Source organism: Chrysoperla carnea, chromosome 2, assembly GCF_905475395.1.
Source record: "Chrysoperla carnea chromosome 2, inChrCarn1.1, whole genome shotgun sequence".
NCBI lineage: Eukaryota > Metazoa > Arthropoda > Insecta > Neuroptera > Chrysopidae > Chrysoperla > Chrysoperla carnea.
In genome coordinates, this window is record NC_058338.1 from 4946817 (window position 1) to 5090995 (window position 144179).

Sequence of the window (144179 nt, forward strand, 5' to 3'; positions counted from 1 at the left end):
ATTATTCAGTGGCTACTACGAAGTCCAATAAGACATTTTTCGTAAAAAGTGTATCTCGAAAGTTATCAAGTTTTTACGTTTCAAACATTCATGAAGAGATATCGATGAAAATTTTTCTCGCGGAATTTTTTGAACTGTTTTACGAGAAACACTTGATCAAAACAGTTCTAAAAATTATACAAAAGTGATTTTTAGATTGCGTATGTTCGTTCGGATTCTTTCGCCTCGATTATCTCGCGAACCAGTTATGACATTAACACGTGACTGGGCTTATTCTATGCGTAATTGCGTATTTAAGAACTGAAAGAGTTTTGCCGTTTTTTAATAGTAATACAAAAACCCGAAAAAACTGAATAAACAGAATCTGAAAAGTGAATAAAACACATCATTTATCCTATGGAGATAATAATCGTTCCAGCATAAGCTACAGTACATGTTCGAGGAATAATCTATGAAGACTAACAAGACCTATTTTTAAATGTGTTTTCCCCCTTTGGGGAGTTTGGCGCGCGGACTACAGGAGTCGCACTCACTTGACTTCAGTACCACACCGACTATGTACTACCAATTTATTCCAGTCTCAATTTTTTATTATTCACAAGATGATTAATTTTTTTAACTGTGTAATTACCCCGAAATAATCTAATATTTAAAGTCACCAAGTTATACGTGACTCCGTCACTGTTGTCATAACTACCTACCTACGGAGTACGGTTTGGGTACCAAGACAAATTTATTTTTCAGAGTATATACAGTCACTCTCGTATATATTTTATATGATGTGTATTTTTAGAGTAAATAGGCTGTTTCTATGTCTCCTCGTTACCATTTTCATTATTAGTGTTCCTTCAAAATATACACAATATATACCATTCCATTCCATACCATATCGTCATAAAATAAAACTCCCTTTCCCCACTTAACTCTGTATTCGCATCGCCCTATTGCTCTTCACAATATATACGTATGAAGTACTTTAGTCAATTTTTCCTCTAGGTAGAAATTTATTTTACATAATGGCTCATATTAATTCATACATTACCTTAAAATTTTAAAGACACCAGAAGAAAAGTTATAGGAAGTGCAAGGGTATATCTCGAAAACTGTTCTTTTATAAGATATATATTTAGTTACAGCCCACTCCACCTGCGGTGAGTTTTTAATCTTAAATTGGAAAATTGTAGTTTCGAAAAAACTATCGGACACGTTTTAGATTATAAAAGTACAAAATAATTATTATCTATCCGTAAGGGCGTCTAGAAAATGCTTTCAAAAATTACGAAATTTTCCGAAGTACTATCTAAAATTTTTGTTTGTTTTTCGAGAATGTTTCACAAGGTCACTAGTTACAGCCTCTTTCTCCAGCGGTGAGTTTTTAATCTTAAATTTGAAAATTGGAGTTTCGAAACGTTTTATACTATAAAAGCTTGGGCGTCGCCAAAGGGGAGGCAGGTTAGGACAGCTGCCTCTCTCTAGAGATTCACAAAAAATGATTCAAAGCACCCATTTGCTTTAGAAAAGTAAAATTCTACTGAATTCAAAATTACAGTTATCGGATGAGTTTTGTATGAAATTAGAATCAATAAAGCTACTTACAAATTTTCAACTAACCATGTTTTATAGTTTTTGAGAAAAAGGGAACTAAATTTGTTTTCTAACTTTGTCTCTCACGGGAAAACAAAGTCATATAAGTCTTCCTCTTTCGCGGTTTACAAGACACAATGGACTCATGTTGCCAACGCAAGCTCATTTTTTGGGTCCGAAGCACGATATAAAAGAAAATTCAGCTCGACATCTCTTTCGTTTTTTGAGTTATTGTGTTAACGGACATACAAACGGACTAATTAGGTTAATTTTATAAATACCTATATCAAAATTTTGTTTGTAGTAGGTATCAATATTTCTAAGCGTTACAAACTGGAGATTAAACTTAATATATACTCTGATATATATCATATTTAGGGTACAAAAACTAAATAAACTCATTTTTGACATCAAGTTCTTAGGAAAAGAGTGCTCATACGATGAAAGGGACAAAAAGGAATAGTAAAAAAATAAAATTTTAGATGAACCCCCCAAACGAAAACACAAAAAAAGTCCACCGTTCTCACCAGTATAAAAACCCAGATTCCAGTGTCTGTCCTCCCCCCCCCCCAAAATTTAACCCCAGATCCACGCTTGTTTTCAGGTAAAATAATAGAGAAAATAGGTCTAATTTTAAAATTAAAAAAGATGTTCCCGTTTTATCTCCTATATTAGGATCTGCAATTCATATTTTTCCCATTCTCCATAAAGAAACTTGCCCTCCTCTTTGCCATCGGCTGGCGACGCCCTTTTAGAAAAGTACAAAATAATTTTAATTGTAATTATTACAAAATTTAGTGTTTTTACAATTAAATTAATGACTTAAAAGTCAAAAATAATCGTTTACGGTGAGAAACTACTTATATTTCACGTTTTAAGGATGTATGAGCATGACAACAATGTTTGATTTAAAGGCTCAAAATTTGTTTGTAGGTAGTCTTTTACTCAAAGAATATGTGGTTAAAATTTCAGCTTAGGTATCCGTGCAAATTTTTAAGAAAAAAATCATTAAAAATCGATATAAATAACATTGGCTCTTATGGAGAAATCTCAAAAAACGACATATTTTGGAAGTTTTTGATAATTTTCATTTGGAATGAATGAAAACAAATTTAAAAAAAACTTTTTAATAGAAAGTAAACATATTAGCAATGAATTAGAAAAGAAAAAAACTAAGTGTCACCGTCCATATAAGAGATGTAAGAGCAGGGTAGATTAAGGGTTGAAATTATTTTTATCTTATTTTCAACTTTGATGATGACTTTTGTTATAACTTCATGAATGTAGACGAAAAATAAGAATAAAATTTTTCGATATGTGTCTTGGTTTTCGAAATATCGAAAGCTAAATAATTAAACAAAATTTTCAATTTTCGATATTTTGAAAATTAAGCCAAATATCGAAAAATTTAATTCTTACTTTTCATCTTATATCGTCAAGTAATAATATAAATTTATCATCAAAATTGAAAATATCTATTTTTAAATTTGTGCCCCCACTACCATGCTCATACATCCTTAAATTAATGACTTAGTCAAGTCAAAAATTATCGTTTACATTGAGAAATTGCTTATTTCAGAATTTAAGTAACCAAATGTCTAATTTGCTTGGAGTATAATTCCTTGCAAGGTATATATCTACATTTATAGATATAATTATACATACATGTAGAGTAGATGCTATATGTACAAGTACCTACCTATGTAGGTACTTTTACCTACCAAGTACATATATTTAACTTAACTTATAAAATGATAAGAATATTTTATGAAGTAGGTAGGTATACGTACATTAAATATGTAGGTAAGTACATACTAAAGTAAGGTATATAAAAATAATAATAAATATTGTACAATTTTTATTTTTTACTTTTTTATTTTTACTTGTCTCAACGTAACAATTTTAAAATTAAATTTAAAAGCTATGTGCAGGTTTAGGTAAATATAAAGTTTGCCAACGAATTGGATCAGTGCCTTTTTTACATGGACTTTATAGTTTTATATAGACTAAGTATCGCCCATGAAGGTTATAAGAAGGAGAACGATCGCTATAGAAAATATTGTCCCCGAAATATGGATAAAATAAGTGAGGCGCTGCGACCGCTAAGTAGTATCAATAAAAGCGGGCTGTTGTGCGCTAATTTGAAATGATATATCAATTTGTACATTATGCAACTAACTTCATCTACTTGTACTCATAAACAGCTAACTTCGCAGAAGCTACTTCTTGATGACAGCGCGGCTGGTGACTGAAAAATGAACTATAAATTCTACAAATTTTCAGGTTGCGCTAATGCTTTAACACGTAGCGATCGTTCTTCTTCTTTATAACCTTCATGGCATCGCCTATCATTCCGTACAGTGAGAAACGTGCCTACATCTGAGGTAATTGCTTAGGTCAACTAGGGATATTTATTTAAAAAAATAAATTTATCAAACGAATATAGGGACTTTTATCAAAAAAATATACATTGAATATAGGGATATTTATCAAAAACACATACATTGAATGTCAAATTTTCATATCATAAAATGTTTTACATAAAACATCGTGATTTCACTGAACTTTTTCGCTTTTCGACATAAAAAAAATACTTATCACGGATCCCTTTACATTTTTTCTTACGAATCTACAATGGTTGGACCTAAGCAATTACCTCAGATGTTGGCACCCTTGAAATCGTTTGACACTCTGTCTATATAACTCAAACGTCAATGCTTTTTTACAAGCTTATATTTTACTTGCAAGGTTTGTAAGTGTGTAGATACATTTGTTCGCGGTTAAATCTTGCAAATGAATTTTAAAGCAGGTTCCCTTACGCGTTTGACTTGATATTTTGCATACACGTTTAGTTTGGATGACAATGCACGGCTAGTTAAGTTACGTTGTCCTTAGACCTTAATCCAATATGGCAGACATCCTAAGATGGTGAAGTAGTTATTTTTTTATAAGTAAAGACAAGCTGTATAACAAATTTCAGCTTTAATAAAGTCATTTAAATACCACGGAAATCATAAATGAATCTTATCTATTTATTGTTCATAAATAAAGGATGACTGACCAGCCCTGTTCTAACCACCTAACTGACTGACAATCATAACTGTTATTTATATGCAATATACAATCTGTATAAAAATTTTCATCTTTAGTAAATTCATTTTAGTATCACGTAAAACTTAACAGTTTCGATAGCATATATCTGACCCATGTTCTATCGTTCGCTTTACTGACCGCATATGTGTGTGTAGGTACACAACTACGAAAACCAATCCCCAAATTATCAGCTTTAGTAAATTCAACGATTTTTTTTTTGGCTTGGCTCTTCGAGTAATAGAAATAATTATATTTGAGCTTGTCCTTTTAAAAAGTATTTTTTTATTTAAACATTTTTCTGTTTCTACTAAAATGTCTTGAACTGTACTCAACTCAAAAAGTATGTTAAGATTTAAAAAAAAACGTCTTTTTAAAAAAGTATATTTTGTTGTATATTTCATTAAAACCATATTCTTTCAATTCTGTAGTATCTACCTACAGTTTTTATTTATTCATTTAACATACAAACAGTATTCCATCTGAAGAAGGCCTCTAAGGTAAATAATTTTATATGATACAGGTATAGAAGCATCGACATAGGATCGACATATCCTGACAAACCTAACAAATCAACAGCAGTCAGAGCTTAATATTGTAGAAAATGGATTTAGCCTTAAAGGAAGAATTATAAAGTAAAGAATTTCTAAAAACAACAGTTTTTTTGAGAAATAAACATAAAAGAATAAATCAAAATGTTTGTGGATAGTTTCAAAAAACATTCTATTAAAATTTTGGATCACATCACTAGAAATGCAGATCACTTTATGTTAGATAGAAATTTTCATCACTCAAAAAAATACATGAGTACCTATTTTTCTGCCCTTAAGGTATATTGCGAACTATATTCTCGCCACCTGTGAGTGAATTATACGAAATGATCAGAAATCTTAGTCGGTAATGTAAGTAAAAAGAAATGTTTATACAGTGTGATTATTTAAAAGGTATCATAATATCTTTAAAAACTTTTGATCGAATGTGATTATTGTTTTGAGTAAAAGCATGTCGATTTAGATATCGACGGGAATGTTCAAAAATGGTACCTAGAAAATTTTAGGTTTCATTCCTTCAAACCCATCCATCCCAACTTTGGAAATTCAAATGGCACCCCCTAATTTGTTATACATCATTTGAAAGGGCATAAATTTATCTCTTTAACCATGATACGAAAAAAAGAAATCAAACTTGAAGCTAATGATTCAATGTACTTGAAGCTAATGAATCTAACTTGAATATAATAATGTCTACTGCCATCTATTAATCCAAAGTAGGAACTTCATGTGGAGCACCACATCACTTTTGTTACTTCCCAGTGTAGTTGAGTAAGATGATCGGAAGATGGCAGTTGATGAATTATTACTTCCATGCACAAAGTAAATGAAGTTTTGTAATAGTAAAGAAATTGGGTGTTTTTAGGACTAATATAACATCTAGTTGTGCATCCCCTTCTTCTTTGAGTGTAGTTCTTTCCTCGAACCTCAAAGTTTTCGATTTTCAGTCTTCAATAAAACTCTCATTTTTAACCGACTCCAAACAAAAAAAGAAGGAGGTTATCAATTCAACTGTATTTTTTTTTTAATGTTTGTTACCTCAGAACTTTCGACTGGGTGAACCGATTTTGATAATTCTTTATCTATTTGAAAGCTAGTGCTTCCCGTGTGGTCCCATTTCATTTTGGTACAGTTCTGTCAGCCAAACTAATGTAGCAACCTGTTCTGTAAGAGTTGTTTCCTTGGCTGATACCCACTCCAAAAATAACAATAATTGTAACTACATTATATTATCGTTATTTTTTTACTTCTTAGTGCATTTTAATTTGTTTTGTAAAAGTTTTTCTTTTGAAGTCGGTTTTCTTTTTGTTAAAAGTTTTTTTTTTTACTTTTTAGTACCCCTAAATTCACACTAAATTACCCATGCAAGCTGCCCTGAATTAGGTTATTTTAAAAAATGCCAAATTTAGATGAAGGGATAAAATCGGGTCGATGATTACGAATCCGATGTCAGGGATTCTATCACATCTTTTGGTCCAGAATTTCACTTTTATGGCACAAATATTAACTATCTTTAAATTTAGAGTTACCTAATCATTCATCTACAATTCTACAAAGAATACTTCTAACTTTTTAGACTTACCTCAGATTTCAGCGGCCTTTTTAACGCCAAACCTTGAAAAAGGCAGCGTCCTTTTTTTCTTACTTTCAGGAATTGTGGTTTGTCGATGATAGTATTTTTCAGGATTGGACAGGATTTTATTTCTTAGGATAAATATGTTTGAAAGAAAGAAAATCGACAATTTTGTTAAATAAATTTGAAAAAGGCAGTTTATATATTTTTTGAAAATATGATACAAATAAATTGTTGCAGTGAATTTATTTTTATTTTATTTTTGTTATCACTATTTATTTTGTTTATAATTAATTATATCGAAGTGCTAAAATAGGCATTGTTTGTATAAAATATATATAAATACAAAAATGTTTTTTTAAAAAATTTGTTCATAGAAATATACAAAAACTACAGTAAACATATATATCAATTTTTTAAAATTTATTTTTTTTATTTCAAAAATTCTGTGTTGCATTTTTACTTTTAAAAATATTAATTAAATATTATCACCGCTTCAAATTAATTCAAAAAATGTTTATTGCATGAGAATACATAATATGTCTCACCTAATTCACTCTAAATTTGCCTTAAGGAGATCTATCCGACTTGGCCGTGGTGACCACAAGAATCAACTATTTAGGGTGGCTCCATATGGGTAACTTGGCTAAATTTGACCATAAAATAGCAAAAATTGGGTTCATTTGTTGATAGAAGGCATATAAATATTATCGAAGATAATAAATGAGAACTCAAGGATATATCGAAATAAATTTCGATTTTTGCCCCAATTTCCTAGATCAGTTTTTTGTATTTTTAAAATACGTATTTTCGACTACCAAGTAGTCATAATCAGTAAGAATTAGCTAGTGATTACTCTTATTATGAATGTTAGTTACTCTTTGCTAATTTCTCTCATTAACTAAGCCAATACGGGAGGATCTCCTTAAAAACACTGACGGAAGACCAAAATTTAATTTAAAACAATAAAAATATTAGAAAAACAAACAAATCGTTTTTTTCCATTACTTTTTTTTTTCTTGCAAAAGCACAAATATTTTTTACCGCCACAATAATCTTAACATTTTTTAAATATAATTTTTTATTTCAATTTATTTAGGCTCCATCTTTTTTTTATGCAACATTTAAATTTGATTATATTCTTTTAAAATTATTTACAAAATGGGTTTGTTTTTTACGTTTAATAAGTGTACACTTTAGATTTAAACAAAAATTGAAACTAAATTTTCGAAATTAGTTTCAGTTTTTTTGTAAATTCAAGTGTACATGATATAATTATAATTATACGAGGGAAAACTATTTTCTAACTTTTCATCAATTGGTAAAATTACAGATGTTTGTAAAAGCGAGACCGGATGTTAAGAGCCTTTGAGGTGGAAGGGACTTCTGCAAAACTCAATGGAGGGAAGAGGAAATATTTGTACAGAGCGAATACAAACATCTGTTGGTATAATAATGACCTATAAACATATCGTCCTGTAGAATATTTGGAAGTATAAAAACGACATTGGTTTATTATTTTTAATTATTTATATAAATTTATAAAAATTATTATTAAAAAAAATAATGTACAAAAAATAAAAGCGTTATGTATAAAAAAAAATTAGTTTCTAAATTTCATTTACAAAATTATTTTAAAAAAAATTAAAAGAAATATCCTAAAAATGATTTTTCTGTATCATCGAATACTTTCGTTGATGATATGTTTGTATTAGAAAATTTTACTACAAAAAAATTTATTTGATTTATGATTTAATTCCTTAAAATTAATTAGTCAGTCTTTTGATATCGATGTGACTTTTTATGATTAGATTTCAATATGATATATTCGGCGGATTCTAAAAAGAACGAAAAACCAAAACCTGTCAGTCTGTTTATGTTTTTTAACAGTTCCTTGAAAGCAAATACCTGATCATTTTTTTTAACCCACGAAGCAAAAAGAGGGGTGTTATAAGTTTGACCGGAGTGTGTTTGTGTGTGTCTGCTTGTCTGCCTGTGGCATCGGAGCTTACAAACGGATGAACCAATTATGATTTTTATTTGAAAGGTAATTTAATGGAGAATGTTCTTAGCTACAAGGAAAACCGCATTTGTCAGGGGTTTTATAAATTTTGTTGATTTCGGAAATGTTTCAACAAAGATTTACTGTCATACTTATGAACTGCATACGTGCATTAAAAAACTTCGGACACTTTCGAATGACAAGAACAAATTAACAGGGCGTTAATTTACGATTAAACAACTACAATTTTATTCTTTTCTAAATAAAATATTAGATGATACAAAATTAATTTGTTCGTGTAATCGTGGATGAATCACAATTCAAACTTTAAGAATACAAAATTAAAAAAAAATTAAAATACTTAAGTAACGATGTATATTAATTTTGTTGTTAAAAGAATTTTAAATACAGCTTAGCTTAAAAAATCACTCAACATTAAAGACGTTGTAGCAAACTGGTGAAATAAACGTGGTTTTTTTTTAAAGGCTTACATCTTTGAGTTGGCAAGGGTTTAGGGTTTCACCGTGGAATCTCAAAAGTTACATATGATGACATGTCAATAGCTTTAAATATTCAAGGTCAAAGGTTCCAAAAAAAAGTTTTTTGAGAATATTCCATTTCTTTTTCCTTCAATCGTATTTTCATTTTCTCTGAATTATACGTTCAACCGTTTTTGAAATGGAGGACACAGAAGATGGGGCTACACGCTCCTTAGTGCAGGGTAAATCGTGAATCCCAGTTTATTCAGACGAAATATCTAGAGAATATCTATGGGCGCTGATACGTGACCATATGTCACTTTTGAGACAACATTTGTACTATCAAATCAAAAGTTTGTACAAATATTCAGCTTATTCCGTTAAATTTCGAGATTCTATAAATGAAAATTGATTTTTTAAGCTCGTACGTATATTTAAAAAGAACTTTAAACAACTTGGTTGGTTGATTTATTAATTAAGTATGAAGACAATTGTACGCGATTGCGTAAATATATTTTATTATATAATAATACGTTAATTAATATTATGAATATATTATCAATATCAAAAATTGTTTTTTTTTTTTTGGACTGTTTTAGGCCATGTTTAGGCTATAAAAAATTTATTCATAGAAAAAATCATTTATAGTCTAAATGCCTTATTCTAAATTATAAAAGTACGTAATTATTTTTTACTTTTTTTGTTATTAAAACTTATGAATATTTTACAAAAAAAAAAAAAAAAAAATTAAACTAATCGATATAACTACAATATATATAAATCTATTTGTAAATTATTAATAATAAATCACAATTTTGGTGATAAAATAAGAGATTTTTAAACAAATTGTAATGATACCGATTTGTAGAAAGATTTAAAAACGAGTACGGATATTCATTGCACCAATAGGGTATCATTGTTAGTCAAAAATAAATCATGAAATTTGAAGAAAGTTTTTTAATTTATGTAAAAATATACTTAAATATTCTGATTTCGAGTTATAAAAGCACATTTTTCTTTTAAAATATTAAAATTAAAAATCGTAATTTTTAAACTGCTGTGATGTCAAATGGGTATGAGTCATAGACCATCAGTTAGTTCAGTGTAGACAGTTGGGTATGATATATCCATAGATAATAAGTATTTATATTTATTATAATCAGATGTCTATGAATATATCTGTCAAACTTATTTGTGTTATTTCGTATAGTGATATCCATATTACGTCATCAAATTGGATGCCCGCGTTTTTGACAGTTTAAAATTTTTGGTGGCTTTTTATTAGCAAAATCAACATTTTGAAGTACTTTTTCAAAAATAATGAAATACAATATTAAGGGTATTCCTAAGGGTAAGGGTATAAGGGTATATAATAAATTTAGTACACTAAATTTTCGGTATCATTAAACTTGTTTTAAGTAAAAAAACGACTAGGATCGGTGTCTCCGGTTAAAGAGTATATATACAGCCTGTGTTTGAAGCATCTTGGGATAGAAATATGTCTGTAGTATGACTGAATACAGAATACATTCGTTTAGTAATGCATCTAAAAGAGAGGTATTATTCATGTATTGTAACACTACAGATACGATAGGACAAGCTGTTGCGTTGTATGAATGCAGAGAGTGGGAGATTTGTTGCATACTAACTTACTAGTTATCTGTAACTAAAAAACTCCCACCTCCAAGTGTCTTCCAAGTAATTCAATGTATGTGTATAATACCTCTCTTTTAGATGCATTACTAAACGAATGTATTCTGTATTCAGTCATACTACAGACATATTTATATCCCAAGATGCTTCAAACACACACTGTATAATAATTATAATAAAAAATAATATTTTATTAAGTATGTACTTTGATGTGTGTTATTTTAAAAAAATGGAATAATATTCTATAACCAAAGATACTTTTAATTTCTTATCTTAAATATAATATAAATATATTTATAATAATAATTATAACTTACTGACAATATCAGTCATTTTTTGGACAACTGTGGTAAATGTTGGCCGTTCGTTTGGATTCTCAAACCAACAACTTTCCTGAAAATCGAAAAAAATAAATTTTATTTACTTTAGAGACATTACAATCTTCTCAGAAAAGAAGATATCTTGAACAAAGAAGCCAATTGTTAAAAATATCTAAAAATTGAACAAACCTGTAATTCCACAAGATCTGGCGGAGTAGCTTTATGTGGCTTCCATTTTAACGTATGATCTTTTAAATGGGTTAATACTGTTGTATCACTTAAATCACTAAATGGTAAATCACCCTGGTGGAACAATTCCCACACTAAGCAACCCCACGACCATACATCACTCTTCGTTGAGTAATCATCTTCGTAGACAGCTTCATGTGGCATCCATCGTAACGGTATCACTTGGTTTATGTGCTTACAATATTCCTCTCTATAAATATCTTTTGTTAGTGCAGCTAACGATATTTTGGCTGTTAATTGGCTGGTGATTAAACAATTACGTGCTGCGATATCTTTGTGTACTAGACGTTGATCGGCTATATGTTCAGCTCCACGTGCAAGCTGCAATGCAATTGAGACAATCTGTACAACGGATAATGGTGGTGGAGTTGGATTATTCTTTTCGGAATTATCTTTCTTTGTCGCAACCAAAAATCGTTTAAGATCACCCTGCAAAAAAATAATAATAATATTTATGTTTTGTTTACTAGATCTTGTATACAATTTTTTTTTTAAACATCAAAGCCTTTCGGTTTTAATAGATGATACAATGCTGGACAATTTCATGTCAAAACTTACCCAATCTGTGTATTCCAGAATCATGTAATGTGGTTCAATTTCACGCGATAAACCAATTAATCGTGCAACATTTTCATGTGTTTTCTTATTGAATAAATCAATTTGACGTTTAAATTCCGCTAAAGTATTATCGTCTTTTGATTCAATTAACGATTTTACCATAACAGATTGTGGTTCACTAGAATCTTCTGATACTGAAGCCCGTTTACTGGCTGTCAGTTTTGCAATCATGATGTCTCCAAATTCACCACGCCCTAAAAATTAAGTAAAATTATCATTATTAAAAGAAGGAAACGTAGATCTACGTAAAGAACTTTGAAGCATTTTTTCTAAGCACAGTTGGAATCGGATGCTAGTTGTCCGTAGACAATTTGTGGTTCCGAATGTGCGTTTTCGAAAGAAGGTCGAACTGAAAGGAGTTCTCCTGACTGATGAAGAAAAATAAATACTTATTCAGGTGTGTTCTTCACTTCAAATTGAGAGAATATCTGGATTTACGGGGGATTGAGGCTTATGGAATTAATCTGTGAACGATTTGAGAAAAAAAAGCTTACCGATATGAACAATATCCTTCAAACACTCTCGAGATATTTGTAACTTATCATAGTTCGACTTTGATCGTTTACTATGATTCGAACTTTGTGAATATGCTGTATCGGCGCTATCACTTTTATGCGCATCACCATTCGAGTGTGAAACCTTCTTCGTGGCTGTACTTTCGGATGGGCCACATGTTGTAGTCTCAATAATAGCTTTGTCATCAGTTTGATCTTTTGTTTCGTCAGTTTCATTTTTAGCGTCTTCAATATCCAACGGTAATTTTCTAGAACGCCTTCGAAAACGACACCATAGCATTAGACCAACAACTAGAATCATGTAAGCGGCTGCTACGCTTGTTGTAATTAAGACTGCTTTTGTAATCATAGCACCGTCATTTTCGGAGCTACCATCGGCACGGTATTCGTCACCGGCTACAAAAAAGCATATATGAAGAATATTTGTCAAAAATTGAAATTTTTGAGTAACTTACGTTTTACGAATAGTTTCGTTTCTTTTCGATTCAATCCCGCACTATTACCGGCGGTACATCCATAATTATTTTCATCTTCAATTCGAACTTCTTTAATATAAAGCGAGCCATTTTCCATAACTTCGAATCTAAACAAAAACAGTGATTTAGAAAATAAGTCACCTCGGTTAGTTCAGCTAGGGCAGAAATATTGTATAAAGTTAATGGGGCAAGTCTGTCAAGATTTCCCTGTCCAATAAACATGGTACTGCGGAAGCCGTGAGGCAAGTTATTTCTAATTACTCTACTGAAGATGAACTCGATGGAAGTGCGAATTACATTCGTGGAATTACGACAAAAAGCTTCTAAGACCACATCTTGTTTAAATATGAAATGGATATTAGTTTAAAACGAAAAATTACGTCAAAGTTTTACTTTAGAAAAGTCTTACCTATTATGATCGAAATCATTCATGCGTAAATTCTTATCCCATTGGATTGTAGGCTTCGGATCACCTTCAACAACACAATGGATCATAATTGCAGCACCTTCAACTGCTTCTGTAGGATTTTTTGGTTCTACGCTGAATTTTGGAGCAACTAAAGAAAAAAAACGAAATTAAAATCTTTAATAATTTGAGAGGATTCTATAATTTCCATAGCACGTTTAAATCCAAGCCTGGCATAATTAAACTTATCAAAATTATTGGATTATCTCTTTCCTAGGTCTTGGATTGGGTTGAATGTGTTACGAAAACTACAAAAATTGGATATTTACCCACAACTTCGACTTTAATCGTAGCATTAATAAGTTCATCGCCATCTTTAGCAATACAAGTGTACATTCCAGCATCTTCACTTTGAACGCTATTAAATAATAGCGTACCATTGACATCGTCCACGTGACTTGGCAAACTATCAGCACTATCAATTTTAATATCTTTCAAATTATTTGCATGTTTAATTTTTATCCATCGAACAGTTGGTGATCCCGACGTACCACCTTGAGCCTTACAATGTATTTTACCAACCGATCCCAATTCTAATTTTTTATTCACTGGTGGTGGTGAAAATTTTAGTTTTTCTGCAATTAAATTATAAATAAAGCTTTTATATTAAGAATTTATTTCAAATTTTGATTTCACTTACCAATAACAGATAAAGTTGCGGCATTACTAAAAACAGATGCTTGTGCTTCAGTACGAACTTCACATTTATATTGTCCTTGATCTGTGCCCACAACAGAATTAATGAGCAGTGTTCCATTATATGGAAAAGTTCTCACTCGATATCCATTTTGAGTATCTACTTAAGAGAGCGAAAATTATTAGTAATTAAAATAGTAAAGAAGAAACTTAAAGAAGAACATTATCTTACCATCGAGAACCACTTTGCCATTTTTCCTCCAACGAGTAATCGTTACACCATTTGGGGTGTTTGTACCCTCATAATCACAGTTAAACTCGACTGGTTCGCCTTCATTTAATTCCACACTTCTGGGATGTTCAATAATTATGGGAGGTTCTGCAAAAAATAAATTATGATTCAAGAAATGGCTACGACGTTCATATTGATTAGTGGATCTTTGCGAAGGGCGTCTGAAAGCCCAAACTGTGTATAACCACAGCTAGACCATTCGGCTGTGCTCGCCTGAAACTCACTAGAACACAGTTGAGAACGGTCGTGGAACTCTTGACAGGAAACTACCACCTTCATAATATGGGAATCTCTGAGGATTCCACATATAGGGCCTGTATGGAGGACGATGAAAGCTGCAGTGCGTTAAATCTATAAAATTTGTGGGCTGCTTTCTGCGTATTGCCTGACCTCGGCAGTATCCTATTGCTTCATCTGCTTAAAATAGACAGATTGACAGATTGTTTTCAAAGGAGGACACAGCGGATCCCTTGGTCTAGGTGCTAAGGACAAGTAGAATCAGCAACTTGTGATTTCGATCAATTTTTATACTTACTCGTAACAACAAGCAGAAATGACAATTCAGTAATTCCAGCTTTATTCTCAGCAACACAAGTATAGTTGCCCGAATCGTGATTATACTTTGCATTTGTTATGATTAATCTGGTACCATCTACTCGAACGGTTCCACTATCGGATATCTAGAGCAAAAGTATCAAAAATTTATAATTCAGCCAAAATACTTTCTGAATTTGGGACTTACAGTATGATTATGTGGACTTCTCCACCAAGTTCTTGGTGTGGGTAATCCATTTGGTGGTAAACAAGTTAATTGAAAATCCCCACCTTCTGCAATTATACCCATTTGATGTTTTGGTAAGGCCGGTTCAAATGACTTTGGTGTTAAATCATTTAGATCTGAAAAGTTTTAAGCTATATTAAAGCTTTGTATTGATATTAAAATACTATCTATATTTTTCTAGCATAAGAAATATTTTCTAGGAAATTGCCTAAACCTTACATGCTAATTTCAACACAGCTGTATAAGTTTGGGGAACTTCTGTTGAATCGCCTCGCATTCCAATACACGAATATACACCTTCATCGAATTTATTAACATCCTTAACAATTAAACTTCCATTTGATAGCACAGATATTCTAGAAAAATAATACAACATTTTAAATATTTGCCTCCGTTACACTCTGTATATTAGAATGAAATTTCTCTTACTTTGAAGTATTTTCAAGTGGACCATCTTTCTTGTAATACCATTGCAAAATATCTGAATTCTTGTAAACGCAATCAAAATGAGCTGATTCTCCTTCTTTAACTAATTGATCCTTCGGTATAATTTCAATTATTGCTGTATGGTCGCCAGGAATTGCTAATGCAAAATTAGAAATACTCATTACAGAACCAGCCTCATTTTCTGCTTGACACTTATAGATTCCATTATGGACGGGTGTTGCTTGTTTAATATGTAAACGACGTTTTTTGATTGTAATATGTTGGCTTTCGTAAACTGGTTCCATATTCCTGTGTAAAAAGTATGCATATTGTATTTATCTTTGAAAAAATTTGCCAACTGGTAGTCGAAATTGTAACTACTGAATTCGGGTTTTTTCTGATTTAAATGAGTACGAATTCGTATCGACAGCTGACGAGTTGCAACTCCCAGTTATCAATAATTTTGGAACTTGAGATTGTAAAAAAAAAAAGTTTTTTCGGAGTGTTTTTGCAGTTTAGAAATGAAATACCCGTATAAATAAATTTATTGCAGATTTAATAGATAACTTTTCTTATTTTCAGATGATGTTTTTTTCTGCTTCAAGATAATAGACAGACAGACACACACACATAGCGGCCAAACTAACAACTTAAAAATGGTTAGTTAAAAATGATTTACTTGGCTAGACGCAAAATTTGGGTAAAAAAAACAGCTATTTTATCGAAGATGATGACTGATATTTGTGTGACATTATGGCGCTGAAATCTTCATTGAAAAACCAAATATTATAATTAGATTAAGTACTTACCGGAACCATTTTACTTTGATATCTCCGGTGCCATCAAGATGACATCTTAAAACAACTTCCTCATTAGGTTTAATGTAAGATGCAGACTCTGGTGTTTGTAATTGAACTGTTGCTTCACCAATCCCTGAAAACAAAAGAAAAACAATTAAGATTTTGTTTCTATTTTCGTTTTTTGTTTGTGTGGCATAGTTTTAGTTTATTACGTCGTTCAAAATCGATTGCCTTGCTTGATTGCTAAGGGATGCGATATCATGTTATCACCCCAAAAAGTTATATGCACTTTTGGAAGTATTTTAAAAATAAAAATTGGTAAATAAATGTGTTTTTTTTTTTTTTTAAATGTTTAATTTTTAAAAGAATAAAAAAGTATTATTGAATTGTAAACACATATATCAATGTAAATAAACTAATGATACCATATGTCTTAATAGACAAAAGAAGTAAATGAAATTCTTTTAAACGAACCCGCTCAGTAAGCTCTACCAATTTTTATACCCTGTATATATGTAATAAATATCAAGGTATACTTAGTTTAGTTACAGGTTTGTAACGCTTCAACAATATTGATGTTATGAACATAATTTTAGTATAGGTGTTCATAAAATCACCTAATTAGTCCATTTTCGATTGTCCGTCAGTTCGTCCGACTGTCAACACAATAACTCAAAAACGAAAAAAGATATCAAGCTGAAATTTTTACAGCGTACTCAGGACATAAAAAGTGAGGTCGAGTTTGTAAATGAGCAACATAGGTCAATTGAGTCCTGGGTCCATATGTATAAACAGCACTGTTTATCCATAAGGGCGCAAATTAGGACAAAACTTCAAAGCACTGACATTCAACACTTTCTAAACAGGATATTTCAACAATTATCTCAGTCAATTGTTTGTCTTCACTTGTTGAAACCATTTTCTATGCTATCGCCTGAATGTTGATAATTCCAGGTTTATCTCGGTTTGTGACCACTTTTGATTAATGATTAAAAATGCAAGTTTTTTTTTGTGTAGAATCTCATTTTTTCCACTCTAAAAAGAAATTTTAATCTAGAAGCCTATCATCGATATACTTCTATATATCTATACATTAAAAATTTTCTTTATAATGCTTATCCAATTTCTTTTCAATCAACTTAACATGATTCTCTCAAAGAAAGTTTACATATACATTTTTTTTTCTTCACTTTTTATATTTACATCTGATTTTTTCTGTAAATATATACCTTCATGGCGTCATGATTTTTTCTACACATTTGCATACGATAGTGTATAGCCCAGTTAAAAAAAAACGCAACAATCTACGAAAAATTCGATTCAGACACATAGCTACCGCCAGAAAAAAAAATTTCAACAAAGCTGCCAGCTAATTACCATTTTATTATATAACTTGTGGTCCGTTTTTCACCCCTTAAGGACAACATTTCGGAAAATCTTTTCTTATCGGATGCCTACGTTATAAAAAGAACACACCCTCTAAGTTTCAGGTCTTTACGATCAGCAGTTTAGGCTGTGCGTTGATCCGTCAGTCAGTCATTCAGGACAAATCATTTTATATTTATTTACAAGCAGTCAATATGGTAGTCATAAGCAGACTTACGACTAATAAAAGAGTGGGCTATTTTTTATCAGACAATTCATTGATGCATTTTAATAATACTATTGTAAATTACTATGGTTTGTTAATATTCAACGCGTGTTGAATGCTAGTTTAAGCCTGTTATCGTAGTTCTATTTGAAGAGTTGTCGCATGGCAAAGAAATTTACCCATAGAAGTACAAAGTCGCCCCCCAAACGATTGATTGCAGTAGAGAGAGGCAGTAAAAAATATGCCTAAAATTTTAGTCTCTTTCCATCTCTTTAACTGCAGTCAAGAATTCACTAATTCCGTTTTCTATGTCTATATATAGCTCTATGGTATTATCTCTATGAATTTAACCAATAGCTAGATAACTTTTTTTCGGTAATCGCGTTTTTTTTGAACGAGACTATACGTACACACGTTTGGTAGTAAGTATTTTCCTTGTATACAAAGTTACAAAAAATGTAAATAATAAAAAAAAACGATACCACACAGATGAGAGAACTAAGAAGATCAAAGTTATCAAAGAATCCGACAAAACATTCATTCATATTGCATTGCATTGAGGTTCATAGGCACATGCTGCTGCTGTACTAGTATTTGTTGTTAAGTTAAAGTCTATTTTACACTATGTACATTTATTAATTATTCATTTTGTTCCATGTGTCTTTTATGGATGAATATTAATGAGAAATATAATTTAAGTGCTTAACTGGGTGAGATTAATTCTCTTTATAGCACACTCAATCTCTTAAAAGCCGCTACTTGATCACAGTTTAAATAGTAGAGTTACTCCCGAAACTCTTCCGTAAGGGAAATAGTGTAAACGTGCATAATGATTTGCAATTAGTCTGCTTAAAACTGGAATACAGCGCAAATGAATTCCGCCATCTTTTATTGACTGATTATATGAAAGAAAACGCTCCACTCTGCCCTGCTGACACCGACTCCAAAAATAACAATAATTTTATCTACATTATGTTATTGTTATTTTTTTACTTTTTAGTGCATATTAATTTGTTTTGGAAAATTTTTTCTTTTGAAGTCGGTTTTCTTTTTGTTAAATTTTTTGTTGTTGTAATTTTTAGTGAATCTAAAATGCACTAAATATATAGAGATATTGAGTTATTCGTTCTCTTGTCGTGCATACTTAATGCAAATTTAAGGCTTTTATGGTTTTCTCATGGATGCCGTTGTCAGAACTAGACCAAAATGAAATGGGACCACACGGGAAGCACCAGCTTTCACACAGATAAAGAATCATCAAAATCGGTTCACCCAGTCGAAAGTTCTGAGGTAACAAACATAAAAAAAAATACAGTCGAATTGATAACCTCCTCCGTTTTTATTTGAAGTCGGTTAAAAAATGAATTGAAATATGAGAACTTTTGATCAATTGAATTATAAAACAAAATCCACCCATATCATTCATTCATAATTTAATTAAAATATTTGTCTATTGTGTTTGGTTGGTATAGAAGATGTAGTTAGTATATTCACATAATTTATATCCGTATGAATTTAAATTAATTAATTCACTAATTGTGTTGAATCTAGTTTATGGTTTGTGTGAAAAATTACTTAGAAATTCAAATCATCACACATAACTTTCTCAAACATCTTAAAACGTGTTCTATATGTCGTGCTATTTAGAGTACAAGGAAATCTGGGATATTATTAAGGAGTAGGTAATATCGTAGAACCAATTTTTTCTTCTATACATTATTGTTATCAAACTGGAATGGATTTTAATTAATCTAGATTTTTTAGAAAACATTTTGTTTGTCCTTTGATTTGAATATATTACAGATCGAGGCACGACGGAGATACGAAGGAGACCAATTCTGTCGCGATATTCGTGTTCAGCGATCCCAAAAACCCCCGAGTAACGAGTTTGTACTGATTATATGTTGAATTTCTCGAAAACTTCAAGAGACGGCAGGGATATCGTTGAGCACTAAGTACCTCTGAGATCAATTCTGTTACAATATTTGTGTTCAGCGACCCCAAAAACCTCCGTGTAACAAGTTTGAAATCATTTTCATCACTATGAACCGAATTGTGAATTTAGTATCTTCAGTGCTTATGGCTCCCACTCAAGAAAAGCTTGCGAGGACGCCATACCAAGGTCTTAACAGATTAGGAGATAATCTGAAAAACCAACAATTAAAGGCATGGACCAGCTACGAGGGAGGGTGAATCGCCAAAAGCCTGTTGGGTGAAAGAAACTCGCTCGGTAACAGAGCCGAGGAGATCTTGAAACTAAACAGAGCTGATATTAGAGTCATCGTAGAGTTACTCACATGGCATGATAACAAGTTCCAACATCAGATTGGAAAAAGACAATGTCCCGCGTGTGACTGATGCAGAATTCAGAAGAAACATCGATCCACTTTCTCTGTTATTGCCCGGCGCTCATACAGCAGCGAAGGAAATGGTTTGGTCCGGCCATAGTCGAACCAGAAGAAATTAGGAAACTCAGCGCTAGGCAAATTCTGGGTTTCAGTACATCAGTTGGTTATAATAGCCACTGAAAAGTGTAGCGGGGAAAGAGTACAAGGGTCTATTTGGCTAGGTGCTCTGGACCATTGCTTCGAGGCGCGATGCTCGAGCATGGCCCGCTAACCTCCATACCCTACCATACCATACCATACTTTGTACATTAGTCCTGACATGTTCTTTGAGAATATCGCTGTCTTGCGTTAAATTAAATTAAACTCATACAGAACAAAGACAGATTTGGAAGGAAATTGAGTAGAAAAATGTAGACGATATATATATAAAAACTTAGTTAATTAAATAATTATTGGGTGATGAAAATGATACTATAAAATGAAAATGTATATAAACTTTGTGTCAACTTTTCATTTCATTTTCGAGAGACATTCAAACTATATATATGCTTAAATTCAATGCTAGTATAATTTTTTAATTAAGATATATAGTGTTTTCTAAGGGTTGTTTAAAAAAAATAATGGGAAAAAAATAAAACTTTCAAGTTAACCTTTTGATTCTGGACTGTTTTATTGAATTAACTTTTCATATTGTCTCTATTCTCTTGATTATATTCCACTGTCATTTCTACATTCAATTTTTTTTCCCACTTAGTTTTCCACCAATAGTTATAGTTGCTCGTTCTGTTTGGCTATTAAATGTTTTCTTCTATTAATCTTTAACAATAAAAAAGTTTTTATAGCATTGCTTCGTCATCAGATTAAAGTAGTGATTGTCCTTTTTTCAGTATTTTATAATCAAATGTTCGTTAATGATTCTAGTCGTAATGACAGTCTCATAGTCTTGATATAATTCGATTGTGTTTTCATTCTTTATTTGTCTGATGACGTTTATATTTTAAAAGTTTTGTGAAAAATTGAGAAAAATTAACTCTGCGAAGTAGTAAATTCGTTCATTCAAGTTAAAATAGTCATGCCCAATTTGAAATTAATTCAAATTACAGTCGTTTGAATCTTTAGACCTGTAAGAAGTCTGTGTCTTAATTCTGAGGCTGAAATACTTTCTCATATGCTCTACATCCAACAGTCAAAAAAAAAGTCACTACGACACTTCTTGCAATACAATAGAATTACCTTGTCAATTTGTATAGTCGCGTCATTTTAGAATTTCAAAGAGAATTTTTGTGTACCTCGACCTATCGGGTCAATTTTTATTAAAGAAATTTTCAGAAAGGTGCATCAAACATCTTACCTGGCGCCGCTAGATGGTATGGCTATTGCTATGGGCCAAATAGGCCAATTTCAAAATATTCAACAAAATGGGGCAGAGACGAAAAAAAAGAGGGTTTTCGGGGTCGCTGATCACTATTTCGAAGTTAGAATGTGGATATACTTCCTCCCCTTTTTTGGTGTAATTTGGTCCCCACTGGCCCATCACAACAATATTCTTTAAATATTCAACAAAAGTATACTCGGGGTTTTTGTCTGATAATAGCTCTGAAGTTAGAATTGCTGGTCATAGTTCTGAAGTTAGAATTTTGATACACTTCCCCTCTCTTAAGGCAATTCGTTCCCGCTGGTCCAAAACAGCAACTGTACATATTCGACATAATTATGAATTATGTCACATTTCTATTGAATGCATTCTTACCGGTTACTTTCTTCAGGTGTTTTTTTCCGGATTCTTTTTTTTTGAGTCTATTTTGCTCGGTCTATTTTTCCCGAGCCTATTTTTACCTTCGCTACTTTTTCCGGGGCTATTTTTCCAAGAATCGTAAAATTCAAATCGTGCAGACGTCAATATCAGTCAAATAAGCTAACTTATAGAATCATAGTTGAAACGACCCACCCCACGCTTTGAATTTTACATTACAATTAAAATTACTAAGTACTTTTTAATGTAATAACCGTGTTTTTTTTTTAAGTTTATTAAACTATAATTTACGTACTCACTAATTACTTGCTCTAATTAAATATGTTAGTATAAATTTAACTTAAAATAAATGCACTTATTTCACAGTATTCAATATATTACGTTATACGTATATGTTTATGTATATAATCTCTTTGTTAGATACATTCATTTCATTGAATGAAATGTATATAATGTATAACGTGGGGTGGGTATTTATTTTTGTTTTATTTATTTCTTCTTGTAGTTAGATAGTATATGTTTTTAATGCCAAACGGAAACAGACAGTTTTTTGTTTTTTATTTATATGTATGTATACAAAAAAGATTGAAGATTGTATATCAAAAGTGTACATGAAAATTAAATGAAAACAGTAATAAACTGACTGACGTTTATATTTTTATAAAGATATAAAAAAATATATATATATATATATATATATTAATTTATTATATGGGTAAACGATTATATTGTTTTATATATATGTGGGTTTACACTGTTTTTATTCCTTGTTTTGATTCCTATTCCTTGTTTTGAAATTCGTTCTTATTTATATAAATGTTTTCTAGGAAATATGTTAGTCCTCAGTATTACAACTGTAGTACAATAGGGAATATCATGTATTTTTTTATATTTTTAATTCATTGTTTACACCGTTATAACAAAGTAAAAAAATATAAATACTGCTTAAAAATGTTGTAATTAAGTGTCAACAAATATTTAAAATACATTATAATTTTGAGATATTTAAACGCAGTTTTTTGGCGCTCTCTTTTGATGACGTATAAGTACATGATCTGTCAATTGGTGACAGTTCAATGTATAATTTATACTTAAAAAAATGAATTTACAACACAAAATTTACACTCGTTATTATTAAGTTTTCTAATAAAAAGCCGTAGAATAATATAATTTAATGAAATACCATATAAAATGTAAGTAATTAATATCATACAGTATGTCAACAAATTTGACAAGCCCGTACAATGATGTCACGTCCGTATACAAATTTTCTACGACCATCAATGAAAATTAGAAAAATTAATTCAATTATTTTCGCAAATCAATAACTTTTTTTTAATTCATTCCAATTTGTTTGTATTACAACAAAATCAAATATTATATTATCAATACATACATATAAACCCTTTTATAAAATGATTAGCGTTTTGAATTATTAATAAAACAATACTATTCTCCATCGGGATTTAGTGATTTACGTTGATGATTTGTTTATTTAGGTGACACAAAAAAGAATAGGCTAGACAGATGTGTATACTACTATATGGGTTGTTCTACAAATTAATGGAGAAACTGTGTCCTTATTTTGACCCCACATTATTTGTGGATTCTAGTTGCGAAATTCAATCTATTATCAAGAATATAACGTCCTTTGTGAAAGAGTTCCGTGAAGTGCAAGATGGTTGTTTCGTACCCGAAAAAAAATGAAAAATTGGCGACGATCGTAAAACTCGATTCAGTTTGGAAAAGGCATACATATAAATAATTACTATAGAAATGAATGGTCAAATAAACCTGGTTCAATTCATTTCGAAAAGTGAAATGGTAAAATAATTAGGTATTTCAAAACAATAATTCAAAAGGACAAAGTCAACTCAAATATTTTAATTTCAATTAAAATATTTCCAAAAATTAGTACCAAAAAATGATAGGTCTATAAGTATCCTTTTCATCTCATCTGATGTCCTTGACCATCACTTTGATTTTGATTTAAGAAAGAGCGGTATAAGTTTAAAGTGTTTATCTGTGCGTCTGTGTGTTTCTCAGTGGCATTGTAGCCCCTAAACGGTCGGTTTACAAGGAATAAATCGCATTTGTCGGGTTTTTTTTTATATTTTGTAAATTTCACTTGTGTAGAACTACACGTATATTACATTCAATGCTATGCTTATGCTCCCGACAACATAAAATATTTTTTTTGGAATGTTTACATTCGATAGATTAAAAAAAAAAAAAATTTTTTTATTGTTTTTATTATAAAATTGTTAAACAATTTCAATAGTTTTAGTTTTTTTTTTGTTTCCAAAATAATGTGTAGTCATTCGTCGCGTCAATATGGTTGAAGATATTATGATGTGTTAATTGTTTTTTCATTTCAATGGAACACATAAAACTTTCATGGTCCTATGAACATAAATCAAGCATAAAGATATATCTTTAAAAAAAATATTTGATTGAAAATGATCGGAAATGGTTTATTGATTAGATAGTCTTATAATAATTATTGTTTGAAATTTAAAGTTTAATCGATTACGAATCGAACTTTAATCTATACTATAAAAGTATTCTGAAAAAAAATTCTTAATATTAACCGGTATGAGATTCGTCTCAAACTCATCGCGAGATCAAATATGGCGAATGGTGCCACGAATGTGATGCAACTACCGTACGGGGTTGAGTGGTGAAGCTGACACAATCGCATGAGTTGTTTGTATGAAAGTAATACACTGTCTAAAAAATTTCAAATATTGTTGTTTTGAAATGCAACATGTACCGTTAAATTAAGACAGAAATTAATCAATTCAAAATACACTAAATAACATAACCATTCTCATAACAGGTTATGTTATTTATTAAGTTAATTACTCTCTATGTTATTAGTTAATTAATTACTCTCTTAAGGTGTTTGGTTTATTAAACGGTACTTACATATAAACCAAATACATGCTTTGTAGTCAAGTAATGAGTTATTTTTGGCTTTACAATACCACGCAACTACACTACAAAACTACAAAATATACAATATATTGTGTGCAAGTGATGCTTATAAATTTGATAATATAGATATCGCTCTTCAATCATCAATACTTTAACTACAGTCGTCTCTGTTCATCAAATGATGGATCTTCGATGAACTCATAATTAAATAAAAATTTTGTTTTTATATCATCGATAACCTCATATTTTTATGGTATTATTATAAACTACAAGATTGTCTAAATATTTTAGATAGTTTTTTATCACACTCTCTAGATTATTTAGAAATATCCAATTGAAAAGGATAACCTATATGAGTCATAATTTTTTCAACCAACTTTGAAAGATAAAATAATAATAAAAAGCTCGATGACCTAGGAAATTTTTGTGATTTTTGGAAACTTTGTTAATCAAAAAATGTATTTATAAAGTTTTATTGAAATCCCTAGTATTATTCAATCCTTGCATATCTCCTTAATTGATCGGTAAAGTACCTAAATTTTCGTATACTAAACTTTAGTATACTAAAAATGCGAATCATTATCTACTAATTTATTTTCTTCTATCAGTGCCGAGTCATTTAGTTTAAAAAAAAGTTGTATTACTGCAGTTTAACTTTAATTTACTTTTAATATAATTTTTCTTTTATGAATACATATTTTAAAAGAATATCAAAGTAAATAATTATTATTATAAATATGTATTAATTAAATATTAAAATTTATTAAAACAATTTATTATAAATATACGCATTAAATAATAATAATTATAAAAATATTAAAATATAATTAATATAATATACGTATAATAATTATTATTACAACATTTTTATTTTACCCTTTTAATAATTATTCACTAGACCGAAAATACGATTTTGTTAAGAACAAAAAATGTTAATTTTTTTGCATTTTTTTTATGGCAATGCATGAATAAAATTATAAAAGTGCATAAATAATTTTTTTTTTTTTTAATATTAATTTTGTTTAAAGGTGGTTTACTCATAATAATCTGAGCCTGAAAATGCTAAGGCTCTTTTTACTAGACACATATTAAATTTTTTGAAAATTCATATGAAAACAATTATGAAAACAAACAATTGACTGAGATAATTGTTGAAATACCATGTATAGACAGTGTAGATTGTTTGTTTTTTGACGCCATGTAAGTAAATAAAGATATTCCATCCACTTTTAGATAGCCACACATTCATAACTGATTGATATTCCCATTTAATACTATAAAATGTGCAATTAATTTGCGCCCTCGCGGGTAAACAGTGATGTTTATAAAAAAACTATTCCAAACAAAAGTTGTTTATTTTTTTTATAAGGAACATTTTTTATATTTTTGTTCTATTTCTAACGGTTTACAAGATGAGTTTTACGAACCCAAGACCCTAGATTGATCCATGTTGCTCATTTATGAACTCAAACTTGCTTTTTACGTCCTCAGCATGCTATAAAATTTGTTGTGAATTTAATTTTTTTTTTCTTTTCAAATAATAAAAATAGCATTTTTTGTTTTGTTTTAAAGAAAGGGAAGTTTTTTGCATTTATACGATTTTAATCGCCAGGAAGTTTGATTCTATGACTTAACTTATTGCACTTGTTAGGTCATTTTATTCAACCATTTTATATCTATTATAATGTTTTATACAATTGTTTTATGATTGATTACAAAAATGGTTAAGTGATTATTATATGGCATCAGATATTAAGTATATATGATTATCTTTTTTACTTTTTATTAATACAGGATGTTTTAAAATTGTGGGGATGTGTGCGAAGTCTTTAATGATTCACTTGTATAATAACAATGAATAGAGGAATTAAAATATATACCTATGGGTTAGCAGTTATAATTAGTTTGATACATTCATTCATCCTCACAAAATTTCACATTTATAATATTCGCGTGAGTTTTATTGGAGTTATAAAAACAAGTATTAGATACGTTTATAGAAACAGTTTTCTGAAACTGTATAAACATTAGTAAAAAACGGCTTACTGTAAAAATTGAGCTATGAGTACTGCATAGAGAATATATTTAAAAACACGTAAAACATAAAAACATTAATAAAAAAAAAAACATAATTTTTAAAAGAACTATTAAATATTTTTTATTATGCATTTTATAAATAAATTAAAATAAATTGAAATATGAAATAATGTACAAATATAATTCTTAATAATCATAAAAATAGTACCTGGGATACCTATTATAATATAGATGGTACTAGTAGTGAACCATAGATGTTTATATGAAAGTTAGATTGCTTATAATGATTACAAATGTAGCTTTAACCAAACAGTACTCGGGTCAATCGTTCGGTAATCTTAAGACCCGTGATGAGAAATTTATTCACGTGATCTGCACATGCGTCAAATATTTCGCACGGTAAATACTCTTTAACTTTGTAAATTTTAAATAAATTTATTTTTTTTTTGTACTAGCTTATTAAAAAAAATTTTGTTTGCGCGATTATTGAATGATGATGCGCGGTTATTGATTGAATCAGTTTAATTAATTTCACAATATTTCTAGTCACCCCGGTAACTCAGTTGGTTAAAGCTTAACCAATTCCGTCCGCGGTATGCCCAGGGTAGCGGGTTCGAAAGTATAAGCAAAACTTAACACAATTGCAACACAAATTCATTATCCCAGTGGTTCTATACCCACAGTTTGGATTGCTAACTTCTTGCCAAAGTTAGCAATCCAAATGATCTTTAAACATTTGTGAGAACAGTGAGTGTATTAAAAATATAATTTATTATATATGCATGTTATATTAATATAACACTTTTTGTTATATAATGTTGTAAAACAAATATAGCTTTTTATAATAATTATGTATAAATTTAAGGTTAAATTACTCATATGACTTCTATATATGATATATGGTCTAAAAAGCTCAATTTTATTACACACTGAAATAATATTTTAACCCGAAAGTACAACAAACAGTGCAGTAATAAACATGTAGTCCATAATTTTCCTCTATTCAGAACTATCACATTTATTCGTGGTATACCCTACCAACTTCCTCATAAGTATTACATATATTTTTCCACTTAGCCGAGGGTTGCATATAATTATTAAGTACTTCTTTTTTTGTTTTTTTTAATTCTATATTTTTTATTTTTATTTTTAAGTATCTAAGTACTTCATCATATGCAGTTTTTAACGATATGAAATTATTAAATTTTTTAAATTATCTTTTGTTGTAATATGAAGTCGAACTTTTTTAGCAAATAAATTTCTATTACTCCAATAAACAATTTCTAAATTTTGATCTATAGCACCAAAAGGAGTTAAGCTTTGTTCCCCCTATAGATCAAAAGTTACACGGTACCTAGTGGTGCTTTTTCCCAAAGGGTAGTAAACACCTCTTCTACGGGGGTGGAAAAAGCCCATCACAACTATTAATTAAATTACCGCGTACGGAATTGCATACCGCGGACGGAATTGGTAATGCCTTAACCAACTGAGCTAATAGGGCGACAAACTATTAGTAAGTTCTACAAAAAACTTAGGAAATGTAAAAATTGAAATAATTTGCACGAAAATTAACGGAGTTTTAATGAAAACAAAGTTTATCGTTAAATAACTCGGAAAATAATGAAGTTTATATTTAGTACATGTTACTGAAACTATTTAAACAAAACTCCTGTAATTGAATGCAGAAAAATTTCTCCAAAGGGATTGTAAATCGAATTACCACTTGCACAATGGCCACAATTTTGATTCTATCGTCAATTTTTTACTTTGGTCACAAAATCGAATTCTTTGGAGTAATAAACAGATTCCACTGTATTATTTTTTGTGTTAGTAATTTTGCTCACCTTTAATTTCTCCGCCATAAATAAATTAATGTGAGATATTATACGGCCAACGGCATCAGGTATAAAAGCAAATATCTATACATCTATGTGCCTATATAACCATCCAGACAAAGGGACATACAACTTACAACCTCTTCGTACAAAACTCTGTTCCAATGGGATTATAAACATTTAGATTATTTGGTAGAGAAACTTGAAACATTTATAGAGTTGTTCTTTTTGCATCGGTGCGGTGTACTACAATTAGTGTAACAAAATATTCTATAGGGTGATCCAATTGGATTTATACATTTTTAATTTGAAATAAAAGGAAAACGCTGTGAAATATCAACGACGATTTTAGACATTGGATCATGGCTTTGAAAAATTATTTATTAATATCAGTCCGTTTACAATGTTGAATTACAATACATCCTAAAATCTATAGTTCCTAGCCTAAGCTTTACCTAAAATACATCATTTTATTAATTAAATACATCGAAATATATAACCAATTTACATCGTTTCTTAAATGAAAAAATCTTATATAAAAAACCATTGATATCTAAAATTAACCTAAGTTGGACGGATAAGCCGTCCCTAAAACAAATATACAATTTAGATTACACCGAATCAGTTGTAATCGACATTATGTGGCATACGATATCGTTTCCTGAAAAGCAATGTAAGCGAGTCAAATTAGCCCAGTATATTGATTTCCGGGAAAGGATTTTTGCGGGAAGATTGGAAATAGGATTTTGAAATGGTTTGGATGAAGATTTTGATTGCCCAGTGCCCAGTTTCTCTGTGGGGAGCTTCAGCCAAATATCGAAGGGGGGATTTTGAAATCGTCCAAAGATAACGATTTTGAAACTTTTGCATTTTCGCAAGCTGCGAAGATGCAACGTTCGACGAGATTGGTGCAGCGTACGTGAGTACGGGCCGGATACATGACTTGAAAAGTTGATGTTTCAGACGTTCGTCCAATTTACTCCTAGTGTTGAGTAATGGGTACAACCCAACAAAGGATGCGTTTCCAAGCGCGTTTAAAAAATTCCAATTTACACGCGGTATAACAAGTGTATACACCTTGGGGGTATAAATAGAACATACCCATGAATGCAACAAGAACAGTGTAACTGTATATGAATAATAAGAACAATAGTAACAAACTTTAATTAAAGATAGAGATGTTATCAGAATAATTACAATTTCAAGAAGAAAATGTTGGAGAACAAGTTTTGTGTCATTTGCAATATTAACTTGAAAAAAAAGTTTAATGATTTTTTAATTATTCATTGTTTTTATGGAGGTAGTTTCCTCGGCTAATATACACAAACCTTTGGGTTTAATCTTATAATCCAGAATACAAAAATGAAGTGTTGAAGCTTCGATATGCGTTGAGATAGTTGTAAGACGCTTGGAGAGTGGGAGTTTCGTAGTTGAACTACAACAGATAAGCCACGATACACGTCACTTTTCCAACTTCATATAACACCTATAATACCTCTTACTTAGATGCATTGCTTAACGCATGTACTCTGTCATACTCGTGACATTTATATACCTAGATGTAAATCGAACATTCTGTATATAAAAATAAAAATACACATGTTGATTTCGAAAGTGATTACAAGTGAATCTGAAAACTATTCACTAATTGTTTCGTAACAGGTTAAAATTACTCACACATTCAACTCGTATGCATGCATGAGCAATTAGTGATGAGATTTGGAGAAAGTGAGAAAATAAAATTTTTATTCAAACAATGACAGACATTTTATAAAAATGGTATGTGTGGTCTCTGCCTATTGTTTTAACCTGTTCATGTTTTTATATAAATTTTAGTACAAATTGCAATTAACAATAACGAATACTTGTAAAGTCTCTAGTATGTGAAATAATAATGGATTTCAACAATCTCTGTTACGTTTTTTTTTGTGTCTAATTTGAATGCATTTATAAAAAAAAAATAATGCAATTAATTGTGTAGACTTTATGTAACTTTAACCCCATACTCCCTTATTCACACTATCATGATGCTCGGGAAATTGTTTTCAATTTTAGTTTAAAAAAATGACCACGAACGTACGCATAGGCGTCGCTAGGATTACATTCAGAGGCGTGAATCTGCATCTACATTTGGGTTGGTAAAAACAGATCGACAATTTTCTGCAAAAATGCATTTAAAAAAATCGATTTTAAATCGGTTCAATTCATTTCGAAATGTGAAATGGTAAAATAATTAATTCAAAACAATAATTGAAAAGAACAAACTCAACTCAAATATTTCAATTTTAATTAAAATATTTCCACAAATTTGTCCCAAAAAATGATAGCTCTCTAAGTATCCTTTTCATCTCCTCTGATGGTCCTGGATCATCACTTTGATATTGATTTAAGAAGGAGTGTTTTAAGTTTAAAATGTTTATCTGTGCGTCTGTGTGTTTCTCAGTGACATCGTAGCCCTTAAGGTCGAACCGATTTGATTAAGAACATTTTATAGCTTCCAAAAATCTGTTTACAAGGAATAAATCGCATTTGTCGGGGGTTTTATAAATTTTGTAAATTTTACTTGTTTTTAAATGAAAAGACGTCTAAACAATTTTTTTCTAACTTCAAAAAATTTATGATAAAACCAAGAACAACTTAAAAATTTCATATATACAAGAATTCAAAAAAATCATCTTTTTTTTTTTTGAAGAGAGGTATTTTTCAACAAGAACTGAGAAAAGCAGATCAGTATTGAATATAATATATTATTTCAATCAAAAAATTTATACCAAAAACAAGTTTCTTTAACCTAATCATATATTGTTTTATTTATGAACCATTTTATAAAGTCTCGTTTGATGTTTGTGAATCCCATACCGTTTTTTTTATTTTATCCTAAGAATGTTTTTTAATGTACAGGTATTATCAAACCATAATACACTTACGAAACAAAGTTTTTTTTATTTTGAAGTTAAAAATTTATTTTGAAGGAGCGTTATGAATATAAAAAAAAAACAAGCTCGACTCGTACGGAACACCGTAGTGGTATACCGGTGGCTAAAAACAGACCAGAGAAATGATATACAGATTGTCAAACGGGAAAATAGTTTCAAAGGGACACATCTTATACCGGCATCGAATTCGATCTAAGTTTTCAGGTTCAATTAAAATCTTACTCTGATTCATGACTGACAAACATTAGATCAACGCTTTTTAGAAAGTTGTTCTTTATAAATACACAAATATTTTTTTGGGGCAAATTTTTTTGTAAACCGAATAGTTTAGACAGTAATTGATACAAAAAAAATCTAGCTTCTTGTGCGTTTGTTCATTCAATTTGAACTAAAATACATAATTCATAAGTTCAAAAAAAAACATACATAACATTTTTTGATTTCAGTACACTCAGTATTTAAAAACGTGTGTAAGCCATATACAACTTCCAGTAGTAGTTTTTTTATTTTAAGCTTATTTTCCCCAAAAGTATAAACTTATGCTCTGTTTCGAAGGATAACGATGTGGGGTGGAAGTGTGACATAATTTATGGGTTTTTTGAGATATCTGATATAAATATCATATGTGTTCCCACTACTTTTGGGCATATCAAGCGGTCCCCTTTATTTGGCAGATGGTATAAAAAACGGAGTTGATATCAAGAATGTGGAGAGTGGAGAGGGGTTTTACGTCATTTAGTTTGTTATAGGGATCCTCTAACAAATGAAAACCATTCACATTAGCCTACCCTAATTCAGTCTGAATGTGACCTTCGCAACATTATTGTACGCAACCTACGTTGCGCTTTTCACAAACCTTAGCATGCTTTTCATCGAAACGGACAATACACTCACGGACAAACCATACTATGTACATTGTGTTGAAGTTGTAAGTTGATACAATGCATAATATTTTGTTTTTGAGTTTTTTTTTTACTTTTATAGTAATTTAGCATTTAGGTCACTCCTTCACACTATGATAAAAAACATCTTCTATTTAAGTAATGTTTTTATTGGTTGAATTTTATTTTGATGAATGTATTTTTTATTAATTGATTAATATAAGAGTAGGTTAATTATCTCGTAAATTAGACCTCAGACCTAAATTTGGTAAAGATAATTTTCTTCTTTATTTTCGCAGCTTATTCAGGAAAGCGAAAGTGAATTATAAAACAGCCTATATTATAGGGAGGAAGTCGCCCTATTAGATCAATTGGTTAAGACGTAACCAATTCCGTTCGCGTTATGTTTAGGGTAGCGGGTTCGATTCCCGCCGTCGCAACAAAATTAGTATAGTGCATGGTATATGCATGGAGGAAGTGCACTCAATCTCTGAAATTGAGGAGCTGATAAATGAAATTATCAGCGGAAAGGTGGCAAAACATATATATGGTATCACAATGGGCTCTATAGCCTAAGTGTGCCCTTCGTGGACAGCCAATATAACCTAACCTAACCTAACCTATGAGGGGGGAAATTTGAATTTAGTGGTAGAGCTCTTCTGCTCACGAGTTTTTATATATATATATAATAATATATTCCAGTAGTTTTCTGTAACACAAAGCGACAAATAAACCTTCTACATTATATTATTTTTACTTCATAACATTCAAGAGATTCAATTCAAATCATTAGCAAAACTAAATTTAAAGGTATAAAAAAACAACAGCTCCAGCTAACAACTACTCTTTAACTCTTATAAAAACGTAAAGCAGGTGTTTTCAAATATGTATGATTTTTAGTTTAATAAATGGATAAAACTTGTTTCAACGATTGCTTATTTATACTTGATTTCGTTATAATAAGGATGTTTTTATTGGTTTTGAAATCAGAGATATATACATATACTTCTTTAGATAGCTAACTTACTTTTTTCTTTTCTTCTTAATATTATTTTTATTTTATTAGCGAGCCTAAATGGTCGAGCGGTCTAAGGCGTTTGTCTTCGACTGTTAGTCGTAGTAGACTTAGGTTGCGGGTTTGAATCCAGGCAGCAGCAGTGTGAACAATTTGTAATTAATGGGAGTGCAGAATTGATCACATTGTCGTTCCTTGGATAAGAACGAAGTAACCGATTCCACCCACATTGGTGGGTAAAGATTAACAAATAATGATGTGGGTGGCCTCTGTTATAGGCGTATATGTCAGAGAAACGGAGGTTAAACCTCATTAAATATTATTTTTATTTTTACTAATCTTTTCTTTATGCTAATTACTATGTTGGGATATATTTTCAATTTATAATTATTGCTAATTAATGAAAGTGTATATTTATGAACAGTCAGTGAGTTACATCCATAGAGTTTATACAACTAGAGAACGCCAGGGCCCCCAAAATTGCGATATGATGAATGAAAAAGAAGACTGCCAGTGAGTTCCCCTGTGTCCTTGTCTAATCGATTTGCCATTCGCTACATTTTTTTTACAAATGTGTCGACAGGTATTATTTTATTACTCACTTGTGAAAACTACAACCACATATTGGAGAATGTACAAATTAACATTTTAACCACTTTTTTGTTTTTCAGAAAAAAAAATACAAAACTGTATATAACCTCTTTAAACGAAACAAATTTAATAGTAGAAAATCTTTATGCATCATATGATTATGACATATGACTATGACAAGGATATAGGGGAACTCGCTGGCAGTCTTCTCTTTCATTCATCATATCGCATCCACTTACAGGCTAGCAGATCTCTCGCGTTCTCTATGTATATAAAGTCTTTGGTTACATCACTCATAGTTAGGTCTAACTCCAGGGGAGTACCGAGAGTAGCTATAAACGAGCATGTCAATGTCAAGTGTCAAATGTTAAAATAATGTGGTTTTTTTAAGTCAAAAATTTCTAATTTCCCACTTCTAGAACAAAAATTCTTGTTGTGCATTACTTTAATATAAAAATTAACCAAATATAACCAAAAATTATAACCAAATTGGTTCCTTCAATGTCATTATAACCGATTTTGACTATAGTCGTGTTAACTCTGGTTAGCACAACTAATGAATGTTTGAACTCATCGTCCTGTGATGATGAAATTTTAAAAAATGGATTAAAACAAAAGTATGGCTTTTCAGAGGGGAAGATTTGTTAGTACGCTTATGCTTTTCTCCACTATATAAATACATATATACATATTATAATATTATAGGTAATAAAGATGTCAATGAAACTAATTATCATTTTAATTGAACATAAAACTTCTTATGTTCGTGCATTAAAAACATTAAAATTGTGAACTTTATAAGCGATATAAAAAAAATTAAATATATTAAATATACACCACCCCACTTTATGTGCTTCATCCATAAACTAACTGTTTAAATTTTCGTTTATTACAACAAGCAAAAGGCTACACACATACAGATGTGTTATTTTAGGAAATGAAATGTTTTTTAATGGAAAATGATATTTTCGATTTTGAGGACTTTTCGGATAATGGACGTTTTTGAAACACGTTAAATATGAAAAGATAAACACACACAACTTCAGTACATGAATTATTCAAATTTATCCGCAATCAAGTACGTTTTTTTAACTGTGAAATAAGACAGAAAAGGTGGTTGTAATAATTGGCAAAAGTAAAAACTTCGAATTTTTCGAGGAAAAACTTTTCTTTGATTTGAAAAAGGTAAATAGCACGTATAATGTATACAGTACATTAATTTTAATATTAATTCACTAGAATAATTAAAACTTGAAAAGAAATACTATATGTACAAAGTGATTCATTTGGGACAGTACATCATTAGATTGTTCCGATTGGTCAACCAAAAATAGACTTACGGTAGAAAGTATCATACAAAATACTTTTTTCTTTTTGTACCCCGACGACGGACTTTCTCTGTTACTGCCCGGCGCTCATACAGCAGCGAAGGAAATGGTTTGGTCCGGCCATAGTCATAGGTCAAATTAGGAAACTCAGCGCTAGGCAAATCCTGGGTTTCAGTACATCAGTTGGTTATAATAGCCACTGAAAAGTGTAGCGGGGATAGAGTACAAGGGTCTATTTGGCCAGGTGCTCTGAACCATTGCTTCGAGGCGCGAGCTCGAGCATGACCCGCTAACCTCCATACCATACCATACCCCGACGACAGCGAGGGTTATGTGTTTGACCGGTATGTATGTATGTAAGTTCATCTGTTCCCTCATAACTTCTAAACTACTTAACGTAATTTGACAAATGAGCTATCGTTGAAAGGATCTTGATCGTCCGCTGATTATAGGCTATGTGTCGTCACATTAAATTGAATAAGGCGTCCTCCAGAGAACATAAAGTCATGAAAAACTATAATCCCACCGACTACACAATGACGCTCTCAACATTTTGCATCTGAAAATGATTTTAATTGCCATGAAAATTTCAGATGAAAATCTTTACGTGTTTTTGAAGGGAGGGGTTTAAGTTTTTGCTCATTATTTTATTTTAAACTGTCGTGTCATTTTGATTCTATTTACCATGCAAAGGACGGGCCTGTTGTAACGTTGTAATCCTGGCCTATTCGAATCAGCAAATAATTTTATTACACGTTTTTTGTTCCGCTTTGTCATTTCTGGTAAAAGTAAAACATTCAAAAGGCATCCAGTGAAAAATTTTGAGTCTGTGTTTTACTTTTTCATTTTTATTTGTTTTTTTTACTCTTTCAGTCACATTCAAATACTTTCTAAACCTTGTGTTTTTCCACTATTCGTGAAATAGTTTTATCACTTGCTAGTTATCTGAAGCTATAAAAAACTGCTATATACAGATATCACACACACAAATAAACAAACATACACTCAAGGGTTATGTAATAAGCGGAGGGGGGTTGATTATATAATAGTTCGTTTTTATATGTACCCCCACAATAACAACATTGACTAATAATAAATTTTAGAAACGCCAGGACAGAATAAAAAAAAACATACATACTCGTAAAACAGCACACACCGGAGCTTGTTTATACTTGCCTATGTATGGTATAGTTGTATGTGGTGTGCGAACGAACCCTAAAGCTAAAATGTGCTTATGATCTCTAACCATGCTACATACACATAAAAACAAAAAAACCAACCACCCCTTCTTTTCTCGAAAAAACATTATTGTATTAATAACACATATAATGACGCATTTAAAACAAAGAAAAGTGTATTTAGAGAACATTATTTGTATTGTGTACACACACAATCAAAGAAATTGAATCGACTTGAATAAACACAAAATTATCCAAGAGACGAGAATAATGTGTGCAGTGTTAAACACAGAAAGTGGTAAAGAATGTTACTGATAAGATTTCAAAAAAAAAAAAAGTTATACATCCAATTTAAATTGATGGATTTCCAAAAACTGGACTGTGGCAGAGTAATTGATGGAGTTTCACCCTACTCGCCCGTGTAACATATCGGCAAAATCGCCATATCTGACAGGCGCATGTTTTGTCCATAATCAGTAGATTTATAATGATCCCTCGATGGAAGGTATTACTTTTGAAGTATCTCACATGAAAAATGGTCATATTTTTGGCTAGATGTTAACAAATTACAGTACAACCTCAGTATAAGAAATCGGAAGGGAACAGATGGTGTTTGTGCATTAGCTCCTGTTTACAAAATGAGACCCCTATCACAAACGAAAACATAAACGTATCCACGCCAAAATTATTACGTTTTCATCCAAAAGATTGGCAAGCCACGGAAGTCTTGGTTTCCATTGTTTTGAACACGATCGTACTTAATAGATGTTCTTTCAAGTTATTTTTCATTACATTTATTTTCGCAAAATATTCTATTTCGATCTTTGTTTAACATAAAATTTAAGGAATATAACTGCATATCCTATCTCTACATAATTATATTTAATGAAAAGAGATACATTTATATAGTATTCTAGATATATTTGATTCTGTTTTTATCAAAAATGTTCTTTGTTTCATTCATTCATTACTAGAGTGATACCCACCCGCTTCGCTGGGTTTAAAAGTAAAGATTGATAAAGATTGATTTCGCTTATCTCCTTTCTCTAACATTCGAAATAATGGTAAGGATTGTTTTACACAGGTAAAATATATGTATGGTTTTCTATTTTTTTAAATGTATAATAGTCGTAATTATTCAATGAGTATATCAGAAAAGATGGCCGTGAAATATAGACTATTTTTTACAGAAATCTGTACTTTATGGTAATGTCAAATGACTACTTTTACAGATATCTGTAATTTATAACAATGTCAACTTAAATTAATTTTTAAATTTTATTAATATATCTTTATAAATTATATCTCATGTGTTATTCTGATATATCAGCTATATTGCTGTACAGTTTCTTTAAAAACCATTCGCTAGTTTTAGCGTGAAAACGTAACAAACAAACAAACAAACATGCTTACTTTCGTATTTATAATATAATAGAGATATAGATTCTATACCATATGTATATGATGTAGATATGAATTAAAAGGATAGTGATATTATATAATAAGCATATTGTATATATCTATCTCATATGTTCAAGAAATCCAATATTCAAAACGATATTATATACAAAAAAGCATATTTTTATTTATTATTATTATATTAAACAAAGAGATGCTTATATAATCATATAATTCTATTGCATGTCGTGATTTTACTTACTTTTATTACTCGATGCACTGAAAGTTTTGGATGGTTTTTACACTAATGACAAAAAGTTTGGAAAAGAAAAACACGATGTGTCATATTATATAAATTTTCTTCAATAAATTCAATAGAGCTGTTTAATACATAAATGCTTTTCCGACGGGAGCTTTAGGTCGATTGTAGATAAATATTAAAGCAAAGTCGAGTTAAATGAATCGAGCGCTATTGAGGAAAACACCGCTCGGTTAATGTGATCTCTAAGTATCATTTAATGTAGTTAAAGCTATCATTTAATGCGTCTTGACATAGAATTTACGTTTTCATCGCCAAAATGCATCTATTATAGATGATATCTGTAGTTATTCTGTGTACTCCAATCATTTTAGAGTTTCACCTCGGAATCTAACGGAATGAGCTGAATTTTTGTACAAACCTATGTTTCAATAGGAAAAATATTGTCTCAAAAGTCACATATGGCCACGTGTGTGCGTCCATAGATATTCAAGGTCAAATGTCGCAAAAATCGATTGGACGAAACGAAAACGATTGGAGGCAAAAGAAACGAGATATTTCCAAGAAACTAATTTTCGCTACCTTTGACCTTGAATATATAAGGACTCTTACATGAGACCATATGTTTCTTTTGAGACAAAATTTCTTCAGACAACAGCAAACGTTTGTACCGACAAAAACTTACCGTTAGATTCCAAGATTGATCGTTTTTTTTGACTAAGATGATCGGGTTCGAATGACATTTAACAAGAAAGAAACCGCCAACCTTTTGAATCAGAAACTTTTTAATCTGGTATTTTATTACCTGTTAGAAGAAGAGCGTTTCTGCAAACAGTATTCTTTAGAATCGACTATTTTTTATTTAAACGATACACAAAGCCGTAAAATGAATTACAAAGACACTGGTGATAAAGGCTATAAAGCTGGTGGCGAAAAGAACTCCTACATCTTAACGTCCGCTAGAAAACTTAAAGGAAAGCGAAGCTGTTTAGAAGGGGGGAAAGTATTTGCACAACATCTGAATAAAAATCAAAAAAGTTTCCACATTCATGTCAATTTCTAACCTAACATCTGTCGATAATCCATTTAGTGAAGATCGATTGCCTTTCAGGACAGTTATACCAAGTGTAGAAATTTTTGTCTACGCTTGATTGTAAGTGAAGTTAGTGTCACATTATCTGAGAGACTGAGGCAAATCGATTTTGAAACTTGCATCATGCTTGAGTCTATTTGCCTGCCTTTCTTTACTTACAATTAGCTTTCTTTAAAAACTTTTATATCATTTGTTCACTACGACCGTTTTTTGATTGACACCACTCCACCAGTTTTAATTCCGAATTTGTGTCACTGGTGAAAACCATTAAGGATGTATGAGCACGGTAGTGGGAGCACAAATTTAAAAATAGATATTTTTTCAATTTTGATGATAAATTATATTATTACTTGACAATATAAGACGAAAAGTAAGAATAAAATTTTTCGATATCTGGCTTAATTTTCAAAATATCGAAAATTGAAAATTTTGTTTAATTATTTAGCTTTCGATATTTCGAAAACCAGGACACATATCGAAAAATTTTATTTTTCGTCTACATTCATGAAGTTATAACAAAATTCATCATCAAAGTTAAAAATAAGATAAAAATAATTTCAACCCTTAATCTACCCTGCTCTTACATCCCTTATATGGACGGTGACACTTAGTTTTTTTCTTTTCTATGTCATTGCTAATATGTTTACTTTCTATTAAAAAGTTTTTTTTTAATTTGTTTTCATTCATTCCAAATGAAAATTATCAAAAACTTCCAAAATATGTCGTTTTTTTGAGATTCCTCCATAAGAGCCAATGTATTTTGTATCGATTTTTAATGACTTTTTTCTTAAAAATTTGCGCGGATACCTAAGCTGAAATTTTAACCACATATTCTTTGAGTAAAAGACTACCTACAAACAAATTTTGAGCCTTTAAATCAAACATTGTTTTCATGCTCATACATCCTTAACAAGGTCCAAAGCCAGTAAAGATACAGGTTTAGATTCAAATCCTATATAAAAGGAATCTCTCCATAAGGATTTTTGCATGCAACTGTAAAAAATCCACATTTTCTCCGATATATTTTCCCCGGAATTACAATATGTATCACTCCCATTGTACGTACCTACATACTCAACATAATATAATAAAATGGTAAAACATTTTATACCAACTGTTATTCAAGAGGGTTTTTACTCTCTTATGGATGGATTGGGTACGTTCGTTAGTTACTTGGTTCTCGTTTACTCTCTGCTTGCTGCTTGCTTACTTGCTGCTCTAACTCTACTGTTACATACATACATACTATAGAGTATAGTCATAAAACTTTATGGCTGAATCATCGACCGTGTTGCTATGGATACCGCGACCAAGCACACACATTCAACTATAGTAATATCATCTACATTCTACATCTATCTATGTATGTGTTATACGGTATAGAAGGTATTCGCGACTAGAATTTTTAATTATAGTACTTCTCTCTGATGCGATCGTTGTGTAGTAGTAAAGGTTCTATTCTCTTCTCTTTGTCAGTTCGAAGTAATCAGTTTAGAAGAGAGAGATATGAATGGTTTAATGGTTGATGCAGGCATATACAGCAACAAATGCATCATATTATACCTTATTATTAACAATAGTATTCACTATTGTACGTACATATGTATGTAATCATATGTATACAGGTTGCAACGTGCGACTTAAGTATGTAATCATACTTACAGGAAGGATTATTCCTTAATACATTAGATGGTCTGAATGTAGGACGAAGGAAATAACTTAAAACCCCAATAGATCATGCCTGAAAAATGGCTTGAATAAGTATAGGCATCATACACAGAACAACTTCCTGGTGTCCAGGTGGAACGTACAAATACCATAAATACCATACCTAAGGAAACGGATCGTTCTACAAAAGGCCTCCAATCTTCAATCAGATAGAACTTTTCAGGACAACGTAAGATTTTTTACGCCAACGGATTTAAGCTCTGAAGGTTCGATTACCAAGTAGCAAAAGCTGGACAGTGACTGAACAGACGAGCTATCGTTTCTTCTCCTCCCCTCTCTCTGCCAAAGCTTCTAAAGTAATCAGCATTCTCCGCTAGACCCTAACGTTCAGTTTTTTTTGGTTTTCGGACAGTTTCCTGCGATAACCGTTACAATATTTCATAGAAAGGAATGTAAAATAGCGTTGAACTGAAAAATTATTTGTATAAGTATAGGCATCAGTAAACAGAACGTATTGCTGGCATCCAAGTGGGACATACCTGCACCGTAAGGATCATTTATTATAATGCTTGAAGAAGGGATCGTTCCACAAGAAATCCATCTAATCTATCAACTATTTGCAGCTTTTTAAGGCGGAGAAAGATATTTGACACCGGTAGGTTTCAGTTCTGAGAGGTCGATTGTCACACATGCCAGTCTTCTAATTGCATAAACTGGACACTGACTAGAAAGACGAGTCACCGTTTCTTCTTCTACCTTAGCTCTCTCAACGGTAATTTGCATTCATTGTTACACCCAAACTTTCAGTTTTTTTGCATCTTATCCAGTTTTGTATTCTATAACTATCCTGCAGCAGCAAAAAAAAATGCCCTTCCCCCCTTGGGTACTTCTCATTTTTAGGATTTTCAGTCAGGAGAAGCTTGCACTTCGCAAATGGGGCACCTGAATGATTAGCAATTTTTAGGTTAGATACCTCGCACCATTTTCAGTTTGACATGTTTAGCAAAGGCACGCCCGAGAATGAAAGTATTTTCCCCAAAATAAATCCAAGAAAATGGTTAGGAACTTAAGTCACACTCTGTATATACATTTATTATATTTTTACTTGTAAATACTTGCAGTTTTCTTATACACAAATGGTATACAGGGGTAGATATTTTTTATGTCTTTTTTTTTATAGTATAAGAAAGTTTTGAATAAATTTTGAATTCAACTCTTTTTATACAAAAAAAAGAAGGTATTTTAAGGTACTTAACTATAAGAACAGCTAAAAAACAACTCCGATTTTGAAAGTTTTTACATTTTAAAAAATAATGGAAGAAAAGAAAAGTAGAACATAAAACATATTCTATTGCCTATAATAAAACTGCTATTACCAAGGCCGTATTTAGAAATTGGACGCTCTGGGGCCCCAAATTTGGTGGAAGCCCCTAAAATTTTAAAATTGGCACTGCTTACATTTGACTTTGCGGGAATCATTGTCCAATCGGTCAAAAAAAATCCATTCACGATACTTTCTTTATGACATGATTAAATTGTAATCGTGCCATTTCAAACTCTATTGTCTTTGACCCGTGCAAAATCAGAAATCAAGAAACAATTCAAATCTCAACGCCGGTTGCGGCTTACGTGGGAATAAGCTGTAAACGAAGCGTCTTGGAATATTTCTAATTCCTCGAAAGGCGTGATCAACTTGGCCAATAAATCGATTAATCGGCTAGTCGGCCAAAATCATAGTCGGAACATTTCTTTAATAATTTATTTCCAGAAAGTTAATTTAAGGACAATGGGTCAACTAGAATTTTACCTTTGGTCAAAACTATCACCTCACCCTATATACTAAATTATTCGAACACATCAAGCAAAAAATAGTATTCACCACAAAAATATACCTACACTAAAGAAGATGAGAGATTTTCTTGAAGATGAATGATGACAACAATATTTATATCTATAGTCATCATCAGCAGTACCCAGTGAATATTGTTGTTCCATGTTTTGTTGTTATATTCAGAGTGTAAATATGTACATGTATACTCGTGGATAAAGAAATTGGATTGCAAAATTGTTTCCAAAATGTCTTTAGCATAATGATACTCTTGATTGCCAAGATATTCAGAAATAAGTAAAGGAATAAGAAGCCTGACAAGGAAAGGAGTATCAACACTTCCTATAAAGCTTGTAAACTTCTTTTGTAGGCTTGCAAATGAAATAAAAATAATTATGTTCCTCAAACCAAAAATCTCTTCGGATCTTCTGATAGATAAAGATACAAAATCACCAGTTTCAACGTCAATCGAGAAGAGCTTTACCTTACATCCTCTCGAAAAAAAACCACGGCAGTCCGTCATGGATTCCCTGCGCTCCTTCAAAGAATATAATAAAAAAGTGACACAGTACACTTTAGTCTCAAACCATGAGCACATATATCAATTTGTACATTTCTAACTTAAAAAATAACAAGGTTTCAACTTTGTTAACCGAAATTTTACCCCCTTGAAGAATGTATTTTTGAAAATAGTAATACAGTATACTTGGCCAAGTTTCATGCAAACTTTCTACCCTTATTTTAACCCCTTAGGGAATGAATTTCTAAAAATAACTTCTGAGTGCAGACTAACGTCATTTAAGAAACGTTTATGTAAAATTTCCTGCTTATAGTCCTAGCGGTTTCAGCTGCTAACTTCAATGGTTTTGTCCTCGACTTTTTATGCAGGTTTAAGCTCTAAGTATATAGCTTCATAACCATTGTTTCAAATATTTTGTACAATGATAAAATATAATATCTGTTTTTCAACTTATAAAGAAGCATTCCTAACATAACGATTGTGAGAAGAATAATTATAATTCTCTTTTGTAAATATTTTAAACCACATGAAGTTAAAAAAAACCTTAGTAACATTGACATAATAGCAAACATTGATCTATATTTGTCTATAAAATTATTTACATGGGTTTTCCATTTATGAAATTTCATTTCCTTTTTAATCCCTTAGGGAGATCCGTCAGTTTCCATTTGTATATAGATGAGTATGAGTATGAGTATGGAGGTTAGCGGGCCATGCTCGAGCACCGAGCCTCGAAGCAATGGTTCAGACCACTTAGCCAAATAGACCCTTGTACTCTATCCCCGCTACGCTTTTCAGTGGCTATTATAACAAACTGATGTACTGAAACCCAGGATCTGCCTAGCGCTGAGTTTCCTAATTTCTTCTGGTTCGACTATGGCCGGACCAAACCATTTTCTTCGCTGCTGTATGAGCGCCGGACAGTAACAGAGAAAGTGGATCGATGTTTCTTCTGAATTTTCTCCGCATCTGTCACACGCGGGAGATTGTCTTTTTCCAATCTGATGTTGGAACTTGTTCAGGTTATCATGCCCTGTGAGTAACTCTACGATGACTTTAATATCAGCTCTGTTTAGTTTCAAGATCTCCTCGGCTCTATTACCGAGCGAAGCTCTGTTTAGTTTCAAGATCTCCTCGGCTCTATTACCGAGCGAGTTTCCTTCACCCAACAGGCTTTTGGCGATTCGCCCTCCCTCGTAGGTGGTCCATGCCTTTAATTGTTGGTTTTTCAGATTATCTCTTAATCTGTTAAGACCTTCTTGGTATGGCATCCTCGCAAGCTTTTCTTGAGTGGGAGCCATGGTGGTTCCCAATTTAGCCAGCTTGTCTGCTCTCTCATTACCGTTCCAACCAGAGTGTCCGGGGATCCAGGTAATATTGACTTTATTGTGCCTCGCCAGGTTGTTTAGACTGTTTCTAGTCTCCTTGACGAGTCGCGATGACACTGTACAGTTTGATAGCGCTTCGTATATAGATATAGATTATTATTTGTAAAATTTTTAGATTATCTAGTAATCCAAATTCTTTGCCCACAATTGTATATTGTTGTTGTAAGTTCATTGTGATGATGACTTTTTTTTTTGTCATATTTTGTTCCTAATATTCATTCTCTTACATTGCTTCCATCTTATTCGCTCCGAGCGTGAATTTCGTTTCCATGACAACGATACACTACTTTAATTATAGAATTAATGGATGCATATATAATTGTGTGGATTGCATTGAAAACTTACATTTAAAATTTAATATTCTTGTTTCACAAATTTAAATAAATAATTACGATAATTTACATTTGAAAAATAATATTTGTACAATTTGATTTCTTATTTTCACAATTTTTAATGCATTAAGTTTAATTAATTAGTGTTTTTCAATCATTTTAATTTGACAGTTTCTATATCATTAACATGTAAAGAATTGCAAATTAGTCATAACAGCCCACTTTATCTCCAAAATTTTTCACTTAAAGCGCTGGCATCGATTTTATTATCCCTACCATGACTACGCACACAACGAATACTTATTCACAGTACGATGAAGTAGAACTATAAAGAAGAATTCAACCAAAAGTACTTGATGAGTTATTATTTATTGCTGCTGTATATGCAACAGACATGTGTAATATTGTGCAAGTTGTTGCTAATTATTATTTTGATGTCATGTCTAATGTCATGTTTTTATTCGACTGTCACAGATGTATAAATAGTTTTTCCAATAAGTTTTTCATTATCATGACAACAATTTAATTTTGTTTAAATAAGTTTAACTTTTAGTCTTATCATATCTACATTACTTTTAATATTAGAAAAACTTAAACAGACAAAAGTTGTACAAAAAGTAATAATTTCGTAACTTTTCGTAACATGAAAGTGGCTAACTATTTTCTTTACCAAAAATTTTTGGACGGAATTGAAACTATCAAAAATTTATGTTGAAATTATAATAATCCTTATCGTACGTTTCTGATTTGTCTGCAGGCTAAAAGACTAGACGTAACATAAAAAATCGAGAGGTGTCGTGGACACCCGGTAGGAACTTAATTCCTTTCGTACTTTGATACATTATAAATGTAGCGCTAACTTTTTTATTTACAAGATGTTTTTCTCAAAATTTAAGATATTATTTGTTTTGTATGAAATAATTGTAGTATTAGTTTAAAAAAGACACATTTCTGATTTAGTAGTCAACCCAATATGTGAGTATATACATTACGTTTGGTTTTATGAGGATATTTATTAAGACATACCATAGCATTGTTCTTACTTCAAATTATCTCTGTTTTCTTTAACTTCTGATAACTTTCACAGCTCAAAACATAAATTGACAGATATAAAACGATTTTTGCATTTTCTCAAAATTCATGGCAACCAGATGTCGGTTTTTGATGTCTGTTGCAGTTTTTCTGGTTTTAACTCCCAACCAGCAAGTAAGTAGCGTAAAATATGGAACATAGTTCTAAAAACAACGTCTATGTAATAATTATTAAAGCTGTACAAACAATTAATTCTGTTTTTTTTGATTTGTGTGATTTTCCCAAACGAAATTTATCTTTTTTAAAAATCGGACTTTTCCATACGATGAACATGTTATTGTTTTTAACTTACGACCCTCGAAAAAGACTCTTAGAGGGTTTCCATCGTTGGTGTAAGTCATTATACGAGATTGGACTGCATTTCTATGGTACAGTTATCGAAAAAAAAGTGGAAAAAAAATGAAAAAGCTAAATCAAGATTCTCGATATTTTGCTACATACTCTTGAACTCAAATCAATTCTTATTGTCGAAAAGATTTGTTTTTATCGACCTATTATTGCCAATAAATAATAATAATAATAATAATGGGGTTTAACCTCCGTTTCTCTGACATATTCGCCTATAACAGAGGCCACCCACATCATTATTTGTTAATCTTTATTTATTTAATTACAAACATATTTATAATTACATTTTGATGTGGGTGGAGTCGGTTACTTCGTTCTTATGCAAGGGACGACAATGTGATCAATTCTGCACTCCCATTAATTATAAATTGTTCACACTGCCGCTGCCTAGATTCGAACCCGCAATCTAAGTCTTAATGGACAAACAGACAAAGACAACCGTTGCCAACAAAAATAATCTTATATATTAATATATATATATATTAAATTCCTTCTGTTTTTGTGACAACGTCTGTGACTTTGTGAATGATTTTTAAGGTACCTAATTATTGTTTTATTGATTGAGTTTTTTGTTTTGTGTGTCGATGGAACACAAGTTACACTTTTAATTAAGATTTCAGATAAATGAATTCAAGAAATATTTTTCATCATTTACGTGACTTGAATATTGCGACAACCAAAAGCAAGATCAGTCGTCAGTAGTGAATGTATTATTAAAAATTCTATTTTATCTTCTTGTTTTTCTCTTATTATTTTCTGCTATAAAGAAAAAGAAAAAAGAAGTTTGTAATTTAATTTTTGCAATAGCAGCACACTTTGATAATGCCGTGTTTAATAAAATGTGTGCTACCAGCTAACTCGACTAGCACCACTAATAAAGAAACATTGCACAAAAAAAAAAATTGAATTTTATTAAAAGTTTTTAATTCTAATAAAAGTTGTGTTAACTAATTTTATTTTGTTTATATATTTTTATTTTTTTATTTTTATTTTTTTATAAATTATGGTTTTTAGGAGAAACAATTATACGAAATAACATTTTGGGTAAAACTTTTCAGTCCGTTTGAATTGATGCAGAAGTTGAATGATTGCAGGAGGCAGATTTTCTGAGATATCGCAATATTTGGATCGATTTTAGTCCGTATCTCCAAAACTATTCGACCAGTCATCAAATGCACACGATTTTTGAACTTTTTGGGTCAAAATTACCTTATAAACTGAGTTTTATCGAAATTGGATGCAAAAAAAAATTTTCGATTTTTTTGCAATTTTTTTAAGGGGTACCCCTTTGCCAAAATCGAGAAAAATGCAAAAAAAAATTTTTGTTTTGGAATTTGATGAAACTCGGTGGATGGGGTAATTTTGAGCCAAAAATTATGAAAATCAGGTTAGTTTAATGATTGGATGCAGATTTTCTGAGATATCACAATATTTGGATCGATTTTAGTCCGTATCTCAAAAACTATTCGACCAGTCATCAAATGTACACAATTTTTGAACTTTTTGGGTCAAAATTACCTTATATACTGAGTTTTATCGAAATTGGAGACAAACAAAATTTTTCGATTTTTTGTAATTTTTTTAAGGGGTACCCCTTTGAAAAAATCGAGAAAAATGCAAAAAAAATTTTTGTCTGGGAATTTGTTGAAAGTCGGTGGATGGGGTAATTTTGACCCATAAATTATGAAAATCAGGCTAGTTTAATGATTGGATGCAGATTTTCTGAGATATCGCAATATTTGGATCGATTTTAGTCCGTATCACAAAAACTATACGACCAGTCATCAAATGTACACGATTTTTGAACTTTTTGGGTCAAAATTACCTTATATACTGAGTTTTATCGAAATTGGAGACAAAAATTTTTTTTTTAGTTTTTGCCATTTTTTAAGGGATACACCCCTTTGAAAAAATCACGAAAATATAAAAAAAAAATTGTTTTGGAATTTGATGAAACTCAGTAGATGGGGTAATTTTGATCCAAAAAATACAAAACTCATTAATTTAATGATTGGACCTAAAGAGAAGGACCATTTTCAAAAAGGTTAAAGTTCCCCACCATAAAATTAAAATTCATAAAATTGTGAACAAAAGGGAGGATAAGTGAGAACTATAACGCGATATTCTTTGTTTTTAGAGGAAAAATTGCCCAGCAAAGCGGACGGGTATCTGTTAGTTCTTGTATAAAATATCAAAATAGCATCATCTTAAAAAATAACATCTAAAATGATATACCCTTGATAAACAATCCAACGTACACCAGGGTACACAAAAACTGTAGGTATGTTTTGATATGACTTGATCGATAGATACAGACACAATCGATGAGAAATCGTTAAATTATTCTCCCAGACATCAAAAATGAAAACAAAAAACTTTTTATACTTGAAAAAAAAAAATGCAGAGCAATAGGATTTGCAGCAAAAATGTTGACAACACGAGATGAAAAAGGGAAGCATAAACAAGCTCAACAACAAACCGAATGAACCAAAAAAAAACAACAAAAACAACAATCCATTATATAAAAACCAATTATTATTGTTTGTTGATCGCGAAGAATACAACAAAACTATAAAAAAAGAACATTTTATAAATACGGTGGCTCTTGTATATTATGATTGAATAAAATATAATCAAAATCGGTTGTAAAGACATTTAAGGATGTATGAAAATGACAACAATGTTTGATTTAAAGGCTCAAAATTTATTTGTAGGTAGTCTTTTACTCAAAGAATATGTGGTTAAAAGTTCAGCTTAGGTATCCGTGCAAATTTTTAAGAAAAAAGTCATTAAAAATCGATATAAAATACATTGGCTCTTATGGAGGAATCTCAAAAAACGACATATTTTGGAAGTTTTTGATAATTTTCATTTGGAATGAATGAAAACAAATTAAAAAAAAACTTTTTAATAGAAAGTAAACATATTAGCAATGAATTAGAAAAGAAAAAAACTAAGTGTCACCGTCCATATAAGGGATGTAAGAGCAGGGTAGATTAAGGGTTGAAATTATTTTTATCTTATTTTCAACTTTGATGATGAATTTTGTTATAACTTCATGAATGTAGACGAAAAATAAGAATAAAATTTTTCGATATGTGTCTTGGTTTTCGACATATCGAAAGCTAAATAATTAAACAAAATTTTCAATTTTCAATATTTTGAAAATTAAGCCAGATATCGAAAAATTTTATTCTTACTTTTCGTCTTATATCGTCAAGTAATAATATAAATTTATCATAAAAATTGAAAATATCTACTTTTAAATTTGTGCCCCCACTACCATGATCATACATCCTTAATAATCGATCCGTCATTATAATCGATTTTGACTGTAGCATTCTTATGATTGAATAAAATACAATCGATTGGTTTAATAATGTAATGCCACAAACATTTGGAGACGCGAACGACGGAACATTCGATGATTCGTCTTCAATTTTTATAGAGCAATTTTTTTTTTGTTAACAATAAAATCAGAATACCTGTGTTTGTGTGTGTGTGTGTGTGCAGAGTCGTCAATGTATGAAAGAAGAAGTCAATGATGGTTAGTTGAAGTAACCTATTGTTCTGTTTATTTATCGAATATTCATCGAATATATTTAATAAATAGTATTATTTTAGGATTCCGTAGTTGGTATGATTGCTACAGAATCCTTTGAAGTCCCTGTGTGCGTCCATAATTCAAAGTATAGGCGGCGTGACGAGTTATAAGAAAATAAATATAATCAAAGATAGTAAATGAGATCTCTAGGTTAGGTTAGGTTAGGTTAGAGTGGCTGTCCTGGGGTGCGGCCCACTTAGACTATAGGGTCCGTTGTGATACCGTAAATGGGCTGGCCCATCCCCGGCCACTACTACATAAACCATTTGGAGCTGTTTAAGAACAGCAGGAGGGCTTTGACGTCGACTGAATTTAGGTCGGAGAGGTCGTCAAAAAGAGGCTGGCTCAAGTAAGTCCCTCTCCTCATGACAAGAGCTGGGCAGTGACAGAGAAGATGAGACATTGTCTCCTCCTCGTCACCACTGTGACAGCTCCTGTAGTAGTCGTGATACATTGCCAGGCCTAAGCATTAAGCATGCTTGCCGCCCAACCAGTGTCCTGTGATAGCCGCAACAACAATGTGAACAGAGGCCCTTGGAAGTTATGTAAGAACTTCGGAACGCCTGCGATTGTACTCAGACCATATCTGTCTTGTAGTACCACAAGTACGTTCTTCCCTCCATATAAGATTAGCCTTTTTCAAGATATCCTCTTTCAGGAGCAACTTGCAGTTCGCAAATAGAACGGGTATTTATTGATGCTTGTGTCCGGCAGCATTGTGCCATTTTTGGCGAGCTCTCTAGGATATTTCGAATTAAATTTCGATTTTGCCCCAATTTCCTTCAAACTTTTGATGGCTACTTGGCAGTCGAAATACTTATTTATATAATGCAAAAATTGAAGGAAGGATTATGGACAAGAGTAACTAGCTTCTATATAACCTGTATTAGAAATTTCAGCTTTGACACAAAGAGAATTTCGTAAAAAAAACATGAAGTTTTACAGCCTTGAACAAAGTATATAAGAGTTTGTTTCGCACTTGACTGAATTTTATGTTCATTTTATTCTTACTTTTATAATTGATGTTGTGTTTCTGACATTCGATCTTTGCTCGATAAGTTTTGATTGTAAAAAATAATTTTTTTTTCAGTTTACGAACACAAATAATTATTTTTCACTTGGAAAATTTCAATCATTTTCACAATATTTTTGCGACATTCAAAAAGATTGCAAATTGTAATTCTAATTATTTCTCCAAAATGAATGTTATTGGACATTTTTATATCCTGTATATATGTAATATATATCAAGGTATATTAAGTTTAATCCCAAGTTTGTAAAGATTAAAAATATTGATCCTATGAACAAAATTTTGGTATAGGTGTTTATAAAATCACCTAATTAGTCGATTCCCGGTTGTATAATTGCCTGTTTTTCTGTCACGATAACTCAAAAGCGAACAGAGATATCAAGCTGAAATTTTTATAGCGAGCGACATAAAAAGTGAGGCTAATACATGTATACATGGTATTTCATCAATTAACTTAGTCACTTGTTTGTTTTCACTTGTTTAAAGATGGTAAACCTTCCCGAGATGAAATTCTGCTGAAATCACTATTCTAAAAATTTTGGTTTTTGTTCATCATAAATAAAATCTTAAATAAACACAAAATATGAAACAAAGACAAAAAATGATATTTTATTTCTATTTGGCATGTTTTGTTCTTGTCACGTTTCTAAATAAACATCAGTCAACTTCGTTCGAAGCTATATGTTACCTTCGTATTTTTACAATATCAACCTTTATTCTTTTCGTTTTTTATACCCTGTATATATGTAATATATATCAAGGTATACTAAGTTTAGTTCCAAGTTTGTAACGCTTAAAAATATTGATGTTCACATAAAATCACCTATTAAGCCCATTTCCGGCTGTCCGTCTATCATCACGATAACTCCAAAACGAAAAGAGATATCAAGTTGAAATTTTTATAGGACGTGAAAAGTGAAGTCAAGTTTGTAAATGAGCAACATATAGGTCAGTTGAATCCGTAGGAACCATCTTGTAAACCATTAGAGATAGAACAAAAGTTTAAATGTAAAAAATGTTTCTTATAAAAAAATAAACAACTTTTGTTTGAAACATCTTTCGTAAACATCACTGTTTAGCCGTGATGGCGATAAATTAGGCGTAAATTTTATAGTATTTATTATATGGGAATATTAGTTATATGTATGTGTGACATGTATGTGTAATGTGGTAGAGTGATCAACACTGTCTATACATGGTATTTCAACAATTAACTCAGTCAATTGTTTGTTTTCACTTGTTTCTTTTCGTTTTTTTGATATACGAAAAATAAAAATGAACTTAACATGGTTTCTGGACGTATGTATTGCTGCATATAAAAATGCATGTATTCCAAAAGTATTGATTTAATTTTGTTTTTTTTTGATTTTACAAAAATCATTCAAGGATATCAACTAATCAAAAATGTATGGATATGTTTTTGAAATTTGAGCAATTTATTTTTAGAACAATGGTTTGTTTTTTTATTTGAAAATATCTTGACCAAATGTTGAAGAATATCTATCGATCTGATGGTTAAATAACATATGGTTTTGGGATATTTCTTAAAATATTGTTTGATCCAGATGTTGACGTTTAATTTTCGGACCAATAATGATACATGACCGATTTATTTTATCTCATCTAGAGGAAAATTGTGTGAGTATACTCTAGCCACAACTTTTGCTGAAAACTTTTTTGATCTGACCCGTCTGTTCAAAGCTTAACTCAAGAAAACCGAAATTGCCATGTCCAATTAAAATTTTTCGCTTAAAAATGGTCATTTCTTTATTTTGTTTGTTTGAAAGATAATTTAATCGAGAATGTTTCTAGTTATGTTTCAAGCGTGAGTTTAGGATTCCGTACCCGATAAGTAGAAAAGAGATCATGATCTCCAAACGCGCAGATTTTCTTGAAACGAAGCTAAAGACTCTCTTGATCAAATTACCTTTCAAACGAAACAGAAATCAAAATCGGTTCACCCGTTTAGAAGCTACGATGTCATAAACGAATCAATCAGACCTGATTTTATGTCGAGGGTTTCTTAAATTTGAAATTTAATATTATATACAGTCAAACCTGGATAATCGAAAGTTCAAGGGAGCACAATCTCATTCTCACTTATGGTTTCTCAGTAACCCGAGTTTCTCGCTAATGCAGGTACATGAGCAGCGTTTCTCTCTTATAGAAGTACGCAGCAATAACAAGTCACAGCAAGTACGAATATAGTTAATATTCCTCGATAAATAAAGCTCGACTGTCGCTTATAGAGGTATAGATAAGTAGCAGTCTCACTTACGGAGATCCATGAGGGAAAAATGACTCTCTCTTACAGAGGTTTCTGTTTCTCGCTAATAAAGTTTTGGGAGCTTAAAATGACGGGTCCTGGCTATTACTCACACTTATAGAGTTTTCTCACTTATCCAGGTTTGACTGTAATTATTTGTCAAAACTTTTTAATTTGACATGTGTTTTTTAGTATGTAGTAAATATTATCTCATTAGCTAACATTTTAATCATGTAATCAGTTAATTAAAAACTTAAGATAAATTTATTAAATGATAACCTCACTTATTTTTCGCATCGTATATAATATAATTATATTATAGAAGTTTTTCGTTGTGTAGATCCCACTCTTTTGACTGTGTGTAATTAATTATATAAAACTTGAAAACACTTTCAAAAATATTTTAAATAGAATAAATGGTTCATCATACTTATGTATAACAAAAATAATATAATATTGAATAACGTCTACACGTAACAAGTTTACGGGGTGATCGATGAAATCTGAAGTTAAATAGTAGAATCTACCCTCTAAAATTGATCCGAAAGATTATCCTTTTCATGTGCGATTTTGGACGTTATCTAAGAATATAACATATCCGAGCATCTAAAGATTTTTTTGGGTCAAAATTACCTTGTGCACTAAGCCCAATCGAAACTGGGCAATAACAAGCTTTTTCTCCACTTTTTGCAATTTTCTTTTTAAATATGGATCACTCCTTTGAAAAAAGTTGGAACATTTAAAAGCGGCTTCATTCGACGATTGGTCAAAATCTCATACGAATCCATCATGTATTTTGATGAGATTTTCAGTGGTATCTCGAGAAGTATTCCTGTAATCATTATTATGTTCTTTAGATATTCTTTGACCTATATTTTCCAAAGATAGAAGCAGCAGAGAGGACACCGCACGATTAGATACGAAAATGGCTTCCTGTGAAATTTTTTCAAACTATCCCCAAAATATTCTTCAGATCGTTCTATTAAAAAGCTCTCATGGCCACAAAACTTTGAAACAAGTACTTTTCGCTCTACAGGCGATCAGAGCTCATAGTTATAGTTATATAACCGATATATCATTATTAAGACGGTAGTCATATACTATAAATATAATATATGTGTAGCATTGACAACCCGTTGCTCGTTAACTATCCGCTCAAATTTGTTGCCTTGAGAGCTTTTGATCAGAACAATCCGAGAACATTTTTGTGGCGGTTTGAAAAAGTTTCACAGAAAGTAATTTTCCTATTTAATCGTGTGGGGTCCTTTGGATTTTCTTGGTATCTCTTTAAGCGTGCCGAAAAGATCAAAGAATATCCGAGAGTTTTCGGTAGAAGTTACGAGAAAAATAAGTTCGACGAATCGCGGATGAAACCTTGAGAATCATCTTCCCTTTGCCACAATTGTATTCTCATGTAGTCGTCATCCGAAGTACCTAGAATCAGCTCGAAGGTAGGTAACAGATCACTAAAGAAATAGTTAAATATGGTTAGAAAATGATCCCCGCCTTCAATCTTAAAGAAAGAGAACACTCAGTCGTGTTGACAAATTTCGGGGTATTGTGTGGAATGTCGACCTTTTCGACATCTGGAAGGATTACATTATGAAGAATGAGAATATTAATTAGAAAAGAATCTCATAAAAATTAAGTGTATCCTTTTGTTTGGATTTTTTTGTTAAATATTGTTTTATGATTTCATTTAAAAACAATCACTCCGTACTATAAAAAGAGTTTCTTATTAAAAAAATTTTTAAATAACGCATCTTTTTTTTTTTGTTTTTGTATTTAAAATAATAAGTTTTGCAGAACATTTTAATGACTCTTATAAAATAACGTAGGTAGGTAGTTCAGTTCTCTATACGATACGTTATGATATGAGATGATATGATGAATGAATGAATGAATGCATGTAACATTAAATTGATGAAATGTAAACAAAAGATTTTATACATTTAAAAACATGTTATCAAGTACCCCCTCCCCCCAAACAACCACTGCACTGCACTACACTACACTACACTATACACTACAATGCACTATATTTACTGTTTGCTCTATACGTACTAATCCTAACATGTCGTCTCTTTACGTCATTCTTCTCAAGTATAGGCAAATAAAATTGAAAAGTTATGATGTACATATTATCATTATGTAATATTTTTTTATTTTAACGTGTTTTGTTCATCGTAACAGCCAACGGGAATTAGAAAAAAATATTGTTTTATTTATTTTGTAAAATTGCAATAGAAGGGTATAGTTTTGAAAATTTATCCGATGTATCAATTTGAGTTTTATTTTTCAAGACCATGGTTAATATAGTACCACTTCGATAAAGTCAAAATCCTATCTATATGAATTAAGATGAAGAACAAGACCCAACTCTGAAGAGACCAACACCTAACTCTGCAAGACCAAAACTTATTTGCGCAAAATCAAGACTAACAAGATATTTATCAAAGTTATTTTTGAAAATAATTAATTTTTCAATGTGCTTTTTTTATTATACCGAAATTTTGTTCTAATTTGTACCCTCACAAAAACCGAACAAAAATTGTTTATTTTTTTTAAAGATCATTTCATATTTAAACCTTTGTTCTATCTCTAACAGTTTACAAGGTAGGTCCTACGAACTCTAGATGCAATTGACTTATGTTGGAAAAGAAGGGCAAATAAGGAAGTTTATGTAATGTATGGTACACCAACATTGTAAATGTTATCAAAGTAGGGCGCGTAGAATTGCATCTTTTTCGGATGTCGGATAAAAGAGTTAGGAAAAAATTGATTGCCGAAGGAGAGGGTAGAAACAATAAAGAGGGAAATCTAAAAAGGTGGATCTGGTATAAAATTTCTGAGCTCCAAACAAAATTATTGAACAGTAATGAAATCAAATACAAAAAATTTCACAGTAACAAATAAGCCAAATCACAGTGTTACAATGAGTGCAATGCATATTATATGTTAACTTTACCATGTGTGTTTGTACCATCTAGGCATATACATATCTGTAGTATGACAGAATACATCCGTTTAGTAATGCATCTAAGCGAGAGGTATTATATACATGTGTTGTAAGAACACAGATATGATACGACAGATCTTCTGTTGTATGCATGCAGAGAGTGGGAGTTTTGTTGCATACATACTAAAAAAACTCCCACTCTCCAAGCGTCTTCCAACTAATGTTCAATACATGTATATAATACCTCTCGCTTAGATGCATTACTAAACGGATGTATTCTGTCATACTACAGATATGTATATACCTAGATGGTACAAACACACATGGTATGTTAACTATATGTATTCTATTACTGAGAATGATGGTGAGACTTTATAATGATCCAACCTAATTACAGGTTTCATCTTGAATGGTAATAATCATTATCTACCTATATACCAAACACAAGTCATACATTATAACAATGGCAATTCCTTACATCTATATTTTCAACAATAATTTACACTTCAATCATATTCGAACGAAACCTTAAAATACTTTATCTGATTTCCGATAGGATAGTGGTACAGTAGGATTGACTGAAAATAGCAATACAAAAACCTGAGACAAGTGAAATTTATAAAATTTACCCTCGACAAATGGGATTTAATTCTTGTAAACCGATTTTTGGATACTTAGCTATAAAATGTCGAAGTCTCAATCAAGTTGGCTCACACACACACAGACACACACACATAGTTGTCAAACACCCGTTTATTTTAGTTCGGGAGTTATAAATGATGAATTGTATTATTTTGTCTATGTCATAATATTCGATCTGTAATAAAATTTATTCACTCATCAACTTATCATTCCATCTTTATCTATCACATTACACTTTCCATACAACATTTTCCTGTAAGTAACGTTGAAATTGAAGTTGTTGATGATATGTTGATATGATGATGGATAAAACGTGTGGAATGAAGACGAACGAAGGAAAAGTCGACAATAGATAATGACGAAGAAAGATGAACATCAACACATAACCTCATACATATCATAGGCTTTATAAAACTATTCAATTTTAAATAGAGGATTCACACGTTTTGAGAGTACAAGAATTGAGATGTGTTTTTTTTTTTGTGTTTTAATATTTAAGGAGATTCAGTCATGAACTTAATGTTCGTAGGGCGTCGAACTATAAATCAGGCATGGGCAAACGGGACTTACAGAAGTCCCTCAAACTTCTGTAACTAAAATACGAGTAACACGAACAGTGACAACCTAACCAATGACAACCAAAAATACGATTAAGACAGAGAGACAACATTTTTTTATTCTACCTATCTCAATTACTGTTAGAGAAACTGAATGCGAACTTGGATAAAGAGATACACAGTAAAGTTTATGGCACAACAATAAAGTTATAACAATGGTGACTTAGATTTAAAATAACTAGCATATGCCTGCTATAAATACAAGTACAATACATAAATCAAGTGGCGATGAAGTCAAGTTATGTACAGTGCCGGATTTACCTCTGACGGAGCCCCAAGCAACCTCAGGTTTTTGGGCCCTCATTGTAAAATACCCCCACCCCCCGATATTTCAAAATAATGAATAACTAGTTAATTTTGCATAATCAATAAATTTTACAGTTAACTTATTATTTACTATCTAAATTACAACTTTTTTTTACTTTTCTCAGTCGCAAATTGATGAATGACATCATCAAAGTCAAGTTTTTCAAGCTTGTCTTTTTCGATAAACAGTAAGCCTAAGTCACTAACTTTTTCTTGACACATCGATGAGAAATCTGAGGAACAATATAATTACCTATTACTCTGTGTGTAAGAGACGATGATGCTTTTAGAATTACAGCTGTTCAGACGAAGACACAAATACGAGTGACCAAAGCGCCAACTATACGCGGGAAATACAGATTTAAACTAATTTCAAATCGTTTGGGGACAATGAATGATCGATATTGTTGACATGGATTTTTTCTTTTTTTCATGTGTTATTTATTTTTTTTTTTTTCAAATTTTCGAATGTGTTTTCAAAATTTTTCATTTTTTGGGGCCTCTGTCCAAGCGGAGCCCCAAGCAATTGCTTCCTTTGCTTCCCGGTAAATCTGCCACTGGCTATGTAGTTTTTTGATATATTTGAAAAATTTTCAGAAGTGAACTAACTACCTTAAAGTTTGCATACAACAACGATCATCATCTCACATGTATTTAACTACACTTCTTCTTTTTCTATGCTCATTATTGTTACTCATTGCTTACTGCTTGCTCTGCTGATACTGTTGGTGTTCATAGAGGTAGAATTTTCTGTTGGACGCCTACGAATATGATAATGTTAAACATTCATGTATTATACTTTCGTTTTATTATCATTAACAATCATAAAACACGATGTAATTTTGTCTATAGAATCTTTATATATAACTGTTTTATATTCATGGATGTTTGAAGCATAAATAGATGGCTTACCTTAAGGATGTATGAGCATGGTAGTGGGGGCACAAATTTAAAAATAGATATTTTCAATTTTGATGATAAATTTATATTATTACTTGACGATATAAGACGAAAAGTAACAATAAAACTTTTCGATATCTGGCTTAATTTTCAAAATATCGAAAATTGAAAATTTTGTTTAATTATTTAGCTTTCGATATTTCGAAAACCAAGACACATATCGAAAAATTTTATTCTTATTATTCGTCTACATTCATGAAGTTATAACAAAATTCATCATCAAAGTTGAAAATAAGATAAAAATAATTTCAACCCTTAATCTACCCTGCTCTTAAATCCCTTATATGGACGGTGACACTTAGTTTTTTTCTTTTCTAATTCATTGCTAATATGTTTACTTTCTATTAAAAAGTTTTTTTTTAATTTGTTTTCATTCATTCCAAATGAAAATTATCTAAAACTTTGATTTTTGGGAAGACCCGTTGAGATTTCTGAGTATCAAACTTTATTCAAACTAAGCAACTATAAAATTATAAAATAATTTCTCGATACCTATTTAGTTTTAGCAAAATAATTACGCCTTTGTTTGACAACATAATAAATAATATTATCTTCATATGCTTCACCAAAAAACATAATTATCTTTTCGTAAAAAAATATAAAAACATTATATTTACAAGACACAACATTGATAGATACAAAGATATTTTTTAGAGTCGGCAAAAAATGATATCATCAAAAAAAATAAAAAAATAAAAATATTAACATCAAACGAACGAACGGAAATATCAACAATAAATGATTTTCAAAGAAGTTTTGTTTTGTGTTGTTAATATTTCTCATATTTTGTTGTAATATGCCATCCATTTTCTGTTAAATATTAAAATATTTATATGGATAAATAAATAAAACTTTATTTAAATAGCATCATATGTTTAACTTAACTTGTACACTTTGTGAATATTTATTATACCATGCATAAGAAATATACCAAGGTATACTAAGTTTAGTCACAAGTTTGTAACGCTTAAAAATATTGATACTATGGATAAAATTTTGGTATAGTTGATCATAAAATCACCTAATTGGTACATTTCCGGTTGTCTGTCTGTCTGTCTGCCAACACGATAACTCATAAACGAAAAAGGATATCAAGCTGAAATTTTTACAACGTAATCAGGACGTAAAAAGTGAGGTCAAGTATGTAAATGAGCAACATAGTTCCTATTTCGGGTAAGACAGATTGAAATACGTTTTATTGCATTCGATTCAGAAAGTTAATTATCAAATTTGCAACCTACAAATGCCTTTACGAAATGCGACAATAGAAATTTATTATTTGGGTAAATTTTATTACTCGGGGTTTACGAGGATTGAATTCAGAAAACGTAAAATATTTTCGAAATTTATGAGTCCAAATAGTCTAGAAACATGAAAACATGAAGTGTTTTCGAGCTTTCAGTTATTTTATGACAATCAGGCCTCTTTGAAGAAAACATTCTAAAAGTTATTAAACCTAGTTATTGAAATCGTAATAGGTTCATTTATTTTTTATCAAGATTATACATATTGATATTAGGGAAATAAACAATTTAATAATTCACAGAACAAAAAGTCATATAAAAGTTAATTTTCAAAATCCAGATTATGAAATTTAAGTATTTCATTTATTTACGTAAATAAAACCTATATATAAGTCTTTATATAAATAAATACAAAGGGTTTGATTACCTCTACAGTCTACAACTCTGTACATGGTACACAGGAAGGGAGGGTTAAATAAAATGGACAGTTGGTTAATATATATAGGTTTATAGAACGGAACGAAACATTTATAAAACAAGGGTGTGAGTCATATAGTCTTCTTTATTAAGTTCATAAATTAATAAAATTGATTAAAAATTATATCTTTAAACGAGAGAATTATTTAATTTTATTTTTACTATTTATTCTACAAAATACCGGGTGAGTAAAAGTTAGTGTCCAAAAAAAATTTATAAAAGAACAAGTGAAAACAAACAATTGACTGGGTTAATTGTCGAAATACCATGTATAGACAGTGTTGATTACTCTATCACATTACACATACATACATGTCACAAATACATAACTGATATCTCCTTATTATACATACTGTATAATTTACGCCTAATTTGCCCCCTCACGGGTAAACAGTGATGTTTACGAAAAAATGTTTCAAACAAAAGTTGTTTATTTTTTGATAAGGAATACATTTAAACTTTTGTTCTATCTCTAACGGTTTACAAGATGTCGATGTGTATTGTCGCATTTCGTAAAGGCATTTGTAGGTTGCAAATTTGATAATTAACTTTCTGAATCGAATGAAAAACGCTTTCAAAATTTTTAAATGCTTACTAACATGTAATGTAATTCGGCTACACACTCATAGGTTTTTAACCTAGTTTCCCAAATTTATTTTTAATAGAGCAAATAACATTCTTATATCCCTTGATAATTACACCCTCATATTAATTATGTAATAATATATTGAACATACCTACATTATATATCTAATAGAATTATAAATTATTACATAAAGTCTAACCGCAAACGGAAAATGTACGAGTCGTATGACTTTTAGAGCTCATACCAATAACTTTCTGATAAATCTAACAACAAACACCATAGTTTTGTCCTTATTTGCGTCCCTCAAGGGTAAACAGGGATGTTTACGAAAAAGTATTTCCAACAAAAGTTGTTTATTTTTTTATAGGGAACATTTTCTATCTCTGACGGTTTATGAATTATCGAAGTCACGGACGGGAAGACAACAAGAAATGGATTAGGGGATTTTATGAGCACCTACAACTACGAAAATTTGTTCGTAGCATCAATATTTTTGAGCGTTACAAACTTGGGACTAAATTTAGTATGCCTTGATACATATTTCATATGCACAGGGTATAAAAATAGTCTAATATTTTCCCTAAACTTGTTTATGACGGACATTATTAGTGATTTTTTCAAAACAATATTTCCTTTTTATATTCCCATTTAACTGCTAATCTATTGGGATCGATTTTAATTATAGAACTCTACTGCCAATTAAAAATCAAATTGATTGGCAAATTTATTCGGGAGTAAATATGCAACAAAAATTTGGCAACACATACACATTAAATTTATAATATCCCTTTTTGCATTTCAAAGACAAAAAAAATTTTCGATTTCTTTTTAGTTGCAGAAAACAATATCTTCTTATCAGAATGTTTATGAGGTCACATTGGTGGAAGGAACTGCGAACAAAATTAGAGAATCCTATTAAATAAATTAAGTTATTTACTCGAAAATTTACAAACAGTGTTTTCTCATATTTTCGTATAAAATAACTTGAATCATAACATAACATAAAATGTTGTTACTAAACATTTTACTATTTTGGTTTAATATATATTTATAACTAAAAACACAACTCAAGTGAGCTCAAAGTTATTATCGTTGGGAATAACCAAAAACTATGTTTACTACTTGGGTGGGTTAGTAAGTTGGTCTGTTCGTTGTGCAACGTTCCGCTATAATTTATAAAATTGTGTGGCATACATGTGAAAAGTAAATTGTCATTTTACACTAATGTAGATTTTATATCTACAGTAGTCGAATCTGACTAGAACAGAGAAGGTGAACCAATAGAACGCATGTCATTGAAGTTACAAGAGATAACATTTTCACTACGAAGTGTCATACAAGCGCATCGACATACTAATCCTTTTCAAGAGGGATGGTTTTGGAAAAGTAACAGATCAATATAAAATTGGCATTAATTCCGGTCCTTTCATATTTATCTTTTTTATCCTTTGTCTTGACAAACACTGACATCACCAAAGCGTCATGTTTAACTATTTTTGCTCGATATTGCGTAAGAAACGTCATTGAGGAAGAATTAATTGCGAATTCCAATAATTACGAAGGCAAAATTATTTGATAGCACGCAAAAACATTTCTTAAAAAAAATGGTTTATGGCCGAGGGCGTTTCAATTATGGAAATTTAAACGTGAAAAATCTTCCTTAAAGGATTCTTTTTCTCATTCGCTGAGAAAAAGTCTGGTTCTCAGACATTGAAACAATTTTTAGAACTATCCGTCTAAACAACAAAAACTTTTGTTATACCCATTTAAAAAATATTTTAGAACACTCTGTAAAACCATAATAATAATGTCATAGTAAAACGAATTTAAAAAGAAAAAAACTTCAAATCGTTTCATTCAACCTGGAGATACGCTCAAATTCATTTGAAACAAATGGTAAGTAACGATTCATATATAATTAACACATTTCTTCAGAAGTTAAGCAAAAAATACTTATAACATTAATCGAGAAATCAGATTCGTCAAAATAAGGCTCATACAGCATACAGGATCACACCATACAGGATGGACCATTTAAATCTATCCTGGGTAATAACTAAATAACTTTTAAGTTACCCAATCAAAAAATAACTTAAACAAAGTTGTCCACGATGTCCAAAAATGGTCTACCATGTATATTTTCTGATAGTTTTATACAGTAAACACTTAAAAACACGAAATTTTTTTGATTTCTGTTGCTTCTGCTTCACTTTGTCCATTTTTTTCCACATAACTACCTAAATTTGATTTATAACTAAAATTATAATTAGACACTGTTTTTTTTTTTGGGTTCTTCTTCAAAAATGTAAAACCAAATATTTTAATAAACAGAAGTATAACTATTAGCTATGTACATTATGTTGTTATGATGATGCGTCTCGTCCGTCCCCTTAAAATAATTATTTCATTCCAAAGGTTCCGGTTGGCTGCACTTAAGACTCGTCAACATTTCCGGTGTACATCATCAATGAAGACCCAACAAAACCATCATCATCATTCTTCAAGTTTATTTAGTATTTCACATAGTAAAATAAATAATAATAATAATAATAATCAATTCTATTGTTTTTAATAAAAATAGTGTTATCTCTTCATTAATAAAACATCTCACACTATATTATTTTATTTTTTTTAAAAAACCGCCTTTTGATCTTCTTTTTATTATTAAAAAACACAAAGTGTTGCTGTAATTAATATTTATATTTAATTATATGGTATTCACATTTAATTTACTTTAATAAGTGAGATTTACAACATTTAAAAAACCCCCGATAAATGCGATTTATTCCTTGTAAACCGATTTTTGGAAACTTAGCTATAAAATGTTCTCAATCAAGTCGGTTCGACCGTTTAAGGGCTACGATGCCACTGAGAAACACACAGACGTACAAATAAACACTTTAAACTTATAACACTCCTTCTTAAATCAATATCAAAGTGATGGTCAAGGACATCAGATGAGATGAAAAGGATACTTAGAGAGCTATCATTTTTTGGGACAAATTTTTGGAAATATTTTAATTGAAATTAAAATATTTGAGTTGACTTTGTTCTTTTGAATTATTGTTTTGAATTACTTAATTATTTTACTATTTCACTTTTCGAAATGAATGGAGCCAGGTTAATTTGATCATTCATTTCCATAGTAATTATTTATATGTCATGCCTTTTCCAAACTGAATCGATTTTGAACATCATTGCCAATTTTTTAGTTTTTTTGGGTACGGAACCCTAAGCACGCACTTGAAACATAGATAAGAACACTATCCGTTAAATAACCTTTCAAATGAAACCGAAAAAATGAAAATCGGTTCATCCGTTTAAGCGCTACAATGCCACAGACAGACATACAGACATAGCGGTCAAACTTATAACACTCCCTTTTTTTAGTTCGGGGGTTAAAAAGGGTTTAAATGTTAATTTTTATTTTGCACAGATAATTTGGGTTCCATAAATCATGAGTGGATCCATAAAGATTCTAATAAGCAACGAAATTTGTACTAGACCATCTAAATATAACATTTTCGCAAATGATACGCCAGAAGAAAACACCTTGGGCAGTTAAGATCTCCAAATCTCAAAATTTCATTTGATAATCATCGTATAAGAATCGTGCTGGGTCCTTTACTCTCGCACAGTCTTGTACTTGGTAAGAAAAAAATATTAAGAAATAGATAATTTATTTCTAATCCAACTAGCGTTATTTCAATAAAACAATTTTAACAATACAGCTACGACATTTTCCACATCATTTTAAATAGCAAAAAAAAAAAAAAATAATTGTATCGTAATTTGTGTGGAAAATTACACACAAATTATAATTGAGATATATTATTATTATAATTATTATTATTTTTATGCATAATAAAAATTAAAATTAAAAAAATTTTTAATATTTTTATACCCATTAAAAAAAATCAAAGGCATCCATCGTACGTACAACATTATAGACGAGCGGCTGTGGACGGGTTCTAGCGGGTTCATCAAAAGGTGTGTATGTAAAGATTGTGTAGTAATAGTGTATGTTATGTATTTTAGAGTGGTACACATTGAATATATAAATAAATAAGGCCCTACATAAATATACCACATGTTCATTATATTTATATTTATATTATATTTTATATTGTATAATGTATAGTCTGAACACTGAGTACAGCTAGGCTATAGATGTACTGAGATGGGATGGATTGGAATTATAAGCAATAAGAGAATGCAGACATACAACGAGCTTTAAACACATTCAACGAATATATACGTATTTAATAAAGAATGTGCATTTTGGTTTGTAGAAATGTGCCACTACATTCTGAAACTGGCTAAGTGGATGAGAATATTAAGGCAAAAAATCCTCAAATTTGGTGTATGCGTTCGTATAAATACAATAAAATGCCACACACAAGGACGCACAGAAAGGCAGATTTAAGACAGAGTCTTTTACAACACGACAAACTACGACATTTACCGAATTATCTTCGTTTCTTATTCATTTAAATACACCTACTCTACAAGTATTTGATTGATCAGTTGTGAGTTGATCTTCATAATTTATAACGATTAGTGATCTACGCATATAAAGCACTATTATTTAAGTCTTATTGCTTTTATACTCGAGTCGAATATTGATTATTTTGGTTTGTTTGAAGTCATCTTTCGGTGACAAAAAACAGGTTATCGTGAAAGATTAATACAAACTAAAGGTAAAATCAATCGTAAATTCAACACAAAACAATGTGATTCATATTCATAAAACCATCTGGATCGATAATGGTTACAACAATGTGCATAACTTTTTACGACCGTAAAAAAAAAACACGATCAATCTGAAAATCACTTAGAAGCTTCACACTTACCTTAAATATCACACTTTTGAAAAAAACGTATACTCACACCACCATCTTTTATTATTTAATTCTAATGTTTAACGATTAGCTAATCTGTGGATATTTGTGGTTAAAAATACTTACATCATTATTTAATCAAAGTGACGATGAACCAAAACCAACACGTAGTATCTGCCTGTCCTGTTCAAAAACTCTGTGCACGCTACTGTTTGACGGCAATGTATAAGCACGAGAAAGAGTAAAAAAATAATTTATATATCGAAAATTGTTTAATCCTCAATATCTTTAAATTCAGACGTTTTTAGAATCTTAGAAATTTAACTTGTGACATATGATATAATTTTATCACAAGTTACTATGTATTAAGCATCCATTCAGTTGAGGGGATAATTTTTAAGAACCATTTCGTAAATATAATAAATATAGGTAGGTTTTATATATGTATAATTGTATATAATATTATGAAAATAATTATATATGTCTCGAGTATCTAAACTTAAATATTGACGATGCATATAACATATACCTACTACAAACTACATGAGTTAACTTATAGCAAAAGCAGGCTTACTATTTAACTCCTCTCTTGGCTTGGGTTGCTTGCTATATGACTCTGAAATAAGTGAATTAACTCCTATACATTATTTATGAAAAAAAAAAAAACTTATGAATTTATTATTATATATAGAAATATGCGATAAAAATTCAAAGATAAAGAGGAATAATTGAAGAAATAGGTGTATACCGAGAAATAATATGTTTGTTGAATATTGTATTTTATTTCAAAAGGATTCCGATCAATTATGTATGAAAATTAGTTATATTAATTGAATTCTAAACAATTTTGGATACTACATAGCAAAAATTATCTTCTCAAAAATTAGTAGATCTAGCTTTAATTACTATGCGCGGTACACACCCAAAATTTTTTGCTTGAATTTTTTTTTTACCGATAAAAGTTATTTTTAGAGTTTCAAGAATGGTTAGGTTGGGTTAGGTAAGAGTGGTTATCCTGGAATGGGACACACTTAGACCATTGGGTCCTTTGTGATACCGAAAAAGGTTTGGCCCATATCCGGCCACTACTCCATGAACGATATGGAGCTGTTTAAGAACAGCGGGAGTGCTTTGACGTCAACGGGTTTCAAATCGGAGAGATCGCCAAAGAAAGACTGGCTCAAGTTAGTACATCCCCTCGTGGTACTATCAAAAGAGATGAGACATCGTTTCTTCCTACTCCTCACTGTAATAGCTCCTGCAGTAGTCATGATACATTGTCAGATTCAGTCGTTCAGCGTGTCTTCCACCTAGCTATTGTCGTGTGATAGTCGCAACAATTTTGCTAATAGAGGCCCGCTGGAAGTGATATTAGACCTTCCTAACGTTTATACTCAGACCATATCTGTCTCGTAGTACCACAAGTACGTTCTTCCCTCCATCTAAGATTTGCCTTTTTTAAGTATAGTTCCTCTTCGAGGTGCAGCTTGCACTTCGCAAATAGAACTCTCGGATGTCTATTGATGCTTGTATCCGGCAGCATTGAACCCATTTCTAGTAAGCTCGTCGGTTCCGCAATATTGCAGAAGTTGTCCCTGTGTTCAGGGACACCAGGTTTACATTCATTTGTTCCGCCAGCTCGTTTAAGGACATTCGGCACTCCAGTGCTATCTTTGAGGTTAGATAAACTGAGCTGAATAGTTTTAAGCATAAGTCAACTTAAGAATGCCACCATGTATAACTTCCTTGACTTCCCATCGTTCCCACAGTTTTTCTAAATCAGATTTTCATCACTCGCTCCCATTTGTATCACCTACCAAGCTTAAATATTATCAAGGGGACACAAGCCAAGGAAAAAATAAAGAAAACACGCTTCTGTAGTATATAATGACAAGTGCTGTTATAAGTCGCGCATATTGCCCAAAAGGATAAGAGCAAAAGTTAAACTTATGCCATATTTTTTCGATATTATAACTAAACTTTGTTAATAGCTAGTATTTTATTTAAAACTTCCCTCGTAGTAATATTCGGATTACGAAACGTCTCATTTATTTTGGTTGATAAAACCAACTTTGACACTGCGTGGTTCTTGTCTTGATCAACTGGAAACGATAGTAACCGTAAATGAATCAAATGAGGCTTGCTTTAAAGACTACAAAATATTAATAATTGAAAGTAATATTAGGATCCTTATTAAGGACAATATACGTTTGCTAACGTCCAAAAATACTTCCGATTCTTAAATTAAATCAGATATTTACTTCCATTAAATATTCCATAAATGACAAAGCAATACAATTCTTTGACATGTTTTCTTAATACATATAAAGAACATGTACCCGCTTGTTCCTGTGATACTTGTCAATAAAATAAATTACAAACAATATTTCCGATACCAAATTACAAATGAATGACAAATAAACATACACGCATTGATTTAACAACATATGATAAATATATTTCATCAAACTTCATAAACAATATTTATTATTATTTATAAAAATAAATAAATATAAATGTATTGTTTGTATATTATTTACATAAAATAAAATAAATTATTCATAATAACAATCAAAGTTTTATTTTATATTGCATTTCATTCAAAGAATAAATATTTTAAATATCTGTATATGTTTATAATGTGGTATTTGTATAACTATTATTTGCAACAGTGAATCAGTAAGTGCACATATCCTATAATAAAGGTGTATATAATATATTAGTGATGTACCGGATAATCGTAATTGTTTCACTTAAGTAAAAAATGTCAAGTATTGCCAGAGAATTTCAGTTGGACTTGGATTCCAAAGTAACTGACTTACTATGAAATTGCTCCCTCCTTCTCAAGTCTTGGCCAAGTCCTGGCTACTAACTCAAGATTTTGATTGAAAACTCATCTCCAATTCTAAGCCAAATGCTAATGAACCAGGTTCCTTATCAAGTTATATTAACGTATTTGCTGTTTACGCCACTCAAATTCTAAATTAAAATCACAAAATGCAATGTAAAACTGCTTTTTGGTATATTATTTGGGCTCCAGAGGGAGTCCGAGTTAGGAGAGTGTGAAACTACTTTTTCCAATGAAAAAAAAAGGTGTGTTACTTGCATTATCCGTGAAAAATGCAACATTTCCGGTCTTTTTTTTAGTTTTTGAAATTTAATTCAAAAAATACTAATTTACAGAGAGTTTGAAATAAATTTACTGACCATTTTTATAATATATAGCATATTTTCGTACGTATATAACAACCATCGGTAGCGCAGTTGATATAGCGGTGGACTTAAAACACTTAAATCAATAGTAATCCATTTGTCGCTGATTCAAATCAGACTCGAAGAAATCTAATTTATTTTTTAAATAAATCTAATAAACTTGATCATGTGGTTGTGACAATCACATCAGTATTTTATTATAATATTTATATGTTAAAGAACCAATCAAAAAAAGATTAAAACTATGTTACATTTCAAAACAACAATATTTGAAATTTTTTAGACATTATATATTACTATCATACAAACAACTCATGCGCTTGTGTCAACTACAACACTCAAGTAAGATAGTAAGATAGTTCTATCACATTTGTGGTCCCATTTGCCATACTTGATCTCGCGATAAGGTTGAGACAACCTCATATCGGTTGATATTAAGAAATTAGTTTTCAATACACGAAATTCCATGAAAAAACGATAGTTTTTTGTCTTGTTCGAAAACTGACATCAAAGCCGGCATGTCATCAAAGTCGGCAAAGTCTCGCTGTTTTTCGTAAAAAAGTGTTTTCAGAAATTAATTTGTTTTATTTGTATTATGAATACGTAGTTCGGCTAGAATGAAGTCATCATCAGAGTCTCAAGATAATAATTGGCATTAGCTAATTCATATTGATGATGACTACACTGTAGTCGAAAAACGTATTTCTAGCTTTTTTTATTGATCTAGACATTGAGACAAATTTGAAATTTAAGGTTTGGGAAATTTATTTATTTATTAATGCCTTTAGATCTGATAGACACACAAGGATACAGCAAACATTAATAGGAATAGCTTTAATAAACAGAAGTAATAAATGTTTGTATTTAAATATTTTCAGTAGATTTTAGTTTTATAGAGAACCTTTAACATAACATAAATAACAGATATTATAACTAAAATAAACATAAAACTATGTATTGTACGTACAGTGCATTCTTCTATTTATGGATGTTTTATGTTTTTATGTTTAAACATAAACACATCTCATTTCAACTCAAACATCATAAAAGCCAAAGCTAAAAACTCTTTTCATTTTCCGTCAATATTTTAATTTATTTGTCAACACTCACAAGTTCATTTCTCAGTTCAATCAAACGCATACAATACATATATGTATAGAGTGGCACACACTATACATGTATAATATATTGTGTGCAAGTGATACTTATAAATTTGATAATACATATAGATATCGCTCTTCAATTATCAATACTCTAACTATAATCGTCGCTGTTCATCAAATGATGGATCTTCGATAAACTCATAATTAAATTAAAATTTTGTTTTAATATCATCGACAACCTTATATTTTTATGGTATTATTATAAACTACAAGATTGTTTAAATATTTTAGATAGTTTTTTATCACACTCTCTAGATTTTTTGATATAGAAATATCCAATTGAAAAGGATGATTACCTATATGATTCATCATTTTTTTCAGCCTTTGAACGATAAAATAATAATAAAAATCCCGATGAGGTACGAATTTTTCGTGATTTTTGTAAACTTTGTAAATCAAAAAATGTATTCATAAAGTTTTATTGAAATCCATAGTATTATTCAATCCTTGCATCATATCTGCTTAAAGTACAAACTTTTATTGGACTAAAAAGTCCAATATATACTTATATATTCTGATTTCGAGTCGTAAAAGCAAATTTTTCTTTTGAAATATTAAAATTAAAAATCGCAATTTTTAAACTGTATATTACGTGACCTAAAACGCGGGCAAGCCCTGCTGTGATGTCATATCGGTATGAGCCATAGACCATCAGTTAGTTCAGTGTAGGCAGCTGGGTATAATATATACATAGATAATAAGTATTTATATTTATTATAATCAGATGTCTATGAATATATCTGTCAAACTTATGTGTATTATTTCGTATAGTGATATCCTTAAAATTAAATTTTAAGTTTTTGGCAAGAAAGCGTGTGTATTTTTCCGAAATAATCTTTTGGTGGCTTTTTATTAGCAAAATCAACATTTTGAAGTAATTTTTCAAATATAGTATAGTAAGGCCACCCTGTTCTACCATACCTACCATGGTGTAGTGGTTTATATTCCGTGAGAACATGATTATTCTATTATTATACCGATATACAAACGTTATAGCGTTATAATAGACAAACATTATCACAACACACACACAAACCATACATACATCCATGCATACATACGGCTTTGATCATCATACAATAACAGTAGATCAGAGTTGATTGGAGCGGTTTGGATGAAACAAAGAACTAACTAACTACCGTGTTTTTTATAGTTTATAAGTTTTACTTTACATCATACTAAAAATAATAATAATAAACCCTTTTTCAAACAAAATTTTATATATTCATTTTTATTACTGTTTTAAAACTTAGAATAGAATTCGGGTATGTTATAATTAAGGATGTATGAGCATGACAACAATGTTTGATTTAAAGGCTCAAAATTTGTTTGTAGGTAGTCTGTTACTCAAAGAATATGTGGTTAAAATTTCAGCTTAGGTAACCGTGCAAATTTTTAAGAAAAAAGTCATTAAAAATCGATATAAAATACATTGGCTCTTATGGAGGAATCTCAAAAAACGACATATTTTGGAAGTTTTTGATAATTTTCATTTGGAATGAATGAAAACAAATTAAAAAAAACTTTTTAATAGAAAGTAAACATATTAGCAATGAATTAGAAAAGAAAAAAACTAAGTGTCACCGTCCATATAAGGGATGTAAGAGCAGGGTAGATTAAGGGTTGAAATTATTTTTATCTTATTTTCAACTTTGATGATGAATTTTGTTATAACTTCATGAATGTAGACGAAAAATAAGAATAAAATTTTTCGATATGTGTCTTGGTTTTCGAAATATCGAAAGCTAAATAATTAAACAAAATTTTCAATTTTCGATATATTTTCGCCAGATATCGAAGAATTTTATTCTTACTTTTCGTCTTATATCGTCAAGTAATAATATAAATTTATCCTCAAAATTGAAAATATCTATTTTTAAATTTGTGCCCCCACTACCATGCTCATACATCCTTAATTATTCTAGATATATGCAAAGATATTCAAACTTTTATAGAATTTATGGAATGTAAATGGGGATGGTAATTTTAATGAAAACAAACAAATGAAAATAAACAATTGATTGAGTTAGTTGTTAAAATACTCTGTATAGAAAGTGCTGAATGTCAGTAGAAATGCGATTTAGTCCTTGTAAACAGATTTTTGGAAACTTAGCTATAAAATATTCTCAATCAAGTCGGTTCGACCGTTTAAGGGCTACGATGTCACTGAGAAACACACAGACGTACAAATAAACACTTTAAACTTATAACACTCCTTCTTAAATCAATATCAAAGTGATGGTCAAGCACATCAGATGAGATGAAAAGGATACTTAGAGAGCTATCATTTTTTGGGACAAATTTTTGGAAATATTTTAATTGAAATTGAAATATTTGAGTTGACTTTGTTCTGTTGAATTATTGTTTTAAATTATCTAATTATTTAACCATTTCACTTTTCAAAATGAATTGAGCCATGTTTATTTGACCATTCATTTCTATAGGAATTATTTATATGTTAAAAGTCCATTTTATGTTATTTAATATTACTTCAAATTAAGAAGTAGGTACGTTTTTAAATACCACTTTGAAAATATACCGTTTATACAAGCAAAATTATTTTCTAAGCGCAAAAAAGGGTTAATGGATTTATGAAAAGTGTCCATTTATCATACAAAAAAAAACGAAGGTTTTTTATTTCACTTAAAAAAAAAATAGCAATTAAATACAGAGATCCAGGTCATATTTTTTATGTTATGCAAATGTACATACACATAATATATTATTTAAAAAAGAGAAAAAAAGGTAATTTACTGACCAACCATTTTACTAAATTATTTTTCTTTCACTCTATTGTGTTTTTAATGTTTGCCATTATTCACAATACCATGATGGTTAATGGAATTTTTATAAAAAATATCAACGTTATTTACACACAAAAAATTCCTAGGTCATCGGGCCTATTATTATTTTATCGTTCAAAGTTGGCTGACAAAATGATGAATCATATAGGTTATCCTTTTCAATTGGATATTTCTATATCAAAAAATCTACAGAGTGTGATAAAAAATTATCAAAAATATTTAAACAATCTTGTAGTTTATAATAAAACCATAAAAATATAATGTTGTCGATGATATAAAAACAAAATTTTAATTTATTTATGAGTTCATCGAAAATCCATCATTTGATGAATAGAGACGGCTATAGTTAGAGTATTGATGATTGAAGAGCGATATCAATATTATCAAATTTATAAGCATCACTTGCATACAATATATTATATATTTTTGTAGTTGCGTGGTATTGTAAAGCCAAAAATAACTCATTACTTGATTACAAAACATGTATTTGGTTTATATGTATGTATCGTGCAATAAACCAAAACTTTTTTACAATACTGTAGGTATACAATCACCTTAAAAAGAATACTCCATAGGGGAATGTGTGTCAAGAAAATCTGTAGCTCCTGAAGGTTTTATTTCGGACAATAATAAATTTTAAATTGTGTACAAAAAAAACTTCAAAATTTCTATTACCAACATAAAGTCATTACATTTTTAACCCCCGAACTAAAAAAGGGGTGTTATAAGTTTGACCACTAGGTGTGTGTCTCTGCCTGTCTGTCTGTCTCTCTGTGACATCGTAGGGCCTTAACGGGTGAACCAATTTTGATTTTTTGTTTCATATGACAGATAAATTCATGGAGAGTGTTCTTAGCAATATTTCAAGTGTCAATTTAGGGTTCCGTACCCGAAAAAACTGAAACATTGATGATGATCTTCAAAACCTTCAAAATTAAAAGGTAATTTAATGGAGGGTGTTGTTAGATATGTCTCAAGTGCTACTTCAGGGGTCCCGTACTCGAAAAATTTGTCGGGCCTTTTTTAAATTTTGTTAATTTCACTTGTTAGCCCTAATATAATCAGGAATGAACAATTGAAAACATTTTATTATCGAGTTAAACTCGGTTTATCCAAAGATGGTGTTTATTTCTACGGAATCCTTTAAATAAAATGATAATACCTATATAAATGCACTATTGATTTTTCTCTATATGATTATAATCCATTTTCTTATACTTGATAGAAATGTCATAGAATTTAATGATGCTGATCTCAATTCAATGATTTTCAATGCCCTTTATACATAAGTACATATATTATATCCATATTCATATTATATTTAAAGAAAAATATATAATAATAATAATAAATCGAACAACTCAAATAACAAAACTGATTGCATAGCGAACGAATAATCGTCATCTCATACACACAAAACAATAATTATCTTAGTATAAAAAAAAATTGATGAATAGGGAAAATATATAATATTTAGATATATAAGATGTAATAAGTACTTAAGGTAGTTGTCTCGCTGTGGACATAGTAAAAAAAATTGGGCATTCTAAATTTGTGTATACTTATTAAGAATATATACAATTACCGTAGAAATTTGAAGTCGATTAAAAATTTAAATTTGCATAAACAATTTATGCAAATATGTCCAAGGCTACTAGGTGCACAGAAACAGTTGTATAGATAAGGCAACTACGTTAACAGGTTAGTTAAACAGATCTCAATTTAAACCAGGCGGGTTAATCTTTCGTACACTTAAAGTATATTCCTAACATTACTTTTAAAAGGTGTTATTCTTTCGATGGCTGCTTAAAAAATTTGGAAATTCAGTTCTCAATGCCCTAAGTTTGGCGAATTGCAGGACGTCATTTTATTTTCAAAAAAGCCTGTAGCACTAGAGATTTTTTCCGGAAACGGTGATGATTTCACACCATCGGGCCTAAATCATGAAAAATCAGCCTATACTGCCAAATTTTCACTTCGAAAAGCCGTTTTGGAATATTCACAATACTTTTTTTTACAAAATTTCAACACCGTTACCTAGACCAATACACTTTCCCAACTATACTTGTATTTTTAAATTGTCATTATTTAAACGTTATCTACAATTTGTTGAAATTCTGTTAAAACTTGGACCACCCTGTATAGTGTATTATATTCACCCTTAAAAATATAACACCCCCTTTTTTAAATGAAACACACAGTACGTTTATTATTAAAAAAATATATAGTTCATTAATCTTGACTTGTGAAGCAAAAATATGATATGATATTTTAACAAAGAAAGTAATAAAAAAAAATCACTCAAGTGGGTGTGATAAGGACGCACAAAGGATCAGTAGTTATGTGGTAAAAGACGATCGGTAAGATATCACCAATATATTATATTTTGTAATTTTTACAAGATTTTATTTAACTTCACTTGTATATCCTGTTATTTTTGATAGAGCTGAAATTTTGCGACATTAAGCCCCATAATTCTGAATCATCTAGTAGATGTATTCATTTCATAATTAAAGATATGGTAGGTAATAAATAATTGATTTAAAATCTTTTTTATCACACAATACAGGGTACTCTAATGATGAAAAGGGGTTATTAAGTATTATATATATATATGCTATTTTCGCCAATAAATACGCTATCGAAATTATCTATATATAGACGACAGATAATTATTTGATTTAATTATCCATTACCAAAACTTAATTTACTGTAAACAAATCAGCCTATTCAATAAAAGGTTTATCTAAAAAAGAAATTTATTCTTTTTTTTAATTTTCGATGTTTATAATTTTATTAAAGAAATCAAATTAATGCGTGAAAAAGAATTTAAAATAAATATTTCTGAAAATTATCGAATTAGTAAAATTTAAACTATGACGATTGTTCTATGTTTTAGAATTGAAGTGAGTGTTTTTTCTTTGAGGTGTACACCTTTGAGTTGGCAAGTTTGAGATCCCTGAACTCGGCCATGATGCCCAAGATGAAGCCGAGGACATTATATCGCGCAGTGCAGGAATCTCAAACCTCCCGGCCTTTTATATGTTCAACCAATCCAAAATAGGAAAATGGTTACCGATCAAAATTGCATGTTATCAAAAGACATGTTATCAAAATACCCTTTCTGATATCTATGTACTTACTTATGTCAGAAAGTTAAAGCCATTAAAAGCTTCAATAATAAAATAAAATAAAGTTTTACTTACATAATACATTAATCTGTGCATCCAAACTGCTAATTGTTGTATTAATATTGGAATATTTGGCAGTGCATGTAAACGAACCAGCATCCAATTCACGATCAGCACGTAACACGTACAATGTACTAACAAAACCCATTTGCCGCATATAACGACGTGTTGTATTTACCAATGGAACACCTGCGTTACATAACATAAAACAAATACAAAATATTATACTTTACTATAGTTAACACATACTTAGTATACATATTATATTTATAGCGGGTGTCTCTTTAAAAGATTCGTACAACTAGGCAAAAGTTAAACTCAAAATAGACTGACTTAGTTAACTCTTAGTTAACTTATATTTTTTGTTTTAATGTACGCTAGCTTAAACTGATATTTTGAAATATCTTTTTTCAAATAAATTGACAACGGAGTACCCGGAGTAACTCCCACTCAAGAAAAGCTTGCGAGGATGCCATACCAAGAAGGTCTTAACAGATTAGGAGATAATCTGAAAAACCAACAATTAAAGACATGGACCAGCTACGAAGGAGGGTGAATCGCCAAAAGCCTGTTGGGTGAAGGAAACTCGCTCGGTAACAGAGCCGATGAGATCTTGAAACTAAACAGAGCTGATATTAGAGTCATCGTAGAGTTACTCACAGGGCATGATAACCTGAACAAGTTCCAACATCAGATTGGAAAAAGACAATCTCCCGCGTGTGACAGATGCGGAGAAAATTCAGAAGAAACATCGATCCACTTTCTCTGTTACTGCCCGGCGCTCATACAACAGCGAAGGAAATAGTTTGGTCCGGCCATAGTCGAACCAGAAGAAATTAGGAAACTCAGTGCGAGGCAAATCCTGGGTTTCAGTACATCAGTTGATTATAATAGCCACTGAAAAGTGTAGCGGGGATAGAGTACAAGGGTCTATTTGGCTAGGTGCTCTGAACCATTGCTTCGAGGCGCGATGATCGAGCATGGCCCGCTAACCTCCATACCATACCATACCATACCATTCGGAGTAACTGTTTAAAGAGACACCCAAAAACAATATCAAAATCATGACTAAGGAAACATACATAAACCACGTAGCCTGGCCAGGAGAGGGGAAGGATTAATCCAAAAGCTATTCAGGGTTATCTCAAGAGTGGGGTTGCAATGAAGTTAAATTCTCAAGAGTGGAGTTGCAATAACGTCAAGCTACGTAATTTTCTTGATATATTTTTTGTGTCAATTAATCAGTAATTAATACACCTTCTGTATAAATTTGAAAAGCTACTTTACCGTAAATTTTACTAAAGCTTCTTTACGTGAATTAACCTACTTTGAACTAAGCCTTACTTGACAGATTGTTGTACAACTTTTTGGGACATCCTATATTTTTAACACATTTACTTCACTCACAATTTATATAACTACTACTATAGCCAACTTCTACCGGTTTAGTAATCGAATATAGAATGTATTATACTAGAACCGAACCAGAGAAATTAGTATTGTATGTATATATAGAAAAAAAAAATGTTTAGTGCTACGTATTATATTTTTGATTCAATTACTAAAGACAAAAGAATAAAAACATTTCACCCTTTAATCGACGGATGTAGCTAGAATGAATGTTCTCTGGCCTATGCCTGACTAAAAAATAACTTGACGACAATATAGGTATTTAACTTGGAATAACGATATCATGTTCAAATTCTGTATTCGATTTGATTTGGTCGGGTTAGCTCAACTTATGTTCACCAAGGTTAACATAGTTTAGGCTGTATTTCCTGTCTGAAAAGTGCACTAGAATTATACCAGAAGATTCACTACGATAGATAAAGGATATTCAAGGAATCATTGCCGCGAGTAACAGTAACAAACGAAGCAGTGCCTCACTTGATGGAACTTTTTAGTAAACTGCAGGTTAACTCCTTTAACAAAAGCTTCTCAATAGGCCATATATGCATTATTCTGTACCTTGTACTTAAGACGATGCACGAATGGTGAAATTAAATGCAAAATTCATCAATTTCTGTGGTAGTTTCATATACTAGCGGATGTTTAATAATAATAATACATAAGAAGGTTAACACAAATGGGTCCCTAACACCCAGATCAAATGATCCTTTGTGCCCTCCTTGAGAACAACCCATCAACCGAAGGCAAGGCGTCTCCAGGGAAGAGCATTCATTCTAAACCTGACGCCTTGCAGGTTTTTTGGAGTTGCGAATAACAATTATAGAGATTTCATTGCCTCCATACAGGCCTTACAAGTGGGATCATCAGAGATCCCCATGTTATGAAAGTGATAGTTCATTCGACAGTGTCTAGTCAACTACCCTTTACAACTGTGCTTCCCAACCCTTTACAACTGTGCAGTGAGTTTCGGGCGAGCACAGTCGAATGGGCTAGCCGTGGTTACACATAATTTGGTTTGTCGCATACATACTAGAGTATGCATACATACTAGAGCATCCCCCCTTGCCCCCGTGACGGCTTTTGGCATTAACGCCGCATCACAGAAAAAATCATTACATGAAAAAAACAAAAAAATCTTTCTGACTTCTAAGAAGGAAAGGGGTAGTTTTACAGGTTTTTTCTCATTTTGGAGGGTTGCGGGTTGTTTGCAATGGAAAGGTTTTTACAAATTTCATGCAATTCCGCGTCGAATTCCGAAAACCACGTCTTTCTAGCATGTCTAAGAGTCCCTTGGAATTTTATAAATTAGTGAATGAATGAGTCAGTCAGAATGAGGGTAATCGGGCTTCAAATATTTAGGGTATATTTAGTTGACAAAATGCCACTTCTCTCAAAATAACTGAGAAGCTGGGAAATAATCAACAATAAATATGGCGACACACATAGGGTAACTTTTTGGGATAGAAGCGAGGAAAAAAGGTCACCAATGGATGAGAATGCCTAAAAAACAAATACCTACCATTTTGCATCCATGTAATTGTAACGATCATTGATGTTGTACCATTATTGATTGTAATCAAACCATCTTCATTATTTATAAAATGATTAACTTCACACTCCAATGTTGTATTCTTACCACTAACAACATCAATTGTTTGTGGATTACGTATAAAATTAAATACATCACTACCACCAATCCCACCAATTCCACTCGCACTCCCACTACCACTATTACTTAACAACATGCTCATCATACCACCAGTGTTACTACTACTCTCATTATATTTATTATCTTCCATATCCAAGATACTATAACTGCTATTGGCATTGGCATTGTAGACGGAACGAATTGCTAGAAAATACAAAAATATCAAAATACTAAATTAGTTATTATTTTTGTTTTATATGTATACAAAAGTTATATATCTTTTTTAAGGGCGTACGAACACGGTAGGTAGTTTGGAATGAATATATGCATCTATCCCATCATTTGAAAATATACAATCGTTACTTCAACTTCTCACATTCGACATATTCGATTGCAAGTAGTTGGATTATTTGACTACAAGCAGTTGTCATCCGATAGCCCAATGAATACACCAGTAAAAAAAATCCATGAACCTCAACTTTCTGCCGCATGATAAATAAGCCTCCTGAGTCGACGTGGAGCATTTTCTTTCATAGGGTATATATACTAGGCATGGGCGCGATATTTAAACTCGAAGTCACTATTGTTATAATTTTATTGAGAGCCATAAACTTTATTGTGTGTCTCTTTATCCAAGTCCACATTGCTCATAGAGGAGCTCGAAAATGGCCGCTCTGCCGTATATACAGTAACCAAAGTATTTTTTACCACAATTAGAAACAGCTGTATCTCTACGAAAAATCATTGAATTTCGAATCACAATAGATCGTTTGAAAACTCTATCTAGTACTTTCTAGTTTTGGAATCTATTGTTCATCCCTTGAGGCTTTGCACGGAGAGTTGAAAGTATGAGAAATATTATCCCTAAATTTTATATAAAGTTTAGAATTGTACGAAAATTAATTTACAACAAATTTGATAAGACCACTCGAAACTTGTTGAAAGCTTGAGAACCACTCATCAAACTGAAAAGAAACTTTATTTACAGGTTCTCAAATGAACTTTTTAAACGTATCAATAAAATCTTAGAGTCAGGTGTCGGTAAAATCGAAAAAAAAAAATCATAAGAAAAGTGATTGTTATTTGGATAAAAATCACTTGTAATTTTATCACTGTGAAGCCTACTTTTCGATAACTAATTTTTAGTTCCTTTTCCAAATGAACGATATATCATCGACTTCCATTAGAAGTATCGTGTTCGTATTGCCTTAAGTAGAATAAACATATATAAAAACTATTATTATTCCTCTTTGTACTCATAAAATGAATTCAAAGTCATGGTTGTTTAATTTTATTCTTTTTAATTTGATTTCGTTTTTGTTGTGTTTACATTTTTTTTTTTTTGAAACATGTTTTTGTTTTGGTAATGTTTCGGATTATCTATGGTTCTTGGTCTAATTTTATTTGAAACTTCTGTGTGTACAGTTTGATAAAAAAAAAAAGTAATTTATTTACAAAAAAAAGCAAAGAATTGACTTTTGATTAAATCAAGGATTAAGTATACAGACTTCACATATAATCATATAATCTAATACTCCTTTACGAACTAAAATGAAAAAGTATAAGTTTGATTCTTCAAAAATTGTAAATTCATTATCAAAACGGACAATTGTCCGTCTTGCCAAATATATGCCTAACGTATGTGATATTCGCAGTTGCATGCAACACTTAATTTACCAAGAAACGTAGTGTAGGTTTTAATGGGTTAGTTTTTATAATAACAAAAGTAGCCAAATAGAGTTTTTTTGTAATAATTTTGCATTTAGAGACGCCTTCCACTATGATAAAACACATCCTCTCTTTAATTAAGTAGTGTTTTATTGGTTTCATTCAAAATGTTAGTGAACTGTTATTCGCTAAAGATATATCAATTTATTTTGTTAATTATCTCGCAAAGTAGGCCTCATATCCAAAAATGGAAAATAACTTTTTCCTTCGTCTTTATGAGCTTATTCTGCAGGATAACGATCTGCAGTCAATAACAGAACGCCCTGTATATGCGTGACATGTATGTAAGTGTAATGTGATAGAGTAATCAGCACTGTCTATACATGGTATTTCAACAATTAACTCAGTCAATTGTTGGTTTTCACTTGTTTTATTTAAATTAAACTTTCATAATAGTTTCCATAAGTTTTACATTTCATTTCAATACCTCTGTTGGATTAAATTAAAGTCATATGAAACTCGCATCATCTTTTACGATTGAATATAATAATAACGATAGATGAAATCAGTTGGACATGTGAATTAAAGAGTGCACATATTGAACTAATATGTAGCTAACTAAATTAACTAAAATCACTAAATACTCATTATTGTTAACATGTGAACTCTTGATCATATCTTTACGTTGGTTGACTTGGTTATTTAAATATTCAGACAAAATAATTTAAAACATGACTGCAGTGTTTAAAACAAAACCATATTCGTACCGTGTGTGAGTTTTATTGGAGGCGTTTCCATGGTAACGATACACTACTTTAATTATAAAATTGTATGGATGCATATATAATTGTATGGATTGCATTTATGACACACATTGAAAATTTAATATTATTGTCTCACAAATTTAAATAAATAATTATGATGATTTATATTTGAAAAATTGTATTTGTGCAATTTGATTTCTTATTTTCACAATTTTTAATGCATTAAGTTTAATTAATTAGTGTTTTTCAATAATTTAAATTTGACATTTTCTATAACAATTACATGTAAAGAATTGCAAATTAGTCATAACAGCCTCCTTTAACGCCAAAATTTTTCACTGGAAGCGCTGGCATCGATTTTATTGTCCCTACGAATAGATTAAAAGTTTTGAGAACCTTATTTGATTTGCGATTTTGTTTTGAATGGTGAGCTACGAGAACCCTATTACTAAGACTCCATTATAGTCCATCCATAATAGATTAAAATGGTCCATCCTATAATAATCCATATGAAAAACTTCTTAAACCAAAAATAAAAAGTCTCGGTTCGAACAGCAAAAGTTCCACTTTATCTTGAACTACATACACAAAAGTTTAAACGAAGTTTGTGATTACCGAGTTGTATATAAACTACATGAGAATCACCAAAAGGGTATTGAATTAGGGAGTTTTATAACGATGGGGTTGTTGTTAAAAAGATGTCTTACACTTAGGTTGAGGTATATACTTGTACTAGCAGATACTCGCCCGCTTTGCTGGGCAGTTTCTCCTATTTAAAACATAGACTATCACATTATAGCCCTTTACTTATCCTCACTTTTGTTCACAATTTTATGGATATTTTGGGGGGGAGGGGCTCTACCCTTTTTGAAAATAAACTTTTGCCCATGATACTCGCTGGCATTGTAACTTTCTATAGGTTCAATCATTAAATTAACTTGATTTTCATACTTTTTGGGTCAAAATAACCCCATCCACCGAGTTTCATCAAATTCCGAAACAATTTTTTTTTTCCGTTTTTCTCGATTTTTTGAAAAGGGTTAAAAAATTGCAAAAAATCGAAAAATTTTTGTTGTCTCCAATTTCGATAAAACTCAGTTTATAAGGTAATTTTGACCCAAAAAGTTCAAAAATCGTGTGCATTTGATGACTGGTCGAATAGTTTTTGAGATACGGACTAAAATCGATCCAAATATTGCGATATCTCAGAAACTCTGCATCCAATCTTTAAACTAACCGGATTTTCGTACTTTTTGGGTCAAAATTACCCCATCAACCGAGTTTCATCAAATTCCAACACAAAAATTTTTTTTTCATTTTTCTCGATTTTTTCAAAGGGGTACCCCTTAAAAAAATTGCAAAAAATCGAAAAATTTCTTTTGTCTCCAAATTCGATAAAACTCAGTATATAAGGTAATTTTGACCCAAAAATTACAAAAATCGGGTGCATTTGATGACTGGTCGAATAGTTTTCAAGTTACGGACCAAAATCTATCAAAATATTGTGATATCTCAGAATTTTTGCATCCAATCATTAAACCAACCTGATTTTTATACTTTTTGGGTCAAAATTACCCCATCCACCGAGTTTTATCAAATTCCAAAACAAAATATTTTTTGCGATTTTCTCGATTTTTTCAAAGGGGTACCCCTTAAAAAAATTTCAAAAAATCGAAAAATTTCTTTTGTCTCCAATTTCGATAAAACTTAGTATATAAGGTAATTTTGACCCAAAAAGTACGAAAATCGGGTGCATTTGATGACTGGTGCAATAGTTTTTGAGATACGGACTAAAATCGATCCAAATATTGCGATATCTCAGAAACTCTGCATCCAATCATTAAACTAACCTGATTTTCATACTTTCAGGGTCAAAATTACCCCATCCACCGAGTTTCATCAAATTATAGAACAAAATTTTTTTTTGCGTGTTTCTTGATTTTTTTAAATAGCAAACTTTTAGTCCTCTCCGTAGGGAGGCTTGGAAATTATTGCCTACATTGGAATATTGCAAATGGCAAACCCATAACACTTTCACTAATATGATGATATGTCCCGTTTTAAAGAAAGACCTAACAAAGATTATTGATAAGATCTTAATACTTTCGAAAATATAAAATATTTTTAGTGGCAAAATGTCTTTCTTAAACGTGTAGGTACTTATAGTTTTCTAAACAAGCCATATAGAAACATATTTTCTAACAGAATGTATATACTTTCGAAATAGAATAAAGGAATTTCGTTTCTTCTCACACCACTTCTTACCCAAATAAATCAATAACACTTTGAATAAAAATCAGTGAAAAAAAGCAAAAATATAAGTGATATTGTTTCTTCTATGTAGACTGTAATGTAGACGAACCAACAGATAATCGAATTAAAGTTTTAGAAAACGAAGTTCTAATCTGAAGTTTTTTTTCTTCTTCTTATATTCTACTAGCTGTGAACTACCCGCTTCGATTTGCAACTTCAATTTAAAATACAAAGATTATTGTGTTATATAACCTTCACTTCGTATACCACTTATACTCCTTTTGTTCACAATATCGTATTCTACTACGTATTTCTACGTATTCTATTACGTATTTTTGAAAAGTACTTCCAAATGTTGATTTTGTTAATAAAAAGCCACCAAAAATTTTTTTCGGAAAAATACACAAACTTTCTTGCCAAAAACTTAAATTTTAAACCTTTTTTAAAACTGTCAAAAACGTGGGCATCCAATTTGATGACGTAATATCGGTATCATTATACGAAATAACACAAATAAGTTTGACAGATATATTCATAGACATCTGATTATAATAAATGTAAATACTTATTATCTATGTATATATTATACCCAGCTGTCTACATTGAACTAACTGATGGTCTATGATTCATACCGATATGACATCACAGCAGGATTTATCCGCGTTTTAGGTCACGTGATATACAGTTTAAAAATTACTATTTTTAATTTTAATATTTTAAAAGAAAAATGTGCTTTTATGACTCGAAATCAGAATATTTAAATTTTTATTTTTACATAAATTTTATTATTTATTTTATTATTCGCCGATTTTATTATTTTGGTAAGGAATACTAATTTTGAAAAAAGCTCTAGCTGTACCCTGCTACGTTTCGCTGTGGGAAATTATGGTTGAACAAAAATAGATGAGAAGTATCCAGTAAATTTTATAAAACTTGATTAACCCCCGATAAAAGAGACATTAACAGCTAGTTCACAACTTTTAAACGACTGAACTGACCTCTATTTAACTTACAGTTATTTAATGTACACATCATTCCCTTTCATTTGATACCCCACTTAGGTATAAATTTGAAAATATTCGGTCGTTCATCCCCATTTTCACCCCTCCCCCATATTTCTTTGCGTAAGTATCATTTTGTATCAACAGTTTCTTTTCGTGAAAATTTTCAATTTAATAAATTTATTCTATACCCGAAAGGCGTAGATTTTAGAATGAAATACTATACAGAATAATCAATCCGATTATACAGCTAGAAAAATTCCAATGCGACTGTATATTCTCCAAATTTACTGACACCCAACGGATATAAATCAACCTTTAGACATACAAAGTGTCGTGTGAATGCAGCATTAACAATCACTATGGAATAGAGAGGTACAAAATACAGAGAGTTTTAAAAATGTCGAAGGTATAACAGTTATGAATTTTTTTTTTTAGATTCGTATATTTTTCAGTGGAGGATATTCAGGTATTACGATATCGAAAAAATGAAAATAATCCAAAAAATTTAGGAGGAATTAACTATCAAAGTCAGTTTCGATAAATTTTTCGGGTGCGATACCCTAAACTCGCACTTGAAACATATCTAAGAACATTCTCTATTTAATTACCTTTTTCCTTAAAGCCTTTTCCAAGCTGAGCGGATTTCGGGTACGGAATCCTCAACTCACATTTGAAACCTAGCTAAGAACACTTTCCATTGAATTAACTTTCAAACGAAGCCAAAAAAATCAAAATCGGTTCATCTGTTTTAGCGCTACGATGCCACAGACAGATAGGCAGGCAGGCAGACACACACACATAGCGGTAAAACTTATAACACCCCTCTTTTGTAGGCCGGTGGGTTAAAAAGGTCATAATTTTTCACCATTTTGGAAATTCTCTGTACAATATCGTTTAGATACTTACTCTATTACTACAATACATATGGTCTCTCCAACTCGAATCGACATCAAATTTATGATAATCGAATATGTAAATTGTGCAGATATAGATAAAGGTATGGTGGCCAAATCGAAATAAATATCTGTTTTTATTTTTTGTTCTGGTGAATAAATATAAACTAGAATTGTTTCGAATAAAAAAAAAAAAAAGAAAAGGGAATATTTATGAACTCGAACACTCTTAGAAAAAAATCAGTTTTTATTATATTGAATTAGGTACCCAATTTCTTGTTTATTTGGAGTGGCAATATTCAAGGTATTCCCAGCATGATATTTGCAGTTCCTATGCTAAAACTACTTTTCCGCAGACCCACTTTTCGGCAGAATTTAACGAATTTTTTTCCCAGACTAAGAACATTTCTTAATATTAAATCCTAAAGTTCCAGAAATTTTGACCACTTAAAACACGAGATAATTAATGCCTAAGTTCTCAATTTTGACAACTTACGTCAAAATAAATATCTCGAAAACAAAACGACGTGGTAATACTTTTTTTTAATTCTAAAAGCATTCCTTTCGACATCGATCGAGGTTTTTCAATAATATCACTCGAAATCTCATATGAATCCCTCAACTTAGGTATATGAGAGAATTTCGACGATATCTCGAAAACTATTTCTCTTAATCCATTGGACTTTTATTTCCCAAAAAACAAGGATAACAAATTTTTCCGGTTTGGGATCTCTGGAACTGGATTTTAGAATAAGTCCAGATTATTTTTGGACAATTGACCAAAATTAAATAAAAAAACATCGATGCAAATTTAATATCACGTTTTGATAGCTAATTCAAAAGGAGAAAAAACATTTTTGGGTTATAAAAATTGTAAGAAACGATACTCAGAAAAATCCACACCGACCCGGCATAAAGGGGACAATGGGAAAATTATAATTATCTATGGGCAAACAGCCTGAAATATTCACCCAAAAGAAATAAAATTTCGTGAATTATTTTTTATTTTTTTTATAGTATTTTGCGACAAAATAAAATCAAAAAACAACTTCCAATTCCTTCACTAGTTATAGGTCGAATGTCTGTACTTTTTCTACAGTTCGATTACCCAAACTTGTCTGCTTTTTTTTGTTAAAATACTACCTTCGAACATAAACCTAAGAATCTAAATCTTTTAAAAAGGTTTTTTTTGAAATAAATTACATTTCCAAACTGTCAAAAAACCATAATGAGAAGATTATAAAAAAAACCGGTCTATTTACAAAACAAATCGATTTAAAAATTTTGTTTACCAAAACAAATTTAATACATTTTTACGATCCAATAAAAAAATAACAAATCCGAATTCAAAATACAAAAATTTTCAACAACAAAAAAATAATAACTTACAAACTGAGCACAGTAACAATATAAACAAAATCATTTTGTTATTTTTGTCTTTAAAACTAAACAATCAATTCGAAAATTCACAGAAAACTAAATACAAGAGTTTATTCACACAAAAATTTCTTCGGATGAGACACAAAACTGAAAACAGTTCACACATAAAAAAAACGAGAAAAAATCCTTATCCAATATTCATAATTAATAAAATTATGAATGACGATACATTAAACAAGAAATCAGTCCACATAGCGTTCTTGTACGATCAAATGCCGGTAAACAACTGAAAATGATTGTGATTATGAACTGAAATATGAATTCAAAGACCCGATACGAACAAATTCAAGAATGAGTCAGTCGAACGTATACACATATATCAATGGGGTTGGAAGTAAGTTGGGCAATTTATCAAAGTGGTCGGCACATAACTCGAGAAAACTGGGAATAGGGTATTCCACTATTTTTGAAAAAGTACTTCAAAATGTTGATTTTGCTAATAAAAAGCCACCAAAAATTTATTTCGGAACAATACACAAACTTTCTTGCCAAAAACTTAAATTTTAAACCGTTTTTTAAGCTGTCAAAAACGCGGGCATCCAATTTGATGACGTAATATGGGTATCACAATACGAAATAACACAAATAAGTTTGACAGATATATTCATAGACATCTGATTATAATAAAAATATAAATACTTATTATCTATGGATATATTATACCCAGCTGTATACACTGAACTAACTGATGGTCTATGACTCATACCGCTATGACATCACAGCAAGGCTTACCCGCGTTTTAGGTCACATGATATACAGTTTAAAAATTACGATTTTTAATTTTAATATTTTAAAAGAAGAATATGCTATTATGACTCAAAATCAGAATATTTAAGTATATTTTTACATAAATTTTAACTTTTTTCAAATTTCATGATTTTTTTTTTTTTTTTGACTTACGATAATATTCTATTACGTGTGAGCTATTAAAGAAATCAAAAAAAAATCAAAGAGATGTATAAAAATTTCTGCTTGATATCTCTTTTCGTTTTTGAGTTATCGTGATGTCAGATAGACAGACATACAGAAATGGACTAATTAGGTGATTCTATGAACACCTATATCAAAATTTTTTTCGTAGCATTAATATTTTTAAGCGTTTCAAACTTGAGACTAAACTTAATATACTATGTATATTTCATATACATGGTATAAAAAGGTAGGGGTTAAAAGGTGCACAGTTTACTTTCGTCCTTACATATACATGGTATACGGTGGTTGGTACAGGGACTGGGAATTCAAATAAATTTCACATACTAGTTGTATTTTGCTTTTTAAAAACCACGCGTCGTCTGTGACCGAATTACACCGAGACTATACGAAGGTTTATTACCATTATACGTATAATAAGATAGGGGGATGAAATGTATACAACGTTTGGCTGAAAGTAAATGAATTCGCCATGAAAAATATATTCTAAAGGTTATCATACTTTGATAAAGACTTCAAAGCACATACCCTTTCGAGTAATTTCTAAAGTTCTGCTTGGGAGAGAAGGTATCTAGTATCCCGCATCTGACTTTTAACGAAAAAATGTTTCAAACAAAAGTAGTTTATTTTTTTATAAGGAACATTTTTTACATTTAAATCTTTGTTCTATCTCTATCAGCTTAGAAGATGGGCCTAAGGACTCAAAGCCCAGTTGACCTATACAGATCATTTAAGAACTAGATGCCCGTGGTCTGTATTACGAATAGTATACAGAATACGGGAAAAAGTCTGAGGTACTTCTCTAAGCCATGTTAGCCCATGCCTGGTCTAGATAACATATTTAATGCCCGATTTTTGCCTGCCTACAATATGCACATATAGTCAGGTGCGTATATATTAGCATTGTAATGGTGGTGATATTCGAAAGTACGTTTCGTTGCATGTATATAGAAAATTCTCAACAAGATCTTTTTGTGTGTTATATAATAATAATAAAAATATAATAATATTCATTTCGTTCATGATTTGAATACGCAATTAGTTTTTAAGAACATATTATATAACGGACATATTGTAAATGTACAAATAATATTGTTTTTTTATCGGAATATCGAATATTATTGATAATATCAGTAATGCATCTATGTTTTTTATACAATGTATATATATGAAATAAATCAAGGTATACTAAGTGTAGTCCCAAGTTTGTAACGCTTAGAAATATTGTTGCTACGAACAAAATTATGGGATAGGTGTTCATACAATCATCTAATTAGCCCATTTCCGGTTGACTATCTGTCTGTGGTCACGATTACTCAAAAATAAAAAGAGATATCAAGCTGAAATTTTGATAGCCAGCTCAGGACGTAAAATGTGAGGTTGAGTTCGTAAATCAGCAGCATAGGTTAATTGGATCTTTTTCTAATAATTTTTTTCGATATCTCTAACCATGTCTCATGCTTGGCAAAATATTAAGAATTGGCCCTATTTGTCAATTTTTAGAAGGTTGAATTTGTCTTCATCTTAAATGCGACACACTGTATATACACGACTGTGACCATCTGAGAGTAACTATCTTTCTTTACTTACATAATGAAAAAAAAAAACAAGTGCGTAATCAACACTGTCTATACATGGTATTTGAATAATTAACTCAGTCAATTGTTTGTTTTCACTTGTGTTTTTTTAATAAATGTAATTTGGTGGTTTTTTTCCTTTCTTATTGATTTCAAAATGTTATTACATCTTTACGTGATGTTGCTGCTAGTAACTTTACTACGTGATTTTATCCCAATGCAGAAAAATTTTCACAAATTTTGTTCATAAGCAGATTAAATTAATGAGCGAAAATATCGAAACAAGTTTTATTTATTTCGATGACGTAACTGGAAACAAATTTTTTGGGGACGAATTTCTTTTATTGGTCTTAAAGATTTGCTCTTGAAAATTCTCTTTTATACAGACCTATATTAAAAATAGACTGATAAAATTGTAAGAAATTCCACGCAAAGGCATAGAGAATGGATTAAACGTTCCTGTCTAACTGTACAGTAAATAAAAGTAGATATTTATTAAAGAGACAAATAAATAAGACAGCCAGTTGATGTTTTCTATGTATATGCAACAGAAAGATGCAGGTATTGGCGGTCTTCGCGGTCAATTTCTTGAAGATATTGCTTATATCTAAATCGACGTGTTTTCACTCAAAACAGAAAGGTTAAGAGTTATTAACGGTGGATACTTTTGAAATGTTACACACTGTATACACAGTTTATAAACTTATATGTCCATCTATAGAAGTATATTAATAAAGTATTGTAGCATTACTATGGTAACTAAACTCATGCACTGAGCGAATATAAAGTAAGTCAGTAACAATATCTATGGATTATTGATGTCAATATTTGTAATAAAATCGATTTTAACAAATGATCGTCAATAAACGTTTAAGTAAAAAGTAATTAAACATTTCTTTTACCATCAAAATGTGATCTGATCGTATCTAGCATTCTAATTCCATGAAAATTGAAAGCATTGCACAAAAGAATGAAATTGGATTTATATCTATTATTTATTAATAAACATGGTCGAAATAATTCTTTTATACTAAAAAAAACAGGTTAAGTAACCAAAATATCAAACACTCAAAAGTATTTTTAATACATGTGATAGATACATAACGAAGTGTCATTATCAAAAGTTGTGAAATATTATACATTTTATTAAACACGTGAAAAAGGAAAAATTCATTGACAATGGCAGTCAGAGTACAATTTGAAAATAATAATGAAGTTGGAGTGTTTTCAAAATTAACAAATTCTTATTGTATAGTAGCCATAGGAGGCTCTGAAAATTTTTACAGGTAATTTTTCCTTTTGGACAATGATAATTTTATATATTTCAATTTTAATTCTATGTTTATCAATTTTAATTTTAAGTATGGCCTTAATTTTAATTCTTTATAATAGATTAAAATAATTTCATTAATTTTTAGTGTGTTTGAAGCTGAACTCGCTGAAACAGTACCCGTTGTACATGCCTCATTATCCGGTTGTCGAATTGTTGGACGAATGTGTGTTGGAAATAAAAATGGTTTATTAGTACCGAATTCAACAACAGATACCGAATTACAACATTTACGAAATTCATTACCCGAATCCGTTAAAGTACAACGTGTCGAGGAAAGATTATCCGCGCTTGGTAATGTTATTGCGTGTAATGATTATGTTGCGTTAGTTCATCCAGATTTAGATAAAGTAAGTTTTTTTTTTTGTAAAGTGATTGATACAGTAATCAAATAAACGGCAAAACTGTTTCAAAATTGGAAATTTAAGCTCCCAGGTCGTATAATATATAATTTTTGAGCCGTTTATTTTTGTTAAGTTAGGAATCTCAAGTAAGCAGTTATTAAAGATAAGATAAAACTATCAAAATATATTTTCTTTGAAGGTTTTTTCAAATATATCGTAAACTATTAAGTTTATTTCGAAATTTTAGACAGTTATTCTTATTCACAGCGATAAGAAACATAAAAGGTTCGTTCACGCTAAATTAAATCTGAGAAAAGCTCAAAAAACTTATATTCGATATTCTGTTAATCGCTAATCATCTATTCGAGATATATGATCACAAAATGGGCCAAAAATGTATGCTCGGGGGTGTTTGGGGTCACTGATCACGATTCCGAAGTTAGAATGGGGATATACTCCCCTCTTCTTGAGGTTTTTCGTCCTTCGTTGACCTAACACTGCTGTTTTCAGTAAATATTCAATTTGGACCAGCGGGGTGGATTATCCCAGAAGGGGAGAGTATATCGAAATTCTGACTTCAGAATAGTGATCAGCGATCCCGGAAACCCCTCTATGTACGTTTCTAGCCTATTTTGTTGCATATTTTCATTGTTTTGAAATTTTCAAAAATCACCTCAAAAATGGATTATATTAATGAGCTTTTTTGGTCCATAGCAATGGCCAAACTTTCTAGCGGCAAGAAGTTAGATGTAGATTTTGATATATGGACCTTCCTGAACATTAAAAAAAAAAAAAACTGGCCCGTTTTATTAAGGTACATAAAAATTCTTCATTTTAGCTTTTTTTGATCTAAAATGATTGTCTATAACCTCAGCCATATGTTTAAGAGATTTCATAAGCCCATTCGACAATTAAAAGATCTTTTTGAATGAATACCAATATAATTTACAATTTTTTTTATAAAATTTCATTAGGAAACAGAAGAAATTCTAGCCGACACACTGAATGTAGAAGTATTTCGACAAACAATTGCCAGTAACGTACTTGTTGGATCATACTGTGTTTTAAGTAATCAAGGTGGTTTAGTACATCCAAAAACAACAATTCAAGATCAAGAAGAATTGTCCTCATTATTACAAATTCCATTAGTGGTAAATTATTTTTCGCCAAATTGAGAAAACACATTATGTGATCAGATTTAAAGATCTTTTTTTCCGATCTTAATTTTTTCAGGCAGGAACTGTCAATCGAGGTAGTGAAGTAATTGGAGCTGGAATGGTAGCGAACGATTGGTGTGCATTTTGTGGTATGGACACAACGTCAACAGAAATAAGTGTATTAGAATCTGTATTTAGATTAAATGAAGCACAACCTTCAGCCATTACAAGTAGTATGCGAGCATCACTTATTGAAAGGTACCTAAATTTTAAAATCATTACTCGGTACATTAAATTATCACTCATCAGATTCCCTGAATATACGTAATTCCATAACTAGGAACGAATAATTTACAATTCTATCTTTTTATCAGTCCTCTTTTCAATTCCGAAAATTTCAGAAAATTTGGCTTATTTCTGATTTGTTGGAAATTTGAAAGGCTATTATCAAAGTCGTGTCTAACAACTTACCTTGAAAGAGAAGTCCTCGACTTGAAAATTCGTAGAGAAAGAAGTTGTTAGACACAATCTCGACAACAGAAACTGAAATTCGCTTTGCTCTGGATATCTATGAGCTTAATTTAACTTTAATTTTTTTTTGTTACAGTATGTCCTAAACAAATTTTAACTACAATTTACTCAAAAATTTTTCTTCTGTTGTGTAATCAACTGAAATTAAAAAAAAAAAAATATTTGTATTATAAAAATATTAATTTACAAAAAAAAAAAAAAAAAAACAAAATTGCTTTTTCGAAACGTTTATTTGTAAATAAATAAATAAAATCTATAAAACAAATTAAATTTTTGTTCTGCAAATATTTGAACTATTTACTTATTTGAACCTAAACCAAAATCCTATAATTACTACAGACAACAGAGAATTATTTTCTGCATTAAATTACAGGAGTAATTATTTAAATGGGTTCAGTTTCACATACTGAATGAAAGCCACCATTTTGAGTAGAAACGTTCCGGCCTATATCTTCGTGATCGTGCAATTTCGACCAAAAATCCTACAACGTTTACATTTACGAAAACTTTGAAATTGGAGCGTTTTCAATGTGGAAGATGGACATCAGTTAAACGATCTATTGAAAAAATATGAACAACCATTTGCTTTTTTCTTGAATGCAAGATAAATATAGAAAAGAATGACCCAAATTTTTAGTAGGATTACATACTTTGTTTAACAACAGCTTGCTTTTATTGAAACAACTTAGAGATCGCAGCGCCTCACGTATTTTGTCCGTATTTCTGGGACACTATTTCCTACAGCGATCGTTCTCCTTCTCTCTAACCTCCATGGAACGGAATAAAAAATGTTGGCTCTACTGGCAGTCCTGAGACTATGATTGTCAAAACAGTACTTTTATGTCCATAACCTTAAAAAAAATGATTATTCAGATTTGTTTACAAACAACAAAAGTAAAACATTCAAACAATTGCGTCTAAAATATTATAGATAAGCTAATATTTAAAAAAATCTTTAATTTGCAGACAAGAAATGATTTCAAGACCCATTTCTTTACTGATATTTCATCCTTAAAAGCTATGATTTATTATTATATTTCCCTAATATCGTTGTTAGATTAAACTGAAATAGGCACCACCTAAAATGGTACTGATTAGAAATATCAATTATATGATTAAATGATGTGGCCTTAATTTAAAAAAATACTTTTTTTTCAAGATCCTTTAATCATGAATACAACAAGAATATAATTTGATCAAGTAAAATTTGAAGAAATGGATATTTTATTAAAAGATGAATTTATATCCGAAAAATCTACACAACGCGAGATAACCGAAATTCTAAACAGGGATTGTGAACCCAAAAAACGTAAAAATAATTTATATACGAAAATATTTCATTTAAATAATGAGGTAACCGTTTTAAGAAAAATGAAATATCGAAAATTATCCAAAAAATCGAAACAAAAAGAAAAAATTCAATCAAAATGTGATCTTTGTAATCAAACATTTTTACATTCATCAAGTTTAAAAAAACATAATTTAATACATACCGGTTAGCATACTAAAATTAAGAATTAATATTTCGAAATAATTAGTCCAGAATTGAGCTCCAAGATTATTTCCCGAATTACCCTACCCCACTCATTAGCAACTCGAAGATTCTAAACGCGCCTATCTCCTACCCATTCATGATATTTAGCCCGTAGGAAGCTAGCTAGGAATGGGTATAATATTTCCCTACGTTTCATGGCTCATATTTCTTATGAAATAAAATTTTTTTAAATAATATATCTTTATAAATTATAGCTCATGTGTTATTCTGATGTATGAGCTATGTTGTTGTACAGTTTCATTCAAATCCAGTCGCTAGTTTTTTCGTGAAAGCGTAACAAACAAATACACATTCTTACTTTCATATTTATAATGTACTGGAGTGATACCCACCCACTTCGCTGGGTTTAAAAGTAAAGATTGATAAGGATTGTTCTCGCTTTTCCCTCTCTATAAAAATCGAATTAATGGTAAGGATTGTTTTACACAGGTAAAATATATGTATGATTTTCTATTTTTTTAAATGTATAATAGTCGTAATTATTCATTGAGTATATCAGAAAAGATGGCCGTGAAATATTTTATATTGATTACTTTTACAGAAATCTGTAATTTATGGTAATGTCAAATGACTATTTTTACAGAAATCTGTAACTTATGGTAATGTTAAATAAGTACTTTTACAGAAATCTGTAATTTATGGTAATGTCAAATTAAATTAATTTTTTTATTAATATATCTTTATAAATTATATCTCATGTGTTATTCTGATATATCAGCTATATTGCTGTACAGTTTCATTAAAAACCATTCCCTAGTTTTAGCGTGAAAGCGTAACAAACAAACAAATATGCTTACTTTCACATTTATAATATATAGGAATAGGGATAACAACAGTAAGAATTCCTACCTTACTGATAGAGCAGAACATTTTAAAGCATGGTACGCAAATCAGAAAGTAAAAGAAGCCATTTTTGTTACAATTTCTTTGCTCCCCTACGCAAAACATAATTGCTACGGCACTGCATGATATCCCAAACTTAGGTCAATAACTTTCTCAAAGGATTTCAACTCTGGACTAATATTTTGTAAAACATAAGAAGTAAAATTGATTTTGTATTTTTATTTTTCTTGTATTAGGTGAAAAACCATTCCAGTGTAATATATGTGGACAAGCATTCTCTCGAAAATATATTCTATCGAAACATGAAGAAACACATTCTGGAATAAAACCATTTAAGTGTACAATTTGTGATCAAAGTTTTTCACGTATCTCAAATTTAAAATTACATGAACGTATCCATACGGGCGAAAAACCATTTAAATGTGAAACATGTGGTTTAACATTCGCACGTAAAGGTACTCTGAAAGGACATGAAGTGATTCACGCACGTGCGAATTCATTTAAGTGTAAATTGTGTGAACAGACATTTTCGCATGCACAAAGTTTAAGTAAACATTCGCTTGTACATACTGCGACGAAATTATTTAAGTGTACGCTTTGTGATCAGATTTTTGTACAAAAACATAGTTTAAAAAATCATGAACGTATACATATGGGCATTAAACCATTTCGTTGTGATATCTGTGGACAACATTTTACACAGAAACCAAGTTTAAAAGGGCACATGACTGTTCATACCGGGGAAAAACCATTCAAATGTCATATTTGTGGTCAAGTGTTTGCACATTCGTCCAGTTTATATAAGCATGAGAAATTACATAGGGAAGGAAAACGATAAGTAGGGAATATTCATAAAATTTTGTTCAAATATTTTCCTTCCGTAACTTTAATGACTGGACATTTCAATTAAACCATTATTTTAGTAATTAATATCTTTTTAATTACTTAAAATTAATTAATAAAAGTACAAATTCAGTGAGGGCATTTAAAAATTTATAAAACGGAAATTCAAATTTTTATACGGGCGTGACATCAAAGTACGGGCTTGTCAAATTTGTTGACATACTTTATGATATTAGAGGTTCGCACGTATACAGGTATTGAAACGATTAAATATGATAGTTGTATAGAATTACCGCGTGGATATAAAGATTAGATAATGTTAAAAAATAAACTAAAACAGTTGTAACGGTCCAAAAATATTTTATTTATAATAAAATACAGAGTTGTACAGAAAGGTGTTACCACTTATGTGTACATAAGTGTCTTGTGCAAGCATGTTTAATTTTTCTTATTTTGGTTATTTCGCTGGCCTCCACCTAAAACAAAATAAATAAATAATTTAATTATTTAAAAAAATTTCAAAATAAGATGGTTCTCCTGCTAATCAGAAATATGTCGATAAACATCTAAATTTTTCATAGATTAGCAGCGAAGTGGTAAAAGTGTTGTTATCGATGTGAAAAAATAAAAGATTAACACAATTGATTTTGGTTTTTTATTGTTGTAAAACCTGACCGTGATAATTTCGAAACTTTTCGAATTTCATAACTTATTCAAACCATTAATTATACCATGTATATATGAAATATACATAGTATATTAAGTTTAGTCCAAAGTTTGTAACGCTTAAAAATAATGATGCTAGGGAAAAAATTTTGTCATAGGTGTTCATAAAATCACCTAATTAGTCCATTTCCGGTTGTCCGGTTGTCCGTCCGTCCGTCTGTGGACACGATAACTCAAAAACGAAAAAAGATATCGAGCTGAAATTTTTACAGCGTACTCAGGACGTAAAAAGTGAGGTCAAGTTCGTAAATGAGCATCATAGGTCAATTGGGTCTTGGGTCCGTAGGACCCATCTTGTAAACCGTTAGAGGTAGAACAAAAGTTTAAATATAAAAAATGTTCCTTATCAAAACTTTTGTTCAACTTTTGTTTGAAACATTTTTTCGTAAACATCACTGTTTACCCGTGAGGGTGCCAATTAGGCGGAAATTTATAATATGTACTGTACTTGAACATCAGCTATGTATGTGTCACATGTTTGTATGTGCAATGTGATAAAGAAATCGACACTGACTATGCATGGTATTTCAACAATTAACTCAGTCAATTGTTTGTTTTCACTTGTTTTAAATATTAATTCATTTGTAAAGAATGGGCAAGTAACAAAACCAAAGTCTTTAGCCCTTCTAAATACAATTTGTAATATGAATAAGCATTTTTTTTTTAAATTTCTCGAAAATTCGATAGGAACTTCAATAAAAATATAAGATTAAAAATTTATGAACTCTGGTTCGTGTATTAGGACTATTATGTACTATTAGGAAATTCGTGGGTTATAATTATATTTTATATTAATAATTGTATATAGTACTCGCAAATTTTTACGAGTTTATTTTTATGTAAGTTAAGTTTGCTTAAAATTTTTTTAATTCTATATTAAACTAGGCCAGACCTTAGTTAAACAAATAAATTTTTTATAAAAAATATTGATCGGATACCGACTTACATTTTTATATGATATGTAAGCTATAATTTGAGTCAATTTTTACTCAAATTGGGTCAGATCTGTAATTTTTAATTGATTTCCAATTGATCATATAAAATTTCATACATGAAAACGCTAACCTGATCTTTTTTCCCTAACGTAGGTAGTAGGTTTCCCTAATGGGGTTAGTTTTTTTATAAAATAGAATTATTTACAAATTTTTAAATTTATGTAGAAATTTATTTTTTTATTTATTTATATGTAAGAGTAGATTATTCGATTTTAAATTAGACTAGATAAAAAAGGTTCGTTTCCATAATGTTAAAATGTAGGTAGCTTTATATACATGTTTTCTTCTCGACGCCAGATGTCAGCAATAGAAAAAAACATAGCCCCTTAATATCGTTACCCCTTAAAAAGGTAAAAAACAAAAAATTTGTTCGATCGTTCTCGGAGATGGGAGCCCTCACTTTTGGGGGACGAAAAATTTTATGCTACAAATGATAACGGGAATCGATATAAGAATAATTTCTAAGCAAAAAGTAACATATTTCGAAAAATCAATACTTTCCGAGTAATTGGCGAGCCAAATTCATAGTATTTAACGTCAAATAATTGAAAAATTGGACGTTTTTTTGGAAAAAGTATATCGTACTTTTAAAAAAATTATGAAAATGAAAAAGTTTTGAAGTCATTTGCATGAAAATTAACGGAGTTATAGCTTGCTGCTTTCCCATTAACTTAGGTACTGGCAACATGCTCAAAAAGTTCTAGCTTTTTGAAATATTGAAGATATTTATATTTTGAAGAATTAGCCAACGAACCAAACATTTTAAAGTGAAACCGCGAAAACATGAAACAATACTTTTTATTTGAAGAATTTTTTGTAATCAATTAATTGATTATGACAAAAATATCGGCTCAATTTTTAATTAACAATTACGTAATTTTTTTTTTTTTATAATAAATTTTTCTAAATGATTACATAAAAGTCTAGTTCGGTACTTTTTTTGGGTACTTGTGAAAATAAATAAATAAAAAGTATACTTACTTTAAGTTTTTTTTTTATTGATATTCAAATAAAAAACTTTTGTAAGTAAATTGGAAAAAATACTTTCAATTCCAAAACAAAATAATCTGTTATTTGTTTAAAAAGGAAAATAAGATTTTATAGAATCTGCAGATGAAAAGTGTTATAGATTTACTTTTGTATGCAGGTGAAAAAGACGCTATAGGAATTTCAGTTTTGGGTGTTTGAAAACATCTCTGTCCCACAAAAATGCAAAAAATTCTTGCTGATTTCCGATTTTTCATGATTTTTATGATTTTACGTGCATCCGATTTTTTTTATTATTTCAACGGTAGGCTTAAAAAAACCCAAAAAATCCAGAAAAAGACCCGAAAGATATACGAAAACTCTCGGAAGACGAATTTCGAGGTGAAATTTTGACTTTTTTTCACTGTTACTATTTGGAGTGCTTTGGAAATGGAAAAATACCCTAATTTTCTTTGTGTTCCATTACTTTTCGACATTTCCAGCTTATTAAATGTACTATCAACTTTAGTATCGAAAAAGAAAAAAGAGCAAATGTAAAAACGACTATTTTCTTTCAATTTTTCAAGTTTTCTCGGCGCCTACGCATCCAAATCGGACTAACGGGACGTCAATCGATAGTTTTTTTGAGATTTAGAACTTTCTAACTTAATTTTTTTGCATTGGACGTCAATTTTTTTTTTTTAAATCGCAAAAAACCGTTTTTATTTTTACTTTTGTGATTTTTTTGGGTTAACTTAGCCATTGATTAAAAAAGCCTGTTGGGTGAAGGAAACTCGCTCGGTAACAGAGCCGAGGAGATCTTGAAACTAAACAGAGCTGATATTAGAGTCATCGTAGAGTTACTCACAGGGCATGATAACCTTAACAAGTTCCAACATCAGATTGGAAAAAGACAATCTCCCGCGTGTGACAGATGCGGAGAAAATTCAGAAGAAACATCGATCCACTTTCTCTGTTACTGCCCGGCGCTCATACAGCAACGAAGGAAATGATTTGGTCCGGACGGATAGCCACTGAAAAGCGTAGCGGGGATAGAGTACAAGGGTCTATTTGGCTAGGTGCTCTGAACCATTGCTTCGAGGATCGATGCTCGAGCATGACCCGCTAACCTCCATACCCATACCCATAGCCATTGATTAGCCGTAAACAAAAAAGCGCTATGTTTCTTGGCTTGTTTTCTTCTATGAAAACGTATTTTTTGTTTTCTGATAACAATCTTGTCAAATTTAACATTGGGCCTCCGGTAGATTAATTGGATTAAATGCATGATCCCTGTTGTAAATACAAATAATAAACCCTTGTGAAAATTATTTACAAAGTGTTTTTTTATTTTATATTTTTTTTGTAACAATAATATGTAATATAATAAAAATAATAAAATAATAATATGAATCACACACAAAACTACAACACAAGGTGATTGAAAGTAGGTAAACCTGATGCCATATAAAGACATCTTTTTTAAGAAAGACATTGTCATGTCATACCTATTAAACAGATACCAAACAGATAGATACCAGATACCAGATACCAGATACCAGATACAACAGCTAAAGAATTAACTAAAAGATACTTACTGTACCTACCTCTTGCTAGCTTTAAAACACCAGTTTGGCTTAAAATAAATTAGTAAATATAGATAGGGGAAGGGAAGGTAAAAAGGTCCCAAAAGATGAAACGGGTCAGGCTTTTAACTTTTAAACTAATTGGGCCATCTATTCGTTTCTTAGACTAACATAGTTGGACATTAGTTGCTCAGGTAGCTGGTTTGATTCCCGTCGTCAAAATAAAAGTTAATTTAATAAAAGAACAAGTGAAAACAAACAATTGACTGAGTTAATTGTTGAAATACCATGCATAGTCAGTGTTGATTTCTTTATAACATTACACATACAAAAATGTGACACATACATAACTGTTAATCAAGTATAGTACATATTATAAAATTTCCGCCTAATTGGCGCCCTCACGGGTAAACAGTGATGTTTACGAAAAAATGTTTCAAACAAAAGTTGTTTAATTTTTGATAAGGAACATTTTTTACATTTAAACTTTTGTTCTATCTCTAACGGTTTACAAGATGGGTCCTACGGACCCAAGACCCAATTGACCTATGATGCTCATTTACGAACTTGACCTCACTTTTTACGTCCTGAGAACGCTGTAAAAATTTCAGCTCGATATCTTTTCTCGTTTTCGAGTTATCGTGTCCACAGACGGACGGACGGACAGACGGACAACCAGAAATGGACTAATTAGGTGATTTTATGAACACCTATGACAAATTTTTTTTCCTAGCATCATTATTTTTAAGCGTTACAAACTTGGGACTAAACTTAATATACTATGTATATTTCATATATGCATGGTATAAAGATAACATATATGAATATTATATGTTAGTGTGAACGAAGCTTTATATGAAATATGTAATTATTCCATTTTAGTCTTCTATTACATAATAAAATTTTTGGCACCAGACCAAAAAAAAAAAAAAAATTAAATATCTTTTAAATTAAAAAATAAATTAGCCTCTGTATAAAGACTAAGAGTTCGGAACACATAGTTTCAAGAAAAACGCGTTTAAACTATACCTTTTTTTTTTTTGCCCACTCGAATTTCATCATTAAATTTTAGGAACATTTTTATATGAAAAATTGATTTTTGAAAATTTTAAATGAGAAAATCCTCTTTAATAAGAATAATTCGACAAACTATTGGTTTTTCCATTTTTTAAAGTGAAAAAATTTTTTTTTTCTCAAAAATTTAAAAATGATACTTGAATCACAATAATTCTTTCGTCCCAAAATATGATTTTGTGTATTGATGTAGCTCGAATGAGTTTGTCAAACTCGTGATGAATTGATTGAAAAGGAATTTAAAACACTAGCATATCGCCTACAGTGCATCAAATTTCATTGTAAAATAATTTGCCAATATGTAAGCTGGCCTTAGACATATATGGACTAATTTATATTACGAAGGCGTTTTAAATTCAATTAATTATAATTAATTTTAATTAATTTAAAAAAAAATACACCAACAAGTGACTTAAAAAACAATTGACTGAGTTAATTGTTTAAATACCCTGTTCAGAAAGTGTTGAATGTCAGTGTGAATGCATTATTTTGCACCATTTGCTTTGGTTTGCGAAAACCTCGAAAAGTATTTTCTACAATTTTTTTTGGTTTTCGAGGATCTTTCACAAGACCACTAGTGGAAGCTACCTGCAAATTTTCGACCCCCTATCTTTTATAATTTTGGAAAAAACTGGAACCCAAAGTTTTGTCCTAATTTACGCACTCACGGGTAAACAGTGATGTTTACGAAAAAATGTTTCAAACAAATGTTGTTTAATTTTTTATAAGGAACATTTTTTAATGTTTAAATTGTTGCCCTATCTCTAACGGTTTACAAGATGGGTCCTTCGAACCCAAGACTCACTTTTTACTTCTTGATCAAGCTATTATAAATTTTAGATTGGTTTCTCTTTTCGTGTTAAAGTTTTCGTGTTGGCGGAGGGACGGACAACCGGAAATGATCTAATTAGTTGATGTTATGAACACCTATTCGTTGTGTGCGTAGTCATGGTAGGGACAATAAAAACGATGGCAGCGCTTCCAGTGAAAAATTTTGGCGATAAAGGAGGCTGTTATGACTAATTTGCAATTCTTTACATGTTAATGTTATAGAAAATGTCAACTTAAAATGATTGAAAAACACTAATTAATTAAACTTAATGCATTAAAAATTATGAAAATAGGAAATCAAATTGCACAAATATTATTTTTCAAATGAAAATTATCATAATTATTTATTTAAATTTGTGAGACAATAATATTAAATTTTCAATGTAAGTCATAAATGCAATCCATACAATTATATATGCATCCATACAATTCTATAATTAAAGTAGTGTATCGTTACCATGGAAACGCCTCCAATAAAACCCACGCACGGTGCGAATACCAATATTCATCAATATTTCTAAGTGTTACAATCTTGAGACTAAAGTTAGTATACTTTGATATATATATTTCATATATACAGGGTATAAAAAGGAATCTCCACACATATTCCTGTTTCTTGTCAATTGCTTCCTTCAATGCGAAGCTACTACGTAACAAATTTATTTATATTTATGAATGAAATCGTAAATGATTAAAACAACAACAACAAAAAGTAAAAAAAATTATAAAAATTTATGTTTGTAGGTAGATTTAACTAAAAATTTATAATCAAGTAAACCCACGTTCGAAAACAAAATTGTTTCTTTTTGTTGTTGTTGTTGAAAAACCTACACAAAATTTTATTTACTACTTATTAAAGAGAGAGGACTTTTTTTTTATTTTTATTTGTAACTTACTTACCTTAAGACGTAATCATGTATACACCTAATTAAGGTTGAATACTCACGATAATATTGGTTTAATGATTCAAATGATAGTGATATATGGGGCGTGTTCCGTAATATCCACCAGTATACTGGCAAATGCTCATGACGTCAGAAATGGACCCCATATTGTACTGGTAAAACGGACATGTTGGGTTTGTGCACAGAAATTTATTTATTTATTCTTCATTAAGAAGGAATAATGGCGTTTGAAAAAGACTTACTCGTAATTGACGAATACAATAAGAAATTTTATACGCTCAAAGTAACTCCTGAAGAGTATCATAGAGTTATTTTGTTGACTAACTTAAAATATGAAGTCAAGTACTGTCCAGTATATTTCGGAACGATTCACCAGTACGGCGTCGGTTTATGACGTCATCGGCACTGATCAGTATGCTAGGGAATATTACGGAACACACCCATGTTCGTAGAGGTTAATCATTTGAGAGTCAATTGTTCCTTGGTTCACCAATCAGGCCCCGAACAAACCAGGAGCTAAAAGGGCCCCCCCCCTCCACGCGTTTGCATGGCGCGCACTTCTTAAATGTGAAATTAATACTACAATAAAAGGTTAAAAAAAGTCAAAGGCAGTAAAAAAATAAGTTAAAACAAACAATAGAATGATTTAATTATTGAAATACCATGTATAGACAGTGTTGATAAGTAAGAAAAATAGCCACTTTTACACACAAAGTGAGACGTCGCTCATCAAATAATTATCTTTCACTGAAGTCCGTGATAGTACTACCTTAAATATGTTATATAAAATATTAGTAGGTAGATAATAGATATATTTATTTATTAAAAATAATCTATAAATGAATGAAAATCTATGAATGAAGTAGAGAGATATGGAAAGACACAAATGCAGATTTTATTTTGAAATTTTAAGTACTTTATTCATTAAAATATGTTACAAATACTATCTCTCTAAAAATATAGAATTATTGCTATAAAAATGCAAGTTCGATATGATTGTCTTAATTTGATGACCTTTTAGAATTTGATTAATTTACCTACGGCCTAAAATAAATGCTCTACTTTATAAAATTAAGAAAACTTGAGATTATTATTTATAATTTTGATGGCAAAATTTTTGCAATAGTCCTCTGACGACGACGAGGGTTTTGTGTTCAAAAAATTTTTTTATTTATTGAACTTTATTATTTATATTAATGTCGGCAATCAGGAAAGAGTCGAGAATCTGGTGGTGACAACCCTAAACTTCTGTCAATGACAGAAATTTTCGTTTGATCAAAAATTAAGGATTTTCGATTCCTCCGTCCTTAACTTCATTTCATTTGTCTGTTATAAAAATTTTTGCTTCGAGTGAATCATTAAAAAAAATGTATAACGCTGTTAATACAGTAGAATCTCGAAAACTCAAACCTCGTTAAATTCAAATCCTCAATAAATCGAAAGAAATTACCATTCCCTTCTGTTGAACGCCCAAATACTTAATATCTTGAATTATCTAGCCTCTATAAATCGAATAAAATATTTTTTCTCTACGATGTATTTATTTTTACGTTTTTTTGTACTCGATAAATCGAATTATCAAAAAATAGACTCGGTTAAATTAGTAAAAAATGTTGTATGTATAATGAAGAATTATTTGGGAATCCCCGAAGTCAAAAACTCTTTAACTCGAAGTTTTTAGCATTTCCTTTTTAATTCGAGTTATCGAGATTATTCGAGATTATACTGTATTATGTAATCTTTTAAAATTCGATGCATTTACTTACGACCTTAATATTACGGCATTATATTACTTCATAATCATAATTATATGATTATTAAAACATTTTTAAAAATATAATTATAAATTTTTAGTATATTTATAACACTTTGCTTGATTTGGTATCTGTTTATTATTTTAGTAAATGAAATATTTCCATTTATAGAAGAAAAATTTTAAAATGACGTCATATATCATATAATATACACACTGTTACCATTAAAACTAGGCATTCATCATGTTTAAATCACAACGTTATTTATATGTGGTGTACTATTAGCAGAAAAGTCTTCAAAACGTTGTTATTTGATGATAAATTACATTTTGGGTATGATTTATGTATTCAAGTCTGTAATGATCTCATTTGTAGGGCAGGTACAGAGGACGATGAAATCTCTAGAATGGCTAATTGTAACAGTAGCATCTTGTATATAGGTTACAGGCGCAAAAATGAAATCAATCTTTAATTTTATTTCTTTTAATTAGTAGAGGCTTGAAAAACTTTCTAAAATCAAATTTTTAATATTGTAAAACTCTTAAACTTCACAAATTAATATGCTTACAAAAAAAAACCTTACGAATCGGTATAGTAAGGGAGTACTTGTAATAGGTTCGATAATCCAAATCGAAATTTTCAGCATATTTTCGCTATCGGAATTCTTCTTAAATCAGAATCATGAAATTTTAAGAAACGATAAAATTAAAAAAAAATAAAAATAAAATATTTATTCGATAGTTGTGAGTTGATTTTGAATACAAAAGCCAATTAAAGGTTTTAAGACGTCAGCACTCGCGTTATAAGCATTTTGTCTACGCTCGATTTAATACTTGTGTTGGAAACCTTTTGTATCTTCATATGATTTAATTCGATATTCCTTTTGCTCTTCCAGAAATCATATGATATTTATTCTATTTCCTGGAAAAAATTTTGGAAATTTTCAAAATGGGTTTTTGACGGGAAATGAATGGTATTTTCTGATGGCGTAAATTTTTTTGTGAGGAAATATTCACCGGTGAAACTTCAAATTTAGGGGAAAAACAAGTTTTTTCCAAATTAAGGGGTGAATTTCTCGAAAACGTGACGTGTAGAAACAATTTTCCAGTCCAGATTCGTATTCAGAACGTCAAAACCTTTCAAAAATTATACTATTAATTCGGGTATAAAATTTGTGTCGGCCAGTGTTACCGCACGGTTGACGCTAGTGCTGACGGGTGAACAAAAAGAAGAAGTAAGTATAAGAAGAACAGTAAAAGAAATTTAAAAAGAGGTTTTTTTTTCATTCATTTTAATAATTTTAAATTTTTACCTATATGTATATGTATACAATACACATAATTCTTGTGTATAGTATCTTTAGTTCTTGGCGTTGGCGCCAATTATGACATGCTAATAAATTGTTGCAGACTATTAAAAGAACCTGTAAGAGTGTAAGCTGTCAGTGATTTTAATAACGAGTTTCATTCATTCACTGTTCAATACTTACATTATTACAATATTATTTTATTAAAAATTATTAAAATCAAATTGAGTTTGGAGTGTGTAGTCAAGCAACCAGCATGCACCAAGTGCTTTTATTAATAGAAGAGAGAGGCTGGTTTACTTTGCTTGTGAGTGTAATCAAACATTGCACTCAAATTTTTAATAAAATAACATTTAAAACTAGCGGTAAAATACCCAAGCTCTTAGAACCATTAATTAATGCACTTTATGGTCTAAGGCTAATCTCCTTAACTTTCTAGAGTATTCTATCATGACTTTAAAAGTGACTGAAACTCACCGACACAGATTTTCGTCACAAAATAATTGTCCAAAAATTGTTCTAATTTCCGATAGGCCGCGGGGCAGAAAGGGTACTTTGTTAATGATTAATACATAATTGAAACGTCGTGAGAGAGATACAGTGGTATCTAGAAACATTTTACTGTAAGTATCTGTATTTATGTATATCTAGATACATTTTAAAAGTATATATGACAGCACTGCTGAAGCACCATCTATGAACAGTTATCAGAAGTTACCACAAATCAGAATCACTTAGTTATATAGTTAATTGTACAGCTTTAATTATGTTAATTGTACAGCTTTAATTAGGAGTTGTTTTAGTTTCTGGATTATGGTGTTACATTCCACATTTTTGTTATAGTTTTTTTTATATAACCCAAAAAGTACTTCCATAATAATTGTATATCGAAACTTTATTCATTTTATGAAAAATTTCGGCAGTAAGGTGGCATTTTTCACAGTGTCTAGACTTCTAGAGGCTGCACTAACGTTAAATCTGTCCCTGAGTGAATAAATGGAATATTTTGACGGTTCCCACCAGAATCCAATGTGCTGACTATTCCCTGCAGCAGAAAATTGATTTGTGAATATTGCATGACTTTGCTTAACATTTATCAATCACAAAGGCGTTAGAACAATTTAATCTAATACAAAAAATTTTGTTATAGTGACCTTCTAATCTACAAGTGTGCGTACTTATTAAGTAAGATTTGATTCTGAAAAACTATGGTGTAAGCGTCAAACAACCTCCATATACAAATAACAAATACACTCCTTTTTTTTTAACTGCAAAGAACTTTAAAGGTTGTTGAGGCGCTACAGAAAAAAAAACATTAGCTTAAAACTGTAAGTAATTGTTCTTAAAAAAAAGTCACAATTAAATTGTTAACAAGAGAAAATACATACTTGACTGAATTAATTGTTGAAATACTCTGTATAGAAAGTGTTGAATGTCAGACAGGCGTGCAATAAAAATTTTATTTATAGCATAAAGGTGTTTGTTTCCCTAAAGTATTGTAATAAATTTTGAATTATTGCACGATACAAACCAAATACATGTTTTGTAGTCAAATAATGTGTTATTTTTAGCTTTACAATACCACGCAACTACAAAAATATATAATATATTGTGTGCAAGTGCTGCTTATAAATTTGATAATATAGATATCGCTCTTCAATCATCAATACTCTAACTATAGTCGTCTCTGTTCATTAAATGAAGGATCTTCGATGAACTCGATAATTAAATTAAAATTTAGTTTTTTTAATGGTTTTTCTGTAGCACCGCAACAACCTTAAGTAAAGGTAAGAAACAAATGAATTAAAAAGTGATTCAATAAACAACCAACAAGAATCAACCTACACGTTTAACAATAATAAAATACATGCTAATATGTAGGCGACAGCAACGCAACATGGAGCGGGCACGAACCAAACAAACGCTAGCTAGTTCGTTTGTACGCTGGCTTTGTTGGCTTGTTGTTACTTTTTGTGGCTCACTTACATTGCCAGGCTGGCTGCATGTGACATTGAATATTATATGGTGCGCACGCGAGTCATAAAACCACAAAATAAAAAACCATATAATATTGTTATGTCGTATGTGGGTTGATCGTTTTTTTCCTTTTACTTCCGTCATTAATGTTTTATTTTATTTTTTTTGGATTAGAAACGGTGTGTGATGATATCAAATTTTAAGTCATCTTAATTATAAATATATTCTATCAAGGTTAACTGTTGTTACGTGAGGATTTGTGACTGTTTTCTCATTACGACACGCTGTATCAAGCCTGTGTGCAAAAATCGTAGATATAGAGTGATCCATTTTAATCTATACATCTAAATATCCATATATTTAAGGATGTATGAGCATGGTAGTGGGGGCACAAATTTAAAAAATTGATATTTTCAATTTTGATGATAAATTTATATTATTACTTGACGATATAAGACGAAAAGTAAGAATAAAATTTTTCGATATCTGGCTTAATTTTCAAAATATCGAATAGTGAAAATTTTGTTTAATTATTTAGCTTTCGATATTTCGAAAACCAAGACACATATCGAAAAATTTTATTCTTATTTTTCGTCTACATTCATGAAGTTATAACAAAATTCATCATCAAAGTTGAAAATAAGATAAAAATAATTTCAACCCTTAATCTACCCTGCTCTTACATCCCTTATATGGACGGTGACACTTAGTTTTTTTCTTTTCTAATTCATTGCTAATATGTTTACTTTCTATTAAAAAGTTTTTTTAAAATTTGTTTTCATTCATTCCAAATGAAAATTATCAAAAACTTCCAAAATATGTCGTTTTTTGAGATTCCTCCATAAGAGCCAATGTATTTTATATCGATTTTTAATGACTTTTTTCTTAAAAATTTGCACGGTTACCTAAGCTGAAATTTTAACCACATATTCTTTGAGTAAAAGACTACCTACAAACAAATTTTGAGCCTTTAAATCAAACATTGTTGTCATACTCATACATCCTTAAATACTATATTGCCAGCAAAGCATTGACGTTAGAATTATATAGACTGAGTGTCAAACGATTTTAAGCGTGCGAACATCTGAGGTATTTACTTAGGTCCAACCATTGTAGATTCGTAAGAAAAAATGTGAAGTGATACGTGATAAAGTTTTTTTTTTTTTAAGTCTAAAAACGAATAAGTTCAGTGAAATCACGATGTAATATTATGTAAAACATTTTGTGATATGAAGATTTGACATTCATTCTACTTTTGGGCTACTTCAGACCGCGCTCATTGGCGGGTTTTGCAAAACCTAATCTGGCAACACTGATGTTGGCACGCTTCTCACCGTATGGAAAGATAGGTGATGCTTAGTCTATATAATATACTGTCAATATATATAATACTAGCTGTGAACTACCCGCTTTGCTGGGCAACATCCCCACTTTCACCCCTCCCTCCACATTTCCTTGCGTGGGATAACAGTTTTGTAATGTACACGTCATGCTCTTTTATTTGATACCCCACTTAGGTATATTTGTAAATATTCGATAATTCCTTCCCACTTTCTCGCTACACCTTTCTACCCTCCGAAGGTTAAAAGTAGATAAAAACAATAGATCTTTGAAGCTGGTTGTATATCGTGTCAATATTTGAGCTTAATCGATGCACAACTTTTTTAGTTTTTGAAGCATATCCCTTTCAACCCCTATTTCAACCCCTTACTCTACTATAATATGGATGTATTATACATAAAAACCTTCCTCTTGAATCACTCTATCTATTAAAAAAAAACCGCATTAAAATCCGTTGCGTAGTTTCAAAGATTTAAGCATACAAAGGGACATAGGGACAGAGAAAGCGACTTTGTTTTATACTATTTATTGATAATGTCGGGATTATGGGTCGGCTCGGAGCCGACCTTCTCTATTCTAACCTTCGAAACAGTGTATAAGTCTATATTTTCGTAGAAAATATGACTAATAAATAGATTAATACCAAATAGGTGTACAAACTATTATTTAAACACATTATACTATGCACCTAATGTATCAATGTATCTGTTTCTAGATACATAAGATACTTATAGTTATATTATGTACTTATAGTCCAGGAAGTCTATGAATGAACCAAAGATAAAACAAGAAAGCATCATGCTATCGAGACCAAAAAATTTGGTCGGGTAAATTTTGTGTAAATTAAAAATAATTATAATAAAAATTGAACCATTTTACAGCGAAAACAAAAACCCACGATTTGACGCGAATGCTGGCGAGCTAAATTATGATCTAAGATACATACTGCGCAGAACTGTTCTTTCGATTTTTTCCAGATGGTAGTTTAGGCTAGGTTATATTGGATGTCCACGAAGGACACACTAAAGCTATAGAGCCCATTGTGATACCATATATATGTTTTACCACCTTTTCGCTGATAATTTCATTTATCAGCTCCTCAATTTCAGAGGCTGAGTGCACTTCCTTCATGCATATACCATGCACAAATTAATGCTAATTTGTATGCTTAGAGTAGCGAGAATCGAACCCGCTACTCTAAACATACCGCGGACGGAATTCGTTACGCCTTAACCAACTGCCACCAGCTCTGGTAAGATGCACAAAAAAAAACTGCATCTTTCTTAGAATTTTACTTCTCAATAGCATGAATTATGTTTTTTTTTCTGCATAAATTCCCTGGAGTATGACTAAACTATGATCTAAGCTACATACATGCATACATAATATTATACATGCATAGATATACAGATACATACATAGGACGCACTTAAAGAAGGTAAAGAAATTGAAAAGATTATTGGTACACTACCTATGTTGGTTCATAGTACACCTACAGATGTTACCATCAACAATGTGTCTTTTTTATAGACACACCTCTTGTCTGCTTTTGAATCGAATTTATAATTCTAAAAGTTACAAGCGCCCATCTGGCCCTCAAAAAGAGTTATGGACACGACACAGCACCCGAAAATCGACCAAATGCGAATCAGAGTATCAGAGCTCACTCATAATCGATACAGTGCATTCCTAACCAAGAGGAATTGTTTGTGTTCGCTCACAAAAATTAATGTGCGTTTGTTTACACAACACAGTGTCTCCTTTAGATTCTAAACTACTGAACCAATTTTGATGAAATTTTTACAACTTCAAATTAAATTAAACGCCAGTATACATTTTACATTAAATAATTTTGTTTAGGTTCTTTACTTAAATAACAAATTCAAGCTTTCGTTTTTTTTCGCGAAAGCGTTGTTAATATCATCGATTTTCAGATGCTTAGGAAAGCAAGATTGAGGCACGCATCCAAGATTTTACCCTGTGAAGTATAGAAAATGATCTCTCTGCGGTAGCTACGCTGGTCGGAAGATTTAGGCTACAAATCTTGTTCGCATGATTCAATGAGATGAGCTACTGACTCCTGGTATGGCGGAATTATTTTTACATTCTGTTTACCCTTTGGCCACCCAGAGTCGGTATTCATTTATGATAATTGATTCACTATCATTAATGAATCGACGGTACATCTGAACCACTTTTTTCACTACCTGGATATCGATATTCAAGTACTTGACATCAACATTTGGTTAATTGATAACGTAATTTAATATAGGGGTAAAATTTTTTCATATTTTATCTCGTTCACAATCTTACAGAAATCTTTAATTAATTGTTCAAAATGATGCTCATAGATGGCGTAGTGAAATGACATAGACTAAATTTAATTTTCTTTTTAAATCTAGCTTTATAAATTATAACTCATGTGTCAGTCTGATGTATGATGTATATTATTGTATAGTTTCATTCAAATCCATTCGCTAGTTTTTGTGTGAAAGCGTAACAAACAAACATCCTTACTTTCGCATTTATAATATATAGTAATAGCGAAGGGATGCAATTTCGTCACTTATAATTTTAGTTTGAAATTTACTACACTTTGACTACGCACCCAACGCAACGGATAGAAGACACATTGTTGCTTGAATCTACTATAGATCACCATTTAATACATTTACCAAGCAGAGTTTGTTAAAAACATGGATCTGATGGAGATGACCATATTCATACATTTAATACTGAACACAGACCAACAACAACCTGAACCATAGACAGACCTGTTTTCATCTTTTGGTTAAAGTATTAAAAGTTAAGTTTAGTTTTATACACTCCCTACTACAGTATTACCATTACCAGTCGATTCCTTCCTTAGCTCCACAAAACTCATTTCTTCGTTCAAGAAAATAACAAACTAACCAAAAAATAAATAAAAACCGTACAAAATCATTTTACATTTCTCCCAAACTACTCAAAGCTAAACATTTAAATTCGCAGTACGTTCTCCAAAATTCAATGCAGTGGTTTTTTTAACCGTAAATAATGAAGTGTAGTTAATTTAAAAAAAGTGTTTCTTTGCTCAAAAATTTGAAGAAAAATTACAGAAAAGTGTAAATTATTTAAATACTCGAATTATATATCAGTGAATTTTGTGAATTTTTAAAAAGAATTGAACATTTATGTGTTTGAATTTAGCGGTTTAAAAGTTTGTGAAAAACTAACATGATAATGGATTAATATTCGATCCTTTTATTACCAAAAATTTATTTTCTACAATCAAATATTTTAAACCGTTTAAAAATGTTAACACCTCAATATTGTGATATGAACACTCAAAGTGATAAATATTCGTTACGTCCACGCTCACTAATCCGTAAAGGTCGTAAACAACTATCAGCGAATATTGATTTAATAAATAATAATTATGAAATAAAATTAAAAAATTGTGATTTACAAACGCAACAACAACAACAGTCAAACATTCCAACACAACAGCAATCGAAAACAAATAAAAAAGCACCACCGCTAAGTAAATATCGTCGTAAAACAGCTAACGCACGTGAGCGAAGTCGTATGCGTGAAATTAATTACGCATTTGAAGCATTACGTCGTGCAGTACCACATATATTTGTTCTACAATGTCCATCGTTAAATAATAGTTCGTGTTCGAATCAACAATCAAGCCCAAGCGAGAAATTAACAAAAATCACAACGTTACGTTTAGCAATGCGTTATATTAATGCGTTAAGTTCTGTTTTAAATAATAACAATAATAATATGTTAAATAATCATAATGAATTATCACAAGATCAAGATACAAGACAATTAACAGAAGATCAAGATTTAGAGCAAACTTCACATTCATTTATGGAGCTAACGTCAGATGAATCAACATCATCATTATCACTTTGTAATGATAATTTATATGATGATCAACATGCATGCTCATCATTAATGTCAATGTCAATGTCAATTGATAGTCGACAGTCACTTGTTTCGAATATATATGATGATCAATTATCATTATTAGAACAAAATAATCTGACATATTTATCATCAGATGTCGGTACATGCTTAGATTTTACGGATCAATCATTATCACCGTCCGATTTTACGGAGCAACATTCATTATCACCGTTTGATGAATTATTTGAACCGACATTTTAGTTTATAGGACGATCGCTTAGCGCAAAATTATCATCTAATGTGTCTACTTTAATGTAAGTCTATGGTTAGTACCTCATAAACCAAACAGTTTTCGAAATATTCGAAAATAAAAACCATATTCAAAGATTGTATACGAAAATATTATTGCGCTAAACGAACCTTCTATAACAGTGAATATGTAAAGTTGTTTCCAGGAAGAATGATCAAACCTATTTTGTTATTCCCACCTAACCTCGAAGCTTTAAAAAAATAGGACTGATCTACACACATTCACCACTCTTGGAAGCAACTATAGCTCATTGACATTCCATTAATCATTCTTCATTACTAATAGATACTAATAATAATTAACATTTTTAATAATTATTAAAAATTAATTTATAAAAATACAAAAAGTGATTAATATTCTTAAAACTAATTGAAGTCCAATTAAATTCATGATAATTGAATTTATTATATATTTTAAATGAAAAAAATGTACAGCGTGTTTACGTGAAAATAAACCATACTAATTCTTCTCCAAGTAAATATGGCAGAAAGTCTGATACACGAAATTCTAAACAAGTGACTGAATGGAACAAAATGGCGATAAATGATTCCTAAAAAATTATACATTTATCAACGGAAGTGACTAAAATATATTTAAATAGAAAAGGTAAGCAGCTATCGTACAGCTGGGCTGGTATACCCGAGGTTGCAGGTTCAATTCTCGTTCGGTGTGTATTTGTCTTCATATTTCTAGCATTTACGTCAAAAATGTTAAAAATTGTTCAAACATATCCGCATTCCGCAATGCGATACCCGTGGCTAAAGACACGCTAGAGAAATTATATACAAATGATACAAAAATTTACTTCTTTTTTATTTATAGGCAATTTTATTGCAAATATGATATACAAATTACATAATGATCAAAATTAAATCTTAATATTATTTTTCTAGAGTGTTTTTTCTTAAGCGGTACAGTTTTAGATCGTTAGTTTATTTTTCGCCAGTAGTCAGTACGATAAGCTTGAAAAAGAGGAATAAATCATGGAATTTGATAATGATTTAGTAAACCAATGAGTATGAGAGAATACATGTACATTAAGCAATGTGGATAAGAAAGATACTATTAGATGTCTCCTTGCATGCTTGTGAATAGTAGCAGTACAAGCATCTAATTCTATCTTTGTTATACAAATTGCGTAATGTATATGTACTCTCTCACACTCATTAATGTACTATGGGAAATTATTTAAAAAACAGTATGTATATGGAAACTGTTTTCAAAATTCAACGAAGGTTTTATTGATTCTTTCAAAAGAAATTTCTATCCATAAGCGAATTGTGATAGTTTAATTTCTCGTAAACATTTTTTTTAAAAAAATGAAGATATTTTGTAAAACTTTGTGCAATACTAATGTTATTTTAGTCTTTAAATTATTATTTATTTTAAATTTTTAACATAACTAATATTTTTAATAAAAGAAATGTTATTGTTTTCACTAAATTATTAACAATACATATGTTTAATTTATTTCCAAAAAATAGTTAACAAATTTTTTTTATATTAAAACAAGAAAAATTCTATAAAAAAAAATATATATTTAAAAAAAAAAAAAAACTATTCTCTTTTATTTGAAATATTCCCCGAAACATAGACCTTGGTCAAGTAGTCTAGTCAACAAGTTTATATTTGATGAATTATAGAAATAATGGTCGTAAAAATACGTGTGATAGATTTTTGAATTCGCAATGATCTCTAGAAAAATGTGCCAAAAGCGTTTTAAATAATTAAATATGAAAGAAAAAGTTATATCCTTCTACGCCAATGTTTCATTATCCATAGTCCTCTGGAACAGCAATGCCATCTTAATTTAATGCAATTTTAGGATCATACTTTTAATACAGAGATAGTGGTCCTTTACCTCTACACTCCATAGTAGGGACTTCACCAAACTCATCTATGAATAGCCATCTTTTAAAATATTGTTGAACTAACAGAACTTCAACCTGAGGTATTCATTAAAATAGTGCGTTAATACCATCTTTTGAAGAACAACAAAACTATCAACTCTTATTAATAAATTACCTCTCTGCTTACACACTCCATATTAATAACTAAAAAAAAAATTTGAAAAAGGTTTATTCATGCATTTTTTACGACACACTGCCTGTGATTTTGAATTAAAAAACGGTATAATTTGTTTTGAATAAATTTTATTATCAAATAGATGAATTAAATTTATATAATAATAATTAAATGTGTTGGTATAGTTAAATCACACTGTAGTTTTTTCTTTAATAATAGTTATCAATAAAATAGTACACTTGTTTTAGGTAGTATTGTATTTGTATCATTATGTAAATGTAAATAGTAACGAAGCCTGTATTTTTTTTATTTATTAATAAAATGAATGTAATTTTTATTTTAACTGCTCACAAATTGAAGGAAATCATTGTAGAATTTTTTCCATTGGCAGCCTTAATCTTTCTAAATACGTCATTTTTTGTTTTGAAAACGAATAACTCGACCAATAGAGGTCGTAAGGAACTGTGTTAAAAATAATCACATTTTAAAACAGCAATAAATAGCTTTCAAATTGAACTTGTGAAAATATTATTGCATCTCGTAAACGCTTTCATAGATCATAGAAATCATTAGATAGTTTGTCTCACTCTTACGACCCCACTGATCTCTATTTAACTGGATAGGGGATCCCACGTATTGAAATTGGTCTGAATTTGATATATATATATACATATACTAGCGCCACCAAATAAGTGGCTAGAACTAAACAAATATGTATGTGTTTACGTCATATAGATCATCTATCCAGTTATATAAAGATCAGTTTTCAACCATCAGCAAAGAAGAGTAAAATAAATTAAAAAGAAAAAGAGCAGCATAACTAGAAACAATAAGGTTTCAAATAAGGTTATGGTAATTAATGCCCAATCATTTTGGTGGAGAAATAGGACTTAGAAATTTCAGAAAAAATGTTTAATGTTTCATTTCAATTTGTGATTTGTTTATATTAAAAAACCTGTCCATTAAATTATATTTTTTGAAATATTTATGTGCTATTATAATAGTATATATGGTGCAACAAGTCTTTCTACACGATTTTCCGTGCAATGGAAATGGGTAAGGAAAAATAACATGTACCCAGTTGTCACACAAGAAACAGTTTTCAAAATGCTCCGTTAATTCCCAATATTTCAGTATAATTTATTATACTATTCCCTATTTTTTAGAACTTTTTAAAGATTAAGGCCACACTGAAGTTGAACGTCTATGGGAGATCAAATTGATTTTTTTGCAATTTAATTGATAAACTTTGAAGAAATTACACTTAAAGACAAAATTAACCGTCCACATTTCATTTACAAATTTTAGTTAGTGATGAAAGGCATTTTCGAGCTTGAAATGTCACAATCAGTAAGAATGACTTTTTATCGTGACAGAAAAATAAAATTAAAAATCAAACTAATCAAAGTAGAATTGTTTGATAAGCTGCGAATGTCAAGTTTCCTTAAACCCTCCCCTTCTCTAATCACATCTTGTCACCCTAAGTGATACTCCTCCCCTTTTAGTAGGCAAACGTGATTTATGATATTTATGATAGTCCCTTATCTCCTCCTACATATCAGCTTTCGAAAAAGTCCTCTTTAAGTGGCTCGCGGTATTTTAGCTTGAAAAAAATGCAAAAAAATGACTTTTAAAAAATCTGCCATAAAACCTTTAATCGAGGAAATAAGGGATTACTGGATTCGACTGTTTTTTTTACAAACGCCCTTTTTTACAGCTATGAGTAAAGTTTTAACAAAATAATTTAATGTACAGGCTCGCTCATCAATGTTGAAGTTTTTATTTAAAATGTTTTATTTATTGATCATTATTTTTTATAATATAATTAGTTATTAAAAACATTATAAAAATATACAACAAAAAATATAAAATCAAAAACTGTTTTTTAAAAAATAATAATAATAATTAATAATAATAGTTATTATGGCAGCATTGTTTTTTTTTTTTTAAATAATTATTGATTATTTATTGATAGTCAATAATAAAAAAAATTATTGTATTTTATTGTAAGTAAAAATACTTAATAAGTACTTATTTTTTTAAATATTTTTTTTTTAGTTCTAGGAGTCAGTTTTAAGTATTTGACAGCCATTTCAAAACAGATAGAAAGGTTGTTTCCCAACAAGATTCTTAAAATACTAAAATTTTCATAGCGAGGGATTTCTTTTTCAGTCCCTATATTCTTAATCTTTTCGATTGTTCATCTATGACACGAAACTAACAACAGCCTCTGAAATTTTTAACTGATTTGAAATGGCCGTCAAGTACTATACGACTGGTCTTAGACCTAATTATAAGAAATTTATTTTAAATGAATTCTAAATTCTGACCATGTTTTGCTTTAATTTGTGACTTAAAGTATATTCTGAAATCAGAGAGAATCAAGATTTCATTTTTTGTCAATACTTCATAACAGAGAAGTTGCATTAATTTTTTTTGATCAGTTGTGACGTCTTGATGTCCGTTGAGACAGGCAGCCAATCTGAATCACGCCAAATTCACATTTTTCAACTTGTTTTCTTGTTATATTATTTTAATGACCACTTTTAGATTTCTTCCACTGTCTTTATTCTCTCTGATTTAAAAGTGAACATTATATTTCCTTGATTCATTTAAAATAAATATTTATTGATAATAATAATAATTAATATTAATAGTTTTTATATTAATTAATAGTTTTTATTTATTTAATAATAATAATAATATATTTTTTGTATATTTAGTAAAACCTAAATTCATTTTTTAATGTTTTTTAAGCACCATTTTCAAAAATTATGTAGTAAATTTTTTTTTTAAATTAATTACAGTCAAAATCTGTTATAGCGACAACATAGTTTATAAGAACGAATCGATTATTACGATGAATTAGCAGGATGTAACTGTTTATAACAATATCTAATAAAAAAATCACTTATCGGTTATGGCGACCAATTTGTAAAGCCTTAAAGTCTAACTCTAAACAGTTATGGAATTCAATGGTTCTTTCACTTTCTCCGAAGAGAATAAAAATTCGATCGTCAAACCACAAGCAGGAAAATAAAAGAGTTGGGGAGATTGGGAGCCCCCAAATCGACTCTTTTTCTTTGCAGAAGAGTGATTTTAATGATCTAGTAATAAAATTAGCTCCTAGTGATATTTTTCTCAGAAGATAAAGTATTCTTGTTAGATCCTGCTTTTTTCACCTTCTGCCAAAGTAGCTACTGGCTAACAAAAAACATGAATATAGCTTTTACAATCATAGAAAACATATAAAATTAGAGAAATTCAAAATATTCCTAGAAATCCATTTTTTAGATTTTGTTTTCCTGTATTAATCCTCAAATTGATCGATTCAGTTCTTGATTGGCAGTAGGAGAAGAAAATAAAGTACTATCGAATATTATATCAATTATAATTACAGCCATTTTAGGGCTCTTTAATGTAACCGTCATTATAACCGGTTTTGACTATATTAGGTAATTTTTTTTTTTAAATTTATTTAATTATTTATTTTTTTTTTATAAAATAATGACTGTGATTCTCTCAATATCAATTATTTATAATATTTTAATAATTATTAATGATTAATATTTTTATTATAATAATTAATATTTTATTTGTTTTCTTCGTTTTAATAAAAAATATTACCAAAAATTGTATAAAAAAGTCTGTACAAAAGTGAAAAAAGAAATTATTCAATTAATTTAATAATTATAAAAAAAAAATTCTAATTTTTTTTTATTATTATATTTAAATTAATTAAGCATTCTCTATCATATGAACTACTTTTATAAGTACAGAGCGTTCAAAGTATAGCAAAGATGGTGGTTATTGATAAATGGTAAGTAACATGGTAGTCTAAAGTGAAACTACTGAAAATGGGTCCACTTCCTGTTTTAATTAGCCAATTGGCGGGGTTGCAATTCCCAGTTATCTGATTTGAATATTTTTGTCATTTATATATTGCCATCTGGTAATATTAATTAGAAGTATTGAAAACGGATTCAATTCCTGTTATACTTAGTACCACTTATTATCGTAAGTTGGTGTGCTTGCAACTCTCAGGTATCAATAAGAGGAGAGATAATAAAAGAAACACTAGTTTCAGAAATTATAAGATTCATATGATGTAGGCGCCCTGTGTGAGAAGCAAGACGAAGGTATTTGCCCCCTTCGAACTATCATCCTTAAATTAATTGTGCGATGATTGGTTGCCCGACGCTCCATTGTTGTTGATTGAATACTAAGCAAAATTATGCCATTGCAGCGGTGTTTGATTTCAGCAAGTTCTCAGTTAATTCGTATTAATATGTATAATTGTATACACAACTTAAATTTCAAACAGCTGAATCTCAACAGCAAAAATCATTGAATTTGGAACCGCAATAGCTCATTGGGAAACTATATTTTCTAGTTTTGAAGTCTATTGCAAAAAAAAAATGTTTAAATATAATCTTAGTGATGGAGCTCTGATGATATGAACGCTGGCCTAAATTTACTTGAACCTTTTCTAAGTTATTATTTCCATCGAAAACCTTGTCAAGCTTTCTCATCATATTTATAATCTTTTCAGTTGCCAAAATTAAAAATTTGTATCGCTATACATCGAACACACTGTACATTTACTAAATTAACAATCATGTAACTATACATACATACATACAAAAATTTGTTTATGGCATTCAATCTCAAATTATTATAAAAAATTTATTCCTAATTATTCGTCTTACCATGTGACTCGATTTATTAATAATATTTTATCGATTGTACTGCAACTCAATTGTAGTACAATAACGATTTTAGCACAAATTTTTAACTGTTGGATTTTCATTATTTTTTGGTAACTAATTAACATACAAAACAAACATAAAAAACATTTATTTTTCTTTTTGTGTTCAATAATTATTTGGTTGTTTGCCGGGCCGGATTTACACAAAGCGCCGTCCGAGGGCAATGAAAAAAATGCCCCATGTTTCTTTAAGCTAGTTCTGATACAATAAAATACATATAAAATTTGAAATAAAGAGAAAAATCCCACGCAAATCTTTTTTATGATTGAGAAGATGTTTGTGAAGTTCAAAAGTATAAAATTTTTTGAAACATTCAACATTTTTTGTCTTGTCGGAGATCGAATTCACATGCACGCTAAATATTTTGACCTTTCGATCAATTTGTCGCCTAGAGCCATGGCCCATATGACCCAGTATGTAAATCCAGGCCTGGTTGTGTGTTTAATGTATCAATCAATATTAAAAATATTTATAGTAGGAATCATTTATTTATAAAAAAAAGTTCATAGTTCACCAAAGAGTATAAGAAAGGGAAAGAAATTCGCTTAAAATTTATTACGATTTTGATAAGATCAAAAATTTAATGCTTTAGCATCGTTTTTCAATTCCAGGAAATCCCAAAGAGAGATATGGTCGGAGTACAATCGTAGATATTTTGTAGAACTATAAATGTCAGACTGATCTGGGTACCGGGTCACTCCTTCGCGTTAAAGGGAATGATGGACTTCTCAAACTCCCCATTCACCTGAGTCTGTCATTTCCATGGCAAGATGTTTCGTAATTCCAAATCAAGGAATGGCTACGGACACAGAAGAGTCCTTGATCTAGATGCTAGGAATCCATTTGCGGTAGCCCTCTTATGTATTATTATTATTATTAACAGCCTTTTCGATATCACAATGAATCATATGGTTTTTAAGTGTGTTTCACCCCAGGAGTTTTTCCAAACATTAAACTGTTAATATCTCGAAAACGGCTAACTTTTATAGTAGCTATACTTGATTGCAAAAATCGACATTTGACTCTCTCTTTCCTATGCTCTTTGATAATTTTTATTGAATGTATCAGTAAATGCATTAAATTTTTAACTATAAAAAAATGAAAGAAAAAACTTTGCATAAAATTTAAAATGTAGTATATATATAGTGTTGAAACACACGCATGCGCAATGCACAATATATAAACGTTTATTACAAATTATTTTTAAAAAATATTTTTATAAAAAAGATCACACATTATTTTTTATTTTAAATTTAATTTCTTTTAAATCCATCGGTGGTATACTCAATTGTTTTTAAATTTAAATTCATTTTTGAGATCATCATTTTTATTTTTATAGGAAATGACACATCTATAGGAAATGTTTCATTTTAAATTAATCAGACGCATGACCAAGATGTAAATTTTGATTTAAAACAAATCTTGTTTATTTTGTCTTCAAACCAGGACCACCTTTGGTATTTTGAAAGATCCTGGGAAAGATCCATAAAGATCACAGGTATGTAAAACCAATAAAAGAAACATAATACTAATACTTCATAAATTTGGGGGCTAGAAACTTCGAAAATCGCATTGCAAATCAATTATTTTGTCATTGAATCATGTATTTACTGCGTAGAAATGTAACGAAAGCTGCAAAGAATGATTTTTTTTATAGCAGGACAAGAGAGGCTTACTCGAAACCTTACACTAATATACCGAGTGCCTTAGAATTATTGCCTAGTTTATTTAAAATGAAACACCCTGTGTATTAATTAAATTGATTAATTAACTATCTATATTTTGTTTATAATAATTTTATAAAATACGAAGCATCATCTACAACAGCAGTTATTAGTACTAAATATTTGTTTTAATAAATAAATAATAATATACAACAATATTCATCCCCTCTCCTCTCAAATTCTTTTTTTTTTAACCCATTTACAGTTCTAAATGAGAGTAAGAATATTATAGGTCCGAGAAATCGGTCTTTTTAAAGGATTTTTGGACTAATTTAAATAATAAGTGTATCAGGCAAACATGTTTCGAATGTAACATTTTTTCATTAAGATCATTAAGAAGTTACAACAGGTATTTCAAAACTATTTTTAAAACATGTTCTACTGATACTAATTTAAGCAAATATTTGATTTTATTCACATGGTTAATTAAAACCCAACAAACTTACAAAATTCAATTTTTTGTTAAATACTTTCCAAGATTCATAGATACGTTTGACTGAGCAATATATAGCACCGGGATAAAACCCAAACCCACACACTATTATTCAAACTCTCATTTATCGCGGTTAAATTCAAATCGAATCTTATTTTGTATAATAATATGACACAAACAAAATATATAACACATTTATAAAACACAACATCAATATAACTTCGTGCCATTATTACAAAGAGTCTGTTGTTGCACATGCGCATTACTATTGCTGCTAGTACTCAATTGAGTTGTTTCACTACGTAATGGTGGCGGTGGAGGTTTACGTTTGCAACGTACACCTCCAACGGTAGATGATGATGTGGTTGACGATGATATTGACGAGGGACGTCGTTGAATTGAAACTGGTTGCGTTGAATACACATTATTCGATGTTGGATACACATTCTCATATAAATTATCAACTAAAACATCACCCACGCCACCGTAATGTTGTTCCACCCAATTGGATACATTTGTTTCGCGATAATCATCACCAGGTGGTGGATCACGGAATCCTAACACTTCGTGTGGTGTTGTTGTCGGTTCTAATTTACATTTCTGCGCAACTTGCCATTTTTTTCGCATCACTCGTTGTAAATCTTTCAGGAATTCCGTTGGTGGAGCAGAAGCTGAATTTGATAATTTTTTCGGTGATGTTAGCTTCGTTTTTTCTGAGCGTTTAGGTACTGGAGGTGGTGGAAGAACTGATACATCCCCCATCGAGTCTTCGTGGTCTCCATTTGTCGTGGGTGGTAAATTGAATGTAATTTTCTTGATTACCTTCTTAGGACTTTTTATATGTGTGCCAGTACCACTCGTTGGTGGTACTGAACCTATAGTGTTTGGTCGTATAGTTCCAGTTGCTTGATTAAAGAATATTTGCTGTGGGGATGCAGTACCGTTTGGTGTTAAATCACCACCACTGCTACTTGTTGACGATGATCGTATTTTATTTTGGTGTAGTTTTAACGTATCACAGTATGGTGTAGCTGTTGGAGGTGGCGGTGGTGGAGGCAATGATATTAATGATAACTGTGAACCTGATATATGATCGTTGCCAATATTTGAATGTAAAGAGGGTAATTCACCAGGTCCCGGTGGTGGCGGTAACGAATCTAACGATAATGTTGATTTAAATAGGTCATCTTGATTCGATAATATTGGAGGCGGTGGAGGAGGTGGTGGTAAATCCTCATTTGATTGTGGATGATGGTAATGTTGATAATGCCGTTGATGATGATTTTGTTCTTCATGTGTCGTTGGCGGAGGTGGTAACGATGCTATTGGTTCATCCTGTACAAAAAATTAAGAAATTTAACAACTAAAAAAGTTGATTGTTTAAAACAGTCATTCCCAAAGGTCTATAGGGTTTGCCATTTTTTATGTCGGCAATTAAACTATGAAAAATTTTGAAGAAAAAAAAAAGAACCGATTTCTAGTTGAGATATTTTTATTCAACGGCTGGGGATATATCTAAATTATGACAAATTTGTAAATGGTCTATAAGCCAAAAATGTTTGGGACTTACTGGTTTAAAGAATTTAAGAAATCAGCATAACTTACCATTGAAGATGATGTAGTAACATGAGCACCAGGATATATAGGACTAGACGAAGATGTTGGTGTTAAATTATGATCACTTTTAATTGAATCCATTGACGAACATGATGTACGTATTCGATTATAACTATGCTGATAACGTTTTAATGTACTATTCTCATCTACAGTTCCACCTGAAGACGATGATTTTCTTCTATTTGTGGTATGTCTACGAGTTAAGGTACCTGAATTTGTCGTTATAATATCTCCTGAACCAGGTGACAAATCATCACCATCGTCATCAGCATCATTATCCCGTAGAATTTCTCCCACTTCTTTCAATTGTCGTGTTATACTTGTTAATGGAAGACTTGGTTTCATTGATGGTTTCCGTTTTATCGTGCCCATAGGAAATTCTGAATCAAATGCATTTGTTGTTTCTGTCGAAGATCTCCACTGGTTATCACCCCCATCGGACATACAACCACTGGAACTTGAACTACTTGCCCGACTATGGCGTCCACTAGGTGGTTCTGACGATGGTGGTGGTTGAGATTGATTCTGTTTTGCAATCGACGTCACCGAACATGATCTCGCATGTGCTAACATATCTAAATCGTCTTGCGCCAAATCATCAACCAAAATACGATAGTTATCCATTAAACGACGACCGTATTTCGCAATTTTCATGGCACACATCCAACGGTCTAACGTTAATTGATCTTCGGCACATAAATATTTGATATATTTTGTTGATTTCGAGTGTTGTAATCTAGGATGCTTAATCGCAAAACAATAATCGGTTGGGGCCTTAAATTTTTTCTTCCATCCAACACCGTAATAAATTTGGTTATTGTCAAACGTGGCCAAACAAATTAAATCTCGACCCAATGATTTAACACCTAGTGATTTGGAATTCATTTCCTTTGGACAATAATAAATTCCCGATGCACGAAGTATAAAATGATATTTTTTCCAACCTTTTTTCGTATCAGATTTCAAGTATAAATTCGTTTGGAGATCGGGTAATTGAATTAGATTTGTTGGTGAATTAAAGTATTCTTCAAGCAGTAACATTCGAGAATGATCATCGTAGTATAAATCAGTGTTTGGATCGTCTGTAGATGTTGTTAAATATTGTTCTGGTTGTAAAAACATTTGTACTTTATCGTAACGTTCCATAAATATTATCTTATTTTTAGAGTCTCTTGTCCATAACATTAAATTTTCGACTAATAATTCGTGGTCTTCGTAAACTCGTTCTAGTTATAAAAAAAAGAAGATAGATTAAATACAGATGATATTGGCGCACGCAAGTTTAAGGTCCTTTTAAAAATACTATCTGAATTTACTTACCCATATATAATTCTGGCAAATGTTCAACAATTGCCCATTTCGGATCCATTTGAACATGATTCTTATCAGCTAATAGTCTTGTCACATATCCACAAGTCATTTTCTCATCGACTAACAACGATTTTGTGGAACCGTCTGTCGTAAACGCTTTTATAAATAATTTTTTAACAGATGCCTCTTTCATTTTCTCTAATGCCATGCGAATTTTTTCTGCTTTTATGCGTGTGGCCGAATCCTAAAACATTATAAAAGTTGAATTTAGTAATACTGCAGAAAGCAATTATTATCCCGTTAGCACTTGCAGAAATTGACAGGACGTCAAAAAATCACTCGAAGCACTCGATACTGCGATTATCTGTTAATTTTCACAAAAGCGACGAATGAACGCTCCTTTCCAACTTTTCGTCGTCTCAGAACATCCTAGATCGACAATATCTGATGTTTGCTGTACCTCGGAGAGTTAAATAAATAGCAACTGAATATCACCTTTTGGCATAAAAAAATGTTCTCGCCCTCGAAAAATGAGTTTCTTGTTTTTATTTCTATGTCCTAAGATGATGAACAACAGTTTGAACTCTCCCTTTTATTATTCCTGCACACGGGCCTGGTTTATAATTTTTTAAATCATTTCATTGCAAGATAGTTTTGGGACTACTAAAATAAAATTAAGAGTTTAAGTTCCCTGTTCACATACCTGTGTATTATTTAAATTTGATGTAAAATGAGATGATTTAATACCAGTGTTTGCGTTAGTGCTATTCGTAGTACCCACGCCAGTACTGCTGGACGCAGATGATTCACTAGATAGCATTGAAACCGTATCACTGAATGCTGAATCATTATCTGGTGAATCTGTTCGTATTGATCCATCATTCTTTAACATTAATTCACTTTCTCCGGGATCCAATTTTAAACAACGATTCCCGTCTGACGATGATCGAGAATGACTGCGGCTTTGATGTTGTTGTTGTCGATTATAATCACCTGTAATTTCAGAAAATAAAACATTAAATCCCATTAAACCTGGTCTGAAACAATCATCCCTTAACTAAAAAGTACGGTCGTGAGCGTTAATTTTAACAAAATGTTTTATTGTTTTAACAGCTTCATTTGTAGCCTAATAATGATTGTTCTAGCCCCCCCCCCCTCTAACTTTTTGCTTTTGAAATAACAGTTACCCACCCGCATCGCTGAAAGATTTCGATTTTTTTAAAAGTAACATATATTTCGAGTATTATGCGTGAGGGATTGGAGGAATAAGTGAGGGCAAGGGAGGTTCAGTGAAGGGGGAAGCGGGTATATTTTGGGAAAAATCTGATTATATTTATTTTTTGCATGTCCTACACAAACTTGGGATCATTTTATTTAGACTTTCTTTACTCTATATAGTCCAGAAACATAAGCAACATTTTTAATTTCTCAATATCTTTTCTCAAGTCCGATAAAATGCCAAACAAATCAGATATCGATAAAATCGAGAAAAAATTCATATGAAGATAATTAACGACCCATAATTTTACTTTAGAACATTCTTTTTATTTTTGGCTGGCTCTTATTAAACTATTTATTTTATTTTTTTGTATTTATTTAGCTTTATCCATCTATGTCCATTTATGGAATTACAGAAAAAGAAAAAAAAAACAAAGTTTGGATATCGATCAAACTAAAACAATTCAACATTCTAAAAATGTTGGTTATACCAAACAAGTTATGGATTCTCTCTATACAGCAGACACAAGTATAACATACCAAAGAATATATAGAGTGTACCAATAAATCGGTAGCTATTAACAACCAACCTATGATAATTTACGTTAGAATTTAAAACTATCTTATCATATTTACTGTAAATTAATAATAATAATAATAATATAGTCTAGTCAGCAACTTTAAATTGACTATTAAATTAACCCGGAGAAATAGGTTCAATCTGATGTCAGAACATGATGTCCCCCAACAAACTCATGTCAGAACATGATGTCCTCTAACAACGAGCTATTAGCCATAATAGATTAAAATGGTCCATCCATATATGTTTTATTTAAAATTCAAAACTGGAGTTCTTATTGGTACACCCTTTAAAAAATTGTATTGTCATGGGAAACTCAAAAAACAAAGTGGGTTATTTGGGGACTAGGGTGGTCATCATTTAATGCAGAAAAAATTTAAACTCATTTCACTTTTCGACTTGTAGTTCTATCTGTTGTTAGAAAGTTGATATTCCGTCACCGGATTCGCGTTTAATACCTTTACATGTGCAAAAATTCGTATAGCCAGAGGCTTTCTCTTTCAGGGAGATCCTACAAATTTTTAATGCAAACTTAAAATGGATACGTCATCCGGCATCCTCATGATTGTAATGCGGTTATTACGGGGCACTCCATAAATTATTACATAAATAAATCGAGCATACAAACAAAATTATTCTAAAATAAAGTTTTAGCAACTAAATCTCCGAACATTCTGTAATACATAAATACATAAATCAACAATAATACATAAATCATCAAGGAATATATATTTTATTTAAAATCAGAAACTTTTCAGAGGGGGGAATAATCTGAGGAGAGAAAAGACATGATCCCGATTGACATATCAACGCCCAGGTTAAATCGCTAATGATAGAAGTTTGAAATTTCGAGAGAATATTAATTCTATACTGTAGATGTCATTTGACTAAAATGTTATAACAATTGCCTAAAAACACTTACTTGATTGTGATGAACGTTTATGAATTTTCGCATGGTCAATATCTTCATCGCATTGCGTTTCCAGCGCACATAATTCACCCAAAATTGCATCCAAATCCACATCTTGTGAGTCTTCTAAATTTGCCATTGAGAATCGATAACTATCGATACGTGGAGCACTGATTTCTGAGGTTAATGGTTGTTTTAGATTAGTTCGACCTGAAGTCGAGCTTATGGTCTCTAAGCCCTATGCCAAAAAAAAAATTTTCCGAAATTAATTCAATTGAATGTTTATAAATATTTATTTACAATAAATGTTTTAGGTATTTAGACGCCCCGCGTCAAAAAAATAATATTACACAAGCCGGATGTTGGATAAATACCGGATATCCGGTAAATGTGACTACTATTTTATTAAAAAACTCTTACGAGAAGAAAATATCAATCGAAATATGAAATTTGATTTGAAATTTACTTACCACAGTTAAATTATCAAGTTCACCTAACCATTCGTTTAACAATTGTTCGGGATTTAATTCGGAATCAGAATCGCCATCATTTAAATTTTCGACATATGAATTAACATTTTCTATGATTCGATCCATCTAAATTAATTGAGAGAAAAAAAAATTAGTTTAAAATATTTTAATATAAGAAATTTAACCCTTAAATGTAGTCATATAAAAAATGGTACCGAGAAAATTGGACACACTTTTATTAAAACGTCTCTGAAGCTATCAGCCGAAATAGCTTAGGTCAATTTAAATATTTTTCAGGACAGACGAACTCGATCTTTAAAAAAAGTCTGGAGTATCATTAACTGATTGAAAGTGAATTTGAGTCTTTGTGTAAAACGATTGATAAGACGTTATTTTTGAGTGGCAATTAAAATTTCATTCACACATTCAGCTCGCATGAATTTTTCCCTTTTATCTTCCGGACTAAAAAAGGTACAACTAATATAAATTGAAACATATTGATTAATTTTGTCAATTTTAAAATGATTATTTGTCAATTTTAAAATCGATAATGAATAATAAATTATGAATCTATAATTAATCATTTTAAAAACATTTCAACAAAAATGAAGTCAGTGTTTTTAATGCCAAATTTCTTCATGTGTTTCTGCGTTAGCTAAAAGAATTCCCTCTTAAGAGAATGAAAAAATAACAAATTTATGAGAATTTTTTTAGAGTTTTAATGATGTTGATGTTGCTGATTTACGAACTCAAACTAACTTTTTATGTCCTGAGCACGCTACAAAAATTTCGGTTTGATATCTCTCTCGTTTTTGAGTTATAGTGTTCACGGACGGACAAACAATCGGAAATGGACTAATTAGGTGGTTTATGAACACCTATACCAACATTTTATTTGTAGCATCAATATTTTTAAGCTTTACAAACTTGAAACTTAACTTATTATACCTTGATATATATTCCATACACATAGGCTATGAACAGTAAGCCTTGGTACTCTCAATAGTCAAAGAATAGGAAAAGGCAGGCTCATAGCAGATGAATCTGTCGAAGATATTAATTCTTCATTGTCTGTTCGGTAAAATTGAGTAGTGACAGTATATCTAGTAATTACTGACAGACTTGTGGTTGAAAGTTAGTAACGATGTATTCTGATGATTTAGAAAAGTGCTTTTAATGAATGTATCCATCTACGCTTTTATTTAATAATGATAGCTCGAACCGGAGCTGTGCCTCCAACAACACGGTTTAACAAGTGCTAAGAAATAAAGAACTTAAAAAAGGTAGATTCTCCTATGACGATATATCGACTGAATGTCAAATAACTGAAATAACTAAGCCTTTCCTATGGAAATAACGATGGTAAAATTCAATTTACACGGAAATTTCATGTATTATTTCATCAATTTTCTAACCCTGCGAAAAAATTAAATCTATGGAGATGAACATTTAATTCACCTAATTAAGAACTCTCAAAGATATCCCAAAATTAACGACTACAATTAAGGGTTAATTTTATAAAGACTTCTTTCTAAAATAGAACATTATAGAATTAAGAATGATTTTATTGCAAACAAAAATGTCACACTTTTTTAAACCAAAAATGCGCATTTATTTTAAGAAATACATTTATTTATAATATGCTTAAATTACATATTATTTTATCATAATTATTTTATAATTCTAAGAATTATAAAAAGTAATTATTTCTAAAAATATTTTACTTTATATTATGCATATGCATTTATACAAGTCATATTTTAATATTCATCTGACTCCCTCATCAATTCACTGACAAGATAAGTAATTTATTATTTGAAAGAAAAAATAAAAATTATATTATTTTTTTTATCTACACGAGTAAAATAAATATGTTGAAGGCAATGAATGTAATATTGATACAAACCTAGTCTAAATAATGCATAATAAGAATTAAAAAATTGTATTTATTTGAATTATCAAATTAAAAAATTATTAATTCCACACTAAATAATAAACAAACACTATGATTTTAATTAATTTTTATTAGAAAATATTTTAATTATTAATACACCACTCGTTTTTTTTTTAAGTCACTAAACTTATTCAAACATACTTCTTTTTTAACACATGACTCATTTATTCACTCACTATTGAAATGCTCGATGTTCTATCTCATTCTAAAACATGAAAAAAAAAGGGGAGACTAGAGAAATATCGAAAAAAAATTGTACACCAAACAATATTTTGAAATAAAGAAGCCCTCGAAAATGTTTTAGGGAAATGTTGGATCTAACTAAAATGCACGGCACGGGATCACGGACTCTAGTAGGATGAAAAAAAATCCGCCCTACTCTAGTCTTTCATAATACGGAGACTTTAAACTTCACTTACTCACACACAACTCACTCTCAGACTCTATCTCTGGTGTATGTGTATGTTGTATGTAGATGGACTGTTTTTATTATTTCGTAAGTGTTTTCAAGGACTTGTGCGGTTTTGTGGTTTTGTGGGAGGCTCGTAACCTAGTTTCCTAATCATCAAAATTTCATACACATTATTCATGAATATTACCGATTTCGTATATCAGGGTAATAATATTGGGAACAAGAGAGGTGATGCATACGGGTCACTAACACCTAAACCTAAAAGTCTTAAGGAGGCTTCAAACCCTGTTTTTATGTATGTAATAACTAATAATACTCTCAAAGGCAAAATTAACCGTCCATCCTACATTTGCAAATTTTTCTACCATGTATATGTATATGAATATAACAAGGTATACTATAGTTTAGTCCCAAAACAAATACGAACAAAATTTTGGTATACATGATCATAAAATCACCTATAAGTCCATTTTCGCTTGTCCGCCTGTCCGTCCGTCTGTCAGTGCAATAACTCAAAAATGGAAAGATATATCAATCTTTATATCATTTTTATATCGTGTTTAGGACGTAAGGAAGTGAGGTCGAGTTCGTAAATGAGCTACATAGATTAATTGAGTCTTGGCTCCGTAAGATCCATCTTGTAAACCGTTAGAGATAGAACAAAAGTTAAAATGAAAAAAAAAATGTTCTTTATAAAAAAATAAACAACTTTTGTTTGAAACATTTTTTCGTAAACATCACTATTTACCCGGGAGGGTGAAAATTAGGCCCAATCCAATACATGGGAATATTAGTTATGTGTGTGTTTGATGTATAGATGAATGGCTATCTAAGAGTGCCTATCTTTCTTTACTGACATGAAGATTAAATCAGGCAATTTTTTGTTTTCATTTGTTTTAATGATTTTTGAGAAACTAACTCTGTTAAGAGATTAAAAAAATGGATAAGATAGACATATAATTAATATATAATAATAATAATAATAGCAAGCCCCATTTCTCAGACTATTCTGGCTATAGCTAAAACAGATTTACTTCCTTCAACTACATCTACTATTTTTGTTTATTAAATTGTATAATATATTTATCTTTGTCTACTTACAACTGTCATAGCACACAACACAGCGCTCATAGCACATGAGTTGAGTTGAGTACTGTACATAGTGCAATGCATTCAATGTTTGAGAGTGACCAGAATATTTATGAAGTTTTAATTCCAAATTTCAATAAAATAGCCCCATAGTTTTGAATTTATAATAAAAACCATTGTATTGTTTCTATAAAAAAAAACATGTTTTAAATTTATTTTTTTAAGACTAAATTTAGTCGATAATAAACCATACAAAAATTTAAATTGTTAAATTTTACCTTCTAAAAGGATGGCGATTGGTTTAAAAAACTTGGATATATCAGATCCTAGAAAAATTAGTGAATTTTATTCATGAAAGGTATTCATGAAAGGGGGGTAGTTGCATCAAAAATTTAGCGTTTTTTCAATTAATACTTTATTTTATATTAATTTATGAAAAGTATCTTTTTAATATTTTAATTTTCGATTTTGTTAATAGTTTTTATGTGTTAATAACAAAATCCTGTTTTACATCTTTTCAATTTCTATTTATAACAAAATTTTTTGAGAATCCCAAAATTCTTGAGTTTTTTGTTGAAAAATTTGTTTTTATAAAATAGAAATAATTTAAATATGATCGTTGCTTCGTTAATCGCATGTGTAGTGTTTGTAAATAATCGTAATAGTTCTTAAATGTAGGTAATGTAGGTATGTATAAACATGATAAAAAATATAAATCCAGATGGCTCTGTCTATGTTTAGTTTAATTGTATTTATGATTATAATTATAATTAGTTGTTATTAATGCATTATTTGAATTAATAAAAGAAAAAGAACTTGTAAGTTATTTTAAATATTATATTAAATAAATATAAACATAATTCATAAAATTTTGAAAATGTAAAATAATTTAAATATAATCGTTAATGTTCGTTCATTACCGTGATAGTTCCAAGAAATTGAAATACAAACAACGCCACTGCCATAAAGTGTAAACAACATCAATCAAGATGGCTGCCTTTTATTTAGTTTATTCATTTATTGTGCATTTGTTTTGTTATTACAATAATAATTAGTTGTTATTAGTTAAAAATTTAAGAAATTAAACACGTAAGTTACTTTTATAATCATATTTATTAAATTTAAATATATTTCCTAAAATTTGGAAATCTAAAATACATAAAGTCGAAACAATATCGACCAAAATGGCTGCCTTTTATTTAGTTTATTTATTTATTGTGCATTTGTTTTGTTATTACGATAATAATTAGTTGTTATTAGTTAAAAATTTAAGAAATTAAACTTGTAAGTTATTTTTATAATCATATTTATTAAATTTAAACATAATTCCTAAATTTTGAGAATATAAAATACTTTAAAAATAATGGGGAATCGGTCAAGCAGGGAGTTTCCAATTTCAGACTGTAGGTGGCACGCAAGTGAGAGTGGTACTTCTAGCGGTAACATTTAAAAGGCTGCAACTTCAGGTCGAATTTAATTATTAATAATCTTTATATTTAATATAAAAAATAAAATTATTAATTTATATCTTTATAAATTTTTTTAAAATAAAAAATTTTTCTAGAATATAAATTATATATTTTATTTTAAATATATATACATATAAAAAAAATTAAAGATATTATGGTATTAATAAATATATACATAACATTTTTGATATTTTTGTTAGTGCTTGCTAGATTTAATAATTAATATTTGGTATATTTTATAGAAATGTATTTTTTTTTTATAAATTATTAAATCTAGCACTAACAAAAATATCAAAAATGTTATGTATATATTTATTAATACCATAATATCTTTAATTTTTTTATATATATATATATTTAAAATAAAATATATAATTTATATTCTAGAAAAATTTTTTATTTTAAAAAAATTTATAAAGATATAAATTAATAATTTTATTTTTTATATTAAATATAAAGATTATTATTAATTAAATTCGACCTGAAGTTGCAGCCTTTTAAATGTTACCGCTAGAAGTACCACTCTCACTTGCGTGCCACCTACAGTCTGAAATTGGAAACTCCCTGCTTGACCGATAACCCATTGTTTATGATCGTACATCTCCGTGATAGTTCGTAGAAATTGAAATACAAACAACGCCACAAAAGTGTAAACAACACCGACCAAAATGGCTGCCTTTTATTTAGTTTATTTATTTATTGTGCATTTGTTTTGTTATTACGATAATAATTAGTTGTTATTAGTTAAAAATTTAAGAAATTAAACACGTAAGTTATTTTTATAATCATATTTATTAAATTTAAATATATTTCCTAAAATTTGGAAATCTAAAATAATCTTAAAGTAATCGTTTATGATCGTACATCTCCATGATACAAAAGTGTAAACAACACCGACCAAAATGGCTGCATTTTATTTAGTTTATTTATTTATTGTGCATTTGTTATGAAATTAAAATAATAATTAGTTGTTATTAATTAATAAGTGAAAAAATAAAATTTGTAAGTTATTTTTATTATCATTTAATTAAATATAAACATAATTACTAAAATTTTGAAGATATAAAATAATTTAAATATAATTGATAATCGTTAATGTTCGTACATCACCGTGATACGTAGATAGCTTCAAACCCTCTACCAAGCTATGTACAAACAAACTGATATAAACAATAACAAACAAAATGGCTGCCTTGTATTTATTTTATTCATTTATTATGCGTTTGTTTTGTTATTAATTAATAATTAAATAAATAAAAATTGTTAGTTATTTTTATTACTCTTTTTTTTTTAAATTATTTACATATTAATTAAATACAAACAAAACACTAACACAAAATTTGATCCCTTAAATCTTAAATTAATTAAAATTTACAAAATTTAAACTTTTTATTATTTTTAACTTGAACTAATTGAATTTTATTTAAATTATAAATTTTTCGTATTTATAGAGACATGGCCCAGATGAACTTGAAAAATGGAAATTGGTGCGTGTCGATGAATATTTTCGTGTTATTGCACTTGGATTGCCTGTTCCAAGGTATGTAAATATAACTTTTTAAAACTAAAAGATTTTAATGGCTAATATTTCTTCCTTTTTATAATAATAATGATAATTTTTAATAAAAAAAGATTATAAATAAAATTATGTTAATTTGATTGGTTATTTCAGAGAAGTCAGTTTTTGATTTTGATTGATTTCAGATACACTGGTAATTTATTGGATCCACCGTTAAGATCAAGATTTCAGGCACGAGATGTATCCCATCTTAGTTACCAGGTAGGTGCCTCTTTCTCTTTTTTACTTTTAATTATCTTTTTTAAAATATTGATCACAATTATTATCCTATTTATTACACTAAACTTATCCGTTGTCATATCTTATATTTATTATTACTCTAGCAAGTTTTTTTCTGTCCTGCCCTTATTTTTCTTACCCCTTTATTAAATTCCATGATTCACCCTTCATTTTCAAGCTAATTATGTTTAGATTTGATGAAAATTATATTCATGGTCTAAAAATGTACCGCTTAAGAAGAAACACGTTAGATCAATAATTTGAACGAAAAAATATCTTAAATTTGAACAAATTTAAATAATAAGTTTATTAGATATTTATTGTTATTTTTAGTAACGGGTTCCGATAACTACGGTAGTGGGATTCCGCACGGGTCAAGTTAGTTTGTTTTAATGAGTGCTAATTTCTAATCCTACAGGATTTTAGATGTACGTTCATTCAACAAGTATTCTGTTTTATTGTTTACTATTTATTAACCCCCGAAATTAAAAAATAGGTGATATAAGTTTGATTGCTAGGTGTGTGTCTGTCTCTCTGTCGGTGTCATCTTTTTGTTTGAAAGGTCATTTAACAGAGAGTATTCTTAGCCATGTTTTTTTTTTGTGTGAATTTAGGATTCCGTACCTGGAACAACTAAAAAATAGGCCATAATTCTTAATATAGGTTTAGTTTGTAGAAGGCTTTAAGGAAATAGGTAATTTGATAGAGAGTGTTCTTAGATATGTTTCAAGTGTAAGTTTAGGATTCTGTACCCAAAAATTTCTGGAGGGTTTTTATTCGTTTTATATATTATGTTGTGCATTGTATCGTACATCGTACATCGATCATCGGTCAACTAAATAATTTCCTTTACAAATGTAAAGAAAACTGTTGTAACCCCCCACCACTCAAAAAATAAAAACACGAATTAATAAAATGAAATTGAGTTTATAAATAAAAATTTAGTAAAAAAATAAGACGAAAATTACATTTAATGCACGCAACCATTCAAGCTTGGTTAGTGCTTAGTGCTAAAGCGTAGAAAAGCTCTTTCTCTCTCTCTCTGTTTATGCGAATATTATAATGGTTGTTACCAAAAACAGTAACAATAGCACAGCTTTAATAACAATATATAGGGTGTCCTCCTTTTTATACCATCTGTATGTTATAAAAAGGACACTCTATAAGTTTAGTCCCAAGTTTGTAACGCTTAAAAATATTGATGCTATGAAAAAAATTTTGGTACAGGTGTTCATAGAATCACCTAATTAGTCTATTTCCTTCCGTCTGTCGTCTGTCCGTCTGTCATCACGATTACTCAAAAACGAAATGAGATATCAAGCTGAAATTTTTATAGCGTGCTGAAGACGTAAAAAGTGAGGTCAAGTTCGTAAATGAGTAACATAGGTCAATTGTGTCTTGGATCCTTGGGACCCATCTTGTAAACTGTTAGAGATAGAACAAAAGTTTAAATGTAAAATATTTATTTTTTTTATAAAGAACATTTTTTACATTAAACTTTTGTTCCATCTCTAATGGTTTACAAGATGAGTTCTTCGGATCCAAGACTTTAACCTTTGTTGCTCTTTTTCGAACTCGACCTTTCTCTTTACGTCATGAGCAAGCTGTAAAAATTTTTGCTTGATATCTTTTTTCGTTTTTGAGTTATCATGTTTACAGACAGACGGAAAACCGTAAATAGATTTAGTAAGTGATTTTATGAATACCTATACCAAAATTTTGGTGGTATCATCAATATTTGTAATGTAACTTTCCTTACTCGATCTTGAACGCTTCTCTGTTCGGTATCCCTTGTACGTGGATGAGTACAGCACGTACAAGGGATTCAAAATGCATAAAAGTGTATTTTATTTTATAATGAATTTGAAAACAAGCTTTCGAGTATTTTTAATGATTTTGTAAAATAATTTGTTGATTCCGTTCCGTTCCAACACGTTTTAAAAGTTCTTAAATAATTATTAAGTGGATTATAAAATAATTTTAAAATGAATGTTTTAATTTGTTTTCAGATTGGTGCGAACTTTGGGTGCAGGACGTGGTTTTATTTGTACAGATTGCAGTGAGTTGCCACAGATTTTAAAACAAATTTTTACAGCATCTGTTCTACGATAACGATAACGATAGATCTATTATTAAATTTTAGTTCAATTTAAAAACATTTGTTAGAATATTAATTTAATGGTTCCGTACCTAATTATGTAAATTGTTATTTTTATTCAAATAAAATAAAATTTTTTTTTGTACAAATAAACTATTTAATAACTTTGGACCACAAACCTATAATTTATCCTAAATTTGTGAAAATATTAATAAAAGTGATCTTTATTTGGTGTTACCTTTATTCAATTAAATTGATTTATAATCAATCAATCCAATCCAATCCTGTTTGATCAGCTTAAAAATAGATATGGTCCAAAGCTATATTGATTTACATTAACTAGAGCTAGCTAACATTAGATCGACGTGACGTTTAAACTTATTATTTTTACCCGATTAAGCAACGCAAAGAAGTAATAATGTGTTTATCAGTCTATGTAAGTGTGTTCCTGTATGGCACACACGTTGATCAATTTTAAGGATTCTTAAGTCAATCGAATGCTACTGTAAATATGACAAGAATGAAAATTCAAAAAACTTAATTATGTCAAGTGGGGTGGGGTATCATTGAATAGGTATTTGAAAATCCTAACTAAAAATGGTAAAATAAAATAAAAAATCAAAAAACCCGACTGAGTTAAATATAAACTGAAAGGAAAAAAACAAATACAACAGTTTACACAGCGACTTTAACGGTCGAGACCCATTATTGCGAAAATTCAAGCCATTGTAAATTTGAATGGGTGGCGACCGTTAAAGTCGCTATGTAAACTACTGTACTTGTTTTTGTTTCTTTTCAATTGATATTTAACTTAATCGGTTTTTTTTGATTTTTTTAAATAATTTTATTTTAGTAAGGGCCTTCTAAGAGTTCAACTTAAACACATTGATTGCATTGTTTGTTTAATTAAATTAGATGGGTGTGGGTGTGGGTGTAGGTATGGGATCTAATGTTAGATTAGCTTAAAATGGTTGATATCATATTAAATGTTGCAGATAAATTTGAATGATTCAATAATTATTGTTAATTAAGGGTGGTGAACCAATTAAAATTAAATCATTCAAATTTGTATTTTAAACTTAAAAATAAAAATATATTTATGAATGGAGGTAGAGGTAGAGGTTCTGCATAAAACACAAAATATTATTAATTAAAAATAGTATTTTGTAAGGCAGGGCAGGTAAGAATCAACAGATTTTAATACTGTTTTTGTTTTTTGTTTTTAGTTAATTAATTTTATGTGCTGATACAAACTGATGTTGATGTTGATGTTGTGTTGAATAAACAACTGGATCATCTAATTTGACTAAATAAAGTTGTTAATGATTTGGTTGATCTGCAATCATTAATAATTATAAAAAGAATAAGGAATGTGTTCAAGTCATTCCTTTAAAATGTTTATACAAAGCCAAAGCTATCTACAGTCCTAGTGTTTTATTTAACGCTTTAGAAGAGATCAGTATAAATAAATAAATTTAATTAAGGAAAATGCTTCAAACAAACAAATATTTGTTTAAAATTGTTAACTTTTCAGGTCCAATTAAAAACTCAATCTGATTTATAACTGGCAAAGAAAACTTTAAATTAGAGAGTTCTTTATAAAAACGAAAAAACTTTTTATTTGAAACCTTTTTTTTTGTAAAGCGAATAGTTTAGACAGTAATTGATAGGAAAACTTTAGTTTTTTTATTAGTTTGTTTCCCCCTTAGATTTATTCCGATTTGTTATGATTGGTATTCCTAAAGAATCAAAATAATGGATTGAGAGATAAGTAATTTGTATGAATGGCACGCCAACTAACATTGAATACCTAGTACCTAGTTTTGTTGATGGACTGGACTGGATTGTAACTTTAAGAAATGAAAGATTGTAACTTAGAAAACTTGAAAGTAAATAACGAGTTTTCGATATGATGTAAGTAGTGTCTTTTCTATGACCCATTATTTTTTATTTAACTCTCTTGTAAATAAAAGCTATTAAGGGAAGGACCATATCAACGTGTCGAGAAGGATTCAGTCCAAAAGAGGTGATCAAACAATGTCAGCTACTGATTGCCGAAAATTCACAAGGAAGGAGATGGTATGCGGCATATTATATCCGGAATCAACTCACCAACATACAAGATCGCAAAATGGCTTGTGTCAGAATTTAATAAATTCAACAAGCCAACAGGTAATAGTGTCACGAATTCTATGGAACTCATAGAAAAACTTTAGGGTGTAAATTTATTAGATGGGAATAAGTTTGTATCTTTTGACGTAACGGCCCTTTTTCCTAGTGCGCCAATTAATATAGCGTTGGACCACTTGGAGGAATGGCGGACGGAGAACAATGTGCCTGAAGTGGATAAAGAAGAATATCTCCGGTTAAAGAGATTATGCATGGAACAAATTTATTTTCAATTTAATAAAAAATTTTATTAACAGGTACATGAAACCAGTATGGGCAATCCATTGAGCCCTTTTTTAGCAAACATCTTCATGTCAAGATTGGAAAAGAATTTAAAACAAGCAACGGAGTATTTCCCACAACATTGGTATCGTTACGTAGATGACATAATTACAATTATAAATACGAAGAAAACGAGTGTACAAGATTTTTTGGAATTTCTGAACAAAGCGGAACCCAACATCAAATTTACCGTCGAAGAGAAGCTGGATGGAAAATTACCATTTTTGGATTTAAAAATATCCAAAAATAGAGACAAGCTGACGTTAATAAACATTTACCGGAAGCTGACGAATGTGGATGGGTTCATTCCAAAGGACTCTTTTTATTATTAGAGCCACAAAATGACTGTTTTTAATTTTTCTGTTCACAGGTTAACAACATACCCATTACCCACAGCAAACTACAAGAAGGAATTCGTCAAAGAGCAGCTGGATGGAAAATACCATTTTTGGACGTAGAAATATTCAAAGATAGAGACGAGCTGGCGTTAATTAACATTACCCGGAAGCTGACGAATGTGGATGGGTTCATTCCAAAGGACTCTTTTTATTATTAGAGCCACAAAATGACTGTTTTTAATTTTTCTGTTCACAGGTTAACAACATACCCATTACCCACAGCAAACTACAAGAAGGAATTCGTCAAAGAGCAGCTGGATGGAAAATACCATTTTTGGACGTAGAAATATTCAAAGATAGAGACGAGCTGACGTTAATTAACATTACCCGGAAGCTGACGAATGTGGATGGGTTCATTCCAAAGGACTCTTTTTATTATTAAAGTCACAAAATGACTGTTTTTAATTTTTCTGTTCACAGGTTAACAACATACCCATTACCCACAGCAAACTACAAGAAGGAATTCGTCAAAGAGCAGCTGGATGGAAAATACCATTTTTGGACGTAGAAAAATTCCAAGATAGAGACGAGCTGACGTTAATTAACACAACCGGAAGCTGACGAATGTGGATGGGTTCATTCCAAAGGACTCTTTTTATTATTAGAGCCACAAAATGACTGTTTTTAATTTTTCTGTTCACAGGTTAACAACATACCCATTACCCACAACAAACTACATGAAGGAATTCGAAGGAATTCGTCAAAGAGAAGCTGGATGGAAAATACCATTTTTGGACGTAGAAAAATTCAAAGATAGAGACGAGCTGACGTTAATTAACATTACCCGGAAGCTGACGAATGTGGATGGGTTCATTCCAAAGGACTCTTTTTATTATTAGAGCCACAAAATGACTGTTTTTAATTTTTCTGTTCACAGGTTAACAACATAAACATTACCCACAACAAACTACAAGAAGGAATTCGTCAAAGAGCAGCTGGATGGAAAATACCATTTTTGGACGTAGAAAAATTCAAAGATAGAGACGAGCTGACGTTAATTAACACAACCGGAAGCTGACGAATGTGGATGGGTTCATTCCAAAGGACTCTTTTTATTATTAGAGCCACAAAATGACTGTTTTTAATTTTTCTGTTCACAGGTTAACAACATACCCATTACCCACAGCAAACTACAAGAAGGAATTCGTCAAAGAGCAGCTGGATGGAAAATACCATTTTTGGACGTAGAAATATTCAAAGATAGAGACGAGCTGACGTTAATTAACATTACCCGGAAGCTGACGAATGTGGATGGGTTCATTCCAAAGGACTCTTTTTATTATTAGAGCCACAAAATAACTGTTTTTAATTTTTCTGTTCACAGGTTAACAACATACCCATTACCCACAGCAAACTACATGAAGGAATTCGAAGGAATTCGTCAAAGAGAAGCTGGATGGAAAATACCATTTTTGGACGTAGAAATATTCAAAGATAGAGACGAGCTGACGTTAATTAACATTACCCGGAAGCTGACGAATGTGGATGGGTTCATTCCAAAGGACTCTTTTTATTATTAGAGCCACAAAATGACTGTTTTTAATTTTTCTGTTCACAGGTTAACAACATACCCATTACCCACAACAAACTACAAGAAGGAATTCGTCAAAGAGCAGCTGGATGGAAAATACCATTTTTGGACGTAGAAAAATTCAAAGATAGAGACGAGCTGACGTTAATTAACACAACCGGAAGCTGACGAATGTGGATGGGTTCATTCCAAAGGACTCTTTTTATTATTAGAGCCACAAAATGACTGTTTTTAATTTTTCTGTTCACAGGTTAACAACATACCCATTACCCACAGCAAACTACAAGAAGGAATTCGTCAAAGAGCAGCTGGATGGAAAATACCATTTTTGGACGTAGAAAAATTCAAAGATAGAGACGAGCTGACGTTAATTAACATTACCCGGAAGCTGACGAATGTGGATGGGTTCATTCCAAAGGACTCTTTTTATTATTAGAGCCACAAAATGACTGTTTTTAATTTTTCTGTTCACAGGTTAACAACATACCCATTACCCACAACAAACTACAAGAAGGAATTCGTCAAAGAGCAGCTGGATGGAAAATACCATTTTTGGACGTAGAAAAATTCAAAGATAGAGACGAGCTGACGTTAATTAACACAACCGGAAGCTGACGAATGTGGATGGGTTCATTCCAAAGGACTCTTTTTATTATTAGAGCCACAAAATGACTGTTTTTAATTTTTCTGTTCACAGGTTAACAACATAAACATTACCCACAACAAACTACAAGAAGGAATTCGTCAAAGAGCAGCTGGATGGAAAATACCATTTTTGGACGTAGAAAAATTCAAAGATAGAGACGAGCTGACGTTAATTAACGATACCCGGAAGCTGACGAATGTGGATGGGTTCATTCCAAAGGACTCTTTTTATTATTAGAGCCACAAAATGACTGTTTTTAATTTTTCTGTTCACAGGTTAACAACATACCCATTACCCACAACAAACTACAAGAAGGAATTCGTCAAAGAGCAGCTGGATGGAAAATACCATTTTTGGACGTAGAAAAATTCAAAGATAGAGACGAGCTGACGTTAATTAACACAACCGGAAGCTGACGAATGTGGATGGGTTCATTCCAAAGGACTCTTTTTATTATTAGAGCCACAAAATGACTGTTTTTAATTTTTCTGTTCACAGGTTAACAACATACCCATTACCCACAGCAAACTACAAGAAGGAATTCGTCAAAGAGCAGCTGGATGGAAAATACCATTTTTGGACGTAGAAATATTCAAAGATAGAGACGAGCTGACGTTAATTAACATTACCCGGAAGCTGACGAAT

General features: G+C 30.4%; 5 protein-coding genes and 1 long non-coding RNA gene across 8 annotated transcripts; 4 read left to right on the forward strand and 2 right to left on the reverse strand.

Annotated features, from left to right (window-relative positions):
* Positions 1 to 11238: 11238 nt before the first annotated feature.
* On the reverse strand, positions 11239 to 80319 carry LOC123294275 (inactive tyrosine-protein kinase 7-like). The gene is made up of 17 exons (XM_044875401.1): positions 80205 to 80319; positions 79700 to 80032; positions 76786 to 76959; positions 16521 to 16644; positions 15715 to 16020; positions 15505 to 15641; positions 15247 to 15401; positions 15040 to 15184; positions 14445 to 14591; positions 14217 to 14372; positions 13846 to 14151; positions 13520 to 13667; positions 13090 to 13217; positions 12614 to 13030; positions 12060 to 12313; positions 11442 to 11930; positions 11239 to 11325 (listed from the first exon to the last, which is right to left on the reverse strand). The coding sequence occupies exons 1-17, from the start codon at positions 80317 to 80319 to the stop codon at positions 11239 to 11241; spliced, it is 3621 nt and encodes a 1206-aa protein (XP_044731336.1).
* Positions 80320 to 91416: 11097 nt separating this feature from the next.
* On the forward strand, positions 91417 to 93825 carry LOC123293897 (eukaryotic translation initiation factor 6). The gene is made up of 5 exons (XM_044874888.1): positions 91417 to 91643; positions 91776 to 92037; positions 93006 to 93182; positions 93265 to 93446; positions 93796 to 93825. Exons 1-5 carry the CDS (start codon positions 91537 to 91539, stop codon positions 93803 to 93805), a joined length of 738 nt encoding a protein of 245 aa, XP_044730823.1. The 5' UTR covers positions 91417 to 91536; the 3' UTR covers positions 93806 to 93825.
* Positions 93826 to 94934: 1109 nt separating this feature from the next.
* Positions 94935 to 96955, forward strand: LOC123294276 (gastrula zinc finger protein XlCGF8.2DB-like). Its single transcript, XM_044875402.1, has 2 exons — positions 94935 to 95028; positions 96354 to 96955. The coding sequence occupies exons 1-2, from the start codon at positions 94935 to 94937 to the stop codon at positions 96953 to 96955; spliced, it is 696 nt and encodes a 231-aa protein (XP_044731337.1).
* Positions 96956 to 113622: 16667 nt separating this feature from the next.
* LOC123293895 (helix-loop-helix protein delilah-like) lies at positions 113623 to 114900 on the forward strand. Its single transcript, XM_044874886.1, has one exon. It carries the CDS (start codon positions 113716 to 113718, stop codon positions 114580 to 114582), a length of 867 nt encoding a protein of 288 aa, XP_044730821.1. The 5' UTR covers positions 113623 to 113715; the 3' UTR covers positions 114583 to 114900.
* An 8722-nt stretch (positions 114901 to 123622) lies between these two features.
* On the reverse strand, positions 123623 to 131628 carry LOC123293882 (ras-associated and pleckstrin homology domains-containing protein 1). The gene is made up of 7 exons (XM_044874857.1): positions 131595 to 131628; positions 129689 to 129814; positions 129231 to 129456; positions 127214 to 127503; positions 126520 to 126754; positions 125188 to 126425; positions 123623 to 124917 (listed from the first exon to the last, which is right to left on the reverse strand). Exons 2-7 carry the CDS (start codon positions 129812 to 129814, stop codon positions 123793 to 123795), a joined length of 3240 nt encoding a protein of 1079 aa, XP_044730792.1. The 5' UTR covers positions 131595 to 131628; the 3' UTR covers positions 123623 to 123792.
* Positions 131629 to 134107: 2479 nt separating this feature from the next.
* Positions 134108 to 138570, forward strand: LOC123293898. 3 transcript variants are annotated; one of them, XR_006535060.1, is made up of 4 exons: positions 134108 to 134232; positions 136064 to 136152; positions 136317 to 136392; positions 138420 to 138570. It is a non-coding gene; the product is annotated as an uncharacterized LOC123293898 (long non-coding RNA). The 3 variants fall into 3 exon arrangements; XR_006535059.1 differs by lacking the exon at positions 138420 to 138570 and having other exon boundaries at positions 136317 to 136394; XR_006535061.1 differs by lacking the exon at positions 138420 to 138570 and having other exon boundaries at positions 134199 to 134236; positions 136066 to 136152; positions 136317 to 136394.
* The last annotated feature ends 5609 nt before the right edge of the window (positions 138571 to 144179 follow it).

Excerpts from the sequence above, each read along its gene's own strand:
- LOC123293895 (XM_044874886.1), top strand. The coding sequence starts at position 113,716 with ATGTTAACACCTCAATATTGTGATATGAACACTCAAAGTGATAAATAT.
- LOC123294275 (XM_044875401.1), bottom strand. The coding sequence starts at position 80,319 with ATGCGGCAGAAAGTTGAGGTTCATGGATTTTTTTTACTGGTGTATTCA. Across the intron at positions 16,645-76,785 it reads TGCACAGATTAATGTATTAT|GGATTGGTGAAGCAACAGTT; the intron begins GTAAGTAAAACT and ends TTTTGTTTTCAG. Across the intron at positions 11,931-12,059 it reads TTCTGGAATACACAGATTGG|GGTGATCTTAAACGATTTTT; the intron begins GTAAGTTTTGAC and ends ATTTTTTTGCAG.
- LOC123293882 (XM_044874857.1), bottom strand. The coding sequence starts at position 129,814 with ATGGATCGAATCATAGAAAATGTTAATTCATATGTCGAAAATTTAAAT. Across the intron at positions 129,457-129,688 it reads AACTTGATAATTTAACTGTG|GGCTTAGAGACCATAAGCTC; the intron begins GTAAGTAAATTT and ends TTTTTGGCATAG. Across the intron at positions 126,426-126,519 it reads TTTGCCAGAATTATATATGG|AACGAGTTTACGAAGACCAC; the intron begins GTAAGTAAATTC and ends TTTTATAACTAG.
- LOC123293897 (XM_044874888.1), top strand. The coding sequence starts at position 91,537 with ATGGCAGTCAGAGTACAATTTGAAAATAATAATGAAGTTGGAGTGTTT. Across the intron at positions 92,038-93,005 it reads TTCATCCAGATTTAGATAAA|GAAACAGAAGAAATTCTAGC; the intron begins GTAAGTTTTTTT and ends AAATTTCATTAG. Across the intron at positions 93,183-93,264 it reads TATTACAAATTCCATTAGTG|GCAGGAACTGTCAATCGAGG; the intron begins GTAAATTATTTT and ends TAATTTTTTCAG.
- LOC123294276 (XM_044875402.1), top strand. The coding sequence starts at position 94,935 with ATGGATATTTTATTAAAAGATGAATTTATATCCGAAAAATCTACACAA. Across the intron at positions 95,029-96,353 it reads GGATTGTGAACCCAAAAAAC|GTGAAAAACCATTCCAGTGT; the intron begins GTAAAAATAATT and ends TTCTTGTATTAG.